Below are 115,805 nucleotides of genomic sequence, written 5' to 3'. Positions count from 1 at the left end.
CTAAGGTGGGTTATAGTTTGGATATAAGTAAGAGAAAAATAACTACCAGCAAAACTAACAATACATCACCACATAGTTATACATCTGGATAAAAGTAATGTTTTTTTTTTTTTTTGAACACAACCAAACCATATATTAAACTTGCAGCCCAACTAAGAGTAGCTGGTGGTAGCCAAATACAATGCTGATTTAGCGAGTGAATCAGCTAAGGAGTTTAAGTTTCTAGAGACATAAGAAAACGCAATACAATCAAAGGAAAGGGATAGATGCTCGATGTCCCGGGAGATTCCGTAGAGATCCTTCGGGTGATTCTTCGAGTTGATAAGAGCAACAAGTGCTTGACAATCTGTTTTAATCCAGATTCTTGTGAAACCAGCCTCTAGGGCATTGAGAAGAGCCGACCTGATAGCTAGCGCCTCCGCTACCAAGGCTGAAGATGTATTCTCAAAAGACGTTGTTCCCTGGTGCAGTTGGTCGTTCTGCTGTGATAAGAAGATCCAGCCACATCCTGCTCTAGATGAGGTAGCATGCCAAGCTGCATCAGTAAAACAGAGAATACTTGCGGGGTCTATGGGTTGGATCGGAGCATGTGTTAGTACATTCCGCTGCGGTAGGATGGATGCTTGAGCTTGGTGCCATTCTCTTGCGTTTCGAATGGCCTTAGTGAGGATCTCCACAGGCGTCGAATCTCTGTTCTCGAAGATGTAGAGGTTTCTTGCTGTCCATATGCCCCAAACGATCCATGGAAAGATGTCTCCGGCCAGTCCCCACGGTGGTAGCATGATACCTGAGACCGACGCCAAGAGAGCTGCACTAAAGGAGTCACAGTTTGCAGGGTTGAAATTTGAGGACCAAATCGTGTTACTCCATATATGTCTCGTACGGGGGCAGTGGAGGAAGATGTGTTCTGCAGTTTCTAACTCACCGCAATACCTGCATTGCACATTAGCCATGAGGCCGCGCTTTGCCAGGTTCTCTCCTAGGGCCAAGGCCCCTTGGACTACCTTCCATAAGAACAACTGTAGTTTTGGCGAGGTCTTGCGATTCCAAATTGCTTTAAAGGTCCGCTGGTTTTCAACTGTTGCATCTGCTTCCGCTGCTGTTGCTGCATAATAGCCAGACTTGGCTGAGTACACTCCTGATTTGGAAGCCAACCACATATAGGAATCAGTCGCCCCTGTGACACTCGGTTTGATGCGCAATATCTCTGGTACGTGTTGGGGAAGGATGTCCATTACTTTTGGTAGATTCCATTCCAAAGTTCCTCTGCAAAGGAGGTCTGCGACGTAAAGATCTTGGTGTTGCTCCTGCATAGGGCCAACTGGTCTCACCGGTTTGTCCATACTTAGCCAAGGGTCTTTCCACACCCGTGTAGTTTCTCCATCTCCAATGGCTATGCTCAGATTGGTTACAAGCAGATCTCTCCCCACCAGGATCCCTCTCCATCCATGTGAGGCAGTCTTCGGTGCATCTACTTGTAGGAAGGGGGCTTTACTACAATATTTACCTCGTAAAACTCTTGACAATAAGCACTCCGGCTTCGTGATGATCCTCCAGGCCTGCTTCGCTAGCAGGGCCTTGTTAAAGGCTTGGATGTCTCTGATCCCTAAACCTCCCAGTGCCTTTGGGGCGGTAATTCTATCCCAAGCTACCCAACACATCTTTTTCTTCTCCGGAGACGAGTCCCACCAGAATCTCGTAAGAGCGGACTGAATTCGAGTACACAAGCTTACTGGTAGGAGAAAGCAAGACATGGCAAAGGACGGCATTGCAGTAAGTACCGCCTTTAACATAACAAGTTTACCCGCACTCGAGAGGTGTTTAGATGCCCAACTCGCGCCTTTGATCTTGATCCGGTCCACTATACTTGTGAACAGATCTTTCTTTCGTCGACCGAAATGTTCCGGGAGTCCTAAGTATTTTCCTACTCCGCCTTCTTGTGCAATCCCGAGGTGTGATTTAACACGTTCCCGTATTACCTGCGGGGTCTTTGCTGAGAAGGAGATCGAAGATTTATCAGTGTTGATTAGCTGACCGGAGGATGTTTTATACTGTTGTAGAATCTTCATCAATGAAGCGCAGCTCTGCTCCTCCGTGTCCATGAAAAACATGGTGTCGTCAGCGAATAAAAGATGGTTCAATTGCGGAGCCGAAGTGGCCACTTTCAGACCCGAGAGATGTCCACTGCCTTGAGCTCGCCTGCACAGTCCGGACAGTACCTCTCCACATAAAATGAATATATATGGAGATAGAGGGTCTCCTTGCCGGATTCCACGTGATGGGATCACCTTTCCATGTACTGAATCGTTGACAAGGAAAGAGTACGAGACGGAACTCACACACTGCATAATCAAGTTCACAAAGGTGCTTGCGAACCCAAACCTTTCTAGGACTGTTTCAATGAAGTGCCATTCAAGTCTATCGTAGGCTTTACTCATGTCAGTCTTTACTGCCATGGAGCAATGAACTTCCGCCTCCGACGTCTTAAGTGTATGGAGGATCTCATGGGTGATGAGTATATTGTCGGATATAGCTCTCCCGGGTACGAATGCCGACTGTGTCTCTGAGATGATATCTTGGAGTATAGGCTTGAGTCTGAGAGAGAGAATCTTTGTGATGATCTTGTACGAGACGTTGCACAGGGCTATTGGGCGGTACTCGGACACCAATTTAGCCCCTGTGACTTTAGGTATCAACCGAACATGCGTAGAGTTTGAAGCAGGCAACATATATCCGGTTCTGAAGAAGCTTTGTATCTCCGAAATCAAGGCAGGTCCGATTGTGCTCCAGTTGGAGTGGAAAAAGCTGGCTGAGAAGCCATCCGGGCCTGGTGCTTTATCCGGATGAATGAGGAACAAGGCGTTTTTAATCTCAGGTCCCTCAGGTATCGATGTTTTAAACTATAAAAAAATATATATGTTTATATGGACCAACTTATTTTTTTAACAATTCTAAAAATTATTTTCGTGATGACACGTGACTATGAAAATATGTTGTAATACTCCAGGATTAATATATAAGGGATATAGGAGATGGTAAGTTAAGGGTAAGAACTAACATAATAAATTTAATGGCAAGTCCTATCATTAAGTTTTTTAAAGTAGTTCATTTGTTCACTCAAATCAATAAAATGGAACATCATTTATGAAAACGATGGCTTACAAACAAGTAAGACTTGTTATTTCACACCTATCAGAAAATAAATCAAAAGAGCTATGACTAGAGATCATAGTATCGATCGACATGGAAGGAGGGGATAAGCTTGAAGTCTATCATATTATTTTGACTGAATAATAAATACTTCAACACACTAGCTTAAAGACCCGCGCAACTGCACGGAATGAATGTTATATATATAACTAATTTTTATCTATTATTGTTTATTTGTATTTATTTACGTATTATGTAAATAATTAAATTAGAGTAAATACATAAATCAAAATAATACATCTTGTTTATTTATGATATTTTTTTGGTAAATAAATCAAAATAATCATTTTATTTATTTTATATGGTATATAACTTTTGTTGGACAAAATTATATGGTATATAACTAAATTTCAATGAAATGAATATAGATATATAGTATATTTTAATATAAATATTTATTATTGAGATTTATACTCATATGATAAACAAAATTTTTTCTAAAGTGCCATTTTTTGAATGCAAATTTTAAAATTAAAATATTAATTAAGGTTTCAATACTTTTTCAATACAAATTTAAAAATTATCATATTTATGAGTTTTTCTATGTTATATACTTTAATTTTAAACTATATTAATATATAATATGAATGTCAAGTAAATGAGACTTCATATTCATACAATTTATGATCATTTGTATCTTGTTATTACCAAGAAAAAGTTAAACTATTGATCACAAAATTTTAGTGTGAGATATTTAACGTTTTTAGTAATTTATAGTCGTTTTAAAAATTCAAAATATAACATAAAAGAAAAAAAATTAACTTTTTTAATTATATGATTAATGTGGTTGTTTAATATCTTCTAATAATATAAAATTAAACAAAAAAGAACTAAGTTACGAAAATAATTATCAAATATTTATTATTCATAATCATTGATTGTCATATATATGTTAATCATATTAGACAATTCCGTAGCTTTTATTTAAGGAAAGTACGAGAATATTCTTTTGTATACTATTTATCAATTTAATAGTTAGTTTAATAAAAAAATATAATATAAGTTAAGATAGACCAACCTATTTTTCTAAGAATTCTGAATTTCATTCTCACGGTGACACGTGGCTACAAAACAATGTTGTAATGTTTCTCAATTCAGAATTACAACATTGTTTTGTAGCCACTTAAGGAAGAAGATAAAACGAAAATTCCGTTGTACTCCTCCTTAAAACTAAGCTGATAATTTACCCAAAATTACTTTGATGAAGAATCAACTCTTTACTAAAAGATTCAAAACAGCACCTTAGCCACTATACCAACTCATAATACAGTGTAATAAGTTACAATATTATATATAATAGCTAATATAAAGTCTTAAAATATTCGACATGTCAGCATTTCGAAACAGACTGTAAGAATATTCTTTTAATGTTTTAAGAACCGATAGCTAGCATGTCCCATCTTTGCAACTGAACTGACAAAGATAACATCACTACAAATAAGATTTAGGACTTCAAGATTTACCACAATCCAAAGGCGTAAAACCGAACATCAGACTCATTAACTAAAACTTCACATGTTTTAATAGGGATTTATGTTTTGCTGGTTATTCTATTCCAGTTTGGATTTCCATACCATTTATTGTTTGAGAACTAGAAATTTTTATGTCAAAAGGCTTTGAAATTAATCTCCAAGTAATATCCATAGAATTCTCGAATAATTGATTTGGCAATAGATTTTATCCGCCTGCACGCATAGCACCTAACACAATGCCCAACAAGGCTAAGATCGGGTATGCAAGACAAATTGTTTGGATCGGGGTCGACCCATTACTCATATATTTTTTCAGAAATGTTTGATATCGTATGTGGTTATATATAGGGAAATTGTACTGTATGGCAACCAAAACATTTATAATTTATTATATAACTAGAAAGTTTACTATGATATTCAATATATTTTCTATCTTATATTCTAAAATACACTTTAAAAAACCGATACCACTGTTTACTATTTTTTTCTCCTCTTCTTAGTTTACGGATTTCTGCGACTATATTTATGTTTTCGTACTTTGGTTTTCGTTTTTGAATCTTGCAAGACAGGTTGGAATTATCGCATCATCGTTCACCTGGGATGTTATGTAGATCTAATGGTGAAGAATAACGTAAGCAGACCGGTAAATTTGTTGCCGTGTCAGAAAAAAGAGAGAAGATGGCTCGTAGACACTATAGTGGTGAAAGATAATTACTGTGGGTCAGTGAATGTTTGTATCACCATATCTGAAAAAGAGGGAGTGGTGAAGAAGATGAACTCGTCGACTATACTATATTCTGTGAAAGAAAGTTATAGAGTAGTATAGTATGTGTTATTTCATGCAACTATTTATGTATGGTCACTATACTGTTTCAGATATAGGCTTCAATTTTTTTAAATGGCACAATATATCATGTCTTCAAATTTGACAATTCTCTTTTCTTCTATTTTGTATGATTTCTTGTAATATGAAATTTATTTTGTTTGAATGTTGGACACAAATTAGGAGTCTAGTTTGTGGACGTTTTTTTTCATCAACAAAAACTTAATTCTTCTCATACTATTTTACATTTGATGTTCAACTAATGTAATGGAAAATTTCTATATTTTATATGCTATTTATAGAGGGTTCATACTATCTCTTATACATGAAAAACTAAATATTATATATTTTATATTATATATTTTCAGATTTTGATTTTATTTAATATTGTAGTATATATTATAATTTATATTCGAGTTTAGAGTTCAATGATTAGAATTTAATAATTAAAGGGGGTTCAGACATGATTTAGTATTTAGGAGTTGGGGTGGAGTTGAAGTCCTATACTACTTCGTCGATATGGAATAAAACACTCAAAAACTTCCAAACCATGCGCTTGCATTCTACGTTATTTGAGGCACAATCACTCTAGTCTCAGATATCACGAATTCATACCATTCTTTATCTGAGATGGCACCATCAAGTTTTAAGCATCCATTTTTCTACCTAACGCATATATATGCGGTAAATAAGTGTATGACGTGGATGATATTAACTAAGGTGATAGTAAATAGTGGTGTTTCATTCTTGTCCATATCTGCAACAAATGATGTCATTTATTCTCTTTCTCTTTCACCGGCTACTTAAGAAACTCTTTAATTTAGTATGGAAATATATTTGATTATATGAGTAAGGATATCACCAGTTGAAATGAGTACTAAATATTAGTAAGTTAATTATGTCAAAAATGTTAATATATTCTTAAATTTCATTCATGATACAAAAAGTTAACCCTTTTTAAATATATGTAGATGGGAGTGTCAAAACAAGCAACTAGTGTATGTCCTGATTCAGTTCAAATTTTAATTAAAAACACTTTTAAGTACAGATGTTATGAATCTAAATTATGTTTCCAGACATATTTTAAGTTGTGATTGGTAAATAATAGAGTGGTGAGAGTAAATAAATTAGAGTACTTGAGAGAAAAAGTTATGGAGTAAACAAATAATAATAGAAAAAAAGTAAAGGTCACATCTCAGCGTTAATTGATTAAACAGTAACCAGAGTAAACATATTAAAAATTGTGCGGTAAATAAGTGTATGACGTGGATGATATTAACTGAAGTGATAGTAAATAGTGGTGTTTCATTCTTGTCTATATCTGCAACAAATGATGTCATTTATTCTCTTTCTCTTTCACCGGCTACTTAAGAAACTCTTTAATTTAGTATGGAAATATATTTGATTATATGAGTAAGGATATCACCGGTTGAAATGAGTACTAAATATTAGTAAGTTAATTATGTCAAAAATATTAATATATTCTTGAATTTCATTCATGATACAAAAAGTTAACCCTTTTTAAATATATGTAGATGGGAGTGTCAAAACAAGCAATTAGTGTATGTCCTCATTCAGTTCAAATTTTAATTAAAAACACATTTAAGTACAGATGTTATGAATCTAAATTATGTTTCCAGACATATTTTAAGTTGTGATTGGTAAATAATAGAGTGGTGGGAGTAAATAAATTAGAGTACTTGAGAGAAAAAAGTTATGGAGTAAACAAATAATAATAGAAAAGAGTAAAGGTCACATCTCAGCGTTAATTGATTAAACAGTAACCAGAGTAAACATATTAAAAATTGATTATAATTTTTTTCACCTGATTGGTTTCTAGAGTAGCTGAACTTAGAGTAAAATCTATATTGCTGATATATTATCACTATAGTTGACATATAGTCAAAGCCTTAGTGATTCGAGAACTAACTCACAAACAAAAGATTTCCTTAAATGTGTAAATATCTATTCTATTAAAAGAGAAGCAGTCTTTAAAAGTCTACTTATACAAGATTGTTTGGACTATTTCCTAAGAGTTAATAATTTCATGTTCCTACTTAAATTTCTCCTAATATAAGTGTTCCACTCCTATATTTATGGTAACTACTATATTACCTTCAATAAATCTCATCCCTTGATTATAAATTTCTCCATTTAGTTATTGATATCCCATATACGATTTACTAACCAACATTTTTTTGATGCAATAATATATAAACTCGTGGGTCTATAGACTAATCTATTATGTATGTGACCATATATATATTATATAATGTTTATTTTAATTCATAAATTCATATATATATATAAAACGAATGGTATGGTGCATATCACCATTAAATAATACATGCCATTTAAATTAAAATAGTCTGGTAAGTAATACATGTATTTTAATAAAAAAAGAGTTAATGAAGTATGATAAATAATTCTCACAAAATCATGTTTTACTATAGAACCGATCAAACTTAGTAGTATATTATATTATTTTCAGTTCATAAAAAAACGATATTAACATATAAGTACTGAACAAATTTGAAAAATGCATATGAAGTTAGTTAAAAATTATCCTCGTGGCCAACTTATTTAATTGAGTTTTTTACTATAATTCAGATACAACCACTTAAACTATATTATGGAAAATTAAAAAATACAAATAATTTAGAAAATATTGCTCCATATTCTCTCTTTTTTGTATAAAAAATAAGTTGACTTGATTTTTACTTATGAAGCACAATTATTAAAATCCAAAATAATGATTAGTATTTTTTTTTTGGGCAACAAATAATGTTTAGTATAAAATATGCTCAAATACAAGTCCACTTCTGTAATTCAATGTAAATAACAAAATAAATTTACAAATATAATTAGGTCCAAAATTAATATTTATATTATTTGAGTTTCAAGCTTGCAGGTTTCTGCGGGTTATTCCATCATATATTATATACTAAACACATTTAGATTGATATAAACTCTTCACTATATTTGGAATACCTAAGTTAAACAAGATTTTTCTCTTTTGAAAAAGTATTAACCCCGTGCTTCAAAGCTTGATTCAAAAGTTTGAATTGAGTTTTGAAAAAATATCATCCAATTTATATGGGATTTTATCGGGTCAACCAATATTGGATAGCGGGTTAATGATAGTTTTTACGTTTTACCGACTTTTATCAGATTTTTATATATAAGGTTTTAACAAAATTCAGACCAGATTTATATGAATCACCTGATTTACTTCTGAGACTGTAGGTTTGGTTCCGGGTATGAAAACACTGCTAAAACTATTAAAAATTCTACAATATATATACTATTAGATTAGCCCAAAATCGGCCAAGTAATTTTTTTGTCTCATCAACTCAACAAATATAACTCTTACAAAATACACACAAAATGCAACGATGACGTTGTAACATAATAATACACATATAAAATCTAAAATAAACTATTTGATAAATTATATAATTTTAAACTAAAATTCTTTTACTTTTTTGATATAATAACACTTTATAACTTAATAATATACTTCAAAACATCAAAGCCAAAATAATAATTCATATCAAACAATATTCTTAAAAAGCGCGGGTCAAAATCTAGTTATATTTATATGCTATAATTATAAATATATTAAATACTCTTAATCATTAGTATACCCAAATAGTTTAGTCTAGATGTACAGTTTAGACTAAAACAGAAGTCACAACCTTGATTCATTTGTGATTTTTTTAAAAATGGACGTAATGGATATATTCCTAAAAATTCATGTTACATTTAATCTCTAATCTTATCATTTAAATTTTGGGTCTACCAGAAATTTTTATTGGACTATCAATAATTGGATTTAAATAATAGATGATCCATTGGATTTATAGATATTATAAATTAAATAAATATAATTTAATTTTGTAATATTATATTTCCATATGTTAAATATTTAAATATTTGTCGATGTTAACTTTTAAAATTATAAAAAAAAATTAAATATCAAAAATTATATTATCTAACAATGATTAATATTTACTACCTTAAAAAAATGAAAACAAAATTTAAAATATATAGTTTATTTTAAAAATTAAACAAAAACGAAATGTATAATTATTTACTCGATAATATAAATCTATGAAGTGAAAAGTTCAATATTTTTTAAAAAATCTAAATTTGTGAAATGTTACAACATATTTGAATATGACAATAAAATAATATTTTATTAATCTTTATATATATAGTTACGATTTTAATAATAAAATAATAATCCGAAAATATATATATAGAAAAAGATACAATTACATGTGAAAGTTTGAAACAATTTATTCAATGAAAAAAATACCTTTAAACTTATTATATTTTAAAAATTGATAGACACATATATATTATAATATATACCAATTTAGAATTGAAAACAAAATATTTATATAAAAATAAATGAAAACAAAAACCCGTGCGGTTGCGCGGATCGAGATCTAGTTATAATTAAAGTTCACATAAATTAATTTTGAAATACATTTTTGTTTTTTTTTTCATTTTGAGTCATTTTTTTTTCATTTTGATAATTTATCTATTTTAAATTAATTTATGATCTGATGTATTCATTTTATAATTAAAATGATCTAGGTTGAGGTGAAGTATCATATAATAAATAAGTTAAACTGATTTTTTTTTACAACCGTGGCTAAAATAAGAAAATTAACCTATCAATTCAGATAAATAAACCGGAGATTCATACTCGACACATAAGATAGCAGAATATGAACTTCTAGCACCACTTGCAAATTTGTCCTCCATTGTATGTTGTGCACTTGGTATATGCATGATCTTAAAGTTAGGGAATAAAATCTTAATACATTGAAATTCCTCCATATGATTAGAAAAGGATGGCCATTATTCAGGTGTCGACACCATCTGCACAAATTGAAAACAGTCTATTGAAAAAAATACCTCAGAAAACTGAAGGATCTTCATGCACTTGATAGCTCAAATCAAAGCTTCACATTATGCATTTAAAATTGATAAGCTTCTCTAGATATTCATCGCTTCCATCATCTTATCGTCTGAGCCTATGGTTTTGCAGAACCATCCCTGGCCTGTAAACAGATTTTTTTCCCTCTAAGCGCCATCAACATAGCAAACTTTGGTATGATCCAATGGTTGCCACTCAAGTTTCGGTAAAATCCTATTTCGTTCTTTTTTATCCATAATTTGAGCCTCAGACCACAATTCCCTTTAACTTTCGCTATGCATAACAGCTCTTGTGGATTTTCATCTTTCTTCTGTGAATCTTGTCATTCCTATTTTTCCATATATACCATAACATAATTTTTCGGGAGTCTCCAAAATAAATAATCATGTTTGAAAATACCAAGTCCGATGGAAAAATTCCATGATGGGAAGGAATCTTAGGCAGGGTCCATGTCTCTAAAGCAACATGATTAATTGATTCTTCCTCCGCACCACATATACTACACAGTATGTCACAATCAATCCCACGAGACCGTAAATCCTTTGTGACTGCTGCCTGTTATAATTTACCGTATAAAGTGCCTCAGTTTTGGTGAGTTCCACTGGCAAATTTACCTTATTTTGACTGAAGCATTTTTTTTCAAAAATACGGAATTCACAACTAGAAAGGGAAAGGTTTCCGCTCCCCGCCATCAACGGTACTCAATGTATATAATTTTATTTTTATTTGTATATAACTAGGACTGTTTTATTCGGATTTCAGTCCAGTTTCGGTTCAGTGTTTTGGTATTTCGATTTATAAAGAATTGACTACCATATTAAAATCATATATATTTTGGTTTGGTTCGGTTTATATACTATTGATTTTTGGTTTATTTGGTTTTATACCAAAAACCATAACTATATTTATCTTTTATAATATTTTGTCAATTTTATTTTATATGATTACCATAAGATTTATTAAACAAAAAAGATATTTTTAGTACTCTAAATTTTTAAGATAATGTTTTATGTTTTATTTAACTATTAAAAATTATTATGATAGTTTTAGTAAAAGAAAAAGAAAAGGTTAATAATATCATAATATTATTAAATAAATTAAATTTTAGCACCAATGTTTGTCAATGAAAGCTTTTAACGTAAAACAAAATAATCAAATTAACATCCTAAATATTAAAATAATATCAGTGAAATAATATATTATATAATTTATACATAACTATATTACTATATTTTAATTAGTTGATTTATTCAGTTTAGAATATATATCGAACCATATCCATATACTATGGTTTTTTCTTAAAATAATATCCATTCGTTTTATATGGTATTATCAAATCAAAACCACTTTCTATTCGGTTCGGTTTTAGTTGTTTGGGTTTTTACCGGATTGAGATCTTGGTAAATTTATATTTATCTTCAAATTTGGTTTTTAGATTTCTTTTCTTTTCCGGCTTCACCCCCCCCCCCCCCCTCTGTTTGTAACCCATTAAAATAATATCAATAAAATAATATATTATATAATTTATACATAACTATATTACTATATTTTAATTAGTTGATTTATTCAGTTTAGAATATATATCGAACCATATCCATATACTATGGTTTTTTCTTAAAATAATATCCATTCGTTTTATATGGTATTATCAAATCAAAACCACTTTCTATTCGGTTCGGTTTTAGTTGTTTGGGTTTTTACCGGATTGAGATCTTGGTAAATTTATATTTATCTTCAAATTTGGTTTTTAGATTTCTTTTCTTTTCCGGCTTCACCCCCCCCCCCCTGTTTGTAACCCATTAAAATAATATCAATAAAATAATATATTATATAATTTATACATAACTATATTACTATATTTTAATTAGTTGATTTATTCAGTTTAGAATATATATCGAACCATATCCATATACTATGGTTTTTTCTTAAAATAATATCCATTCGTTTTATATGGTATTATCAAATCAAAACCACTTTCTATTTGGTTCGGTTTTAGTTGTTTGGGTTTTACCGGATTGAGATCTTGGTAAATTTATATTTATCTTCAAATTTGGTTTTTAGATTTCTTTTCTTTTCCGGCTTCACCCCCCCCCCCCCCTGTTTGTAACCCATTAAAATAATATCAGTAAAATAATATATTATATAATTTATACATAACTATATTACTATATTTTAATTAGTTGATTTGTTTAGTTTATAATATATATCGAACCATATCCATATACTATAGTTTTTTCTTAAAATAATATCCATTCGTTTTAAATGATATTATCAAATCAAACCACTTTCTATTCGGTTCGGTTTTAGTTGTTTGGGTTTTTACCGGATTGAGATCTTGGTAAATTTATATTTATCTTCAAATTTGGTTTTTAGATTTCTTTTCGTTTTCGGCTTCCCCCCCCCGCGTGTTTTGTAACCCACTAAACAAACCCCTTAAATTCAAATGGTCCAGGCCCAAAACCAAAGTCGCCTTTCCTGAAGAGCTAGTTGTTCGACTTTGTCTCTTAACCTACCAAAAACATTTGGGCCTAAATACCTGAATTACATATAATGGGCCTTTTTTGACAAGAAGCTCGTTTATCTAAAAAGAGAGCGAAATCAAAATCTTTTTTGTTTCGTCTTCTTCCTCCCCAAGAGACAACTACAAGTCTTAAACCCTAAAGAAGCACTATGAAGGATCGAATCTGATAGTTTGGAGATGAGTTTTCTGCTTCGTCTTCCTCAAACCCACCTGCGGAAAATGTCAGTGCTCATGGGCTCGAACCAGTTCCTCGGCTTTTGTCTTCTTCGTTCTTGTGGTAGTCAAAGGCAGCAGCTATCTATCTTCCGTTTATAAAAGATTTCGTCCGGTTTTAGCCTCGACACCCGTGTCCAAAACTTCAGGTATGTGTTGAATGCTTGAGTTCTCTATTCCGATAGATAGTTGCATGCAGTTGATTTAATTGCTGCTCTATAGTGGTCCCATTTGATGGATTCTCAACGTTTTAAGAAGAAGAAGAAGAAGCTGTTCAATCTTAGATTAGTGAATTTGAGGCTTAATTTGGCTGAACATTGAATAGATTGCTCAGAACGACAATACAGTGGCTTGATATGTCCCAAGGTTACTAACTTGTTGTATGTTTCAGATTTGTGTCTGGAAAGTTCGAAACAAGGTTGCAGGACAAATTGGTGATGCGTACTTGTGTTACGACAGGTACATGAAGTCTTCAACTTCTCCCTTTTTTTGCTAATAATCCAAGTTAATGTACTGCAAAAGATCCCCAAGAACTTAGGACGGTATTGTTATGATCTGTTTTGTCATTAGAAACTAGCTGAAGTTGTTCTGAAGTAGTCAAGAGTTTTGATTAAAGAGGTCCACTCATAAAACTCAGAGGAACTTGGTTCAGTAATGAAAGGTTAACTGGTTTATTCTCAGACTCTCTCCTATAACACCTGAGAAGAAGCCTGAGAGGAGATCAAACAGACGGCCATGAGCTAGTTTGGTGAGTTGACGGACAGCTTAACACATTGGGACATTGACGTATCGATAACATTTGTCTCCTAATTTTTTATTCCTTTTGGTGAGGCAAAAGATCTTTTTGTGAGATTCTTACTTACCTTTTGTAACAATTAACAGACTGTCTATGTGTGTGTAATGTGGGGATGGTTTCCTTGTTCTGTCTGGTGGGTCTGATGCAAAAAAAAAAAACGTGACTATAGATTTGGTTTTTGTACAGCTCGATCTGGTGATCTTTTGTGCTCTGTCTCTTTGTGTAGCTTGTTCTGTTTCTCTCTGTCTCTTGTCTGTCTCCTTTTGCTGCGGCTGATTTCGCGGGATGAATTAGCTGTAACTATTGACTTGTAACAAATTCTGTGTTAACAATTATGCAACTCTTTTTGCCAATTTGCTTCAATCATTTCTACTAATTAGTTGCGGCGGTGCACTATAAATGTCATCTTATAATCATTGGAAGGTCATTAATATTAGATGAGATGCGAATATATTTTTCCGGGTCAAAGATATACTTGACCAAACTTATTGTCATCTTCTAATTATTAATATCTGTCTTTAATGTAAATATTCTTTCACCAAAAAAATGTATATATATTCAAATATGGGCAATTGTCAATAATAGCACATTTTTAAGTTTATGTCTCAAAAATGACACTAGAAGGAGAAAGTCACAAAAATGACATTCATTAAAGGGTAAAGTATCCCTAATACCCTTGGTTTAAAATTAAATAAACAAACAAAAATAAATAAAAATAATTAAAATATAAATAAAAAATGAAAAAATGAAAAAAAGAAATTCTTTTTATAGTTTCAGATTATATGTTTTCAGATTCGAAATTTTTATAATTTTTTTTGAATTTTTTTTTTGAATTTTTTTTTTAATTTTTTTTTTCAAATTTTCTTTTTATAATTTGAAAATACTTTTTGAAACTGTTTTTAAAATTTTTATTTTTTATTTTAGTATTTATTTTTAATAAAATTTTAAACCCTTATTCCAAAACCCCACCCCTTAACTCTAAACTCTAAAGTTTGAATTAATTAACCCAAGGGGTATAAGTGTATATTTACCTCTTTAATGAAACCTATTTTTGTGACTTTGAGCCTTGAGTGCTACTTTAGGAACAAAAACTTGGTTTGGTGCTATCCTGGTCTTTTTCTCTTCAAATATTAATCTCTGTCCAATAAATAACAAGAATCTTCTAATTATTAATCTCTGTCTTTAATGTAAATATTCTCTGACCAAAAATGTAAATATTCAAATATTAATCTCTGTCTAATACAACAAGAACCAATTACTTTTTTTGCCACACTTCATAATTCTTACTTGACTTTGATTTTGCTAAACACCATGTTGGTAATTCTTTACCAAAGATCGATTATTTCATAAATGTACACTTTAATTTTTATCAACAATTAAAAAGTATAGATAAATCCAATGACCTAGCTAGTAATTCGAGAAACAATTTGATTTTCATACACATAGATAGTAGTTAGAAAAAAACAATTTGATTTACATATATACATATTTAATAATGAACTCTTTTATTTGCATTGTTGGCACATTGGGTGTCAACAGCCTAAAGAGAATATCTACTTACCAATAGATAAGACGTATTTTCAAGCCTGATTAGTTTATCATATACTTTTGTAAATAGATCACTATTGTAAGGATTCAGTTTTAAAAATATTAGAGGTGGGAAAACAAAAGAACCGTTACAACTCACAATGAAGAGATTCTTGGATACCATTTATGCATATGGTACTTTCTAATTATATTCTTTAATTGTAGAAGCACCGTAGCCTATTGGTTAAGGTGTAAAGGCTTCTACACCCAGGTCTGGAGTTCGAATCCCAGACTATGCAATTTATTGCAAATTACAAGAAATCCAGGTTTCAAGTCCCGGAGAGAGCGGTTTATTAAACAATTATGCAGATTACAGAGGAAAGGCTTGCAAGAGATCTTTAACATGGTGCAAGTAAATCTGGTCAGACGTGGATCTTCATAGGACGGCATCAGGTGATGCAGTTAAGCGTAGGTCTTCATAAGGCAGGTAGTATTGTCGGTTGTCGAATCGTCTATGTAATCTTTCCTATATCATAATTGTAAGATCATAATAAATCAGCGTTATAAAAAAAAAATTATATTCTTTAATTTAGAAAATTGGCCTAACTCCAAACCGTAAAACTAGTACTAGTATTAAACAGAAAAAAAGAAGCGACTTCGGTTGAATATCCGTCCGTTGCGCCGAACATACTCTGTCGATTAGTCCACGTGTCGTCTCTTCGTTGGGTGAAAAGGTCAGCAGAGACGACCGTTGGAACATGCGAAGCGAGCGTAGGACCCCACCGGATATCTCTGTGTAAACTTTTGTTTCAAGTTGCCAGGCTGGCAAATTTGGATCATTGGATGGATGTGAGAGATTGAAGGTTCGATCCAACGGCTACGATTCGTCTTGTTTTATTTTTGTACAGGTGGACCCAATCATGTGACCGTTGGTAAGAGTCGGTGGGGCCCAGCCCAATACTAGGGTTCTTTCTTCTCTTCATAAAAGCTCAATCCTCTCCTCCTCTCTCTTCTCAACTCAAAACCCTACCTAGAACTAGAACCAAAGGAAGAAGACCAAGTCGAGTTGAGAGATTCTGAAGATTCGTAGAAACTCTCTCATCATCTTATTTAAAGGTAAGTGGTAATCCTCTTTGCGTCTCTTATATTCTTGATTTGATTTGCTCATATAGTGATTGTTCGATTCCTTGATTAGGGTTTACTAAGAATCACGCTTTGATTTGAGATCTCAACTAGTGAATTAGTTTCCTATTTTAGTACAAGAATTAGGAGTTAAGATTGTTTGAATGTTGGTTACAGGCGAAAGATAGATATGACTGCAGAAGTTAAGGTTGAGGAGAAGCAGGTGGAGTCTGAGGTTGTTATTGCCTCTGCTGTTGCTCCTGTGGAGGAGACAACAGTGAAAGCTGTTGTGGAGGAAGAAGTTGATGGGAGCGAGGCTAAGGTTGTGGAGAAGAGTTCTTCTTTTAAAGAGGAGAGTGATTTCTTCTCTGATTTGAAGGATTCTGAGAAGAAGGCTTTGAGTGATCTGAAGACAAAGCTTGAAGAAGCAATTGTTGAGAACACGCTCTTTAAGAAGAAGAAAGAGACTCCTGTGAAGGTGGTTGAGAAGAAGAAGGCTGAAGAGGACAAGGCTGTTGTTACAGAAGAAGCCAAAGCTGAGGAACGCCCCAAAGAAGAAGCAAAGACTGATGCTGTTGTGACCGAGGAAGCCAAAGCTGAGACAATTGAGGATGTTGTTCAAAAGGAAAGCCCCAAAGAAGAAGAAGTAAAGACTGAGGCTGATGTTGTCGACACCAAAGAGGCTGAGATTGCAGAAGAAGAGAAGAAAACCGAGGAGGCTGTTGTTACCAAAGAAGCCACTGTGGAGCAGGAGGAAGAAGATGAGATTGTGGATAACGATATCGAGCTATGGGGAGTGCCGCTACTTCCAAGCAAAGGAGCTGAAGGCACAGATGTAATCCTCTTGAAGTTCCTGAGAGCGAGAGACTTCAAAGTCAATGATGCCTTTGAGATGCTCAAGAAAACTCTCAAATGGAGAAAGGAACAGAAGATTGATTCGGTCCTTGGGGAAGACTTTGGCGAGGATCTTGCCTCTGCAGCTTATATGAACGGTCTGGACCGTGAATCACGCCCGGTTTGTTACAATGTCTACCAGACGACATTTGGATCAGAGCAAAGCAGAGAGAATCTGTTGAGATGGAGGTTTCAGCTGATGGAGAAGGGAATCCAGAAGCTCGATCTGAAACCAGGTGGTGTTACTTCTCTTCTCCAGATCCATGACCTCAAAAACTGCCCTGGACTTTCCAAGACAGAGCTATGGGTTGCAATCAAGAACGCCATAGTAGCTTTGCAGGACAACTACCCGGAGCTTGTTTCCAAAAACGTGAGTTCATTCATCATCATCAGTCACTGTCTCATTGATTCAGTCTCCTGACTTCTGTAATTGTTTTGTGTGTTCTACAGGTATTCATCAACGTTCCCTTATGGTTCTACGCCGTCAGCACTTTCCTGTCTCCATTCTTAACACAACGAACCAAGAGCAAGTTTGTTGTGACTCGTCCAGCTAATGCCACAGAGACTCTTCTCAAGTAAGCACCCAATCCTAATAACCACCCCTCCTAATATTCTTTGAATGTCTCTAATCTTTATCATAACATCATATGCTGCATTGTGGCTTGATGAAGGTACATTCCAGCAGAGGAGATCCCTGTTCAGTACGGTGGATTCAAAAGAGATGATGATAATGAATTCTCCAACGAAGCTGTTTCTGAAGTTGTTGTGAAGCCTGGATCATCTGAAACCATCGAGATCCCAGCTACTGAGGTAAGAATTCACAAACCAAACCTCTTTCTTTTGTCCGGAGTTGTAATAGATCGGTCTGGTCTACTAATGCTTTTGGGGTTCTTTTTTTTTTGTTTCATAGACTGAAGGAACATTGGTTTGGGACGTTGCTGTTTTGGGATGGGAAGTGAATTACAAGGAAGAGTTTGTGCCAGCAGATGAAGGAGCTTACACCATAATTGTCCAAAAGGTGAAGAAGATCGGTTCTAATGAAGGTCCGGTCAGGAACAGTTTCAAGAACAGTGAGTCTGGTAAGATTGTTCTCACCGTTGACAATGTCTCTAGCAAGAAGAAGAAGAGAGTTCTGTACAGGTACAGGACCAAGACGGAATCCTCTTGCTGAACTTGAGGCTTTCAGCAAAATCATCTAAGCAGTCTCTGGATATAATATTCTTTTGCTACAGTTGAAAAGTTTGGTGTTATTATTATTATTTTTGAGTGATACTTAACGTGAGAAAGAGATACACTACTGCCATTGTTTCATTGAAATTCAATCTTTTTTTGCTTGTGTTATGAAATTTTTTCTATCTCTGTGCGTGTTCCTATTTGATTTTTTGATTAAAATTGTATGAATAAATAAATATATTCAAGTAATCATAATATTGGCTGATGGTTAAAGTAATCTTACTCTATTAAAAGGGCGATATGCAGGCTCCTTAAGGGTGCCACGTCGGATCGGAAATTCCACCAATGATAGTGCAGCAAAGAGACATGTCATCTCTTAATAATTTCGTTTGGGCTTCGTGTTTGGTATAATTGATTTTGGGCTTCTGGTTTTAGATTTTTTCGATTATTAGGGCTTCGTCTTTCTTTCTCAATCATTCCTTCTTCCGACTTCGGTGATCTTGCCGTTCTTCTCTTCGACTTCCTCCTCTTCTCTTACTCTTCTCTCTGGATCCGTTTCATCCCATACTCTCTTTACTTCACGCTCTAATCAAACCTTGATTGATTTCATTGAATGGATTCTTTTCATCTTCCTCTCTATCTCTCTATTTATAAATCTTTTCACTTGAGTTATGTGTCGATCAAAATTGAAAATTCTCTCTCAAACAATCGTCGCGATGGAACCCAAAGGACACTCTCCGATCTCAAGCCTCCGCACTACCAACAAAAAGACCGTCGCATCTTCCGCGTCCACTAAGCCAAACGGGAAGTCCGTCGATTCCTCCGCCACTGCGATGAAGCGTAACGGGAAGTCTGCTGTTTCGTCTGCTATTCCGATGAAGTCAAACACTTCTGCCGCCGTCTCCTCCGCGCATGACGATAAAATGATGTTCTTCAGAGATGTGAAACTCGGCCCACAAGAGGTCGACTTGAGGTTCCGTCTGATTCATTACTGGGAGGCTCGAAATCCAAATACGAAAACTCTCATTGGACAGGAAATGCTCCTTATCGATGAAGAGGTTCGTCTTCAACTATTTTGCTACTCTTGATCCTTATTTATAATTGCTCGACATTGTTAGATTTCTATTGATCGTGAATTTGAAATCATCTATAGGGAGCTGTTATTCAAGGTTATGTTCCATCGGGACGGGTTGGGTCATATGAGCTGATATCGGGTTGTGTTTACAAACTGAAGAATTTTTTCGGCTCCAGAAACAAAACTCAGTATCGTGTTTCTGATCATAACGCAACCGTCACCTTCGCTTGGAATTCTGAGCTATCCGTTGTTGATAACCCCCCGGTTTCAATCCCTGAGGATAGGTTCAGGTTTCATAACTACGAGGAGTTCCAGGCTAATTGTGACCACAAAATTGATCTTTATGGTAATCTCTGTTTAACTACTCAAGTGTTTATACTTAAATCTTTAGGTTTTATATATTTACATCTACTGAATATACTACTATGAAATATTTTATCCTAGACTATGTTGGCCACATGAAGCTGGTGAATGGGCAGACTATCACTGATCATATTGTTCTCGACGAAGCCGGCATAGCAGAGAAGCGGCATCTTTGTGTTCATGTTCAGACACACGAGTAAGTCTGTCCAAATAGAGTTAGATTCTGTGTGAGTTATGGTTGACACATGGTTTTAATGTTATGCAGCGGGCCAGTAATGAAGCTCTATCTATGGGACAAAGCCGCATCGGACTTCTGTGAGAAATTCAAATCTTATGGAAGCACTCCAAGCGTTATTTTGGTCACCACAGTCAACCCTAAGCATCTTGGAGGTAACATTTACTTAGTAATGTATAGCTTAGGTGTGGTGATTCGAACTGAAATGTATTTGGACATTTTTATTGTTAAGTGAGCCAGATCTATAGTACGAAATTCTGTTTTAATGCTTTTGTGGCATCGTTAAGTATTTGGTTGGTAATAATCAAATCATGTGGTCTGATCAGGAACCCTTGCTCTGACTTCGATGGCATCATCTCGAGTGTTTATGGATACTGATGTTCAGCCTAGCAGGGATTACCTCGGGTGGTGAGCATTTTTTGTATTTATATTTTACAAGCGACCTCTGTTTGCCATTTCATGCGATTTGACCTTGCCATACTTTTCGCGCTTCCATTTTTCTCAGGTTGGGATCCAACTCGGAAATTGCTAACAAGATTAATGCAGAGGTTGTCACTAAGCCTGAGACAGCTACTCTTGAGGAACTCTTCTCCTACATAAAGCTGCCAACTGCTAAGGTACAAGATTTGTTCTGTTTCCAAATTAGTTGTCGTATGCTTCTGTATTGATATAGTTTTTTCTAATTTCCACTATGGTAGGTTGCTTGGTTTGAATGCACAGCAACTATAGATGATGTTATCCAGGGTTCGGCTTGGTATTATATTTCATGCGATGGGTGTAACAGCAAGGCGTTCAAAGGGCCTACCTCCCTGATTTGTAACAATAAGAAGTGTATGAAGAGTGAAGTCACGGGCGTTGCTCAGTAAGTGATGTCTACACAGTTTCATCTACTTTTTGCCTGCACTAATAAATTATCTTCTCTCATTGCAGATACCTAACCAGGATATCTGTTTATGATAAGAGTGAGCAAGCAGTTTTTGTCATTCTTGGTGATGCTGGCAAAGAGTTGACTGGAAAGCATGCTTCAGAATTAGTTGCCAGATACTTTGAGGTAATTAAGAATCTGTGTATATATAGCCCCATAATATTTGAACTCACATAAATTTTTCTTGAATGTTAGTCTAATGAGAGCGTGGAAGCTGACCATTGCGTGCCGGTACCGCAAGATTTGCTTGATACAATCGGGCAGACACACAGGTTCATAGTGAAAGTCTCCGATCATAACTTGAAAGGGAAGACACGGACCATAACCGTCACCAAGATACTTCCACCAGAAGCTCCACATCCTATAGAACCATTGGTCGAAGACGCTATTCCAGCTACGTCCGATGGTTTCTTGAAGACTGGAAGTGAAGTATCCGGTTCCTCCAGTGGGTTAGTGGATGCCGCTGGTGGTCGGGTTAGAAAAGCGTCTGAGGGTATTGAATCAGACGAAGCCAAGCGTTCCAAGAGTGGCTAATGCAGCTTCAGCTATCTTCATACGCAGTGACTGTTTTTTGCTGCAGTATGAGTTCGGTTTGATGTTTACGTAACGACTTTGCGTTTTTCTATTTCTATCTTCATACTTTCCGTTTTTTGGTCGGTCTTTATGTTTCTTTGAATACATTTTTCGTTAGTTGGATACACTCATCTCTTTAAACAATTTGGTTATCCTCATCTCTTTAAAGAATTTACTTGGCATTATTCCATACTACTACTCATATAATTCAGAGTTTATGATTAGAATTGGTCAACATCTACTTAAGATCAGAACAAGTGCTAACATTTTGACAGTCAGAACAGAACAAACTCCATCAATTAATACTCTTTTATGTAATACTCAATAAATTAATAAAACTCACCGGTCCCAAATTAGGCCGGCTAAATTTATCACGAATTGATAAATAATAAGATAATATTTTTAGAAAATTTTAACCAAATATATGGTCTCATCAAAATTATAAATTAGTGATTTACATATTTACATAATTTATATAAGTAGAACCTGTTATTAAATTATTTGATCTATATTCAAAAATAAAATATCTTTATATTTTATTATCACTTGATACATTTTTTATGGGCTTTACTAATATTATATCTAAGACCGCATTGTATGTTCTATTCAATATATATTATATATCGAATAATATAATATGATTGAGATAAATGTCTAATCTCAAAAAATAACAACCAATAACTATACAGTAAATCAAATATTTTATTTTTTTATAATTAGAGAATGGCCCGTTTTATGTGAAAAGCAATATAAAGTAGTGACAATAATTTCATGTATTTCCTTTGCATTGAGTAAAGCTTGTGGCTAAAGCCTATAATATTACATAAAACGGGCAAGATGGTAAATCAAATAATAATAATCAAGTTCTACTTCGCAGTCAAGGAATCTAACAAGTTCTAATAATCCTTAATACATACGCACTCATGTTCTACTTACAATACAAATTATAATTTAAAAGTATATTTCCTAAAAATCTACAAGTTTTGCAACTAAACATTCCAAATCAATCAGTTTTGCAACCAATCAACCAGCAAATGTTTCATTATCCAATGTGCTACATCTATAGAAATGCGTTTATGAAACTTAACAGCCTAGAACAAGAAAAAACTACATTATAATATTCAATGATATATAGTAAATGATATAAACTTTGTGACTTAATATAGCAATATAAAAAGCTATAGGACCGCATTTCATAATACCCAACCTATTTATTTAAAAATGATATACATATGAGCACAAAAAAATTTAACTTCAGCAAGAACAGAGTATAATTTAAACAAAATCATTATTATAATTTAAACAAAATATGATTATTAATCATTTTACAATATAATTTAAACATAATAATCTTCAGAGTTAAATTGCTCTCATTTTACAAATATTTAATATAAATTATTAATAATAATAAAATATTTCAAATCAAACACAAAATTAAAATAGCCCATATTTCTTAATATAAAAATTACTAATAATAAGAAAAAATTTCAAATGAACACAAAATTGAAATAGCCCATTTTCCGCGCGTAGCGCGGACAAAGACTCTAGTTAATATAAGTGGCCCATGCGCCAGGCTGATAATTAAATAAAAATAAAAATATAAATGTCCCATGGGCCGAACAACTATAAAATGGGAATGACTTGTACTATCTATTAAAACATAGTCTTATCTAAAATGATGTACTCGTATAAAAAGATAAGTTTATATGATATACTTAAATTAAACCACCTATAATTGAACTATCGTGTATAACATTTGTTAACCTAAATCTAAACCAGAGTTGTGTAGAACTCATTGGAGTTTTGTAGAAGCATGGCGAGGCCTTTCTGTTCTTAATCCCATTAGAGCTCTCGAAGTTGCCAAGTAAAAGCAACAAAAGCAGAGAACGCTCTCCCTTCCGGTTGCGTCTTCTTCCTCTTCGCATTCACATCTGTCTCTTTGTCTTCTCATGTCTAAAGTTTGTGTTTTGACTCTTTGTATTTTGACTCTTTCCTCGCTTGGGCTACTCAATTGTTCCAGTTTCGATTCAAAGTGTTGTTCTTTATGACGTTTCTTCACGTCAACAGTACTGCCCACGTCCTTCTCGTTTTAGCCTACAAAATAAAACTCGTCGAAGTCCCTGAAACCGTCACCGTTTTCAGAGTCACCCGGACGTTGGAGCAGAACGTGACGGAGGTCGTTCACCGGTGGCAACGTGACGGAGATCACCGTTTTCAGAGTCACCCGGACGGCACCGTTGAAGCTTCCCGAAGAGATCTTCATAAGAACAACCATGGAGGTTCTGCTCGAGAGGAATGAAACCTTGATGTATATCAAGAGGAAATCGGATTACGTTCTTGAACCGATTTCAAGAACCGGTTTAGAATCGATTTGGAGGAAGATGATCGAGCTTGAGACTCCGACAGCTATAGCTTTCAATCCATATGGCGGCATGATGGCGAAGATTTCGTCAACGGCGACTCCGTTCCCGTACAGAGCAGGCAACCTCTGTAAGATTCAGTACGATACTGATTGGGGAGAAGATAGTTTAACGAAACGGTATATGAAACTGACGAGGAAGTTGTACCGGTTCATCACTCCTTTTGTTTCCAAGAATCCAAGACAGTCGTTTTTTAATTATCGGGATATTGAATTGCGGACCAATTTCTCACAAAATCAGGAGCTATGTTGAAGGTAAACGTTACGGGGAGATATATTTTGCTGGAAATTTCGAGAGGTTGGTGGAGATCAAGACTAGAGTTGATAGTGGTAACTTCTTCAGGAACGAAAATAGTATTCCTGTGAAACCATATTTCAATAGTTGATTAGTGAATCTGTTTCTTCTGTAAATTATTATTCTGTAAATCTTGTCTGTTTTTGGTAAAGCAACTTCGGTTTTATATGGCTATTAGATTTTAAAGCACGGGCGTATAGTAAAACCAGGGCCATCTAGCATTACCAAGTGGATTGATCGTATAGATTTTTTTTCCAAGAACAAATATATAAGGTAACATTAGCCGGAGAATTTTCAGTGCAGTGAACTCTTTGGTAGAAGCGTATTGTTTAAGTTTGGTGAAGGAATTTTTGAGGGTATACATGAATGAGATTTGGTTGCAGTGCAAAGATCATCAAATAAGTGTGCTTCTCTGATTGCCAATATCGTTGCCAAGGAGATGAGATTTCAACTGTTTTGGATCGAGGTGCTCCTAGTCCTAGGTGGATGAGTTCCTTGGTAGAAGAAGAGAGGATGAATCGCTAATGAGTTAGGTGAATGGTTTTCTCTTGGTTTCGTTGGATATGCCAGAAGGTAGAAATGAGCTATGTGCTTTGTGCTGTTTATGAACATCTCCAATGTACACTTCTATATTTCTTCTAAAATAGAAATTTCTATTATAGAAATAGAAATAAAAATGTTCCGATGTATGCTTCAATAATAGAGTTTCTCTATTTTAGAGGAAAATATAGAAGAAAATTACTTTTGTCTCTATATTTAGAGGTGGAAATAGCATATTTTTATATTTTTCTCTATAAATAGAGTAATTCTATTATACAAACATACATTAAAACATTTTCAATTCTATAATAAAGTTTTTCTATTTTAGAGAAAAATTTTAAAGGTGGATTGGAGATGGTCTAAACTTTTGTTACTTTTCTCTTTTAGAAGGATCCAATTCAGTGGAAAAGTGAATGTATTAATAGTTTTGTAAACAGTGTCAAGAAATAATTTGAGACGGTACTGAGTAGAGCGTACTAATAATCATATACAGGTCACATGCAATAATGAAAAGTGAATCAAAATTGTTCATCTTAAGTTCTCACACTTTATTCTTGTGCTCTCTCGCATAGGCCCTTTCGCTAGTCCCACTGTATTTATATGCCAAGTTGATGGATCGTGGGCTTTTGCTAGTGCAAGCAGCATAGTGGAATGGACTTTTTATATTAAAAAATGACCAGGAGGTCCTGACTAGTAGTGGGAAGAACTTTGGGGCGCAATTGTTTGATTTTCCTGGATTTTCTTTTGGACTCAATTTCAACTTTATATTAACCAATTGTAGAATACAAGATTACAAATTCTCTGATATTTTAATTCCACACACAATACCGGGATTTAGTATCACCCATGATTAGATAGATGGATCCTACGCTACCCAATATAATCCGGCAATGTATTGTCCTCCATGATGAGAACGAGTTCATCCCACTGCCCGGAATAAACCGCCTCTTAGACCCCTAATTCGACCTCGAGATACAACGACAATAATTAAACACAAAAGAAAAAGAAATCATAGTCGGTACTAATCTAAAACCAGACTGACCTAATGATCCGAGTTCAGTCAGTGTACCACAATATCAACACCAGAAGGTGCATTCCGACTTGAGCTCCTCTTCCTTCCGGCCATCACTATTTGTATCCTCAGCCTAAAACCAAACACAAGTCCGGAATGAAAAGCGACCTGGATTACAGTGTCATCAAATCGGAACACTAAGTCGCGGCTTCAAGAAGTGTGTAGTTCCTACCACCGCGTTTCGCCAGCAAAAGTCCCTTCCTCTGGTTGACAACTCCATCGTTGAAAGACCTTGCCGCGCGTCGCCTCTGGAATCCAGAGGACGAACCCCTTTTATGTCGTTCGTTCACACCACTCCTCCAACAATCTCACCGCCACGAGGGGAGGTAGATCCAAGGTGGAGAGGACGTCTACACCGAGTCACGCGCCATCTCCGTGAAGATTTCGTTATAGATCTCAAAAATGGGAAACCTGATCTGACATGAATCTTCGGTCTAAAAGCCGACTCTCACCATCCTCGACCTTTCTTGGGTCTCGCCGTATGTCCATAAAATGCCGGTATCTGCCTCCATTTGTCGCAAAGGACTTTTTGGAAGAAGATCTCAGACATTCACAGAAACACGAGCATCTCGACTTAGGATAGAGAGGAGAGGGTGAGAGCAAAGGAAAAAAAGGAGAATATGGAGAAGGGGGCACCTCTGGCCCCAGATGCGGCAGCCAGAGCTAGGGTTTACTTTTGTTGGTGTTGTCTCTTAGAGAGAAGAGAGACCAATGAGAGAGGTTTTTTGTTTGATTTCCCTGGATTAGTTATGTTTTTCTATGAGAGTAATACTAATATCAAACAGACTTCTTTGTTGGCTATGTCTATATGACATATATGAGACTCCTAGGGTCATACTGATTACAAATAGTTTAACTGGTGACCATTATAAAAATATTAGAAATGAGTAGGGAAAAAAATGCAGAGGAATAAAATTATAGGAATGAAAATAAAGATTATTCCTTATCAATTTTAGTGAGGAATAAATTTGTTCTATATTCCTTTACAATAAAAGTAATGAGAATGAATGAAAAAAAAAACTATTCCTTGTAAATTATAAAAAAAAAGAATACTAAGGAATGCATTATTCATTTTCAGTCCATGGTCACCAGCTGGTTATCAACTTTAGGAGAATCATGAATGAATGAAATTTAAAAAATATGAAACGTAGATGAATGGAATAAGAAAAGTTATAGAATGAAAAAAAAGATTTTCCTTCCACTCACATTTATTCATTCATGAGCCGTTTTAATCTTGAATTTTTTTATAGCTACATTCCATTTTTTTTTCTATACATTACATTCTCCAAAGATTCGTTGGAATGCGATTTGTTTATTGTTCCATTCAAATGATAAAAAAAAAATTGGAATAAAAAATCAATTGTTGTGAAAAAAGAATAGTCTAACAGATGTTGTCTTATATAGTTGGAATAGTAATTGTTTTTTGAGAAAATTGTTTTTTTAGAGCAAAAAAATGGTAACTATGTCCCTTTATACTAATCTATACTACTTTATGTCCCATTAGACTTTTTTTTCTTTCAAAATGGCAGTAATGCCCTTAAAATTGTAATTTTTTATTCCTTTTTCATTTTTTTTATTTTTTTGTTCCTTTTTTGTTTTTTTTTGTTTTTTTTTAAAAAATCGATTTTTTTTTTTCAAAATATAAAAGTGAATATTCCCAAATATTTTGTTTCCATATTTTTAGGAACTGATTTCTTATCCGTAGAATACAACTAATATGTAGAAATCGGTTTCTACAGTTTTTTAGAATTATAGTAATGTTTAGATTTTGATTTCTACATGTTTTAGATTTATAGTAAATCTGTAGAAGTCGGTTTCTACGTGTTTTAGATTTATATTAATGTGTAGATTTTGATTTCTAAAGATTTTAGAACGATAGGTTAAGTGCAGAATGTGTATTCTAAATATTTTTAGAATACTCCTATTTATGTAGATCACGTATTCTAAACATTGTAGATTCAATGAAAAAAGTGGATTTCGTTTTCTGCTTCGTAGAATGTCATTTCTACTTTATTTAGAACATAATATGAAATTTATAATTTTAACTTTTTTATAACTGGAAAAAATATCACTAAGTTCATATAGGTATATTATCAAAAGTTACTATTTTTCTAAATTTTTTTTGTTTGTAAAACTATTTATTAAATTTATTTTCAAAAATATTAAAGGGTATTATAGGAAAATATGACACAAAATATAGATTAGTCTAAAGGGACATAGTTACCATTTTTTTGCTCTAAAAAAACAGTTTTCCCTTGTTTTTTTCTTTTGGCAGAAACGGGCAACAGTAATTGATTATGGCTAGATGTATATCCTATTTAATTACAATCTATAATTTAATAACATTGTTAATATGGAGTATGCAGCGCACCCTGACAAAAGTGATCAAATATTCAAGGAAAAAAACATAAAAACGGAAGAATATTTTTTAATAAGTAATTAGATAATTTTAGCGTGTAATAACTTTTTCCTAAAAATTTTATATAATCATATTTTCTCTTTATTTAAAGTAGGTTTTGCCATGAAATCTGTAACCCAAAGTTTGTATCAAATTGAAACCAAAAAATTTGATCCGTACCTAGTCCGAAATATAAAAAGATCCCAGAATAGGTTTTGTAGAGTAGTTGACCACATATCGAATACAAAGTGTTATTAGCCGAACCCGAACGGACAATCCAAAAAACCAAAAAATCCAAAAAACGATCCGAAAATCTAAATTAATCACAAATATAAATATTTGAAACATAAATATGTACTTCAAATATTCAGTTCTATATTTATTTTGGAATTATATCTAAAATAAGTATTTAAATTTTTAATAAGTACCTTAAATATCCAATTTTATATAAATAATTTTATTTCTTTTGTTTTGGATTTAACTTCCGTATATCCGAACTGAACCTATATAACCTGAATCGGAACAATATATGGTAATTTATAGATTTTAGGATATGATAGAAATTAGAACCAAAATCGATGTATTATATTCGAACCCGATCCGTACTTACAAATTTACCAGAATGAGACTTAGGATGTGATATAAATTAGAACTGAATTTTCAAATACCTAACATGTATCCCAATGAGTACCTGAATGCTCAAGCCTAACTTAAAATATGTTTTATGTTTTGTTCAATTAGTTTTATATTTGATAAATATTTTATATGTTTGTTGAAATAACCCGTAAAACTATATTCATAAAAATATCAATAATAAATGTTCCAGCATATCATTAAATATTATTAACTATTACTATTTAGTTTATGATGTATATCTAACAAGGTTCGGCCCGCCCTACGGGCGGGATATACTTTATTTGTGATTTTGGTTTTTATTCTTTTGTATGATTTTGTGGTCTGTGTTTTAGATTTGCATTTGCATTTGTAAGTGATGTGTATACTAATGATATTTCTCTATTAGAAAATTTTAAGTGATGAGAGATATTACATTCATTTTAGTTAACGTTGGATGTTGTTTATTTTGCTAACTTGTTTATGTTTTTTTTTTTTTTTTTTTCAAATACATTGTCTGACATTGTACTACTTTATTATTATCTTTCGTTTTTGTTATGTTTTTTTTATAATGAACACACATTTTTATATCATCTTCACATATGTTTAACTAAATTCTTTTATATTTTATTTTTTTATTAGTGTTATTAGAGATTATAAGTTTGTATTAGCATGACACGATGTTCATGATTGAAATGGTATTATACGTTTTCTTAAATGTTTGCTCAACTTTTCTTATATATAGTAAGTAGATTTCAGTTTTTGTTGTTGTGGTTACGTTTAATACTCAAAATATTGATTATTTTATATAGTTTTTCAACATTGTACGTGAGTTTTGTATTTTTTTTATTATTATTAAAATATTTGTATATTTTAATAATATATAAATAGTTAATTTTTTATTAATTGGTTCAGTATTTTCACATTTATTAGCATAATTTACTTATAACTAATATTTAAAAGAAATAATTGGATAGACAACAAATCAAATTTAGAATCTAGCTATTACTTTGTATGTTATAACTATATAAATTTTATGCATTTTACCATTTTTAAAAAATATTTTATTCTGCTAATATAAAATCTAATTAAAGATTGAGAGTGAGTGCCGTATCCATGATGTTTACTCATGGCTGTAACAAAAAAAACATTAAGCCCATAATTATTAGATAAATACACAACAAACCAAAGCCCAATATGATTTCCAATTAAATGAATCGCAGCATTTAACACAGCGGGACACATGTCAGTCCCTCAGAAAATGAGTTTATAGCTGGATAGCCTAGGAGTGAGGCAAACAATTTTATATATATATATATAGATTTTAATACTCTATCTATAAGAATTATATTATTATGTATTTGTGAAGGTTTTAAAGAAATTGTTTCTTTCATTTGGATTAAAGTACAATTTGTATATATGAATTAGTAGTCATACATAATTATTTTCATATTAATAAATAAAATATAATTGATTATTTACTTAACAGTAGTGTTAATATAAATTAAAGTCATTATTAAAAATATATAGATTAGTTTTTTAGTTTCTTAATTTTAGGTTAGTGTATATTTAATAATAATTAAGTTAGGGATAAATAGAAATAATTAGATAATGGTCCAACTTAGACTATTTGTAAGTAGATAAAAAGTAAGACCCTAAATTAGTAGATTAGATAAAGAACAATTTTTCAATATTTTGAACTTTTTTCTGTGGTTAATTATGCTATTACAAATTGTTGTTTCATACCTTTTTTTCTTTTCAGGGAAGAATGAAACAGATGAAGATGATGGCATATTTTCAGAATATTGTTTCTATAATCTAATTATATACAACTAACATTTTTTTTTTTGAACTAACATTCAATAAAATAGACCGGATTACGTTGAACTTATAATGTAAGACGTTTAGGAAATAAATCACCATATTATAAACACTGAATCTCCACGTTGTGTAATTGAATAATTTACAAGGATATCAATCTTATCTGTAAGATACGCATTTACAAGGATCGCCGATTGTCTATCCTTGCCAAATTAATAAATCTATAAGAAGTGCAAACCCCTCTTGGAAACCATATTCAACAAAAGAGGGTGGTAAAGAGAAGCAAAGAGAATGAAATCCCTAACAATCCACACCCTAATCATCACTATTTTCTTCTTTACAATCTCAACATCATTTGCATCACCACCAAGACTCGAAGACGTTTTCTCACAATGCACCACAGATTTTAAACCCTCAAATCCAAATTTCCCAATACAAAACTTCACATACACTCAACAAGACCCTAGTTTCCTCACAATCCTCAACAACTACGTCCGTAACCTCCGTTACTTCAACAACACGACACGTAAGCCCGTCGCGATCGTAGCAGCCGCAGACGTCACTCACATCCAGGCCACGATCACCTGCGCCAAAAGACTCAGCCTCCAGCTCCGTGTCCGAAGTGGAGGCCACGACTATGATGGGATGTCGTATTTATCAACAGTCGAGTTCGTCGTCCTAGACATGTTCAACCTTCGTTCTATCGAGTTTGATCCTAAACTCGACACCGCGTGGATCCAATCCGGTGCTACACTCGGAGAGATCTACTACGGAGTTGCCAACAAAAGCAACGATCTCCGTGGATTTCCTGCCGGAATATGCCCCGGTTTAGGCGCTGGTGGACATTTTAGCGGTGGCGGTTACGGCAACATGATGAGAAAGTACGGTTTATCGATCGATAACATTATAGACGCAAAGATCGTTGATGCTAAGGGAAGAGTCTTGGACCGTAGCTCGATGGGGGAAGATCTTTTCTGGGCCTTACGTGGCGGTGGAGCCGCTAGTTTCTGTGTTGTCTTAGCATGGAAGATCAAGCTAGTTCCGGTTCCAGGGAAGGTCACAGTCTTTAACGTGGAAACTGTCGGAAACAGAGGAGGCGTGAACACCACGGAACTTGTATTGAAATGGCAAGAGATCGCAGACAAGACCGACAACAATCTGTTCATAAGGTTAACTTTAAGCACAAGCAACAAAACTGTAAAGGCTTCTTTCATGGGAATGTTCCTTGGAGATTCGGCTAAGCTTCTAGAAATCATGAACACGGATTTCCCGGAGCTTGGTCTGAACAAATCAGAGTGTCTAGAAATTAAATGGATCGAATCGGTTCTGTTCTGGCTAAGTATCCCACCCGGTACAGCACCAACATCGGTTATTCTAAACCGGATTCCGCAAAAGCAAATCTACCTCAAGAGAAAATCCGATTACGTCCAAAAACCGATATCAAGAACCGGTTTGGATGCGATATTCAAGGTTCTGTTAGAGAACGAGAACGTGACAATGGCTTGGAACCCGTACGGAGGGAGGATGAGTGAGATTCCATCGACGGAAACAGCGTTCCCGCACCGAGCAGGGAACATGTTCAAGATTCAGTACGCAGCGAACTGGTTCGTGCAAGGGGAAGCAGTGGCTAACGAATGCTTGAGCCAGACGGAAAGAGTGTTCGAGGCAATGAGCCCTTACGTGTCAGAGAATCCACGAGAGGCGTTTTTGAACTATAGGGACGTTGACATTGGAACGAGCTTGAACTCGACGTACGAGGAAGGTAAAGTTTATGGGGTGAAGTATTTTAAGAACAATTTCGACAGATTGGTTAAGGTCAAGAGCAGAGTTGATCCCGATAACTTTTTCCGGTACGAGCAGAGCATTCCTGTGCTCTCTAGTCACTAGAAATTACCTAGAGACACATTCCTGCTTCCGCTATTGAGAAGTGCTACCAAAATTTATATTTTAATAGTAAAAACAAAGTCAACAACCTAATGGTTTGAGCTCTCTAGTTTTATTACTCAGACCTAAAATATTGAGAAGTTCTTGTTTTAAAAAGTTAAGACATGTACGTTTTAGAAGATAAAGAATGTAATATTTTTCTGTACATTTAATTTCGAATTAGAAATGTATTTAATTTGTTTAGAAATGCGTTAAAGTTGTCAAAACTACATATCACTTAATAGGATCATGCATTCTGTTTCTTAATATTTTTGTTTTGTTTTGAACGACGTTTCTTAAAATAAGAATCACAAATGAGTGATAATAGAAAAGATCAAGTAATATATGGTAACAGGTTCAGACTTGAACTTGTCTATTCTCTTGATTTCATGACAGTTTGCCTCACGACAAGCTATTATATTTTCAATAGAAGAAAATGATAGTAGATATGCAGTATCAGTAAATATTTTGTCAAAAAAAAAGTATCACTAAATATGGTAACGTTTTTATCTTACCAACGAGGTACAATGCTCAGAATCAACATCATACAACTTTTACCCCGTTTTTGTTAAGTAACTTTTAAAATACAAGTTTTGAAGTTCACAAAAAGGAGTTGAAGTGCTCGAACAAGTTGACTATCATTTCTTCCACTAATCTGCCAACCTATAAATCAAACTATATAAAAGAAAATTAACATGTCAACTGTTGAATTCTCACAATCATTTGGTAGCACGGATCGTCTAATTTTCTTTTATTCGGACCACTATTTTTGTTTGACGATCCTCCACATTCAGATAATCACAGATTCACATGTATGCAAGATGCATACATTTATTGAAAAGGATATTCAAAGCTTCTCTCTGTCTTAACGGATAACGCGGAATGTGATAAAACAAGACTTGCACGATACACGGATCTGATCAAAAATGTTTTTTTTTTAACTGGTCCTAAGTCCTAACTTACAGAAATTATTGATCTGTACTGCATGTCTGCATCTCGCATAAGTTACATATATATTAAATCATCATAACCTTTCGTATGAAACCAGATATTCAAAAATCATATATTTAGATAATGACATGTTACTTATCCGCTATCGTGTACAAGAGTGCTCATAAAATACAATACAATATGTAAAAGTCTAAGTCAAATATGATTGGTCAACTATGAGATTTAAGCGGGGGAACAAACTTTAGCTGTTAAGCAAAGAAAACTTGAAAAAGAAATGTATAAAGTACTATATATTATTAGAGAAAATTTGAACTTTAAATCTCCTCTATATAAATACGCACACAAGCTCTCAAGCTTATAATCGAAACTCCCAAACAACACAAAACATGGAAAAGTTACTAGTTATAACTCTGCTACTGATCTTAAACTCAGTTGCCACTTCACAACCCGTGACCGATCCGGTGGCTTTCCTCCGATGTCTGGAACGACAGCCGACGGATCCAGCGAGTCCGAACTCTGCCGTAGCCTACATCCCAACAAACTCCTCCTTCACCACCGTACTCCGCAGCCGCATACCTAACCTCCGTTTCGACAAACCCACAACCCCAAAACCACTCGCCATAGTCGCAGCCGCCACGTGGACACACATTCAGGCGGCGCTAGGATGCGCCCGCGAACTCTCGCTTCAGGTTAGGATCCGAAGCGGTGGCCACGACTTCGAAGGACTCTCCTACACGTCAACCGTCCCATTCTTCGTCCTCGACATGTTTAGTTTCAGAACCGTCGACGTGAATCTCACCGACGGGACGGCTTGGGTCGATGCCGGCGTTACGACGGGAGAGCTTTACTACCGTATCGCTGAAAAGAGCAACGTTCTTGGATTCCCGGCGGGTTTATGTACAACGTTAGGCGTTGGTGGACATTTTAGCGGAGGAGGATACGGGACGATGATGAGAAAGTACGGATTGTCCGTAGACAACGTTGTCGGCTCTGGGATTGTTGACTCCAACGGGAACATATTCACCGACCGTGTTTCAATGGGAGAAGACCGTTTCTGGGCGATAAGAGGAGGTGGAGCGGCCAGTTTTGGCGTTGTGCTAGGCTACAAGATCCGGCTTGTTCCCGTGCCGGAGAAAGTTACGGTCTTTAACGTCGGAAGAACCGTCGCAGAAGGAGCGGTTGATCTTATTATGAAGTGGCAGAGTTTTGCTCATAGTACAGACCGAAACTTGTTCGTGAGGCTTACGTTGACTTTGGTCAACGGTACAAAGCCTGGTGAAAAGATGGTTTTGGCCTCTTTCATTGGGATGTATCTAGGCGGGTCGGATAAGACTTTCAACGTGATCAACCGGGATTTCCCTGAATTAAAGCTCAAGAGAACCGATTGTACTGAGATGAGATGGATCGAATCGGTTGTGTTCTGGGCCGGTTTTCCTACCGGTACACCGATTTCTGTACTACTAAACCGAACCGTGACGAATAAGGCGTTTCATAAACGAAAATCGGACTATGTGAAACGTCCAATTTCGAGAATCGGTCTCGGTTTAATACTCAAAAAGTTGGTGGAGGTTGAGAATGTCAGAATGTTTTTCAATCCGTATGGAGGAAGAATGGGTGAGATACCGAGTTCGAGGACACCGTTCCCACATAGAGCAGGCAATTTGTACAAGATCGAGTATCTCGTAAGCTGGTCGGAAGCTGGAGAGGACGTGGAGAAGAATCAGTTGGCACGTGCCAGAGAGATGTATGAATTCATGAGCCCGTACGTGTCTAAAAATCCGAGGGAAGCGTTTTTTAACTACCGAGATCTTGACATAGGGTCGAGTGTGAATTCCACGTACGAGGAAGGTAAAGTGTACGGGGTTAAATATTTCAAAGACAATTTCGAGAGGTTGGTTGATATTAAAACCTTGATCGATGCTGAAAACTTCTGGAAGAACGAACAAGGTATACCGGTTCGAAGGTAATAAGTGCGACATGAGTGTTGTGGGATTTGTGACATGTATTTAAGTTTTTTTTTCCAAGCAAATAAAGCAAGAAACATGACGACCAATATATATTGTTATGAACAAAATCAGCATATATACCTATTAAAAATAATGCTCCCTTCAAGGGTATTTGTTTGTTTTACGTGAGTTAGTAATTTTGTTCAACACTTGACTACTCGAGCATGCACATCCAAATAGTTTATGCGATTAATGGATTAAGGCTAGTTTTTAACCAATTGTAATTTAAGTTTAAACTGTTTCTAATATAACTCAAGCGTCTAAATATGTCAAGTTGTTCTTTTTTTGTCAATTAAGCAGAATTTCTGTATATTGTCTTACATAAAGTGTAATTCACTGACATGCATGAAAGATGTATACATTTATTGACTATGACATTACGGTTGTCTCTGTATTAACGGACAACGCGGGATAAGCAAGACTTGCACGCAGGCTGGCTCAATGGCTCCGAATGGTGATTGCGGTTTGAGCGGTGCGGGACAAGCGGTTTAACTGCGGTGCAGTTCTAACAATTATAAAAATGTATAAATATATAATATATGTAGAGATTTTTGTTAGTGTTAACTGCGCGGGGGAGGGGGTGAGGGGAGGGAGGGGAACAATGGTCACCATTCGAAGTCAATGAAGAAAGAAAAGGACAACACACAATTTAGAACTAGTGAGAAAAAAAAAGTCACTGACGTCGAGTTCATAGTCTTTTGTATTTTCTCTTCGACAAATAGCTTAAACATTTTAATAGAAAAAACTTTTGACTCCTAAACATTTACTTATTGATTAATTAGACCCTTAAGCTTGATTATTGGTGTTAGGATTCAACAGGTATATATCACGCATAGTTTACCACAACTATTAACCTCCAAACTCTTTCATAAGACATACTTTTTGTTATATTATTAATTTAAAAGAAATTTGGTCAAAATTTGGTCCAGTATATCTATATGTAACAAATATTAACAAAGGTTAAATGAAATTTTTCAACGGAGATGACACATATATTAAGCAAACATATATGAAAATAAGACAGAAAATAAACCAATGTATTTCTACGTACGACTCTTAACTACCGTTCATTTTTAATGTTTCTTCATGAAACATTCATGGATGATGTAATATTTTTTTTTATAGATGTATGTCCGGCACATTAGAGATGTCAAACAGGTTTACCCATCCCGTTCCGTTCCGTACCGCAGCGGGTTAGTCGTCGAGCGGGTTACAGCGAACCTGTCCCGCGCGGACTACAGTTTTTTTCATGAATGCTCAAGTATAAGAGTTGTGTAAGAGAGTTGAAGAGAGCTCATTTACCTTCACTAAAGACTTATCAAAATCAATGCCACAAAGCTTCGTTTGTGCTTGCGCTCTTGAGTTAAAAGCCTTATTTTGTTATCAGCATAAGCTTTTGTTGAGTTTGAATCTGATTGAATTGTTATCTTCGTAATAAGTTGGCTCAAGTGTTTTATGTCTTCATCAAACCATCTCTCTTTTTAATTATTTGTATTGCAAAGAAAATCGTGAATCACTTTACCAAATTATACAAGTGACGTGTTATACAACTAACTTTTCTCCTAAACAACACCACTGTAACCAAATTTAATTTAAGAAAAACACCACTTCACAATATTGAAAACAAAAGCAATCAACTTAAACAAGAAATATCACATTGTAATAAAGCAATTCATAGTTGTGTGTAATAAAAAGAGCAACACCAGAGCTCGAATCGTCATCGCTGGAGCTGGAGTCGTCATCGCCGGAGCTCGAATCATCATCACCGGAGCTCGAATCATGCATCATCGCCGGAACTCCTTATATTTTATGGGAGAAAAGTCACAAGAATCGTTTTCTCTCTCTCTCTCTCTCTCAATGTTTTAGGCGAAAGCAGAAATGGGGACTTAGGGTTGCGGGTCTTCAAAATCCCGCGGGTTAAGCCCATCCCACTTTCGATCCGTCCCGCTTTTGACCCGTCCCGCTTTTGACTCGTCCCGCTTTGAACCCGTCCCGCGAGGTCCGCAATTTTGCGGGCTTACTAAATGGAGACCCAATCCCGCCCCGCAGCAAGCCTTTACGGGCCAGGCCCGCGGTCCAGGTCCTTGATTACCATCCCTACGGCACATGTTGTCATCATCAGGTTTTCCAAACGTTATGTATCTAACCTTGGATACTAAACAATCTTGTTGAAAGCAAATTGATTAAACGGTCCAAAATAAGGAAAATAATTAGTCAAAACACAATAATAACAAAACATGTCTCTCTATGAATCCAGAAACCAAACACTTTCGGCTTCAACATTAATGAGATAACAAGATTAAAGTTTCTATATTTAAAGAGGTTGGCCACTTATCCACCTCTCGAACAAGATTGAGCTCTCCACTGGTTTATACTCTAGTGTGTGCCCACCTCCCTATATAAGCCAAAACACATTAACCAATCAATAATTTTGATATAAAAAATAAAAGCTTTGCATTTATGTCCAATGAAAATTTGGGACAAAAAGTTACTTTTACAGTGGCAAATGTCATCTTATTAGCATAAGTCTTGGTATATCTGCAAATCAAAAGGTTGGTCAGCTTTATTCAAAATTAATTAAAAGAAACCAAGAAAACAAAGAAAATGTAAATGGTGTATACCCTGCGACTTGATCATTTACCATCCATGGCCTCCATTTCTCAACAATGGAAAAGTTTAGAGACCTTATCCAGTCTTGAGTTCCAACAAAAGGGATTGTCATATCGTGATCACCACTGTTCAACAGAAGCACCAATGCCAGGTAAAATATTACAAACAATTAACTATTGAAGCAAGCTTGTGAATAATTTGTAAAATGTATTGTGTACCTGAGGATGAGAGATCGATAGCCTTTGATACTGTTATTCATATGGTATGGTATGCTGCTTTTAATGTCTTGATTACACTGCACGTTCCAGTTACATCGATCCCATTCCCCTGTAGTCCCCTGCAATCATAGAGTCTCGTGATCATATTTACTCAATGATCAATGATACTAAAGACGTTGTCATATGTATATTACCTTCACCACTCTAAGTGCTCTACGTACGCTCTCGTTATTAGCCCAGTATTCAGATAGCGAATACCAATAAGTCTGCAAAAGAATAAAAAATACCTTGTTCAGTACTCTTCTTTAGTAGTTTGTTAAGTGGCTAGCCATTTGATACAACAATGCCAAGAAGCTTACATAGCAATCAGGAGATGTTTTGTCACAGTTTGATTGTAGGATAAGTTCTTCATATATTCTAGAAACAGACTATAAATAATCCACAAAAATTCTGAGTCAGTGATTTACAATTATATCTCAGTTAAATTCCTGAATGTGTGCATACCTTTTTGTAGTCTTTAACGAGTTCCAAGCATTCTGTGTTTTGAGGATCGACGTTAAAATAATTTCCTCCACATCTTTTCTTCATTGACTAGAACGTAAGAGTTTTGAAATGGTCATCAACCACTTCATCAGGGTGAAAAGAGACAAACAGATTCATCCTAGACTTTGTAACGGGTACCTCATAGAGTTCATCAGAGATGAGTGCCATTCCGTGAGCAAATGGAATGCGAGTGTTATTATCAATATCAAAATTTGTTACCGGGTTTCCGAGCACATACCCCTATTGTTAGAAAGGAAAAAATCTTAATGTTTGATAAGGTATATTGAAATAATGTAAGAAACAAGCAAACACTGATGAAACCTGAAGATTTATTTGAGGTTTGCAGCATATATAATTTCCTGTGATATATTGGTAAAATAGCTGAATCAAGAAAGGATAGTCAAAGAAAAAAGGTTTGCAAAGGGATTGACCTGAAAGAAAAAAATACTTACCATTTGAGATTTCTTGAACAATGGCCGGAATTACCTTACCGGAATAAGAGTTCCCGGTGACATAGAAAGGATTTGAGAAATATTCAGGATGCTTGTCTAGCCACTACACAACAATAACTCAAATCTCCAAAATTCTAAAGCATAAGATAGTTGCAGTAAAAGGACAGTTTGAGTTTCCCCTTTACCTTACGAAGAAACTCATCGACCCGCTTAGCTGATCCTGTGTCACTTGGTATATCAGCAAGGGGATTTCTTGAGTAGGAGAAGCCAGTCCCAACAGGCTGGTCCAGGTAAATTATATTCGCCACCTTAAAAGAAGCAATCATTCTAAACTTGAAGATCTATTCTGAATAAAACAGAAACCTTACATAATATATAACCCAGATATGAACATCCTAGTAGTTACCTTAGTCCATGAATATGTAGTAGAGACCAAAGTGGGGATACTTCCATCGTAGGCCTCAACTTTGAAAGCAAGAGGCCCTGATATCGATGTTTCCAGTTCAAACAAGTCAATGAAAATCTTTTCAGAAACAAATAAGAATGAGTTTCAGAAGATTTAATTACCATTCTCATAAACAAGGCCAGAGAAAGAAGAGCAGCCAGGTCCTCCAGTTAACCAGACAAGAAGAGGGTCTTCTTCAGGGTTCCTCTCAGATTTGATGAAGTAATAGAACATTTGATCTTCCTCTACCTCACCAACACCAATGTACCTGAAATTATTTTTAACTCCAAAACTCAGAACACAGATTCATTAATATGGAGAATAGGATGAATGAAGAGGAACAAAACCCAGTTTCAAGCTGGAAAGGAAGAGGGCCTTCAAAGCCAGGAAGATATTTGATGATAGAGCTTGCATCAGCATGTTGAATGAGCACAAGCAGAAATTGTGGCAGCAGCAACTTCAGTATCCAAAACTCCATTTTTGTTTGAGTGTTTAGTGTTATGACAAAACATCTTTATACTTAAAAACAAAGGCGTTGACCCCCCACCCCAAAAAAAAAAGAAAAGAAAAAGAAGATGGAAGCTTTATCGGTTTAACCATATAAATTGGTCGCTGCCATATCTAAACCAACTCATTTCAGGTTAGTCTCTGACCATGTAGGTCAGGGGTTTAGGTTTTTTCTCTTTCAACGAACGAAATGTTGGGCACGTGAGAATGCACGTGAAAGGGACATTGTCGCATGTAAATTGCGTTGCAGCTGCTCCAAGATAAATTGAAGTCCCAACTATTTTGCATTGTCTATGAAGTAAGAACCCAGCGCCACGGCCCCACCTTTCCAACCGGTTTCTTTTTGTTTTTGGTAAAACTAGTTTGGCAGTATGAATCAACACAAATGAAAAAACTGCAACTTGAGTAACATTGTGTTGAGTTTCGGACGATAACATCATTGTACTAACAACTGGAAGCGTTGACAGGTTAGTCTTTCTCTAAACGGATTATATCTCAGATTTAAATCTTCAAGTTCTCCCTAGATAAAATAATATTATTGGGAAGGTTAAGCATCTCGATGTGAGTTTTAAATGAACATGTTACTTCTAATAGTTAGAAATAAAGGGTACATTCTTTTATATAATTTGAGAAGACCCACTAGTCTTAGTTTAAAGTTTTAAACCTACAAGATGTCATATTTTAACCTTACTTGAAATTATATGTTATTGAATTGACTTCATCTACTCGTTATATATTACATGTAACACATTACATATTCTTATACTAAAATCCAAGAAGAAAAAGACAAGTTATTTTAAGGAAAAAAAAGAAAAGAAAAAGACAGTATAGAACAAATATAATGAAAACTATTCTAAAAGTAGTGGTTTAAATTTTTTTACACTCTAACACACATTATGTCTTTCCAATATCACATTAAGACACTTGTGGCTGGAGACACACTTTATCTATGTGCAATGTCTTGCATGCCCTTCAACTACACTCCCTTTATCTATCTCTTCTCTGACGAATCAATCCCACTCAACTCTCTTATTGATAAAATAATAATTTTTAAATTGCAATTTCATAAATCAATTTTTGAATTTGAAAAACTACGTATATTATCTCTTCCACTTATGAGTCTCAGATATACTTTCTCCATTTCCTGAACTCCTATCCCTAATCTCGCGAAACACCTTTATATCTTTTTCATCAATTCTTGGAGAACACCGGATAATCCAGAGGCCCTGCCCTTCATCATCTTTCTCCAATTTCCTTTGTTTTTCGTCGCCCTTCTTCATCATCCGTAATGAACCATGACGAAATTGAAGTCAAAGAAGAAAGCAAAGATTACTGAGCAACCAAACCCACCACAAACACTTCAACCGGTATCAGGATCATAACTGTCAGAATCAAGCCGTCGTCTCTGTCGCCTTTCGATCCGAAGCTCCTCAAGCCACTCTCCGTCCAGTAAAAGCTGTTGAAGATGTTCCTCGAAGACTCTGTTCTCTATCATATCCAAGAGGTTGGTTCTTCCATTCATCAATTTGTTTTCTATAATTTTAATTGAAGTTAAAGCTGAGGGATTATGTTTGTGTAACTCTGCTCAAAGCTGAGGGATTTTTATTAATCCTTGTCCACATTTTTATATACATTAATTGTGTCCATGTCCACATTTTATATACAATAATTGTGTCCATGTCCACAGCTTACGACTACTTCTCCTAAACTTGATGTAAAGAAACCCCAAGATATTGTTCGTCCTGGGAGTTTGAGTTTGTTAGTTGAAGCTTATGATCGAGGCGTTCAAGTGTGTGCTGAATATGCTAAAACTTTTTATCTTGGTTAGGATCTTTGGTTTCTCTTCTCTAGCTTTGGTGTAACGTTGAATTGTATGTTCATTTTCTGAGTTGTAGTGGTTTTGTTACTGGAACTTTTCTTATGACACCAGAAAGGCGTAAAGCCATCTGAGCTATCTACGGTGATTACGGCAACAAGCAGATCCATTGTAATTCTTTTATCTATTGGCCAATTAAATCTTTTTTGCAAGAAGCTGAAATAAATTCTTTTACCGATGACTAAAAATTTCACGTTTCAGATATACATCTTTTTGTCATTGATTCATTTTCTTTTTATATATATGTTCACATTTTTATCGTTCACACTTTTCCATCCATGTCCACACACTTATTCCATCTACGTCCACATCTAGGCCTGACATCTAGCTCGTCAACCTCCTCTTCAACATGCTCTCCTTCGTCTGTTTCCAAACTGCAAATATTACATACAATCTTCTTTTCGTAAATCTCAAGCAATTACCTTTCTTCTTCTCAGCGGCGGCTCGTTTCAGTCTCCACACAGAAGAGAAACCCTGCATTTATTGTCGACACCTATCATTTTTGAAAACAAACCAGGAATAAGCCCCAAACCGTCGGATTGATTTACATCCAACGGCTGAAATTTGTCCCTCTTACCAACAACATACGTAACTAAGTTTAATACCCACTTAACGACACGTTCTCTCTCAATTTCTCAGATCCACCAGCGAGGGGCATTAATGTCCAGAAAAAATCCAGCACATCAATAAAGTGTCTGACCAGCAAGAAGTGTCTTATAGCGTTAAAAAGAGAAAAAAGTGTCCTATGTTGTAATGCACTCATTTTTGTGCAAGAAAAGAAAGACTCGTAATCAAGATCAATTGAGTCGAAAGGTCTTGTTTACTATGTGCTGAAAGACGCAATGTGGCTGCTTAAAAACTGATTCAACGAGATATAGGTATGTCTATTTTTTTTAAATTAGGTACATTTAAGTAAGATAAAGATGCTTTCGTAAAGGAAAAAATAATATCGAATTTTAAGGCTAATATAAACAAGAATATGATAGATTGTAAATAAGTATTCACAAAATTAATATACAAACTCTAAACATATATTTGCTTCAGTCATGTTTTGCATTATTAATTTACTTTGTTTTCTTCGAAGTTAATTCACATTTCTTCATTAAAAAAAATGGTACAAGAGCTTTAGGTTACAAAATCCTAAAAATGACAATTCTGCATTTATTCAATGTTCTGTGTTTTGATGGAAAAATGAATTTTGGGATGACTGGGATGAGATGAATGATAAAGATGTCTCAGTGATTTGACCATGTTTGTCACACGACATAACATATCAAGTAATAGATCTCACAACTTGCAAACGGATATGGGATAAATTGGAAAAAATCAAGAAAACTATACCTCAATCAGAGGTTGTTCGGTTTGAAATATCTTAGAGTTGAGATATTGTTGCACATGTAAACTATTTTAATTAAATTATCAGGGATGGTGCATGTGGATATGAAGATTCAGGATGAAGATCAAGCCATGATTTTGATGTATCATTTGCCTACTCAATATGCGACGTTGTTGAGGACTCTAACAATTGATAAAGTGACTACAAAGTTGGAGATAGTTACTGCAGTGTTGCTTTCTCACCATGAGAGACAACATAATATTGGGATGAAGGACAACTCTTAAGGTGACATATTATATGTCGGCCAAGATAGACAAAAGGCATATGGAAAAACTGTGGGATAGTTATAAAACGAAAGGATTAAAGTAAAAATCTGGGAAAAAAATTTTAGTCTGCTATAAATGTGGCAAAGTTGGCCACTATAGAAGAGATTTTCCGGAGAAAGAACATAATTTGAAAAAAGGTTTGAGTTTTGCGAACGTGGTTCTAAAGAATGGTGACTCAAAAGGATTAGCCGATTCGGACATGCTTGTTGTGACATCATGAGATCACATATATTCTTGGATAATGGATATCGGTGTCTTATTCCTCATGACTCCTAACAAGTAGTGTTCTAAGATGTATAAGGCTGGACACACATATTCTTTTTGGTTAGCAGACATCAAAGTATGTAATATCGTGGACATTGGACAAGTCAGGTTTTATATGTATGACGACTCAATCAGGACACTGACTGATGTCAAACATATTCAAGTCACGAAGAAGAATCTAATATCGCTAAGAATCCTTCATGGAAACATCTTCAAATTTAGTTATGATGATTATGCTCTGATTAAAGGTATTCAAATTAGCTATATTGGTGATGAAAGACGTATGACTGCGGGAAACGTGTATCAGCTGATAGAGAACATGGTTGTAGGTGGAGCCGCAACTGCAGTTTCTGAGTCCGAGTGCACAACTCTATGGCATATGCGTATGGGCCATACTGGCGAAAAATGATTTAAAATAACTCCTAAGATGGGATCTTCTGGACAGGTTGAAGAGTTGCAAGATATATTTTTACAAATTATGTGTTATGGGAAAACTATTTGAAATATCTTTTAAGACGAGGCAACACATGACAAAATATCTCTTAAATTAAATCCATTACGATGTGTGCGAGCAAACTCCAGAACAATCATTGGGAGGATCAAGATACTTTGTTTTATTCATTGATGACTTCTCCAAAAAGGTTTGGGCATACTTCTTAAGGTAGAAATCTGAAGTATTCACAAACTTCAAGAAATGGAGAGAATGGTGACGTACTTGAGATTGGATAATGACATTGAGTATACTAATGGAGGGTTTCAGAAGTTTTGTGAGGAACATGGCATTTAGAGGCACTTCACAGTGTGTAAACACCTTATCAAAACAGTGTTGGTTAAAGGATGAACCGTTCGATTGCGGAGAAGGCAACATGTTTGAAATTGAATGCATGGTTACCTAAACATTTATGGTCAGAAGTGGTTAACATGACTGTCTACTTCATCAATAGATCGCGAAGGTGTTTCCTAAAAGAAAAATTCACAGAAAAGGTTTGGACTGAAATAGATATTTGATCTATCAAACTTTAGGATATTTGGATGTCCAAGTTACATGATGGTTTTAGGTGCGAAAGGTCAAATATGGATTTAAAATCCAAGAAGTGCATCTTTCTAGGTTTAGGGAAACGTGTAAAAGGTTATAAGTTGTGGGATCATGAGGTTGAAAAGGGGTTTTGGTCGAGGAAGGTCTTTGAGGGACAGTATAAGGTGCAACATGCAAGATAATACCAAGTGCATGTGATTACTGAGATTGACACGAATACTGAAATAACTTAGAAAGAGTCTGGTGGAGATATTTTAGATACAATTGGTAATGAGCATGCAGAACAAGGATATAAAGAGGAGCGTGGAACAGAGGATAGTATGACTGCTAAAAAACCAAAATGTGCAATAAGGCTTCCTATTAGGTTCGGTTGTGAAGACATGGTCAATTATGCTCTGATGGCCAAGACGAGTGATTCTTCCATCTATCAGGAGGAGGAATTAATTGGTTTTATGACGTTAGAGTCAGTAAGTCCGAAAAAGAATCAGACGTGGGATCTTGGAATTACCGAATGGAAAGAGAGCAATATGTTGTAAGTGGATTTTCAAGAAGAAAACAAGGATGTTTGAGAACGAATTAGTATATTTCAAGTCGAGAATGGTAGCAAAAAGGTACTCACAAAAAAGAGGTATAGACTATGACGAGATTATTTTGCATGTAGTAAGGCACATTCTCATACTAGTTGTACTAGGTTTGTTAACTAACTGGGATTTACACTTGGAGAAAAAGGATATAAACATATCTTTTTTCTTCAGGTAGACTTGGAGGAAGAAATATATGTGGAGAAACCTGAAAGTTATGTTAAGCTGGGAAAAAAAGCATTTTGTGTGTAAACTGAAAAAGTCACTCTACAATTTGAAGTAGGCTCCTAGGCAGTGGTACAAACATTTTTGAATTATATATTTTGAAGATTGGCTTTTAAAGGTGAGAGTATGATTGATGTGTATATGTAAAGTTCCTTGACAGCCATTCTCTCATATTCCTATTGTTATACGTTGATGATATGTCCATTGCTACAAAAAATATTGAAGATTATAATTGATTGAAAAGGTTATTTGGAGATGAATTTGAGATGAATTATTTTGGAGTTGCAAAGAATATTCTTGGAATGAAGATTCACATCGATATAAAATCTAAGAGATGATAACTTTTTCAAAGGTTTACACTGAAAAGGTCTTAGTACGTTTTGACATGGTAAAGACAAAACTGGTTTTCATGCCTTTGGTGAAACACTTCATACTTTCAGTAGAGCAGTGTCCTAAGTCTGTTGAAGAGATCAGAGATATAGCACAAGTTCCTTATGCTAGCACAGTTGGATGCTTGATGTACGCAACGGTGTGTACTAAATCAGATCTAGCACAAGTAGTTAGTCAAGTATGCAAGTTATATCAAATCCTGGTCAAAGTACTATCAAGTGGATTCTAAGATATCTACAAGGAATAAAAGACTATGGGCTTATGTTTGGAGGTCAAGAGTGTGGTTTAGTTGTGAGGTTCGTGGATTCAGATTATGGTTGGGAGATCTGATAACCAAAAGTCAACTACATGGTATGTCTTCACTCTTGCATGAGAACTTATATGCTGCAAATCGGTGAAACAATCTATTGTAGCCCATGTCAACCACATAAGTTGAGTATATGGCCCTCGGAGAAGCATCTAAGGAAACGGTTTGGGTACAAGGATTTGTATCTGAGTTGGGAGTTGATCAAGGAAGTGTTCCGCTACACTATAATCGCCAAAGTGTGTTGTGCTTGGCTAGAATCAAGTTTATCACATAAAGATAAAGAACATAGCTATAAAGTTTCACAAAATAAAGGAGTTAAAATATTTTTGAGAAGTCTTATGGGAGAAAGGGTTTACGTCAAAAAATGTAGCTGGCATTTTGTCTAAGCCCATTACAATGGAGAAATTCAAGCACTATTTGGACTTTCTCCATGTTGACTGATTCTAGGAGCAGATGAGGTTCTCCGAAGATAAATGGCATAAAGAGCCCGTAGGGAGATTTTTCATCAAGGTTGAGTTTGTTGATTCTAAAATTGACTTAATCTTTGTGCAATGAAAAATACTTGTGATCAAGATCGATGCCTCGGTAGTGTTAGGGTCAAATAGGCATGCGGTACAACATATCTTTTAGGATTAGAAAAATTATATTTTAATAATATAATGATTTTTTCATAAAGAGAAAAGTAATATGAAATTTTCAGACTAGTATATATATATATATAGGTATAAATAATTGTGAATGAGTATTCAGATAATCAATATCCAGATCCTAAAGGATGTGTTATTTAATCAATTATTAAAATCAGTTATCATTCTTTTGCAATCTATCAAATTTTATTTCAAGATATTGTAAGTTGATGAATTTTAAAATCTATGTAGCATGCCTTGAATTTTGATTTCAAATATTCATGAGATTCCAAAACAGATGATTTGAAATTAATTTAAAATACAAAAAAAAATTCTTTTCAAGTTGAATAAAAATAGATTAAAAAAACTAAATTTAAATAATTTATTGAATGACACCATATTTTAAATAAGTTTATAAATATTATATCCAATAATAATAGATTTTAAAACATAATTTAGAATCATCATTAAAATAATAGCTGATCGTGTTTAGATTTAAATGCATGATTGAATGACACTCACTAAACGAATATTTGTCTCAATTGTGTTTTGCAGTCTTAAGTTTCTTTTTTTTTTCTAATTATTTATAGTATATGTGAAAGACTTAAGAAAAGTGATTTTGCTACATGTGTCACCAAAGTGCACTTACTTTTTTGGTCACACATTCGTTTGGAAATCCAGAGTTAAACTTGCTTGAGTTGGAGTAGTAGAAAGATGAGTGACCTATTGGGAAGTGGAAAACGATATTTGTGCGAATGAAGCCAAAACATGAAAAATGTCAGGTGGTGATTGCAGGAAAACTAAAGATGACTAGTGAGCCTCCGAAAAATTAATGCACCGCCCACCCCATAGAATTGGACCCACGGATCGAGAGAATGGGCGTGGGAGGTCCATTAGCCGTGGGCGGTCCGGGCGTTACAGAAACCATATTATACAGATGTATACGTTTGATTCAGTTCTTGTTTGTACCCTGCAAACCTAGGAGAAAAGCGAAGCAGATAAAGGCGATATTTGTAACTGAGACTTCCAGATTCGAATTTCCGTTAAGAATTTCACAATAAGTAAAAAAACATTAGTCTAACACACAATAATAACAAAATATGTCTATGAATCAAGATACCAAACACTTTCGGCTTCAACGTTAATCAGATAACTCCAAAATTAAGGTTTCTGTGTTTAAAGAGGTTGGCCACTTATCCACCTCTCGAACAAGATTGAACTCTCCACTGGTTTGTACTCAAGTGTGTGCCCACCTCCCTATATCAACCAAACACAAATTAACCTATTATGAAATCTGATGTAGAAAACCTTTGCATTACGTTAATGAAAAACTTGGGGATCAAATAATTACTTTCATAGTGGCAAATGTCATCTTATTAGCATAAGTTTTGGTGTATCTGCATATAAAAAGGTTGATCAGGTTAATACAAACTGATTTAAAAGTAACCATCAAAACAATAAACGGTATAATCTACCCAGCGACTTTATCATGTACCATCCATGGCCTCCATTTTTCAGTAATGGAAAAGTTTAGTGACCTTATCTAGTCTCGAGTTCCAACGAAAGGGTTTGTCATATCATGATCACCACTGTCCAGAAAAAAATATCAAACAATTAATTAATGAAGAAAGTTGTGAAGAAGCTGTAAAATATTTAGTGTACCCGAAGATGAGAGATCGATAGCCTTCAATGTGTGGTATGCTGCTTTTAATGTTTTTATTACACTGGACATTATAGTTACATCGCTCCCATCTCGCTGTAGTCCCCTGCAATCATGGATTTTGATTATCAGATTTAACCAATGAATATGATACCAAACAAGTTGTCATATTATATTACCTTCACACGAAGTGCTCTACTTACGCTCTCCTTATTAGCACAGTATTCGGATAGCGTATACCTATACGTCTGACCAAAGAAAATAGCCTTGTTCAATACTCTTCAATATATAGTAGGTTCTTAAGTGGCTACCCACTGGATCAAAAGATAACAAGAAGCTTACATAGCAGTCAGGAGACGTTGCGTCACAATTTGATTCTAGGATGAGTTCTTCATATATTTTAGAAACAGACTGTAAATAAACCACACAATTATAAGTTGGTGATTTATCAGTGAAGCCTACTTTGTGGTGTGTTTACCCTGTTGAAGTCTTCAACGAGTTTCAAACATTCTGTGTTTTGAGGATCTGTGTTCAAATAATTTCCTCTACAGCTTTTCTTCATTGACTACAACAAAGGAGTTCTGAAATTTTCATTAAAACAACTTCATTGTGGTGACAAGAGACAAAAGGGTTCCTAGGTTTTGTAATTGGTACCTCATAGAGTTCATTAGAGATGAGTGCCATTCCATGAGCAAGTGGAATGCGACTATTACGATCATGATCAACATTTGTTGTCGGGTTTCCGAGCAGATAACCCTGTTGTTGGAAAACGTAGAGAGAGAAATCAACTCTTTAAAATTCTTAATTCTTGAAATAACGTAAAGAGCAAGCAAATACTGATGAAACCTGGAGATATATTTGAGGTTTGCAACATATACCATTTCCTGTGATAAATTGGTTAAATAACTGAATCAAGAAAGGGTAGTCAAAGAAAAGGGATTGAGATGGGAATTAAAAAAACTTACCATTTGAGATTTCTTGAACAATGGCTGGAATCACCTTACCGGAATAAGAGTTTCCGGCAACATAGAACGGATTGGAGAAATACTCAGGATGCTTGTCTAGCCACTGCACAAATACTCAGCAACAATAATATCAAAATTTTAGATGGTTATCCAAACTAAAATTTTAGAACATTTGATCTTTCTCTGCCTCACCAACACCTATGTACCTGAAACGATTTAACTCCAAAACTCAGAACACAGATTCATTTACAATGGAACTGATATGGAGAACAAGATGAATGACATAGAAGAGCACCCAGTTTCGAGCTCAAAAGGAAGAGGGCCTTCAAAGCCTGGAAGATATTTGATGATAGAGCTTGCATCAGCATGTTTAATCAACACAAGCAGAATTATTGGCAGCAGCAACTTTAGTATCCAAGAACCCATTTTGTTTTGAGTTTTTGAGGTTTTGAGTGTTATGAGCCTGATGACAAAACATATTTACACTAAAAAACAGATGAGTTGAACCGAACAAAAAAGAGATGGAAGCTTTTCGGTTGAACCGGTCGCTGCCATATCTAAGCCAGGTAATTTCCGGTTAGTCTCTAACCGAATATGAAATCGGGGGCACGTGAGAATGCACTTGGAAGGTATAGTCGCATGTAAAGTGCGTGTGCAGCCGGTCTAAAATAACATTAAATTTTCAACTATTTGGCATTGTCTAAGAAGTAAGAACCCGACCAACCTTTCAAACCGGTTCAGCATTCTCAATCAAGAAAAGTTGGAAAACAGCAACTTGAGTAACATTGACTTTGTTGATCAAGAAAGTAAAAAGAGTAACATTGACTTTGTCAGTTATTGATGCTCCGTTACGTTAGTATACTAAAAACTCGAATAGTTGACCATTTTACTAGTTTTATTTAAAATCTTATCATGTACTCGAAGCGAAAACTTCGGACGAAAACATTATTTACCAAAAATTCGAAGCGTTGACCAGTTAATCTGTCTCTAAACATATCAAATTATGTCTCATGTTAAGTCTTCTCCTTCTCTCCAGATAAAATAAATATTATTGGGAAGGTTAAGCATCTCTGATGAGTTTTAAATGAGCATATTTTCTTATACAACTTGAGAAGACCCACTAAGTAGGTCTTAATTTAAAGTTTTAAAACTACACAAGGTGGTCATATTTTAATCCGAGTTGGAATCATGAGTTGGTTTCAATTTCTTCCTCTACCCATAAATACCATATACAGGAAATTAAAGTTGAACATATCAAACTTAACAACACCTGAGACACAAAATCGAATACTAATCCAATAACAAGAAAAAGAAAATGTAAATACACTCCCGTAATGTACATGTAACAAGTTACACACTCTTCAACTAGAATCCAAGACGGAAAAAGACAAGTTGTAGAACAAATATAATAGTGAAAAACCAACGTATACAGAAGCGCCATATGATGTATACGTTCAGTTCAGTTTATGCCTGTACCGTGTAAAGCTACGAGAAAAGCAATGCAGATAAAGACAATCTTTGTAGTGGAGACATCCAGCTTCGAGTTTCCATTAATAAATGGAACATTGTTTCCAGAGAGACTGTTTTGGTTTGTTCGACTAGCAAATGGCCGACTGAGAGCAGAATTAGAGGATGGTTGGTTGAATCCAGTTGATGATGGTTGATTAAACCCGGTTAAAGGTTGGTTTACAGAAGAAGAAGATGGCTGACCAAGAATCGGTTGGTTGAGTTCAGTTGATGATGGCTGATTAAATCCGGTTGATGGTTGATTTGATCCGGTTAAAGGCTGGTTTACAGAAGATGTAGAAGATGGTTGACCAAGAATTGGCTGGTTCTGGTTCTCAACAGGAAGACCTAGTGGTTTTTTTGGCGAACTGATGACTTCTCCTGTTGGTTCTAATGGTATGGCTAGTTGGGTTTGTGGAGCAGCCTCTGAAGATGATGAAACAAGAAGGCATAGAAGAATGATAGTGATCATCCTATTTTGGATTTTGGTGAATGTCATGTTTATTTTTGTGTCCATTTTCCGGTTTACTATGCATCCAATCTTATAGACAAGCCAACATGGAGTTGTTAGCTACTTTAAGGTTGTCTGAGGAGTTGATGGAAACAAAAGAAAACAGTTGACCTGAAACATAAATCCAACTAAACCAACCATAATGTGTTTCTTTGTTTTGTTTCAACGAATACATTAGTGTTATATTATATCCTTATGTTGTGTTACATACAACAATGAAAGAATGTGTAAATACAGAAGATTTGTATCATCACTTGAAGAGTTCTCACCTTAAAGATCAACCTTTGGAGAGTTTCCTGTACTTCTGCTCAGTGCTCAGATCTTGATTCCTTTCTTGTTCTTCTTCAAGCCGATGAACTCTTGGCTCTTGCTTAGATTAGGACCAAACCTTATGCTTTGGAGAGTTTGTTTTTATAGGTGAAGTCGGGGGAGAGAGCTAGGTGCGACTTCAAAGATCAGTTTCAACCAGAGCATATAAATCCCATCTTAATATCAAAACAAGAGTGGAAGAGAAGCTTTACAAGTGACACACTATCAATCTTAATGAAAGACCAGCTTCACCTAATCGTTCTCTTCCCTGCCTCCGTTCACTTTCTTTGAGACCTATTGTTTGTTTAGACTCTTTAGTCCATATGATAGTTGAGTTTTGATTTTCCAGAAGTAGAAGGCCAAAAGTACAAATAATCATATTACGATTGTTGCCAAAAACTTCTACAATTTGACGTATATAGCAAACCACATCTACAAGCTTCTCAATTATCTGCAACATAAAGAAAATATTATAAAAGCTGGAATGTATATAATAACTGTCAACATACGAAAATGTTATCATAGCTTGCATGGCATGCATATACCACACACTAAGGCGACTTATTCTGTAAGTTCCTCACGAATTTCCTCTGTTGTTTTAGTTCACTTTGTAAGATGATGATACTCTCTCTCTCTCTCTCTCTCTCTCTCTCTACATGCTCTGCTCCCAGTCCCAGCGCGTGTCTAGAACATCAACCGCCTTCTCTAGCCCCATGCATAACCCCCAGCTCTTTCTTAAAACGAGTTCCTCTGCATAAACTGTGGATCAGAAACATTACTCAGCCATGATTCATACTTGTGTCTGGAGATATTTTCACAAACACATGGAAACATGAAAACCTTTGTAGAGTCAGTTCTCAAAGGAGGCACTGCCCGAGTTCACCGGAAGGAATTGAATAGATTCTCATTAGGGGTTGAACTTTTCCTCCTCGAGCTTCCGTAATATAAGGGATATTACGAATCAGAGAGTTTTATCCTTCTCATGGAGTCGAACTTCCCAGAGAAACCTCTTGACTTATTATAATCATCATTGGTGGATGTCAACTTTTTTCGTTTATTGTTTGCTTGAAGAAGAAGAAGGGTGAAAGACTGTGTGAGAGGTAAAGTGATGAGGCCCAAAGTTTTAAATATTGAGTCGTTTGAAGTCACGAGCCCAAGTTATTAAAGTAACCAATATCCCTTATATATTAACTGAGAATCATTATAATATTTGTGATCCATGATTTAAAATTTTTGTTATATGATAAAATACAAATGATTACACAATCATATAAGTAGAAAGTCTAATTTAATAAGTATTAAGATTAAAAGATATACCATTTTAAATTAAACTATTACCATATAAAAATACATAAAATATTTTAGTTTAGAAATATACTTTGAACAATTTTTTGATTAAAGCTTCGAGAAAATATTAAAAAAATTATTTTTTAAAAAATTAAAAATTATTAAAACTATTAATGCCACAATGAAATTTTTTTTATCTGTAATTCAAAATTTTTGCTATAAAAGATAAAAATGATCAAAAAACATATAAGTGAAAAACATTTTTTAATAGATATTTATTTATTGAGAATCATTACAATATTTGTTGGTTGCCACATGTCATCACTAGAATAATTTTTAAAATATTTAGAAAAATAAGGTGATCCATCTAAATATATAATAAGTTTTTTTTATTAAATTAACCATTAATTCATTAACAATGTTCTTCATTATTTCCTTAAATAAAAATTACGGAATTACCTAATGTGGGTAAAGTATATATGATAATTAGAATGGATCAACATCTTGTTTAATGCATGCACAAGATGATCTGAAAGTATGACAAAAACTCATGATTTATTTGAACCAAAACAGTATCCATTTGGGCCAGGATCAAATAGCATAATGTGTCATTTTTGATGGATCGTATCTTATTAAGTAAATGTCATAATTGAGATGGTTAGTTACAAATGTGATAGTTACATTTATCAGATATTGTGTAACTAATTAAATTATGTATTAAGTGATAATTTTAAAAAGGTAATAACTTTTGTAATAGTAATGTTTTTATCTAAAACTACTTATAATTTAAATCAGAGAGAATATTAATGTAGACTTTACAAATAGATTAAATTTCAATGGTAATTTATATAAATCACACACAAACATAATATTAGTTTCTTTTTTTTTGTCAACAATATTAGTGTTTTTTAAGTGTATTTCTGTTTAGAATAGATTATACTATTTCAATAGTATACAATAATTTTTCTATATTTCATTCTAAAATAGAACAATTTTATTTTAGAGTTGGATTTGCTCCGATAATTTATTTTATAATAAGTTATTCTATATTTTATTCTATTATAATAATTTTATTTTTAGAGTGAATCATTGGAGTAAATTCAATTTTATAATAGAGTTATTTTATTTTAAAGTGAAACATAGAAAAAAATTATTCTATACCATTGAAAATGCAATGTTTTTAACAAAATTGTTTTAATCTTTTCCATATCTTCGCGGACATATCTATTTCACGAGTCTCTCTCTAAGACAGTACTAAAATCATGATGTCTTTTGTGCAAGTTAAAACTTATCCGTCAAAAGGTTACCTTTTCATTAAATATCTAACACTACTAAAAGGGAAATAAGCAGAGCATACAGGAAGCCACGTAGGATTTTTTATTTGGCCAATCAGGTTCATTCTTTAAAACACGTCAGACAAATCGAGTAAGAGATTTCGTGGGCCTGCTGATTTTTCTTTGGGAGGGCGTACTGATCTCGGTTTGGGCTTTAATGGGTTGCGATTCGGGCTTCGGTTTGATTATTCTGTATCGCGTGATGAGCCGACATCTAAAGGTTACGCTTCTCCTCACCATTATCGCTTCGTGTTCTCCGATCAAAAAAGAGAACCGTATACTCCAGCGATTCAATCCTAAGCTATCAATAGTTCCGTTTCGATCAATCAATACCCCCTTCATTATGATTTCGTTTCACCTCCCTCTTTTCATCCTCTTATATAATTGATCTTTCTTCTCCGTAGAATGCAAAACCCTAGAAAACTCAGATCTTAAGATATGGCGATGAAACGACATGGAAAGTCTCCTGCTTCCTCCGGCTCTGACGAAAAAGTGATGTTCTTCAGAGATGTCTCTCTAGGTCCTCATGAAACCCGTCTGCGCTTTCGACTCATCCATTTTTGGGAGGCTCAGAACCCGGTGAAGAAGACCCTTATTGGCCTGGAGATGCTTCTCATCGACGAGCAGGTACGTTGACTCCCTTTTGTTAAGGCTAATTAGTTATGTTAGATTAGTTAATTAAATCTGGAATCGTGATTTTGCCGTTTATTTAAACTCTGAAGTTGAACCTAGGGTTGATTAGTAACGTTAATAAACCTTTTTAGGTTTTTCCGTTCTCTTATACGGTATTGTATTTGTTAGATTTTGAGGTTTGTGAAAATTTTGTGTTTTGTTATTTTTTACCGACGATGTAAATTGTTTCTAGACAGTGAGATCCGTGATTGGGTTTTTAGTTATGTTATAATAGTTAATCAAACTTTGAGCTTTACTTTTGACGTTTCTTTCAACTTTGAATAAGAATCTAAGGTTAAATAGTTAATCAAACTTTGAGCTGTACTTTTGACGTTTCTTTCAACTTTGAATAAGGATCTAAGGTTAATTAGTTATGTTATTAGGATTTTAAACTTTTATTTTGACGTTTAGTTATACGGTTTGTTTGTTAGTTAGTATGGTCTGTTATCGTTTTGCTTAAACCCGAGGTTTGATTCTCTTTTTGTGTTTTTGTTATTGCTTTTGACAATAGGGAACTGTCATTCAAGGATTCATCCCACCAGGACGTATTAAAAAATACTTGCCTGAGATGAAGCGAGGTTCAGTTTACGAACTCATCAACTTCTACGGATCGAAGAACAAACCGATGTACCGGGTTGCTGATCATATCGCAACTGTGTCCTTCGCATGGAACTCTGAGTTGTCGGTCCTTCACGACATTCCAATCCCTTTTGATGAAGACCGTTTCAGGATGCATTCGTATGAGGATTTTGAGGCCAACTGTGATCTGAAAGGTGACCTCTACGGTAAGCATACTAATATACTAAATTTATATTTTGATGTTGTTTTGGTCTATTTATTGGGTTAAACTGAATTGCGTTCTTAATGATAAATGTTCTAGATGTTCTTGGCCACATGAAGCTGGTCGATGGACAGTGTGTTACCGAGCGTCCCATTATTGATGAAGCGAAGGTTGCTACAACGAGGCACATCATGATTCATGTGCAATCACATGAGTAAGTGTGTTCTCCTATTTTCAATACCCCATCTCTCTTTAGTTCCTAAGTCTCTAAGTTGTTTTTTTTTTCAGAGGACCTGTCATGAAGCTCTACCTCTGGGACCAGACAGCAACGGATTTTTGCAAGAAGTTTAAGTCCTCTGAAAAAACTCCCACAGTTCTTTTGGCCACAGCCGTTAACACTAAACGTCTCGGAGGTTATTCTTTATCCATTTTGTTTCATGTTTGACTGATTACTGGGTCATGTTTTAAAGTTATTAACGAGGTTCTTATAAATTGGCTGCTAGATTTACACTCTTAACATTCCTTCTTCTGTTATTTTAACAGGTACCCTGGCATTGAGTTCTATGTCTCCTACACGGGTTTTCATGGACAATGATGTTCAACCAACAATTGATTACCTAGCCTGGTATGTACCACCGTCTATATATGTTTATGTTGAGAACACATTTACGCATATTGGAGTTATTGACTGTATCTATGATTTCTATTTATTGTTAGGCTCTCCTCAAACCCTGAGATTGCTAAGCAGGTTAGTGCAGAGGTGGTCACTAAGCGGGAGACGATGACTATATCTGACATATTCTCTTACATGACGATGGAATCTGCAAAGGTAAATATTAAGCTAAATATTACTTAAAAATTTCAAACGCTTATATGTTTAAATTTTAAATGTTTTTGGACTGTTGCAGGATGCCTTCTTTGAGTGCACTGCTACCATTGATGATGTGGTTCATGGATCTGCTTGGTACTATATTGCATGCACTGGGTGTCATAGTAAGGCTACCAAAGGCGCAAACTCATTGATTTGCACGAACCCAAGATGTGTGAAGGATACCACAGCTGGAGTTGCACAGTATGGTCATTGGCTTCTATTATCGATTGCACTCTCTCTTATATTAGTTTTAGATTATCAACTTCTGATTATTACATAACAGGTACCGTGCAAAGATTTCGGTTTATGACAGCAGTGAACAAGGATTTTTTGTCCTGCTTGGTGATGCTGGTTTCCAATTGACTGGGAGGCACGCATCTGAGTTGGTCAGCAGCTACTTTGAGGTAGATATCCATTAATTTATAATCTTAAGTTATTGAAACTCACCCTATTGTTCTTGAATGCAAGGCCAATAAAGACAAAGGCCCTGACCATGAAGTGCCTGTCCCGGAAGCTCTGATTAGCATAATCGGACAGACCCATAAGTTTTGTGTAAAAGTTACAGACCACAACTTCTCTGGCAACACCCGAGCTATCACTGTCACCAAGATCCTCCCTCCAGAGACACCATCACCCACAGAAGCCTCTCTTGGAGACGCCATTGCTGCAACGTCCATGGAAGCAGTGCAGACTGGAAGTGATATGTGTGAGCCTTCAAACAGCCGTGGAGATTCTGCAGATGAAGAGGGTAAGAGAACGTTTGACAGTGTTGATCCAGAGAAAGTCAAACGGGCAAGATGTGAGAAATGATGATTCAGTTCGATGATGCTTATGTTTTTGCATTGAACTTCAAGTATTACGTTGGTTTTTGCACTTTTGCTTCAGTTTAAGTACTATTTTGTTTTTAACAAGACTTTGCTTTGTTTCATTTCAGACCTTGGCTTTTAATCAATTGAACTATCCTTTCTATATAGTTTTCTCATATCAATTATTATAATGATTTAGATTCGTTTACATAACCCAACTAATTTAGCCTCATAAATAATTCGCTAGAATTGCTTATTTCCATATCCTATTTACTATTTGAACTCCACGTATCCATCATACACGCACATCGCATAGAAGGAAGATCTTAGAATATGATACATTTTATAAACTTCCTAAAATCCCATATTCCATAAGATTCTATATTTATGTTAAAATCTCATCTAAATAGGAAAGTAATAAATACATTCAACCAGTAATTATAATCTTTGACTATAACCTTTCAAAGGGAATTGAAAAAAGGAAAAGTAAATCAAACTCTTCCAAAACCCTTATTCTCCTGCGGTAGAAAGGAGAAGACGTGAGAAAGACATAGGCTCCATCTGGTTCTTCTACATTTCGAAGCAGCATTCTTCTGGAATCAGTTGGTGGTGCGGATCTCTGTTTTAGCTGTATGGATAGCCTCCCCAATAACCAGCACATTGAAGTGCCAGGTAAATACTAAATCTCCTGAATGTTTCTCTCAAATAAAGAAAATTAGATGCATTCAGTATTGTTATTATGTTTTGGGTTATAATTATTTTGTACCAAAGAGTATGAACATTCAAACCATATCTAACCACAAATTGGTTTGGGTGGCAATTCTACTCATTCTGCATATAAAGTTGGTAACCTAGATTATAATTCAAAATTTTTTACATACGAACTACCCTGAAACCTTTGTTAATTCAGTATATGTTTTATACACGTTTTTGAGAGAGTAAATAGCACCATGTCATTGATTGGGTTTTTTACTACGTGGGAATTATTCCTTATGAATAGAAGGGATGATTATATAGTCAATGATATACAATGGCTATGTAAATCATGTTTCGTAAAAAACCAGTATATTGTATGCTCAGTGTCTTCGTTTATACAGACAAACTTTAATTATTTAGATAACTATAACCATATACTTAAATATCACGAATGTTAGTTTCAATTTTCCACGAATATAATATACTTATTAGTTTCCAAGTCTTCAGAATGGTATCTCTCGAGTTTTTTTTTCTACTCGAGTCTTACGGAAATGAAAGTTAATTATATATACATACTTAACTTACATGATAAGTATCGTACATATACCGTATTTGTTAGTTTATTCATTCAGGATTTTTTTGAATATTGTTGTCTTACCGTTGTATTCAATAACTTTTATACATAGTTTTTTTTTGCAAATTTACCGTTTTATAGAGATTAAACCAAAAACTCAATATTCTAATTTAAATATTTTATTAACCGGAAGAATTAATTTGTTTCTGATCTTGCGTCCAAATCTGTACAATAATATTTCTATATTTTCTGTATTTATAAAATATCATAAACAATTACATATATAAAAAAAAAGTCTGAGTCCTGAATTTTTGAAAATAAATCCATGTGTGTAATAAATATAGTTATAAATTCATGTACCTTATTACAATTTTTAAATCAAATGTTTTTTAGTGACATCTTCATTGCAACACATTCCCCAAAGAATTCACGAACTTCATGAAGGAGTTTCAGTACGTCCTATCATAGTATGTATAAGAAATGTTTGGGACATCAAAAAACACCAAACAGATAATACTCGAACTTCCATCGGCTTCCTGTGCTACGACCACCACGTAAGCCTTTTCTAAATATATATATTTGTTTTCCAATCCCCATATTTGATTTAAATAACTCACTGCTTACTTAGTTGGATTGGCACACCAAAATTTGTTCACACCCAGGGACAACTATTAGAAGGTCGGGTCACCGGAGACATTCAGCCAGATGATCCAAAAAACTTAATCGAAGGAGATACATATGAGTTCTCGAGATTTTCTGTCATCCATAATTCACGACAACGAAAACTCACCCAACTGCCTTACAATATTCAGATTAACCAAAAGACGATAGCATTGAATGTTACACTCGATGGTCCGATATTTTCAGTTCACAGTTTATCTCCTCAGAAATACAGAAATCTATTGCGGTTGGCCAGTTCGCCCACACACTTACCAGGTAAATATGGCATCTCAGTGTTAATTAAACAAATATGTATATTTATTCTAAAATAAATGTGCAGATGTCGTCGGACAGATAGTCATAATACAAAAAATAAAACCTCACCACCCAGAACTCAATATTGATGCCACGATTGGCCTACGGCTGAACAGGTTAGTCTAACACAATAGTTAACAACAAAATAATTATTATCTTCATACCACACCTCTATCTCAGGTCAACGATTGTTAAACTCATATTGTGCAACAAGCAAGCAGCAGATTTTAGCATCCTACAAAGCAAGAAGGATAGAAAATTTAAAGTTATGATCGTCACAAGCTTAATTCCTAAACTAATCCAAGGTAAATAATTCTATATAAAACAGCAAAAAATCATACATATATAAATTTTTTTTTATCACCATAATAATAATATCCAATATTTTGCAGGCAAGCTTATACTCCATTCAACACCAGCAACAATTTTCTACTTCAATAAATCAATTGATTACATAAAGCATTTCAAAAGGCGAATAAGAGATTACGCAAAAACATGCAGCACGGAGTGACCCTATTTCATGCATCATTCGGATTATTATTATCTCTCTCACAAAATTGATACCTAGATTTATTTTCATATAAAATTGTTTTATGATTCCTTTCCTTTAAAACCCTACTTCTATATAATAAATTAAAAAAGCGATGTCTAGATGTGATCGAGCAAAAAAAGGAATAATAGATCATGAAATTTCAAATAGATTTTAAAGACCTTTAATTTATATAATATTACAAAACTCTAAATTCTTTTATTATAATTAAAATTTTACCAACATATATATTAAAATAATATTCTGGAACGATATTCAACTGTAAGTTTTCAACAATTACACGTTAAAAAAATATTATTAAGTATGTTTCGTTTTCCGAAAATGGGATGTTTATATATTAAATAGGTTATTGGAGTACTTTTTCTTTTGCTGAATTTATTCGAGATAAGACTCCGACCTTTTGAAATAAGAGAATTTATGTTATATACATAATTATATTTATTACAAAACTCTAAAATCTCAGACTTGATTCAGGACTTACAGCAATTCATAATTTATTAATTAATTGTTGTAAGAAGAATTTATATACTTATTTAAAACCTTAAAGTAACATAACATCACCAACTCTATTAATACAGTGTAAAATAAATACTACAAAACTTTTGATAATATTAGAACTTCAATAAAACATCTGATAATATGTGTATATAATTTTATTTATGTACATATACATGCGGTGTATTCTGAAAGTATAAATACATGTATTTTTCTACATAGTTGAAAATGATGTAGTTTATGACTTTGAGCTATTTAAATTAAACTTCGTTGTTTTTAATATCTAAAATAAAATATAATTAACATAAACTAATTAAGTCTTACTTATAATACAATTCCTCATCTTTACTCATTTGAATTCATTTTGTTTCTGTTTTTTTTTTAAGAAACCAATTCAAGTTCTGAGTATATGAAATTGTTAAGTTTAAAATGAACTATATTTTTGATTAGGATCAATACTGAGCTTCTATTCTTATTTGTATGTTTGTAAATTAGGTTATTCAAAAATTAGTATGGATTTATTTATATATAATCTATTAAAAACGAAGTCATGATACCTTTATGTCTGATTTTTTCTATTTGAGAGATTCTTAAAATATTTATGGAATTTTACATAACTTAGTTATAATATTTTTTTTTGTTTAGAATATTTATAAATATCCTAAGAACAATGTTTAACCACATCTTTCAAACATTTTTAAAAATGTTTTAAAGTAATATTTTCGAAATATTTTTTTTTTGCAACTGTCCAAGTTGAAACATCTTTCTCCAATAATTTTAATTCATAATCCATAACTTCCCAAGACCACGAAATGTTTTACAAAATATGTAACTTATTTTCCATTAAACCTATATTAATTTTTTATTAGAAAACTTACATCTTGCCAACTATTTAACCCCCTGCATCATGTATCTATTGTACAACTCATCCATATATCTAGACAACTCCACTAATATCTAACCATGAGTCTAATTTCTTGGATAGTAAGCCACAAAACGTCACAAAGTCTAACATCACCAAAAAGAAGCATCACCATGAAAATAAAGAGACGAAACACACAACAAACGAAGATCGTGATCTCTATTGACATGAAGACAACAAGTAGTGGTTTTCTAACACACGAAACAGCACGCAATATGGAATATATGCTTGGTTACCACGAGATCGATTTTGACTCGATTACTGAGATAATCGAGGAGGCTTCCGACATTGCCGCACGCAATATCCCGACACTCAATAATCCCACCAATATTGATTTTGATATAATTGTTAAAATAAATGATCTTAATCCAGACTCTGTCCGCAGAATTGACCTGGACGTTTATATCACTGAGCTACGGGATAACCGAAGGGAGACAACTCCTAGCGAAAGAGATGACATATGTCCAATCTGTTGGGAAGAGTTTGGCACCGAATTGGATATCAACTCTTTGAGTTGTAATCATACCTACCATCATCACTGCATCTCAAACTGGGTTGAAAAAACTTTAACTTGCCCATATTGTAGAGCATTACTTGCTTAATACACAATAGATCCATTACTCATCTAATAATTGTTTCCCCCTGTTTTAAAATTTTAATTGAAAAAAATAATAAAAGTTATAATTGAATTGCATCCGAAGAGAATTATAATTATTACTATGTATAAATAAAGATGTGTCGGGTTTTAATTAGGAAAATGGTTTCAAAAGTGATACTATGATTTGTATTTGTATAAAATTAAGACAGACCCATATATATTGTTTTAGTTCGGAATCATTTTTAAAAAACCTGCTATTACTATTTCTACTATAGCTGGAATGATTAACATCCCAAATCAAGTTGTTATAATACTACAAATACAACAGTTATTATAAACCAAAGATAATAATTAAAATGTACTAACATCACCAAAACCATATTACGTAATTATGAAGATCAATTCAACCTTAGCGAATATGTCAAAAAATTAACATCCATCTATAAATGCTCATTAAAACCAACATTAAAAGAATTATATGCTCACTAAATCAAATAGCCTCAATTATCCTCCAAAGTATTATTAAATTATAAAAATTTATAGAAACAGAAAATATAGATAAACTTAGTGTATTATTATAGTTAATTTTTTCATTTCCTACCAGCTTATTTTGGCAAACCCAAAATTACAATCGTTATTAAATCGATAGAATTTTTTTTGATAATTTTATGTTCTCAAAATTATTATAAGAGGATGAAAAGATCCAAAGAGAGAAAAAAGAACTATACAATTTTTTGGTTCCAGCCCCTACTTTTTCTAAAAAAACTTCTTCCTCCCATATTAAGCAGTTGCAAATGCATTATATAACTTATTTGGTTAGGATCTTCTACAAAAAACTTTTTAAATTAGTTCACAAATCAAGTTCGCTCACACCCTCATGTCGCACCATTATAAATCCAATATCTCACATAACAATAACTTAGATACGTTGACTTAAAAACTTCCGCTAACATAGAAATTTCAGCGAAACTGAAAAACTTTTAATAAAAAACTCATAAAATTAACGTTCAGTAATAAATGCTCATTCACAGCAAAGTTAAAAGACAAAATATCATATATTCAAACTCACTCTATTTACCACATTTCAACAAAGACTTTTCCAACCCAAATACCTCAACAATGAGTGACATACCACTTATATCTCATCGAAACTCACATCAAAGAAGATCTACAGGTTGAAACCCCAAGCAACCCCTTCAAATTTATTTGAATAAAAATTATTTTATTTGAAATCACATGTTACTACACATTTAATATTTTTTAACATAAAATTCAATATTCTAAATTAAATTTTTAAATAACAGACAAATTAATTTATTTTTAAACTCGAGACCAAATCCGTACAATAATGTTTCTATATATTCTGTATTTATAATATATCATTAACCATATTTTGACTATTTGGAAAGCAAAGGCGCTGTCTAGACGTGATTGAGCAAGAAAAATGAATAATGAAAGATGAAATTTCAAATCTATGGAGAAAATATAATTATATTTTTTAATTACATAATAGTTTTTTAAAGAAATAGTTAGTGTAAAAATAAAACTAAATCAGATATGCTCAACACAAACAGACATAAAAATAAGACATGATATTTGGATATATTTAAATAAATACTTTCAAATATATTAAATTCTTGATAATTTTCAAATTAAATAAACCGAAACTAAATTATTAAAAATAATATACAAATAAAATAAAATCAATATTTTGTAACATCAAAATAATAATTGAATACTAAATATATTATTTATTAAATAGATGAAATATTTTAAAGATTTCTTATTTATGAAATATTACAAAACTCCAAATTTGTTTATTACAATTAATATTCTACCATTAGCTAGATTAAATTAGTGTTCTATAACGTTTTTTAACTGTCAGTTTTCAACTATTATACGGAAAAAAAATAGATTTTATAATTTAAAAAATTAAGACCCACCTATATATTATTTTAGTTTGGGAATTTTTAAAAAATACTTGCTATTACGATTTCTAAAATAGCTGCAAAGATTAACTTACCAAATAAATTTATTTAGAATACTACAAATACAACAGTTATTGTAAACCAAAAATAAATATTAAAAAACAATTACCATCACCATTACTATTAAGCCCATTTCCAAAATCGTTTTATTTTGGGAACCATATTACCATTTCCTAGCTACTTATTTCACCCATTACTATTGTTATTAGTTTATTTAAATCATAGTTACATTGAGAGTAGAACATAAGAATATAAGAGTACATATATTTATACGTATAAATAAAAACGTGAATCACATATCAAATTAGATCAATACTATACACGAAACAGTGTATTACATTTTCATTATGAAATTGGATTAATACTATATTAAAAAGGATACTAATATTTTGAAATTGGAAAAACCTAATGCCCCACACTTATTTTTTTTTAATTAGAACGTTTCAAATTTCTATCTAACTATTTTATTACCTTCTACTTTAAATTTTAATCATAACTATAATATATTACTCAATGTAACCAAGAAAATAACATTATCAAAACTACAGGAGGATCCACGCAAAAGAGGAAACGAGGCCGACCACGTGGTTCGCTTAATAAACCAAAAGGTATATATTTACTACCCAATATACATAATCCCAAGACAAATTGTCTTAGCTCAATGATTAAACTTTGTACATTTTCAGTTCATCTGGTAAACGATCGTCCATCATTCAAACCAACATATTACGACTGTAAGTATATATGGATCATAGTATCATATCTTAAACCAAACTTACTCATCAAACAAACTAACTTCCCAGACTTAATTTAACAGGTGGCTGTGATGGCTGCGACTCATACAGTAAGAAATAATACTAACATGTGTATCTATCATGCTATATTCTTTTAAGCTAACCACTATTAATCTTAATAGTCAAGCAGAAAAATGCACGTAATATGAGAAAGGCCATTTTGCTATCCAAACGATCGTCGGCATCGTCACGAGGTACGCAAAACCGCTGACAAAATCTATTTCGATTTACTACATTTCTAATTCAAATTTACGTTATTTCTATATAGATATAAATGCTCCACCAAATCCACAAGGAACGCGTCGCACTCAACCAAAAAAGAAAGGTGCATACTACTCAGCCCCTATAGTTTCCCAGAAATATATATATATATATATATATATATATATTTAATTTTTAAAATATATTTTCCAGCGTAATGGTGTTCCTTAAAATTAACTAAAATCAAATTTCGAACCAAATTCATTTTAACAAATAATTTTTTTAAAAAAACAAATATTACCGAAGGAAAAAAATAAAAAACTTTTTTTACCAAAATATAAAAAATAATAATTCCTTACCCTCTGTTAAACTCTTAATATTCAAATAAACTATGATTTAACGATTTGTAATAAATATTTTCCAGAAAAAGGTTCAACATCCCGACTATATGAAAACCGAATCTTAGCATGCTCAAAATGTGGTGCATTAATGTGGACTGCTGAAAGCACTGCTACAGACCCACGAACAGGTGAACCAACTTTCACCCTTTGCTGTAACCATGGCCAAATCAAGCTTCCGCCGATCAAACAGCCGCCAGCCCTATTAGAAAAACTTCTTCAAACCAGATGGTTTCGAGATACTATCCGAGTCTATAATTCTGTCCTTGCTTTTACATCCGTTGGAATGAAAATGGATTATAGTGTCGTCCACGCACCTGGTCCTTATACTATACGGATCCAAGGTCAAACCCACCACAGAATTGGCTCCCTCATACCGCGACAAGGCTGTCTCCCAGAATATCTCCAGCTTTACATATTTGACACAGCTAACGAACTCAAAAACCGCCTAAATGCGATGGGGCAAACCTCAGCAGAAGGTAACCTCGATGAACCAACGTTAGCCCTCCTAATCGAGATGATTGACGAGAACAATTGTCTAGCAAAGATCTTTCGTCGTGCACGAGACCACTACGAGAGCGTCGGGTCAGAGTTTACTATTAGATTAGTCCAAGATAAAGGGAAGGGGAAAGAATACGATCTTCCAACTACAAGCGAGGTGGCAGGTCTTATCGTGGGGGATATGACATCAACAATTGGAGAACGAGATATAGTGGTTCAGTTTCAATCTGACACTTTACAGCAGTTGCGTGACGATCACCCTCTATATATGAGCCTCCAATACCCTCTTTTGTTTCCGTATGGTGAATATGGGTTTCACACAGAAATTCCCCTGCATCTTGAGACAGGCACTTCAAGAACAAGGCAATTCGTGACCATCCGTCAATACTACGCTTCTCTGATCCAAACACGTCCTAACCAAGGAATGACTTTGATCAAAGGCGGTCGTCTCCTCCATCAATTTATTGTGGACGTTTATACAGCGATTGAAGAAGACCGACTGAGGTGGGCGAGAAATAACCAAGAAATCTTGCGGGCTGAGCTCTACAGCAATGTCCTTGATGCTGTAAGCAAAGGTGACACTGATGCTAAAATTATTGGCCAGAGATTTATACTACCGCCAAGTTTCACCGGAGGCCCCCGGTACTTAGTTGAGAAATACCACGATGCTATGGCTATTTGCAGAGAATTCGGCAATCCAGATTTGTTTATCACGATGACGGCCAATCCCAACTGGAGCGAGATTAAAGAACATCTTCAGAAATACGGTGGAGATTCCCCTAATGATAGACCAGACATTGAATGTCGGGTTTTTAAGATGAAGCTAGATCAACTGCTCAAGGATTTCAAAGCGGGAACTTTTTTCAAGCCATACAAGGCAGCTCTCCACCGAATAGAGTTTCAAAAAAGAGGTCTCCCTCATGCACATATATTATTATGGTTAGGAAACTCTACCAGAACACCGAGTGCAGAAGAAGTGGATGAAATAATTTCGGCCGAGCTCCCGAACAAAGAGGAGGACCCAGTTGCTTACGACTTAGTCACAAAACACATGATCCACGGTCCATGTGGGCTCTTCAATCCGAAGTCACCATGCATGGAAAACAATGTGTGCACGAAAAAGTATCCTCGGCCGAATAACGACAACACTTCGATTGACAAATCCGGGTATGTGCTATATCGTCGGCGCCGAACCGATAATACGTGTACACTAAAGGCTGGAGCTGTACTAGACAACACTTTCGTCGTACCTCATAACATTGAGCTTCTGAAGAAGTATGAAGCTCATATTAATGTTGAATGGTGTAATCGGACAAGCGCGGTGAAATACTTATTCAAGTACATAACCAAAGGCGTCGACCGAGCAACCGCTGTTATTGAGAAAGGAAATACAGCAGCTACATCCGACGCCACAGGATCCGGAGGATCAAAAGAGAAAGTCCTAAGGCAACGCAATGAAATCCAAGACTACATCGAAGCCCGATATTTATCAGCTTGTGAGTCTATGTGGCGAACTTTCGCATTCCACATACACAAAAGAAAGCCATCAGTTGAAAAGCTTATCATTCACTTGGAAGGCGAACATAATATTACGGTTAAATCAACCGACAACCTCGGCCGTGTAATCCATAAACCAGGTATCGAGAAGACGATGTTCACCGAATGGATGGTTTTATGCAGAAGGTCAGCGTTTGCCCGGACACTGACATATGTGCAGATCCCTGAATATTTTGTATGGAACAACAGTGCTAAGGTGTGGACCGAGCGTAAGAAAGGAAAATCCATTGGCCGAGTCGTAGCTGTCCATCCTTCAGCAGGTGATCGATACTACCTGAGGGTCCTCATTAATAAGATTAAGGGTCCTAGAAGTTACGACGAGCTAAGAACATACAACGACGTGAAATACCCGGACTTCAAATCAGTGTGTCACGCACGAGGTCTTTTGGACAATGATGTTGAATGGCTCGAGAGTATGTCAGAGGGTGCTCGAACGGCAAGCCCATACCAGCTTCGTGATTTGTTCGTCACATTCCTAAACAACTGCTTCGTTGCAAGCCCTAAAGGACTATGGGAACACTCATGGAAATCAATGAGCGAGGACATACTTCACAAGAGGCAAAGGATCCTGGGCCACGCGAATCTGGAACTGGACGATAATACCCTGGAGCAATACACATTGATAGAAGTTGAAAAGTTGATGCGCATGCAAGATCGCTCTTTAAACGATTTTAAGGATATGCCGAAGATTAACCCTGTTTTGCTCAAAGAGTTGGGGAACAGTTTGTGGAACCAAGAAATGGATTACGATGTTGCAGAGGAAACACTAAGACATGACAAGCAATACAAATTGCTGAATGCTGAGCAACTTGCAATCTATGAATCAGTCTTAAACTCTGTTGATAAGAAAGAAGGAAAACTTTTCTTCGTATATGGCGCAGGGGGCACAGGAAAAACATTTCTGTACCAGACTATTATATCCAGACTTCGGTCAAGAAAACAAATTGTCCTCCCAGTTGCTTCTTCGGGAATAGCCGCATTGCTACTCCCAAACGGGAGGACAGCTCATTCTCGCTTCAATATTCCATTGAAGCTCGACGAAGATAAGCTTTGCAACATCAAACCAGGTACAATGCTTGCTGAACTAATTGAGGAAACAGACCTCATAATTTGGGATGAGGCACCTATGACACACAAACATGCTTTCGAAGCATTAGACAAGTCGTTGAAGGACATTATGTCTATCAAAAATCCACCCGCAAAGAATCAGCCTTTTGGCGGCAAAACAGTTATGTTAGGGGGTGATTTCAGACAGATCCTACCAGTCATTCCGCAAGGTAGAAGAGCTGATACCGTACTAGCTTCGATAAGCCATTCATATCTATGGAATAGCTGCCACAAGTTCTCTTTGAAAACAAATATGCGAGTCAATCAGGATGAGAAAGAGTTTTCTGAATGGCTTCTCAGAGTCGGGGAAGGTCGTCTAGGAGCAGAACAAGAATATAAGGAGGATGGGTACCATGACCAACTCATAGATATCGATGACTCATTGATTTGTCAGAGTTTTGTTGACCCATTGAAAGAAGTTGTTGATGCTGCATATGGACAAATCAGCAGCCCAATGAATTCCAAGACTTCCTACACCGATAAAGCTATCCTCACACCCCGTAACGAAACCGTTGATGAAATCAATGCTTACACAATCTCACGGACCGACGGGGTATCAAGAGATTACTACAGCTCAGACAGCTTCGAGTTATCAGATACTTCATCAGATCAAAATGAGACACTATACTCCATTGAGTATCTTAACTCACTGGAATACTCGGGTTTGCCTTCGCACAAACTTACTCTGAAAGTTGGTGCCCCAGTTATGCTTCTCAGGAACATAAATCAGAAAAAGGGATTATGCAATGGTACACGGATGATCCTAACCCACGTTGGTGAACGCGTTCTGAAGGCCGAGATCATCACTGGATCCCACATTGGAGAAGAGGTCTTGATCCCAAGAATTGTGCTTCTGTATGATGAAACAAAATTACCGTTCACATTACGTCGGCGGCAATTTCCTATCAGATTATGTTACGCAATGACAATCAACAAAAGTCAAGGACAGAGTTTAAAAGAGGTCATCTTATATCTGCCTCAGCCAGTCTTCTCTCATGGCCAACTTTACGTGGCCCTCTCCCGTGTCACAAGCAAAGCAGGATTAACGATCATCAAAACTGAAGATCCACACCAGCTGAAAGTGAAGAACATAGTCTACAAAGAAATATTCAGAGGCCTTCATCCCGAGACAGGTAATTTAAATAAATAATTTTTTCCTCCCATCTTTTTCAGAAATCTGATAAAAATATTATATTCACAGATTAGCTATCGCGAAAATATCGACCAAGCGATGATACAAACCAATAAAGAAGGGACTTGCACTCAGGTTTACCCCCCCAAAACCAGGTACAAAACATTTAATAAAAAAACAAAACTACAATATTCAACTAAACATATGCTGACTAACTATTCATATCCAATTTCAGGTCCTTTATTGCTCAGTCCCTCAAAATAATTCTGATATGCGAAAGACTTAATCTGCTTCCTCCATTATCTACTTTAATTAGAGCTTTTACAATTTTTAAACATTTGCGTAAACTCGATATACAACACACTTTTCTGCGTTCAAAGATTCAACACCAAAATTTATTGTGATATTTTGGTTCAACATTTTCATATAAGATAACCCGGGCGTAGCCCGGGAACGAACCTAGTATTGCTAATAATTAGAAGAAAAAAACCAGTACTGGTTTGTCGTCGAGCCTTTATTTACTCAAAACATCAACGGACTAGATGGTTGGAGTTTTTTTTTTCTTTCTAAAATAACAAGAAGATATACTAAACTGTTAAAGAAAAATTAAAATGTAATGTATAAATATCAAACCTTAGCTTTCTCTACCCGCATACGCATGAGACCGACCATGAAATGTATCTCTCACTCTGCCTCTCAACACTGGCATACTGGTTTAAAATATGTGCTTTGCACAAAATTAACATTATATACAAATCAATTTTACGTATTATTACCTATTTTACGTTCTTTTACATAATATAAGTAAAAAAAAATATATTGATAATTAACCAACTATTAACTATTATGTATATAATTAAATTAATATAATCACATAAATAAAATCAATCGCTCCTGTTTATTTATATAGAATCATTTTATGGTAAGTTAATCTAATCAGTCACTTTTATCTATTTTATACAGTATAAAATTTAATTTATATGATATTAACATAAATATATAGTATATTTTAGTATGACTATCTATTAAGTAAAAGTTCCTAGTTATATTTATTTATATTTTCTATAACATTTTTTTTAAAAATCATTGATAAAAAAAAATTAAAATGAGACTTTTAATAATTTTAAAATTTATAATAGTTCTTGAAAATTCACTGCAAATCCCTTATATATTATTTAACAAACATTACAACCTTTGAGTAATACCAGGTGGTATCATCAAAATGATTATTAGAATCCTTAGATAGTTGGTTGATCCATCTAAACATATACTATATTTTTATTAAAATAATCATAGAAGTAATTATTAATATATAAAATATTTTTTTCTAAATAAAAGCTACATAACTACCAGATGCGATTATTATATGACAATTAATAATTTTGAATAATAAAAATTTGATAATAATGTTTATATCCTATATAAATTTTATTTAATTTAATTATTCAAATAAATAAAACTATCACATTAATCATAAAATAAAAAATTAAATTTTGTATATGCTACATTTTGAAATTTTAAATATGAATATAAATTAATTAAAAAATTAAAATTTTCACATTGAAAGTTTTGTGAACAATGGATGAAATTATTTTTATAATAAGATACAAATTATCATAGAAAGTCTAACTTAATAGACATTAAGATATATCTATTTTAATATCGTTTAATTAAACGAGATACCAAATAAATATTTACAAGTTTTGAAATTTACATCAAAGAAGTACTAAAAATTTAATAGTTTAATTTCACAATTTTTGTTGAATTTTTAAAATGATTAAAAATTACAAAAACTATTAAAATTCTAATATTAGAAATTTTGTTATCAATGATTTAATTTTTCTTATAATAATATAAATAATCTTAATACCATATGAGTAGAGAGCGTCATTTATTAAATACTAATAATAAAATATACTATATATCAGCTGACAAAATAAATACTATATATCCACGTTAGTATCATTTAAATTTAATTATATATCATATAAAGAGATAAAAATGGTTATTTATATTTATTTACCATAAATGATTGTAAATAAATAACAATAATTTATTTTATATATTCTTGACAATTTAATTATATATTTAATAGTTATAAAGTTATAATTATTCAAGATATATCATTATTTTATTACTTCATATGTAAAAGGATGTGTAAAAGAATGCAAATGTTTTTTATTTTGATAACCGTGTGTATTTCAAAGACTTTTGTTAATAACTATGGAGATCCTAAAGCTTTTTTAAGCATGAATGTTTTGATACACATATGTGTTATTATGTGGAAAAATTACATAATTGGGATTTGGAAACAAGTATGGCAACTAATCTTTAGGATTAATTTGAGCCCTTTTATAGGCATGTAATTAGGGCTGGGCATTTTATCTCTTAAATTTGATGCAATTTATTATTTGTTTCGATTCGATCCAAAAAATCCGGATATCCATAAGTCTTCGTAGCAAATAAAATATTAAAAATTAATATTTGTTATAAACTAAGAAAATAAAAAATACTAAAACTTTCAGGGTAGGATATCCACTATGCTCTGTTTTTGTACAAATAGAAGTATATCACAATTAAATAGAGAGTTGAAAATATAAATTTTATATAATTATTATTTTAACATAAAATTTTAATAATTTCAATTATAAAATTACTTATGGAAATATTAAATTATGAAAGAGACATATTTGTTTATAAAACTACAATTTTATAAAATTTAATGTTTATAATAAATTTAATTAATTTTGAAAATTTATGGAATATATAATTTCATTGATATGTTTAATTTTTGTTTTATATTATGTAAGAAATATTTTTTAAAAACAAACTTATATAATTATTTTTAGATTTACTTGTATTGAACAGATGAGATATTCATAAGCATCCGTAAATATTGACAAATATCTATAATTTTTTTGGATATCCAGAAAACTAGATATTTATATTTTTTCGAAGCAAATCACAAATACTGAAAATTACAGTATTATCCACTCTGTGCCCACCCCTACATGTAATCCCTAAGATTAATTAAAAAAAACTCTATGTTGTTGCATATAAATCCAAATTGGCGACAAATACCATCAATCACCATTATCTTTTTTGGTGCTAAAACTCACCACTTATCTTACTACAGTATTTGGATTTGTGACAAAAAAATCTTAATGTTTGTTTTAGTTAATCTTTACACCAAAATCAAATCAATTCCCACGTTGGGATCCAACAAACATAATAATGTATCTTTACTTATACACATTTTTTTTTGGACAACAAAACGAAAATACCATACATAATATTTAAAATCTGGTCCATTAGAAATAACGTAGCAGATAAATTATATAACTTATTTCAAGTTATAAAACCCTTTATCAAAAAAAAAACTTATTTCAAGTTATATAGAATATCAGCAAAACTATTTGACGCACTAGACCTTTTTGAAACTATAAAAGTAAAACTGATATATATAGGATGTAAACATAAGGTTTTTCAGGGATCTCCTTAAAGTGAAAGCGAGTTAAAAAACTGAGGCGTACTCTTTAAAAACATATTCGTTTATGTTGACTTTGAAACTGGCTACGCATTCACAAGCATGGTCAAGCTGCGGGTTTGGTGGGTTTTTATTTTCTCTGTCGGCGGGTTTGGTGGTTTTAACAGTGGATTATACTGTTCGTGTTAATACACATCTTTTTATCAAATACTGTAATAGGAGAAAACATTATATAAAGAATCATTAACCACTTGTCTATTTCTAAAATCACACAATTCTCATGGATTTAATATTTAAATTAAATTAATATTCAGTCAGTTTTACGTCTTAATTAATAGGAGTGACTAGACATTAAAGCATTTCGAACCCAACACCTTATTTGAAGGAGAGTAAAACCTCAAAATGAGGATCTGAAGATTGATTAGTTCAATCATGGATTCTCAAAAAAATTTAAAAAAATTATTCATTTGCATCATAATCCTAAATATTAAGAAAAAATGATAAAATTTCACAAATACATATAAAACATACATTTAATATTTTATACAACACAATATTATAATATTATATAGTAAAACATAATATAAATTACAATTATAATAAAACAGCACACATACACACAAATATTAGCATGTTACATATAAAATACCAAATTATCCAAGCATTATTTCTGTAAAATATGTAATATTGAAGTGTTTTGGTAATTTTCTTTAATTTGTGTCAAGTTTGTTTAATGTATTTTTATTTTATGTGAGCTTTATTTAATCTATTTTTTACTGTGGGATTTTTAATGTAATGTAATATTTTGTTGTATTTTATTTTATTTTGATGTATTTAAGTTATTCTAAACTAAGTTTAGTACATTTATTTTTGAAAAAAGTAATTAGAAAGACCAAAAAAAAGTTTTAAGGTTTGGTTGAGATGACAAGATTTGAAATTGGATTAGAAATGCTCTTATAGAAGAAGAAAAATTCTATAAATAGAATTATAAACGTAGTTGACTGTGTTAAATGTTTATTCTAAGAGCTAGTTAAAGTAAACGCTCAAATGTAACATCGATTCAAATTATTTTGATGTTAATAGACCTCAAGACATTTCTAGTTCTCTAAGCCAGTTATATATAAAATTCAAGCACTTCGGTTAATGCTTATATATATTAACTAGAGTTATTCTATTTTGAATTAAAAACAGTGTAAACCATTTGTGATAGTCTATTTTTCTGTAATGTCTACTTCTAGTTTTACTCTAAAATATAATAAACATCAATTTATTATATAGATAGATTAATTCATTTATATTTTGTTAATCACTTTATTCTTACTATAAATAGTGTATCATTTGAGTAGAACTCAACTTTATTATAAAGTTTTCTATTTTGAATTAAAAAAAAATTAAACTATTTGTGATGGTTTAAGAAGGTTGATTTAACTTTTAAATCACAATTATTGGAGATGATGGTGTCAGTATCTTTGAAATTATGATGCAATTTGTCACTAGAAAGTTAAAACCATACATTATTACCTACTTTCAAACACCATAATCAATTAGCAATAACAGAAATTATAGATTTAACAGATTTCGTTTTAGTTTCTTTTGTCTTCATAGAAATGATTAAAAAGAAGTTAATCCTGCTTATGTTAATTATGAATGTTTCAAGTCATGCGTATAGCAACCTGCTCTTATGATTGGGAGAAGAAAACAAAGAAAAAAAAAACAAATAATCTGAATTAAAAAGTAGTTAGGATTTACTGCAAATTCACAAATTTCACGGCAGTAGGAAGCGTTAGACGTAGATACATTGAAGCAAGATGACACTTTACGTACTAGTCTAATATGTTACCTAGTTTTTGATTCGCCTTTTCAAAATGCGGGTATTATTTCTTTTGCAAATTTTATATAAATATGTCAAATATTTATATGTTTATATTATATATATATATTATTGAAAATTTCTGTTTTATGTAAGTACAATAAGTTAAATCAGTAAGCCATTATGTCATTCTATTTAGACTAACAAATATTTATCGTAGTTTACATTATAAAAAATTGACATGTTAAATAATATGATTAAAAGAAATAAGAAATAAAAAAAGAAAATACAAAAAATAACAACACCGATTCTGGTTTATTTGGTGTTTACGTCATTACTATTATTAAAAAAAGAATATGACAACGTCAAAATATCCTAATGAATCAATGCATGTCTTGAAAAGTAGGGACATTTAGAGGAAAAATCCGAAGTGTATCATGTTTTAATAATTTCACACACATAAATTTAATTTAATAATTAGATAGGTATTATGTGCATTAGAAATGAAATGATTGTTATTTCCTATTTTCTAGAGGTTTTATTAGATGCTGCATTATATAATCACGGTAAAAATTACGATCATAAAATCAGCATATGTTCCAGCATAAATGACCTAACTAAAAAAGTCATGATGGATATCTGAAAGGGATAATCCAATTCCAAAACGGAATAAAGTAAACATCAAAATATTAACCCTAATAATTTCGAAACTGTAAAGGGACTGATTAAACACTATACAAGAGTCAAAAGAGTGTGACGTAATTATAACATCAACTTTACGTGTACAACCACCCTCATCTGCCTATATAAAACCCAACACATGTACATGAAACTCATCAAACAAAGAGCTAAAACCCCATCACCAAATAAACAACAAAAAATGGCCTTTGCGGAAATAACAAACGCAAACATGTTTCTCATAACGCTACTTCTCCTATCTCTTTCTTCCATCCCATTGTCTTCTTCCACCATCACACAAGACTTCGTGATGTGTCTAGTCGATAACTCCGACGCTTCTTTTCCGATGGACTCTTCGTTCTTCACTCATGACCTAAATGCCTCTTCCTTCAAACAAGCGTTAGAGACGTCGGCTCAGAACCTCCGTTACTTGATGCCGTCAAAACCGAAGCCGGAATTTATTTTTGAGCCGCTTTACGAAACGCACGTTCAAGCCGCCGTTGTTTGCGCCAAGAAGCTGCGACTTCACTTGCGGTTAAGAAGCGGCGGTCATGACTACGAAGGCCTTTCTTACGTCTCAGAGATGGAAACGGCGTTTGTGATCGTTGATTTATCGAAGCTTAGACAAATCAATGTCGATTTAGAAAGTAACACCGCGTGGGTACACGCGGGTGCTTCCATTGGAGAGGTTTATTACAGGTATATATCATACGTCCATAAAGAATCACATGTTAATTATATAATTTTTTTCCCCTCGAAAAATGATTAAAATATTATAAAGCCACACTAATTTTACAATATTTTATTTAAATATTCCTCAAGTTACACTTGTTTATGAAAAAAAGAAGTTCCCACTAAAAATATTCGAATCTACACAAAAGTATAAATCTTGCGTCTCTTGGGACACCTAGTTTCATTGGTTATCAATTTTAAAGTTAATAACCAAAAACAATTTCGGTTAATCCATTGCTCTATTGCAGTTTTTGGATCAACCAGCTGGTTATTTGGTTTTGGTTCTTAGAGCAGCTCCAACACTAATATTAGACAGAATATCTTAAGATTAAAAAATAAAAAATTAATAGAGAGAACCAGAAGCGGTTATGTGCAGAAATACTTTCTTTGAGTTTCTAGAAAAAAAAAACATTCTCAATCTATCTCTCATCTTTAATTATAATTGTCAATTGATTTTTTTTAAACAAAAATATTTAATATTTAATTTTTAGTTTTAAGAACTTTAGGAGAATTCTCAGTGTTGAGGGTGCTCTTAATGTTATATTGGAAAGTTAGTATTTGAAATAATACGGGAAAATCGCATAAAAAACCTTGAAAGTGTCACTTACTAGCATTTTAAACCTTGAAGTTTTTTCGCTAGCACTTTTAACCTTTAAAGTGACATTTTTATCATAAAAAACCTCCAAACAAGAAAAATGACCGGTTGAACAGGTTAAAAACAGTTTTTTTTTTCAAAAAATAAATATTTAATTAATAAAATAAATAAAAAAATTAATAAAAATCGAAAATTTAACAAAAAACTCACAAATTAAAAAATGAGAAAAATAAATAAATATTTAAAAATTAAATAAAAAATAACAAAAAATTCAAAAAATAAATAAGATCAAATTAAAACGGAGAAAAATAAAAAAAATCATAAATTTAAAAAAAAAAAGTGAAATTTTTTTAAACTGTTTTTTAAATTTTTATTTTTAATTTTTTAGTATTTATTTTTTATTTTATAAAATTTTAAACCCTAATTTCAAAACCTCACCCCTTAACTCTAAACCCTAAAGTTTGGATTAATTAACCCAAGGGGTATAAGTGTATATTTACCTCTTTAATGAAACTTATTTTTGTGACTTTGAGCCTTGAATACTAGTTTGAGAACAAAAACTTGGTTTGGTGTTATCTTAGTCTCTTTTTTTTATCAATACATATCTCCAATGATAATTTTCGACATTATATTTGAAAATGAAAATAAACTTTTTGAATTTTCAATTTTTTGAAATTTATTATTATTTTTTCTGTATTTTAATTTGATCTTATTTATTTTTTTAATTTTTAGTTATTTTTTTATTTAATTTTCTAAATCTTTATTTATTTTTCTCACTTTTTTTAATTTATGAGTTTTTTGTTAAATTTTTCGATTTTATTATTTTTTTTGTTTATTTATTAATTAAATAATTTTTTTTTTGAAAAAAAATTGTTTTTAACCTGTTGAGCAGGTCATTTTTCTTCTTTGGAGGTTTTTTATGATAAAAATGTCACTTTGAAGGTTAAAAGTGTTAGTGAAAAAACTTCAAGGTTTAAAGTGCTAGTAAGTGACACTCTCAAGGTTTTTTATGCGATTTTCCCGAAATAATAATATGTAGACTATGCTTTGGACTATAGATGTGGAAAAGATGTTGATAAGTAACTAGTTTTATAACCAACATTTTTTTTACTAAAATATAACCAACATTTTGAACCGAACCAAAATACAAAAACATAATATGCTCGTTGAGCTGTGGCTTAAACCGATTTACTTTAATGGGTTTAAAGGATCCAAGAGAAAAGCAAAGTCCATGGTTTTCCGGCGGGTTTATGCACCAGCCTAGGCATCGGCGGCCACATAATCGGCGGAGCCTACGGTTCAATGATGCGTAAGTTCGGACTCGGAGCCGACAACGTCCTCGACGCCAGAATAGTTGACGCGAAGGGCAAAATCCTGAACCGCGCTGCGATGGGAGAAGACGTTTTCTGGGCCATTCGCGGCGGTGGTGGAGGAAGCTTCGGCGTTATCCTTGCCTGGAAAATAAAGCTCGTTCCCGTGCCCGAGATAGTGACGGTGTTCACCGTTACGAAGACGCTTGAGCAAGACGGAACTAGGATCTTGTACAAGTGGCAACAAGTCGCAGATAAGCTCGATGAAAATCTCTTTATCCGGGCGATTATTCAGCCGGCGAGCAAAACTCCTAAGAGCAAAGAGAGAACTATCTCGGTTTCGTACCAAGGACAGTTTCTTGGTGACGCTAAGAGGCTGTTGCAGGTAATGAGACCAAGTCAAGTTTTGTATAAAACTGCGGGTTTATATTGTAGTTTTATGAAAGTAATTTAATTACAAATTAAGAAAGGAAGTTATGATTGTAACATTTTTTACCTTGGTTTTTATAGGTGATGCAGAGGAGTTTCCCACAGCTGGGACTAACAAAGAAAGATTGTTTAGAGACAAGCTGGATCAAATCAGTAATGTACATTGCTGGTTTTCCTAGCACCGCGCCACCGGAAGCTCTACTTGCTGGAAAATCGTTGTTCAAGAATTACTTCAAAGCCAAGTCAGACTATGTGGAAAAGCCAATTCCAATAGAAGGACTAGAAGGGCTATGGAAAAAGCTTCTAGAAGAGGATTCACCATTGACTATATGGAATCCTTATGGAGGAATGATGGCGAAAATCCCTGAGACAGAGACACCTTTCCCACATAGGAGTGGGACATTGTTCAAGATCCAGTGGCTGACTTTGTGGCAAGACGGGAAAGCTAGCGAGGCGAAGCATATGGAGTGGATGAGGAATATGTATAGTTACATGGAGAAGTATGTGTCAAAAAGCCCAAGATCCGCCTATGTGAACTATAGAGATCTTGATTTAGGGATGAATGGTAGAGGGACTGATGCAAGAGAATGGGGGAAGAAATACTTCAAGGGAAACTTTGAGAGGTTGGTGAAGATTAAAGCTAAGTTTGATCCTGAGAATTTCTTCAGACATGAACAAAGTATTCCTACAAAATTTAAGTGAAATTTTTGAGTTAAAACAATAATAAGAATGTGTGGTTTGGAATTTGTCTTAGTAAAGACTTTTGTTACTTGTGTTTGTATCTTTTCTTTCTGAAAACATGGTCAATACATAACACCAAAAATATGGTCATGTCATTTGTAATTCAAAACTAGTTATCAAATCTAATTCCTTGTTGTTATTTTTTTTGCTTTTTAGACAACATCCAAACTGGTTTAATATTATAAGAATTATAAGTTACAATGAAACACAAAATATAGGTGTTGTTCCACTCATCAAAGCCAGTTTTGCCAGAGAACACGTGAGCAGTCAAAGTAATTACCGGTAAGTTTCCAAACTTATTATCAATGACTTTATGAAAACAAAGCTCAATTTTACTAAGGGTATTCAATAAGAAATTTAGGGGTTTGAAGAGTTAAAACCATCGATGAGAAATGTTCCTCCTGTGCTGCTTCTATAACACAAGCTAGCTTTGCAGCTTTCACATTGAAACCTAGCTGCAATCAGATTCCCTGTAACAACAAAACATAAACTTACTAGTACGAAAACACATTGTTATAAGGAAAGAAAAAAAGAAACGGAATTTGATTTATATATACCGAGATGAGGTCTGAATGGAACGTGACATCGTAGACATTCGACTCTTAGTCCTCCTGTTTCAAACTCAGCAAAATGCATTGTTCCTGGTCTATTTTCTTGGTTATGCATAGCTCTGAGAACACACAAGCAAAAAAAAAAGAATTGAAGATCAAAAATTTCGAGATATTTCAGGGAAAAGGGCGATTTTTTTTTTTTTATCTTGAAGATGAGAAAACAGTTTATTATATGAATAGATGTTATGAGTCAGAGCAAAGAGTTTTTCAGGGTCCTTTATATTAAGAAAGATTTACATTTTAGGACACTTTTCCTATTTTAATTTACACTTTAGGACACTTTGTTATACAGAGGTACTTTCCTTGTCAACTAGTGTTACTCCTTAACTAACTCCTTCCTTTCTCGTTAGTTACCAAAAACAAGTTACCTTCCTATTTTGTTATTAGTTGCATTTTGAGCGGGCTTTTTGTCCTAGCCATTGATCCCAGTATAACATTAACGGCTGAGATTTCATTTCCCAGATCTGGATAAGACATGTACTACCATTTAACCACAACCATCCGATTAAACTTCCATCCTACGGCCCAGATCAATTATAGTGAAAAACTTTCTTTATCCCCACATGTTTTTGAGTTTTGTTCTTCCTTGTTCTATGTTCATTAGGTTAGGATAATATTTGCTAATTATCCATCGAAAGCCAGAGGACCCGAGACTCAACCCTCATTATTGGTATCTAAACCGAGGTTTGCTAACTAATCTATGTTTAACGACTTGTTTTACTGCAACTGTCTGAAACTCGTTTTGATTAACATCTATGTTTTTCCATCTCTTATGTCCCTTCAAGAACATCCTATACTAGAAGAAGATACTCCAACGATGAATTACAGTTGTGCCTTTTGCTTGGGTATCGGTCAGTCACAAACAACCGGGACGGTAGCCTCTCATCCACTGCTCCTTCCTCTGGTTCTGCTACCTCTGTAAGACAAGAGAATCTTAGAAATCTCAACAATCTAAACCAGAAAACAGAGAACCCAAAATAACTTCCCCTACACATAAACCCTAGATCAGAACCCTAAACCAAAATACAAAATCCAACACCCGTAAGCCCCCAAAACACAATAACGAACTTAGATTATGCAGAAATTGCAGCCTCATCACGAATACATCCACAAATCCACCCAGAAAAAAAAAACCCAACGAGTTGGTGAGCACGGTGAGAACTAACCTTTTCCTTTCCCTTTCGAAGCTCGCTTCTTTCTCGCCGACGTAGTCTCTCCCGTCTCTTTCTGGCGTCTCAACGTTCTCCGGCGGTAAGATCGATCGTCGTCTTCTCCGTCGGTAAGTCCGTTCGTCGCCTCTCGATGAAAAAAAAAACACATTAATTTCACTTTTACACGTTCTCAAAGTAAAAAAAAAAAAAAAACAAAATCAACTTAATTTCGAATCCACCAATCACAGCTCGTTTTTTTGAATTTCAAATTCCCTAACCAGCCCAACTAGAAATAAATTGGCTAACTACCCAAATGCCCATCCTTGGTTTGCCTTTTAAGAGGCTAAATAGGTCTTCAACCAGAAAACTACCTCAGTAGCATATTGTGTCCTATGGTGTAAAAGTGACCTTTTATGTTAATAACTCTAAGAAAGATTTACATTTTAGGACACTTTTCCTATTTTAATTTACACTCTAGGACACTTTGTTATACAGAGGTACTTTCCTTGTCAACTAGTGTTACTCCTTAACTAACTCCTTCCTTTCTCGTTAGTTACCAAAAACAAGTTACCTTCCTATTTTGTTATTAGTTGCATTTTGAGCGGGCTTTTTGTCCTAGCCATTGATCCCAGTATAACATTAACGGCTGAGATTTCATTTCCCAGATCTGGATAAGACATGTACTACCATTTAACCACAACCATCCGATTAAACTTCCATCCTACGGCCCAGATCAATTATAGTGAAAAACTTTCTTTATCCCCACATGTTTTTGAGTTTTGTTCTTCCTTGTTCTATGTTCATTAGGTTAGGATAATATTTGCTAATTATCCATCGAAAGCCAGAGGACCCGAGACTCAACCCTCATTATTGGTATCTAAACCGAGGTTTGCTAACTAATCTATGTTTAACGACTTGTTTTACTGCAACTGTCTGAAACTCGTTTTGATTAACATCTATGTTTTTCCATCTCTTATGTCCCTTCAAGAACATCCTATACTAGAAGAAGATACTCCAACGATGAATTACAGTTGTGCCTTTTGCTTGGGTATCGGTCAGTCACAAACAACCGGGACGGTAGCCTCTCATCCACTGCTCCTTCCTCTGGTTCTGCTACCTCTGTAAGACAAGAGAATCTTAGAAATCTCAACAATCTAAACCAGAAAACAGAGAACCCAAAATAACTTCCCCTACACATAAACCCTAGATCAGAACCCTAAACCAAAATACAAAATCCAACACCCGTAAGCCCCCAAAACACAATAACGAACTTAGATTATGCAGAAATTGCAGCCTCATCACGAATACATCCACAAATCCACCCAGAAAAAAAAAACCCAACGAGTTGGTGAGCACGGTGAGAACTAACCTTTTCCTTTCCCTTTCGAAGCTCGCTTCTTTCTCGCCGACGTAGTCTCTCCCGTCTCTTTCTGGCGTCTCAACGTTCTCCGGCGGTAAGATCGATCGTCGTCTTCTCCGTCGGTAAGTCCGTTCGTCGCCTCTCGATGAAAAAAAAAACACATTAATTTCACTTTTACACGTTCTCAAAGTAAAAAAAAAAAAAAAACAAAATCAACTTAATTTCGAATCCACCAATCACAGCTCGTTTTTTTGAATTTCAAATTCCCTAACCAGCCCAACTAGAAATAAATTGGCTAACTACCCAAATGCCCATCCTTGGTTTGCCTTTTAAGAGGCTAAATAGGTCTTCAACCAGAAAACTACCTCAGTAGCATATTGTGTCCTATGGTGTAAAAGTGACCTTTTATGTTAATAACTCTAAGAAAGATTTACATTTTAGGACACTTTTCCTATTTTAATTTACACTCTAGGACACTTTGTTATACAGAGGTACTTTCCTTGTCAACTAGTGTTACTCCTTAACTAACTCCTTCCTTTCTCGTTAGTTACCAAAAACAAGTTACCTTCCTATTTTGTTATTAGTTGCATTTTGAGCGGGCTTTTTGTCCTAGCCATTGATCCCATTATAACATTAACGGCTGAGATTTCATTTCCCAGATCTGGATAAGACATGTACTACCATTTAACCACAACCATCCGATTAAACTTCCATCCTACGGCCCAGATCAATTATAGTGAAAAACTTTCTTTATCCCCACATGTTTTTGAGTTTTGTTCTTCCTTGTTCTATGTTCATTAGGTTAGGATAATATTTGCTAATTATCCATCGAAAGCCAGAGGACCCGAGACTCAACCCTCATTATTGGTATCTAAACCGAGGTTTGCTAACTAATCTATGTTTAACGACTTGTTTTACTGCAACTGTCTGAAACTCGTTTTGATTAACATCTATGTTTTGCTTTCTAGGTTTATCCATGGCGGACCAGTGTATGGTTATCGCCGGCGACTGAAAGACATCTGATGACAGCAGCTGGCCATTCACTATCGACAAACACCACATGTCCAGGATCGTCCCCCTTTCTCCCACGATGACCTTGCTTGAACTGCAAAGCAATGTGCTGAAGGAGTTTTATCCCAACACCGAACTGCCCCCATCCGCTTCACTGAGATATTGGCCGCCTAACACTAAGGAACTTGCCACCGGAATCTCAACACCACTTGTCATGCTCACTCACGACGGGTCTGTCTTGTATTTCTATTGTCATTTTAAAGCACACATGGGAATGAATCTGTTTGATTATCGTGTACATTTAGGGTTATGTACATGTGGATATATAATTTTCGTGTACATGTGGACACAAAATTCTGGTGCACATACATATATTGTAGTTTTTTGTTTTTTTTTTCTTTATGTGTTCTGAGATAAATTGCTTCATAGATTTCAAAGTTTTTTTAACTTATTGTTGCACACAACACGTATATATGTAGATGAGACTGAGAAAGATTTTAAGTCGAGAAATGCACTGGTGATGCAATTCGTGTACATGTAGATACCAAAATCTGGACATATTTTCAAATTTTCACAACCGAAGCGGTGGGCACTGTGGCCGTTCCGGTCACAACCGAAGCGTTGAATCCTATATCCACAGCACAAAACCTTTTCGATAGCGCATTCACTCACCACCATGCTTTTTTTTTTGCTCTTTTGATTTTTTTGGCTTATTTGCATGTAATAATTATATAACATGTATTGGGTGCATCGTTGGCGCTTAACCTTTTATAAGTCATGGATTTCTCTTCTGCTCTGCTCACTTGCTTGTTTAGACATGGTTAGCACTCATCTACCATGTCGCTTACAAATTGTTCGAATGCAACTCGTACACATGTACATTCATTTACTCATCTCTATATGTACAACCCTAACTCCCCCTCCCAAATCGAATATGCTCATAAATTATGTCATACATATTCGTTTTCCCGTCCACAAATTGTGTCATGACTATTTCAAATTAAGTCAAATTTGTGTACATAGTATGTACCAGATAGTCTCTTGTCCATGCATACAACTGCGCTTTATTGACATGCCACCGAAGCACACTTCCATAAAGTTTCACATTACAGAAGTCGCATAAATTCAAAACCCCAACTTAAAAAATACACACATGTCGTTTACTTGCTTGTTTAGACAGTGTTGGCACTCATCTACCATGTCGCTTACAAACTGTTCGAATGCAACTCGTTCACATGTACATTCATTTACCCATTTCTATATGTACAATCCCAACTCCCCCCCCCCTTTCCCCCCTAAATCGAATATGCTCATAAATTATGTCATCACAACTTCAAATTTTACAGCTTTACCGATTCGTTCTCCCGTTGACAAATTATGTCATGACTATTTCAAATTAAGTCAAATTTGTGTACATAATATATACCAAACTATCTCTTGTCCATGCGTACAACTAAACTTTATTATACACATGTACACGCCATCGACGCATGCACCCTTCCATCAAGTTTCACATTACAGAAGCCGCATAAATTCAAAACCCCAATTTAAAATATACACACATACGTACACTGATTTCAATTCCCACAATCATCGGCCCCTACTTGTATACGATTTTTCTTTAATGTCCATGAGTACAACTACTCCTCTTTGTACACATGTACACGTTAACCGCTCAAAGATATGACGCAAAATGAGCCCATAAGCTTTTCTCTCTTTGTACACATGTACGCAGCTACCCCTCTTGTTTTTAGCCTAAACAGGTTGCCAAAGCATGAGCCCAGAAGCTTTTCCATCTCTTATGTCCCTTCAAGAACATCCTATACTAGAAGAAGATACTCCAACGATGAATTACAGTTGTGCCTTTTGCTTGGGTATCGGTCAGTCACAAACAACCGGGACGGTAGCCTCTCATCCACTGCTCCTTCCTCTGGTTCTGCTACCTCTGTAAGACAAGAGAATCTTAGAAATCTCAACAATCTAAACCAGAAAACAGAGAACCCAAAATAACTTCCCCTACACATAAACCCTAGATCAGAACCCTAAACCAAAATACAAAATCCAACACCCGTAAGCCCCCAAAACACAATAACGAACTTAGATTATGCAGAAATTGCAGCCTCATCACGAATACATCCACAAATCCACCCAGAAAAAAAAAACCCAACGAGTTGGTGAGCACGGTGAGAACTAACCTTTTCCTTTTCCTTTCGAAGCTCGCTTCTTTCTCGCCGACATCGTCTCTCCCGTCTCTTTCTGGCGTCTCAACGTTCTCCGGCGGTAAGATCGATCGTCGTCTTCTCCGTCGGTAAGTCCGTTCGTCGCCTCTCGATGAAAAAAAAAACACATTAATTTCACTTTTACACGTTCTCAAAGTAAAAAAAAAAAACAAAATCAACTTAATTTCGAATCCACCAATCACAGCTCGTTTTTTTGAATTTCAAATTCCCTAACCAGCCCAACTAGAAATAAATTGGCTAATTACCCAAATGCCCATCCTTGGTTTGCCTTTTAAGAGGCTAAATAGGTCTTCAACCATAGAAAACTACCTCAGTAGCATATTGTGTCCTATGGTGTAATAAAAACACACAAAGTGACCTTTTATGTTAATAACTCTTATATTAATCACAAACAGTCATAAATGTACGATTTTAAGCAATCCTTCATTTACAGAATTTAATTTAAATACATTAATCTTGGGAAATTCTCTCGTAAAAGAATTAACCATGACCGTTGTTTCCACCTCCCAGAAAAAGAAAAAACAATGTGATACATTTTATTTTAAACACATTCAACCGCGCCTAATTCAAAAGTTACTTCAAACATTTAAGACGCGGTTAGATGTGTTTCAAATTATAAATAAAAATATTCGTTATCACTACAAGAATTTATTAAAACTAAAATTTGAGGACAAACATTTTTTGTAGCCTAAAATGTTTAGTCTAGATAAGAAAAAGAAAACATAAGTCTTTTTGAATTTTATTTATCCGATGCTTCTTGCATACTTGAAAGCAATCGAGCTACAAAATGTTTGTTATCACTACAAGTACCTTATTCAAGCCAAACTTTGAGGACATGTAACTTACATTTTCTTTAGTCTTCATATTTTAGTATAAATAAGAAAGACAGCAAAAAACTAAAGCTTAGTTTTGAGTTTTATTTATTCGGTGCTTCTTTTAAACTTAAGAGCAAATTGTATTTCGATTTGGTCAGACGCAGTTGGATGTGTTCCAAATGAGATACATGTAGTAGTGTTTGTTGTCACCAAATGTACTTCAAACTAAACTTTGACGATAGTAGTAACTTATATTTCTTTAGCATCCATAGTTAAGTTGAACTAAGAAAGAAAACAAAAACTTAAATCTGTCGTTTGAGTTTTATTTATCCAATACTTCTTTTGGACTCATGAGCAAATCCAAATTGTATTTCGATTTGCTAAGACATGGTTGGATTTGTGTCAAATGAGGTACACGTAGCAATGTTTTTTTATCATTACAAGTACCTTATTCAAACTAAACTAACTGATTTTTGAGGATAGTAATTACAAACATTTTATTTAAGCCTTCAAAGCTAAGTTCAAATAGAAAAGAGACAAAAACTTTAGTCTTTGTTCTGAGTTTTATTTATCCAATGCTTCTTCCACACTCAAAAGAAAATAAAAATACAAAATGTTGCAAAGGTAGATATGATCATATCATCCCCTTTTGATTGATAAAAAACAAACCAGGGATAATCAACCGCAATTTTCAGACGTTTCTAGACTCTTTTCAGAACATAGATTCTGTTAAAAGGAGACTAAAAACCTGACAAAAGCTTGAACCATATGTACACAGGAAAGATCCTAAGTTTAGTAGAAAAATAAAAAAGCAAACCAAAATCGAAAATGAAGCAATTCTAATGGATAGAGAAAAGGGAATCTCTGCAGCTGCAGCTATCTAGTGTAGAGGCCGTTGCAGTATCCGTTGTTGTGTCTTACATCAGCCAAGCCATTGGAAGCTTTCTTTGAGTTTCCATTGACGAAAACGTTTTTTGGACAGTTACTAATCAGATGTTGATGAGCAGAGGATGGATTCATGACTGAGTCTAGCTCACCACAAGATGCTGCAATGAGTCCTGAACCAAAATAAGAAAGAAAAGAATGTGAAAAGAGTGGTTACAAGCCTGACGTGTGTTGATTCAAGATAGATGTAAAACTTTGAATCTTTTTGACTGATAACAAAATGGGTCAGGACCTAAGAAGAGAGGAGAAGCTTTCCCGGGTCTGGATTTGTACTCTGGATGGAACTGAGCACCAATGAAGAAAGGATGACTTGGAAGTTCAACAATCTGACAATTTTAATATAAGGTTAGTAGCAGATGGATTTGAAGTATATAAAAATAGTTTAAAGTACTAAAACAGACCTCCATGCGTTTGCCAGTTTCATCTTTTGCAGCAAAAGAGAGACCAGCCTTCTCTAGCCGTTCAACCATATCAGGATTCACCTCGTATCTATGGCGATGCCTCTCATCAACAAAGGTTTTGTTCCCATAGCTGTAAAAACCGAGTAAGCAAAACCATCATGGCAAAACCATCATGTTAAGTAGTGGCTACAAAACTCTTTGATTATTTAGTAAGGGTCTAAGTAGTCTCACGTTAGGAAGGGTCTACCCTCCTAAATTTTTTTTTTTTTTTAATTTTAGTTAATTTAAAATGGTTTGGGCCTCGTAAGAGCATGTTTATTGCAAGTCTCTTAAGTTAGATATCTTAGCGTAATATAAGAGACCTTATCTTATGTTACGCTAAGAGATCCAATCTAAGATACAATAAACATGTTCTAAAGTACCTTCGCCCAGAACCTCTAAACATTAAAAAAAAAAAAGTAAATCTACACCATTTACATAACCAATGGTTCTTACAGTTTGGCGGATTTGCTGTCTGTGACACTGAAGATCGATTTTCTTGATCCTAACCGCATAGTGCCACCCATATGAGTTCTTGAACCCTAAACCCACCGAGCAGGACGAGTGAGGAAGACAGTAAACGAAGATACATATCAAGTAAAGAGAGTGGGAGAGTCTAAGAACCTCAGGCATGAATATAATGCATGGATGCTGAGTTTGAGGTTTGAATTCTGTGCTGTCTGCGTCGTGCAAGCAGAGAACTGATCGTGCAAACTCGATGACAGCGACCTGCATCCCAAGACATATACCGAGGAAAGGGATTTTGTTTTCTCGAGCATACTTTGCAGCAAGGATCTTTCCTTCCACTCCCCTATCACCAAATCCTCCAGGTACAAGAACTCCATCTACACCCTGATGATATATACTAATAGAGATGAGTGAAACACACACAAAGGCTTCTCCATGATTAAAGTTGTAAAATTACAAACCTTCAGCAACTTCCAAGCAGCTTTATACGCATTTGGATTCTGCTTAAAACGAAAAACATGAGTATTGTTTTAAAAACTTGTCAACACAAGCAAACTCATACATGTATAGTTTTTAGGTCTCATTCACTGACCTCTTTCTCAGTTTCCTTTTCAAGATCGCAAGCAGGAACCCAATCAACTACGAGCTTTTTGCGGCAAGCCACAGCAGCGTGTAAGAGAGCCTACGCAATTTAATCAAATGTGAGTTTAATCAAGACACTACTGCCTCATGAGGTGATGTGTAAGTGATAATACCTTCAAGACAGAGAGATAGGCATCAGAGAGGCTGGTATATTTCCCCACAACAGCGATTCTCACCTGTAAAAGTAACTTGAGGCGTTAAGAAAGAGTCATTGTAGTTAACGGTTCGTAACGAGTTTATTGAAAGCTGAGACCCACCGGCACATGTAAGTTTGCACATAGTTCGGCTCTGGAAGTCCATTCCTCCAGAGAAGGTTCTTTAACAATACTGTTTCAGAAACAACAGAGATCACTTCCAATCCACCACATGCCAAGAAAGCAAAGGACATAACAAGATATATACAATACATACCTAGCAAGATTCAGCACTTTGGAGATAACCAAGTGAGCCTTCTGATCCTGTTCGAAGTATGTGAGCAATGTTTTCTTGGTGATTTTCAATAATTTAGTTGAGAAAAAGGTACCTTAAGCAAACGAGGAATGTGCCAAATGTTGGGAACATCATATAGAGTGAAGATATTCTCAAGCTGAAACAACAACCATAAGCTGGTAAGTAACAGAGATATAAAGTAAATAACATAACAATGATAAGCTGATACAAGAACCATAAGCTGGCAAGTAACAGAGATATAAAGTAAATAACATAAAAATGATCGAAATTTTAAGCAAAAAAAGAAAAAACATAACATAACAATGACAAGAAAAGGCAGCATCTTACAGGGACATGGCAAAACTGAGCTAGCTTTTCTTTCACATTCTCTTCAAGTGCCTGAAGGAAGAAAAAAGAAGAAGAAGTTAACACACCAGGAGACAGTGACTTCCAGATGAAACAGATTTAGAGTCAAGATGGAGACCAAACCTTTGTGCTCCGACAAGCTAAGATATCAGGTATCAAGCCCAAGCCTCGTAGGCCCCGGACACTATGCTGTGTCGGCTTAGTTTTCTGAAAGGAAAAATACCAAAGCAAATGAAGATTTGCAGAATCAAATACTGTCACATCATTTCAGGAAAATTATATCTACCTGTTCACCAACAACATTAAGCACAGGCACAAGGCTGACGTGGACAAGACAGAAATTCCCTTGTCCTGAACTCAACCACCAACCAAAAGATACAGTAGTTAATTTCTATCATATCCAAAACATTTTGTCTTTGCTTTCATATATGGATTCAAATGGTTCTAACCTACACGGTAAGAGAATTGGCCAAGTGCCTCAATAAAAGGTGCAGATTCAATATCACCTGCAAACAAAAAGAATCTCTGTTTACACAGAAATAGCAAATAATAAATCCAAAATTTTTGAATTGTATTTTTTGTGTAATAACCTATGGTTCCTCCTAATTCGATAACGCAGACATCAGCAGGACCATCCTCTCCATCAACAGGAATAGCAGCAACTCTCTCTATCCATTCTTGAATTGCATCAGTAATATGAGGAACAACCTAAAATTAATCACAACCACAATAAAAGTTAAAAGAAACCAACAACAAATCATGAACTGAGAAAGAAAAGGGTGAGAAAAAAGCTTAATGATAACCTGAACAGTCTTTCCCAAGTAATCTCCTTTCCTTTCTTTAGCAATTACATGCTGTTGTGATTAAGACAATAATAAGAAGATTAAGTAAACCTAACTCAACCAACAAGCAACTTCCAGTTAGTTGAGATCTAAGATCTTAATTAATTAACCTGGTAAATTTTCCCAGTAGTGATGTTATTGTCTCTGGTTAATTTGATGTCTAAGAACCTCTCGTAGTTTCCAAGATCAAGATCCACCTTTTTCAAACAAAAAGATTCAAAAGCTGTTAAAGAAAAAAGTTTTTTAGTTTTTTTTATAAGAACATGTTGTTTTTATTTACCTCACCACCATCGTCCAGGACAAACACTTCACCGTGTTCAAAGGGAGACATGGTTCCAGCATCGGTGTTTAGATAAGGATCTGGAGATTAAGTAATCCACGTAAGCAAAACATCTTTTGACTTGAGAGAAAGAGTAACAAAGATGAAAAAAATGAATGAAAAAAGTACCGATTTTGATAGAAGTAACACGAAGGCCACAAGCTTTAAGAAGAACACCGATACTACTTGCTGTGACTCCTTTGCCTAGTCCACTCACAACACCTCCTGTTACAAGCACGTACTTCATCTCCTTGTTTCTAATCAGCTAATCCTTCAAGAAATCACCAACAGAATCAGTAAAGGAGAATATCTAATAAGCTATCTGTTTAATAGTCAACAATCTAGATGCTGAGAAGGCTCCAAGCTTTTTGAAATGCTTTGAGTTTTTATTTAGAATTAACATCTCATTAACAACACGGACACAGAAGCTCAACAACACAGAGGATGGATGACCAAAAAGTAAGATTATATTGCTTTGGATTAGGAATGAAAGCTCTTTGCATTTTCCTCTGTTTTAAACCAAAGAAGCAGAAAAACAGAGACCCAAGAGTCGAAAACCAGAGAGAGAGAGAGTGTGTGTGTGAAAGAGAGAGACCTGCTTTTAACCGGCGGTTGCGTGTTCCGGCAGCTCTGGATTTTTCGATCTCTGAAAATAATAAAATGGAAAGTGTTGTTTTTGTGCTCTGGGTTTTGATGGGTTTTATCGGATAAGGATAAAGGGCGGCGAGAAAAGCGTGAAAGTGATGGAGACAGAGTGAGGAGAGAGAGAGTTTGAAAGGAGAGAAGAAGAAGAAGGTTTTTTTTTCCTTAGGTTCATGCCATTGACGACGGAAGCCGTTTTATAAAGGAGGAGGAGAGAAACAAGTAAGTGACGACGAATAGCAGCGAGTGGCCTCTCTCTTTCAAAACCCCAATGTAAACCCCAACCCTTTTCTTTAATAAATAAATTAAGATACGTATTTTGTTTTTCTATATACGGATTGTTTTATTTCTGTATACGAACAAAATATATTCCATTTAATTTGATTTATTTCATTTTTATACCCTATATATTAATAGAGAAGCATTAAAAAAATTATAACTTGTAGTTTGTATTAATTAAAAAAATGTCATGCTGAGTTCTAATGTAATTAAAATGTTAATTTTGCTTACATGGCGGCTTAAGAATCAATTGAGAATTTTGTTAGTCCAAAATTAAATTGTTAGGAAATGTTATACTCTCTTCGTTCCTTAAAGTTACATATTCTAGAGAAAGATTTTGTTTCAAAAATATCCATTTTTTATATTTTCAATGCATGTTTTATTAACTATTTGCAAACTTCAAAAAACTTAATTGCATTAGTTGAATTTCTATTGGCTTAAAATTATAGAAAAAATATAAACACAAAAAATATGTAAGTTTAACGTATTTTATTACAATATGTGAAAAATCTAGAATATGTAACTTTAAGGAACGGAGGGAGTATTATATAGTATGTTCATTATGGACCATTTATTTATACAATTGAAATTATTATATATTTTATTTCCTTAAATAAACTTATAGAATTATCTAATGTGATTAAGATATATATAGCAATTAATGATTTTAAATAATAAATATTTTCAAATAATCTGTATACTTTTTATCATTTTTTTTTAATTATTTATTATTAAAATAAATTACAAAATTACATTAATTATATAATAAAAATTTAGATTTTTTGTATATGTTGTATTTTAATTTTTTCAAAGCGAGTATAAATTACTAAAATTATTAAAATCTCACATAAACTTTTGTGATCAAGGTTTAAAAAACTTTTCTATGATAAGATACAATGATTATAAAATAATATGAATAAATAATTTTATTTTAATAGGTGTTTAGGTTAATATATATCATATCCTTTAAATTAAACTATACATCATACGAAAATACATATTTATATTTTGATATCTGCATTGAACATATATTGAAAAGTTAATATTTTAATTTTAAAATCTTAATTGTTTTTTTAAATGATTATAAATTATTGAAACCACTAAACATTTCACATTAAAAAAATCGTTGGTGTAAAATTATATTACACAAATATGCAAATAATCATAAAATTATATGAGTAGAAACCTCATTTAATAAATATTCATATTAAAAGTATATTATATATCTATGTTAATATCATTTAAATTTAATTATATATCATATATGATAGATAAGATTGATTTTTTTATTTATTTACCCTGAAATGATTGCGAATAAACAAGAGCAGTCGTTTGATTTATATGCCCACACCAATTTATTACATAATAGTAACTGGTTTCTTAGTTATTTAATATATAATTATTATTTTATTATTTCATAAAATACAGAAAAACATAAAATAAATATAAAATATTTATTCTGCTCAAGGTGAATCCTAACTAAGTATGTATCTCTTTAATAATTTTAATCTTAAACATTTTCTAAATCTCATGCTAAAACAAAATAACAAAATGAGGATAAACTCAAAAATCAATATTATATCGAGGAATAACGAAAATAAAAAAAGTGACACAAAAATGAGAAAAATATTGAAAATAGACAGGATTGGCACATGAAAGTAAATTTCTAATAACTATAATTAACTTTTAAATGGCTAAATCATGGTATAAAACTGAGCTGCCATAGTTTCATTGTAACCAAATAGTAGGCCTGAGATTCTTCGGCTTAAATGTTTGGTTCTTGTGCGATAAGTGATTTTTTGATCTAAAATATTTTAAAAAATTGGATAAGTTCATCAGTCATCAGTAAACAAATTATCTAATTAACAAAAAAAATTTTTAAAAAAATTGTTTAAGGACCAAAAAAATATTTATTCGATCAAGAATATAAATTTTATTTTTTAATACGATATTTTCATATAAATTCACTTTGCACAAGACACATGTCTTATCCTAGTTATTTTTAATCCTAACGGCTCACGCACCCGAAAAGCTTTTATAAGAGAGCACTAGACTTTGATATGCGCGTCCCGCGGATGATTTTTCAAATATATTTTGCTATTTGTTTTTCATGTCACTATTAAAGCTGAACAAAAACCCAGAATCTGAAGAATTAAACCGATTCCGATCCGAAAAAATAGTACCAACCCCAACCGAAATTGATTAAATATCCAAATTATTCAAAATGTTGATATTTAGAGAACCAAAATCGATCTGAACCGAAGTATTTTGGGTACCCGAATATATTTGAAATATATTTATATATTTATATATATATATTAATTGTTTTCTAGATTTAATGTATATAAAAACATCTATAATATATATGATTTTTTTCTAGATTTAATGTATATAAAAAAATCTATAATGTTTTCGACCAAATCTCTATAATATTATTTGAGAAAACAATTTGATACGTGTCGCACTAATGTTAACTATCATGGTGGTTGATTACGATAATATTCTTAATGAATCAATTATATCTAATTATTATTATTAAATATTTATTTTATTTTATTTTATTTTTCCTTTTTTATTTAGGTTTTTTTTCAGTAACCTATATAATAAAGAAAATTTATAAATTTTGAAAACAAAAATATTTTTTATATATAGTGTAATTCATGAAAAGGAAAGTTCACAAAATAATCTTGATTTTAAAGTAAGGAAATAATCTTCTATCTTAAAAGATAATCTTACACAACATAATATATATATTTTAAAAGCATTAAGCATTTTATTTAAATCAATCCATTTTTCAAATGATGACAAAATAATTTAAAGAACATAAACTAAGATATCTTTAATAAATAACATTTAGTTAATTTTTTTATTTAAGTTCCCTTTTATATCTTTCAAATAACGTATATGATAAAGAAAATATTTCTAAATTTTAAAAAGAAAATATTTTATAGTATATATAATACGATTTCATAAAAAGGAAAGCTTAGAAAAATAATTTTGATTTTTTTTGTCATCAATAAATTTGATATTAAAGTAAAGAAATAGTTTATCTTTTTAAAATTTATCGGTTATCTTTTATGCAACTTTGAACCTATCATCACTTTATTTTTGAAGTTTTATTTTTGCAAATTAACATATACCAAATTACTAAAAGATAAAAATTATATTTACACATCTATGATGAAGAAGAAAACTAATACAATGAATACAGTTAATATGATTTGGTTGAATTAGATTAAAAATAGTTATACTTTAATTTGACAGAATATATATATATATATATATATGTAACACAATATACTCATAAAATGAGTAACTAAACCAATCTAAAAATTTTATACAAAGTTAAACATAAAATAAAAATAAAATATTTTTATACATATAATTATAGAACGACTCAACATACTACTAAATAAATATGAAATTCTCAATTAATATTATAAAATATATTAACCAACAATTACAATTAAGTATTTTGTATAACTTATATATATATATGCATGCATAAGGTTACAAAATAGTATCATTGTTATATTTATTTATGTAAATTTGAATCAATCAACACTTTAGTTTACTTTTACTATTTTATTTTCAAAGCAACATATATTAAATAATACATAATCTTACTAAAATATATTTACACATCTAAGACAAAGAGTCAAACTACATGAAAATAACAAAATTAATCAAAATTTTAATTTGTTTAACAAAATATTATAATGGAACCAGAAAAGTGAATGTTATCTAATATATCCAAATAATAACCAAACGGTCGAGACGTCATATTAAAATAACATAATGTTAATTAAAATAAACTTTGCATATTGATTACAATATATATAACAGAATAATTAAAATTTTAAAACAACATATTAATAAATTATTGCAATGTATTTAATTTATAAATATTTATATCCATGTATTAGCACGGAAAAATCACCTAGTATAAAATAGTTTAATGGTTTAGTTGTGCTTTGGCACCATAAGTTTGGTATTTCGATTTCCTTTAGTTGTGTGAAGGTTTAGGATTTAAGCGTTGTTCTTGGGTTTATCCCTTAGGTTGAACCTCTAGGTTCACTCTCTATGGTAAACTTAGGTTCACCAACTATCTAATGACCAATAAAAAATTGACAAGTTATATTATATTTTCGAAATAAAAAAAGATAAAAAAAAATAGTAATATTGGCAAAAACATAAGAATCAGTAAAACCCTAAACCCTAGATCAGAAACACTAAACCCTAAACACTATACCCTAAATCCTTGGTAAACTCTAAACTCTTGGTAAATCCTAAACCCTTGGGTATATTATAAACTTTTGGGTACACTCTATACACTTGGGTAAATCCTAAATCCTAAGGTAAACCATGAATCCTAAATCATAAACTCTAACCCTAGATAATATATCCTAAACCTTTGGTAAACCATAAATCATTGGGTAAATTCTAAACCCTAGAGTTTAGAGTTTAGGTTTTAGAGTTTATCCGAGGGTTTAGGGTTTTATCCAAGAGTTTAGGATTTATCCAATGGTTTGAAGTTTATCAATGATTTAGAATTTACCCAATGGTAGACAATTTACCTAAGGGTTTATAGTTTATCTAAAGGTTTAATATTTAGGGTTAATTGTTTATGATTTAGGGTTTAGGGTTTTACTAACGGCGTTAACAACATTAAAAAAAAAATCTATATTTTTGGTAATTATTATTATTATTATTATTTTTTTTTTAAAAACATAATATGACTTATTGTCAATTTGTTATTGACTATTAGGTGGTGAGCCTAGAGGTTCCATAGAGATTGCAATTTTATTCTCAAGTGATCACATGTGTTATTCAGCTTCGGTCGTACTGGACCTACCGGTTTGATCTCTGTCCGTTTAAACGTGGAAATTTTCAACGAAGTTTTTATATCTTTACGTTATCCGTTTGGCCCAAACCAGAACCCCTGTATTTGGATTATATACAGATAATTGAGTAACTAATTCAGCCTAATTGATATGCCAACTCAAAAATATTTCTTAAAAGAAAAGCTAGACTACAATCAAGAAATCATAATACAAAATTGGTCATCGGTTCGGATCTTTAACGCTTGTAAGAAAATTAACATGAAATAAAGCTTTTTCTGAAAGTGAATCCTCGCATTGGTTAATCATTTATTAACATGATCATTCTAATCGTATAATGACGTAGTTACCATGTCTTTACTCTACGGTATATTAATAAAACCATTAAAAATCTAAATTAATCCATCATCATTGAGCCAATAATGTTGTCGTTCTTAATTCTATTTTTGAAATATTTTTGGTTCATTTATAACTCACAGATGCAGACTATCAGAATCTATATATACTTTGTTTAGCTCCTCTTCAGACCAGTACCGGTCCGGAATATTCTCAGACCGGAAGCAACTAATAAAACAAGGCCGATTATATGCATAAACATTAAATGATTCACTTTTAATAAGAGAAGATAAATATTGTGTTTAAGACATGAATCTGTGGAGTATCGAAACCATTGCCTGCCTCGCCACTGTAGCTTTTGACCAATAGCCTACCTAACGACTTCATAAAAGCTAGCCGATAAAATACTAAAGGGAACTACGGCCGGAAGCCTGAGCTTCCGTCGCTTCCGCTCAGGCCGCTTCTGCTTCAGACCAAACAAGTGTAATCACAGTGGACGGCCATATTTCGCCAGATGTTCTCTATGTCCATTTCTTGAATAGATTGAATGAAAATACTTAATCATGTTTTTTTGTCAATTTTGTTTTTAAGTTCTTACGAACGGGCCTTGTGGTCCAGTGATAGTAGACAGGGATTGGATGTAAACACATTTGGGTTCGATACTCCTGCTGCGGAAACTAAGTCACATTGTTCTGTTCACCACATCTGCGTATACGTCCGTATGAATACCCGGAAGAGGGTCTGTCATGGAATGCACCTCCCACCCGGAGGTTAGTCTGTATCTTTTATAGACTCGGATTTAACCTCTTGTTTTTAAGTGTTTACTACAAAATTTTAAGAGGTGTGTTTTTATCCTTGCTGAAAGGTTGGACTGTTGGAGTAAAAAAAAAAGTGGAATTAATAGAAATTAATAAACTGGAAGCAAATATAAATTTTGAAATGAGGAGCATCTCCAAAAGATCTTCAAACCATCAAACTTTGAGAGTTTTGGTCTTTTAATAAATGTTCAAACCTTCAATTTGAGGTCATTGTTCAAACCTCAAAACATTATTAATTTTCAGTTAAGTTTTTATAATTATGTAGCTTACATATAAATCTACTAATATTTTTTTATTTTATAATTATATTTTCACTTAAATATTTAAATATACATTTACTATATATATTATTAGTACATATAACCATAAAATATGTTAAAATAAAAATTGAAATTATTAATTTGAAATAATATTATGTAATCTAGAAGTATTATGCATGTGTAACTGAACCATTTTGTGACTCTTTTTTCTATTTGATATATTTTCTTTAAAATAATTAAGGATTTTTTTTTGGTGAAACTAAAGTTTTCATATAAATATTATGTTTTAATGTTTAGCGTGTATTTATTATTTACTTAATCAAATTTTAGTGCTTATAATCAATTATTATTAAAGTTGAAGACTAAATATAATATATAAAAATATTTAAAGATATTTTTGAAGTTTTTTGGAGTAGTCCAATTTTAAAATCTTCATTTTGAATATCATCCACCCTTAAAATAAAGTTTTTTTTGTTGGAGATAGAAGCAAATACAGTGAAACCTCTATAAATTAATAATGTTGAGACTAGACCAAAACTATAATTCTTTTTAAATTAATTTATAGAGATATTAATTTATCGATATACTAATTGAATCAAAAACTCAATTTAGGTTTATAAAATTATATTATTTTATAGAAAATTTTAGTGTATATTAATTTATAGAATATTAATTTAAAGAAGTTATACTGTATATTACAAAAGGATGACTTTTTTTTTTTTGAACTAACAAAAGGATAACTCATAAATCAAAGAAAGGGTCAATTAAGGAGTAATATTTAATTGTATAATTTTCAAGAAACCCACCAAACTTGTAACTACCAACTAACATGCATACATCATACATGCATATATATATGCTCACTTCCTTGATCCTATCTTCTGCTGTCCAATGAGTTTATGTTTACATGGAATTTATTATTCTTTATCCTCACAATAATTAATATAAGTATCCAAATCTGCTGAGCAGGCCGAATACAAGAAAACTAAAAGCATGGCTAAATATATTATACCATTCGAACTATTTGACACGATCAAAGTTAAATCCTACAAAATATCTACAAATATGCATGCAACATTAGTTTATATTAACATGGGATTTAATATTCTTATTTTCCTCACACTATTATAATAAAGAATCAATATCTGCTGAGCAAGCTGATGCAAGCTGATGCAAGAAAACTAAAAAAAGAATTTTGTCATCCGTTGTTATATTAGATTAACTTGCGTTTCCAGTCCCAATTTCACAAATCCACTTTAAGACAGAAAGACCCCCAATCCAATTCGGACCACAAAACATAGAGGATTACAATAGACTTCCAAAAAATTACACAAAAGCCATATTAATCTCAGTAACTTGACTTCGACAAACAACTAGACAAAGAGAAGCCAAGCCACCGCTGTACCCAATATGATTAACCGTCATGATCTTAACGTAACCAAGCCAAACCTGAAGATCCACAAAAGAATCTCTATTGTTTTTAGTTTCCATCAAAAAAAATTTTCTGGCAAATGTTCTTGTCTCAGTTCCCACAGTCTTAGAATCACCAGATCTTGTGCACTGTCCAAACCCTAACAATTTCAACTCAACAGCGCCATTTAAATATTGGATGGTTTTTCATTGAGACCACCAATGGTTTTTTAAACTTTGCAGAGCTTTGAGATGGCTCGACATCATCATGTGCCTTCCTTTTCAACTCCGTAATAACACTTTCTCCAACTTGCTTCTCATTTCCAACTAAGCCTTTAGCTAGACTTTTTCTATTTCCTCTCTTTTTTAGGTGTCAGGTCTCTTTCTTGCCTTGGATTTTTTCAGGTTGGTCCCGGAAACACTAGTCTCAGAGAGACATATGCTAAAACCCGTTGAACATTCCTGAAAGAGTCATATTGAGCCGAGCCTTTAAGTCTCATAAAGTCTTCCTGAAAGGTTAACTCTTTTCCAGACCTAAGAATCCTTTTACCTGCATCAATAGCACCCGACATAAGCTTGGGTACCAGAGCATCAGTAAATTGTTGAGCACTGAAATCAAATACAATGTCTTTGTCTTCATCCAAATTCTTCGATATCAGAGGCATTGGTTTCATCCTGAGATAGATTTTCTGACCAATATGATCATTCTCCAGGTCTTTAAGGGAGCTCCAAATCCTTTCTTCTCTAGCAATCCTTTCTTGACCATTAGCCACCATCAAGCAACATCATCTCATTCCTTCCAACACTTCTTTGGCTAGCTTAGGTCTCCCAGTCATAGGGTCGAGACCAATCTGCTTCTCACTAATCACACCATTCAAAGGATCTTATTCCTCTAAGCGTACAATAACCTCCGTCCTCTCAGAGCACGAGGATGTTGCAGTTTGCTGAGCAACCGTCATCTTCCTGTTTTTACTCCAGGGGCAAAGAGACTGTTCATGAGTCAAATGTTGACAAGTGTAGCACCTCTTCTGAAGTCTCTCATAGTCATAGAGAATATTAACTTCCTCCCCTCCTGGAAGTGTCAGCTTCTTCGAACGTCTTAGAGGTTTGGAGACATAGAACTTCACCTGGACTCTAGCATAGTCCATCGTCTAAGTCTTTTCAGGAACGAAGGCCACAACCTCAACTTTCCCCGCAAGTCTCCAAGGGAAGTGATAGTATTTTTAGTGTAGTGGTTAACCGGTATATTTCTCATCTGCACCCACACATAGATGTATTGCAGGAAGTCATGAGGAGGTTTCGCTACCCACCGCTCCAGCACAATCGGCCACAAGTTGTGAGCATGGACCCAACGGTTCAAAATATCTAAGAGATCATGTTCATGTTTGAAGATGAACTGAAATCTGTCTTTAGAGAGAGCAACACCTTTAACTCTATCATAGAGTTGCCATCTTCTTGGCATATCAACGATTAGGTCAGACATCTTATGACATTGGGGGTTGAGAAGACGACCCACCATGCTTAGAGTGTTCCTTTCAGTATAGTAGAATTCTGGAAGATCCGGAAGGACACACGGTTCTTCTTCTTCTTACAGGGACATATTAGACATAACTTTATCCAGAGGAGACATCATCTTTAGAGCAAGAACAACCGCTTCCGACTAGATGGAACACTAAAACGATAGAGCAAGACCCAGGCGGAACCACGAGCTTCAGAGATCTAAGATTATGACCGGAATTTTTCAATCTTGATACTGTAGCAGAAAGTTGGGATGAACAAACACTAGAAATTAGGTAAGATCTGAGCAGAAAACGGGTGAAAAGCCTTGAAAGTGGTTAACAGCTGGAGATAAAACTTGTTTAAAAGTCAACAACTCACTAACTTAAACAACTAGTGTTTAAAAAAGAGAGAGAAAAGCCCAAACGAGGGAGTCCGAGATTATGTGGAAGAAAACTAAAATCATGACAAACAAATTTTATGACCATTTGAAATATTTGACACAATAAAGTAAATCATACGAAATATCTACAAAATGCATGGAATATTGGTTTTATATTTTTTTTCTTTTTTCAACGCTTGAAGATTATATTGATCACAAAAGTTAAGTGTTTGGTTATAAAGAATAGATGATATCATCAAAATCCTATCACACCTAAGCTAGCGGACGAAACAAACAATTTTTGGAGACATAAACCGACAATATTATAGATTTTTCGAAGGTAAACTACAACCGATTAAGTAATACTAAATACTTAGAGTTCATGGAAAAGTAAAAGCTAACCTCAATCAACAAGACATTTAAACATAGGCATCACCAAGATCGAAAGGAGTTGAAGCAGAAGCAAAGCATATGAAGCCGAATTATTGGAGAAGACCACCTGCATGAACTACTTGTAGTGCTATGAAACATACCACGAGCCACTAGTTCAACCGCGGTAAATCAGCAAAGGGATACAAAACAACTTTAACATTCGAACAGCTACGGCGATATGTAAGGAAGAGTGAAAGCAATGTTTCTTTAAGACTGAGCCGAATACTGCAAAACCAAAGAGTACACCGAAGAATCTGTTTTGAAGCAAGCAAACCAAGGAAAAACAAACTCTCCAAACAAGGCGAAATCACCATAAGAAGAAAAGAACCAAGACACATCAACAAACCAGAGATGAGCTAAACCAAAAATCAGAACAAATTAAGGATTACCTTAAACAAGCATCATAGGCGAAGTAGAACTTTTGAACTGGAGAAGGAGACATTGAATACTGAGACAAAATCTATCTAGAACCCAACACACCCGGAACACGCCGAACGAGAACCGCAGCCCTTGTCAAAATGCTCATCTATCCAGATTTGGAAAACTAAATCTGAACTATTTTTTGAAGAGCTCAAGCAAAAACCAACAGGGATCTACACAAACTACACATGAATTAAAAAACAGAGGATCAAAACAGACCAACGGATCGCCAGCGGAAGGAAGGGTGTCGACTCATGATAAACAGTGAGCAGAGAGAGGTAAACTGGATAAGTTGACTCTAGTGTGACAGATCAGAGCTTGCTCGGATACTTCATCGTAGTGTAAGATCTTATCGACAAAGCGGATTTCTATAGCACCGAACGTGGAGAGTGCGGAGGAGCTTGCAGTGAAAAGGGAGGTGAAAGAGCTCGTATTTAGCTGACCTTGGTTCGGATCTGAAGCCTTGGCCAAGAGTGGAACCTCACTTACACATGGTTGCAGAGCACAAAAACTAAGAGAGAGCTGAACGGTTGCAATATAATGAAGATCGATTGCAGTTGAGGGTCAGCAAACATGAGATTTAGCGCTATAGGAGGAGACACATTGAAGATCATATATTTGAGTAATGTGATGCGATATGAGCTGGCATCGAGGAAATAGTGGTAAGGGGCAAGGCATGAGCACGATGTCTAAGACTCACCGGAGCAGAGAACAGATCTGATATGAGCACTGGAACCCTAGCGAACCACCGTGAGCAAAATCAGCGCCACAATCAGTGGAAAGAGAGCAACAAATGCTGATAGAATTGTAACGAGAAGATCGAACTTGAAAAAAATAACAAAGAGAGGCGGTGTAGAGGCGACGTTGGTGGCCTACACCAACACCTGAAGGCGCCTCAATAGCTAAGCTTGAGAGAAAATTAGGGCGACCAATCATGTAAACTTGTGATTTTTATGTTTTTTCAACGAAAATTTACCTACGTTTTCATGTTTTTTTGTTCAAAATTTTTTTTTATTGGTAAAATATTTGCAGATTAGCCATTTCATAAGGTTACCAATCATGACCATTATATATCAATCGAACACTTGTAATCACGTATGTTCTTCATTTTGCTAGAGTTAATTTTCATCAATATCTTTAATTATTCATTATTGTCATTGCAACCTAAAAGTGCATATTGTGGCTAATATTATGTGCATATAGAATATGTATGAGTATAAAGTAAAGAACACATATAGATTTGTTAACAGAGTTTATTTCTTACATTTCCGAAACCACGTACATAATTCATTGATTAGAAAAGGCCGTAACCTACAATTTCTATAAGGTATCTAGCACACAACACTTGTGCATACCACTCTTATCTAGATTTACAATGATTAGAACAACTACTACTCATTATCTTTTTGACGAGTATAGTTCTTTACAACTAAACCAACAACAGATCTCTCCATCTGTCTAGTGGACGACTCCCCACACATGTGTGCATCAATCGAGAATACTTTGGGTGTGTCCTTTTTCTTTTGAGGGCTTCTAATATTTATTATGGCTGGTAAATTCTAACTCTAGGATCTCCAAGCAATATTTACTTTTTTTTTCTTCTTTTCAGAATAAAGAAGTTCTTTCTCACATTAAATATATTATTTAAGATAATTATCTAACTCAGCAGCCATGTCTTTGCTTATATAAGTCGAGTTCATGTTGTTCACTTATGTATTTCAGTAGTTGCCACACAGCTTAACTTCTGTATAACTTCTTGTACCACTTCATGTACTACTTCAGGATTAACATATGAAACACTACAAACGTTTGATACATCGTTTGGTCGTATCATAACATGTTCTAGCAACTTCTAAAACTAGTCAACAATACATATTGAAGCCTGATCTACCATTTTCTTAGTGTCACTTTTTATGTTTACATTAACCGTATTTACCATTAACTTTAAGGAGGTAAATAAACTTTTATTCACGTAAGGTTAATTAATCTGGATTTAAGGTTTAGATTTGATGAGAAGTTTTGGAGGGTGCGGTTTAGGATTTTAAAAAATAAATAAATAAATACTAAAAATTGAAAATAATTATTTTTAAAATAGTTTCTAAAATAATTTTTGAATTTCAAAAAGAAAAATTGAAAGAAAATCAAAAAAATTCAAAAAAAAATCGAATTTGAAACATATAATTCAAAAATTGTAAAGAAAATTATGATTTTTATTTGTTATTATTTATTTAGTTAAATATATATATATATATATATATATATATATATATATATATATATATTTACTTACTTATAAAACAAAAGTATAAAAGTCTTTTGATTCTTTAATGAAGAAAATATTTTGAAAATGTCCATGACCATAAATAATGGTACAACTAACATGGAATTTGAAATTTTCCCAAACATCTTCAATCTCACTGTGATGACTGAGTTTAGAATCCAATCGCATATATATCAAACATCTGACCATCTCAAAAGATCTAACATCTTCACAACCGACGAGCCACGAACGTGAGACCCCTCCTATGGACCGGTGGGTCTGTCATTCACCAAACCCGTCAATGTGCCCCACTAAGCGCCACGTTTCACCTGCATTTGCTTCGTTGATTTTTGGATTATCATATTTTTGTATAAGGCCTGAAGTTGAAATGTAGCGGTTGCAGAAATTTACGGATGTGTGTACTTCCGGTTTCTAGCATTAATAAGTGATTCATACGATTGGTATAGCAGTTAAAAAAGGGTGTGTTTGCCGGATATTTGTGACTGAATGATTATGAGATATTGCAGCGGTTTAATAATAAATTAACAATATTAACACATTCAACATTGTAAAAATATCAAAACATACTATAATGATAAATATTATAATTATTAATAAAATATAGTAATAATTATTAACATAAAATTAATAACAAAATTATATTATTTGTTATTTTTGTAGTTTAAATGGAAGTTATAATGTCAATAAGATTTGTTTTTGAAGATTTATATTAGAACTTTTAAAAGAATATTTTTCCGTTTATGTATATACATATACATATACATATATATATATATATATATATATATATATATTAATTTTTAAAAATTATAATGAATAATATTGGTTTAAAGTTCTTATAAAATAAATTATGATACTGTTAGTGAATTTAAACTAAAACTAAAAATGTATATATATATATATATATTTTATAATATTTTAATTTTAAATTTTAAATTCAAAAAAATAATAATTATTTTTTATATTTGTTTCTCTACTCGCAACCGAAAATTCTAGCGGGAACCAGTTTTTGATTTTGTAACGATTTGTGTGATTATTTCAAAATGCCGACAACCGTTAGCAACCGTAAAAGTTGTGTTTGCGGATGGTAGCGGAAAAACCAGTCAGATCCATTGAGACATAGAGACAAAAGTCCATGCTCTTTATATAAGTTTATAATAAACTAAGCTTTAAATTTTTCTCTTTATACAAGTTTATAATAAACTAAGCTTTAAATTTTTTTACTAAGAATTCATTTAAATTAGTGCAATGGATGAGGTTAGCTTGTTACGTCAGAAGAACTTTGACCCGTAATCTATACAACAAAAGTCATGCGGATAATGTTACAAAGTGAATATTATAGGACTGAGATCTGCACAATCAGCAGTTGGAATATTTAAACTTTTTTTTTATGTTACAAGATGGTGTGATTTGCGCATTTCTAGCTTGTTTTCATTATCTATATGTTCTTATATTATAATTTTTTTTTTTAATTCAAGTGAGCTAGTGGTTCCTAATGTGTAATGTTTTGCACATAGAGCTACTAATTTTGAATGATTAAACCTCAAGTCCAACTTTAAATGATACCTCATCTTTGTATAGAAATTTTATCCACTTTTGAATATTGAAACAAAAGTCACATGTGATTTTATATACATATGACAGTGGATTTACTTTTGTATCGGTGAGAGCGGCCATCGTCTTCTCTATTTCTTCTTTCAGTTTTGCTTCTTCTCTCCTCCTCTTCCCCTCCGACATGTTCGATGTATGTGGAAGGTCAATCGTCGATGAAACTCAATACCGCTCGAGAGGTAACCAGATCCGGTGGCGTGTATATGTTATGAAGCAGAGGCGAGGTATTCGGTGGAGGTGGGGAACGTAGTCATTTTGTAGGGTTTGTTAGAACAAATCCATTTTTCAATCGTCTATATATGTCTCTTGGTTATTGCATATGGTGGTGGTTTGAGCTTGTTCTTGTGTATTCGTCACCAAAATAAGAAGCATACGAGAATGAATGCGGTTTGTGGTTCAAGGTGTCTTTTCCGGTTATATAGAGCACTGGAGTTTCCGGATCACTTGGAGCTTTGGCAACCACCATAGAAGGTGTGATGTACATGCACCCATTTCAAGGGGGTGCAAGACTTCTAAGTTTGGGCCTCGTGTTTCTCCTATATACCATGTTAGTACGGTGTCGCGATGTTCTGCGTGAATCCATGTTGGAAGGACATCATACTGATATCTTGCATATTTACATTGTTTTATCCATTCATCCATGAGCATTTTCATCATATAGATTAGGATTTAGACATGTTTAGGTTGCATTTTGCATACATGAGTCTCTATTAGGTACTGGAGTACCACATGAGGTTATTTGGAGCTCAAAAGAGGTGAAAAGGTGACCATTGGACGAACCGAGCATGGGAGCGACCTCCCGGAGCGACATCACGAAGTCGCTGTGTCCCACTTCTCAGAGCGACCTTCCTAAAGCGACGCCATGAAGTCGCTCGCGTTCTCATTACTCCGAACAGTCTTAGATGACCCTGGAGCGACCTCTCAGAGCGACCTACCAAGGTCGCTCCCGATCCAGAGCGACCCGTTGGAGCGACACACCAAAGTCGCTCGCGACCTCTCGCCCGGAGACACCAAAAATCGGCCCTGGAGCGACTTCCCGGAGCGACACCTGCAAGTCGCTCCGCGTTATTTTGCTGCCGAAAATCACGATTTTTTAAGGACCTTTTTGCAATTTATTTTGGACGTTTTGCACTTGGAAAAACCTATGTTTTAAACATCTTTTGTAGCCACCAGGCAGATTATCTTTTATCTATTGAGAAATACACAAAAACTCTCTTGAGAAGTTCATCTCTTGGATTTTGATTGTTATGTTCTTGTGTTGATTTCTTATCTATTTCTCTAGATGATTAATCTGAAATCCAATATGGGTTTAAGAGGAATCATGGAGATTAGTGAGTAATCACCTTTTGAATTCATGGGTTAGGGAGATTAAGGGTGATTAGGTTAGAGCTAGGATGTTTTAGTGTAGATCATTCATATTTCCTTGCTAGTAGAGTAATCATAATGCATCTTCTGAGTTGGCCACTCAGTTGTTGATCCTTAGGCATTTCTCACCCGAAAGATGTTCGATGAAATGCCCGAGACAACTCTCCTAGGCTTTTAGTATACTTTGCCAAAGACATTTGTTGTTAAAGATGCTAAGATAGCTAATAGACTTGTTAGTAATGATTGCTTTCATATTATTCAACCAAAGACATTTGATGTTTGAGATATGTTAGCAAATGAGCATTCATCTAGACATAGAGCTTGCTTAGAATTGTGTCTAGGCTTAAGGTTGATAGTTTGATTGATCATTTGCCATCCTTAGTTCGATACTTGATCACCCAAGGTCTAATCCCTATGCCCATGAGTTCTCTTTTCCCTTAGTCAAGAAAGTATCATTCTGTTATTGCTTTCTAGTATTAGTAGTAGTTTAAAACCCATCTAAATCATTGGTTGCACTTAGATTAAGTGAGTACTTGCATTCTCGGTGCTTTGATATCCCTCAGAACTGGTTCGACAATCATTTATACTACAACATTTGTCTTAGGAGCCTTGAAAACTCCTAACATCAAATTGGCGCCGTTGCCAAATTCTGAGTAGATTTAAACATTGAGATTTAGTCACTTGCTTGAGACTAAGTCATTTTTATTTTCTTTTGTTACTGATTCTCTTTCTTCACATCCCTTTAATCTACAGGTGTATGAACTTGAGGAGCAGGGGTCCATCAAACCTAGTTCCAAGAGCTGCAGACATCAGAGCTTTAGAGAGAGAGTGTGCTAGAAAGAGAAGAGAAGAAGAGCAACAAGCTCACTTGCAGAGATTGGATACTGAAATGGGAAACATACCTCAGGATGATGCTGCCGCCAATGGAGCTAACAACGTTCCACCAAACCAACAGCGAGCAGCTCGACCCATTGGCACTTATGACCGCCCCAACATTCATGGTCATAGATTGGGAATCCGAGCACAAGCTGTAGCAGCCAACAACTTTGAGATCAAATCAGGACTCCTCAATGTGATTGAGAACAACAAGTATCATGGCTTGGCTCTAGAGGATCCATTTGATCACTTGGACAGGTTCGACAGCTACTGTGGGTTGTCAAAAACCAATGGTGTGTCCGAAGATGCCTTAAAACTCAAGCTATTCCCTTTCTCTTTGGGGGATAAGGCACGTCAGTGGGAGAAGTCTCTACCCAGTGACTCCATCACCACTTGGGATGACTGCAAGAAAGCATTCTTGGAGAAGTTCTTCTCTACTTCAAGAACTGCTAAGCTGAGAAACGAGATTTCCAGCTTTCAACAGAAGAACTTGGAAGGCTTCAGTGAAGCCTGGGAGAGATTCAAGGGCTACCAAGCTCAATGCCCACACCATGGCTTCTCTAAGGAGAGCTTGCTGAGCACATTCTACCGTGGTGCTCTTCCTAAGTACAGAGCCAGACTGGATACAGCTAGCAATGGGTTCTTCTTGGGGAGAACTGAGGAGGATGCAGAAGAGCTGGTTGACAACATGGTAAAGAGTGATGCAGTCTACAGTGGAGACCACGACAGAGGTAGTAGAACAGATGATAAGCAGACGAGGAAAGAGATCAAAGCTTTGGAAGACAAGATCGACCTACTCATTGCTGAAAAAGCAACCCAAGAGCAGCTGAAGTTTGTTGGTAACTCCAAGCAGGAAGATCCACTTGCTGTCAATGAGGTTGAGGGTTTGGAAGGTCAAGAGGAGTTGTGTTTCATTAACAACAATGGTAGCTGGTACAAAAAAAGAGCCCAACTTTCAGTACAACAACTACCAACAGAAATCCTATCCAACCAACCAACAGAGTGGTTATCCGCCTAGAAACAACCAGCAAGGCAGCTATCAGCCTCAGCAAAACCCCTCGTCTGGTTCCTCTGCTCCTCAAGAGAGCAGCACTGATACCTTACTGAAACAAATCTTGGAGTCTCAGACTAGAAGTGAGAAGCATGTTGGTTATGAGTTGAAGAACCTTCATACCAAGATTGATGGGAGCTACAATGAGCTCAACAACAAATTCTCACACCTTGCTTCTACAGTCAGGAATTTAGAGAATCAGTTTGCTTCCATGAACACTCACCAGAATCGCCAGCAAGGATCTCCACCTGGAAAGTCTGACCAAAACCCCAAGGAGGCCAAGGCTATCACCCTTCCAGAGTGGTAAGCAGTTACCTCCTAGAACCCTCACCAAGGATGCTGAGAAACTAAGTGAGGGGGTTGCCATCAACATAGATGATGAAGTGGTGATTGTTGATGAGAAGATCAATGACGAGATCTTGGAGAAGATAGTGGAAGCCAAAGGTAAAGGAAAGGTTGGAGAAGAGAAGAAGACAGTAAAAGATGGTGAAGTTGGTACTCCAACAAGTGAGAGTTCTTTTGTTCCTCCTCCCTATGAACCCAAACTTCCATTCCCTGGTAGATTCAAGAAGCAGCTGCTAGAGAAGTACAAGGCTCTGTTTGAGAAGCAAATGAGTGAAGCTCAGGTTGCAATGCCCATCATCGATGCTTTTATGTTGATTCCTCAATACAGCAAGTTCTTGAAAGATGCTGTAGCTGCAAAGAAGAAGGAGATGGAAGACATGATGATCCTTACCCATGAGTGCAGTGCCATCATCCAGAGGCTTGATGTTCCAGAGAAGTTAGAGGATCCAGGAAGCTTCACACTACCTTGTGCTCTTGGACCTATGGTATTTGAGAAATGTCTCTGCGATTTGGGAGCTAGTGTCAGCTTGATGCCTTTGTCTGTTGCAAAGAAGCTTGGATTCACTCAGTACAAGAAGTGTAGACTCTCTCTGGTGTTAGCTGATCGTTCAGTGAAGTACCCTGTGGGCATCTTAGAGGACCTCCCTGTGAAGATTGGAAGGTATGAGATACCTACAGATTTTGTGGTGCTTGAGATGGGTGAGGAGGCTCAAGACCCATTGATTCTAGGAAGGCCATTCTTAGCTACAGCAGGAGCTATTGTTAATGTGAAGGAAAGCACGATTGATCTCCATTTGGGTAAAGAGAACATCCTCCACTTTGACATCAAAGGGAAAATGAGGAAACCAACTGTGTTCGGGCAAGCCTTCTACATTGAAGAGATGGCCACTCCTGCTGATGAGCACCTTGAAGAGTTACCACCTGAAGACGACGAGGAGGGAGCATCTCCCTCTACTCATTCCCCATAGAAGGTAACCCACCACACTCCCCTGTATATACCATTTTATTTTTGCATATTAGTCTTCTTTTCGGTATCTCTCTCTCTACTTGACAACACAGAGACTGTGTAACTCAAGTTTGGGGGAGGTACCAAGTATTTGATCATGTTTGCTTTGATGTTGTTTCATTGAGTCATGCATGGCATACCTATTTGCATAGATAAAAAAAAAAATCAATCATTTAGTTTGCATCATTTGCATTTTTAGGAGAGTCTAGAGCATATAGTTTGCATTCACTTGCATTGGGAGCATTGATTTTGAATGCCTTGTAAAGAACACTACGTTGCACTTGAGTAGTTTTTGCACCTCTCAAAAAGACTTGTATGTTTCGAGCCTTGAAAACTCTTCCTGAAACTTGTTGATTGCTGAAACTCAGTCTTTGAAGCCAACTACAACCTTATTTGAACTGAACGAACTTAATGCTTCTTGCTCATGGTACCTTGTGTACTGAGTCATGGCTATACACACTTGAGTTGTCACATCTTTTATACCAATCTTTTTTTGACAAACTCTAGTGGTAGACCACTCCCAAAACCTTTTCCTCCTTTTAAGCTTTCATTGTTTGATGAGTGAGGCATTTTCCGGGAAGTCTTACATGTGCATAATGTTGAGAGTATCGGGAACGACAATGCTTGATCTTCATTCTTGCTAGATTGGGCACTCTATTGTCTAGCTATAGGTGGGGGGTGAGTGTTGTGATTATGATTTGGGAGAAATGAAAAAGGAATAGAATAGACTCTTTGTGCTTAAGTGAATTGTTTTATTGGGATCAGTAGAGAAGCCTCTAGCTCAAGTTTTGAAAAGTCTTGGCCCCCAGCCTAAAAAAAAAAAAAAAAAAAAAAAAAAAAAAAGAAAAAAAAAAAAAAAAAAAAAAAAAAAAAAAAAAAAAAAAAGAAAAGAAAAAAGGGGGCTAGCAAAGTTGTTAAGAGCTAAGAAATGTTTTGAGGTTGTGAAAAATCCCTTGTAGATTTCAAAGAGAAAGAGTTGATGTTCTTAGGATCTTTTGGTGAGAGATGTGAGTTGGGTTTGACATTGGGAAATGATTGTGTGATTTGTATGTTTGGGAAAAGGGTAGAACAATGGAGATTGAGCATTGTATGCATGAGTTGGTCCCTTTCTTAGATATATTATGTGCAATGTCAAGGCTACTTGTTTTGAGAGTAAACCACCTTAAAGATCATATGTTTTGAACCTCTTGAATCACTTGAATAAAAGCCTTCCCTTACCCAACCAAATGACTTGGACCAACTGACCATTTGCAAGAATTCACCTGATGTTTTGTGCTTAATGAATGTGAGAGTTGGTTGATTTGAATGTGTGGATGCTTGATGATGAGTGTAAGAATAAAAAGAGTTAAGATAGGCCTAGAGAAACTAGAGTGTAATAAGAGAGTGTGCTAGTTGTGTTTCTTTTGGCTATGTGCTCCCTCCTTCAACCTCTCTCCCTATGAGTTCTAGAAAGTTCACTTGTGGACAAGTAAAAGAACAAGTTTGGGGGAGTTGATATCTTGCATATTTACATTGTTTTATCCATTCATCCATGAGCATTTTCATCATATAGATTAGGATTTAGACATGTTTAGGTTGCATTTTGCATACATGAGTCTATATTAGGTACTGGAGTACCACATGAGGTTATTTGGAGCTCAAAAGAGGTGAAAAGGTGACCATTGGACGAACCGAGCATGGGAGCGACCTCCCGGAGCGACATCACGAAGTCGCTGTGTCCCACTTCTCAGAGCGACCTTCCTAAAGCGACGCCATGAAGTCGCTCGCGTTCTCATTACTCCGAACAGTCTTAGATGACCCTGGAGCGACCTCTCAGAGCGACCTACCAAGGTCGCTCCCGATCCAGAGCGACCCTTTGGAGCGACACACCAAAGTCGCTCGCGACCTCTCGCCCGGAGACACCAAAAATCGGCCCTGGAGCGACTTCCCGGAGCGACACCTGCAAGTCGCTCCGCGTTATTTTGCTGCCGAAAATCACGATTTCTTAAGGACCTTTTTGCAATTTATTTTGGACGTTTTGCACTTGGAAAAACCTATGTTTTAAACATCTTTTGTAGCCACCAGGCAGATTATCTTTTATCTATTGAGAAATACACAAAAACTCTCTTGAGAAGTTCATCTCTTGGATTTTGATTGTTATGTTCTTGTGTTGATTTCTTATCTATTTCTCTAGATGATTAATCTGAAATCCAATATGGGTTTAAGAGGAATCATGGAGATTAGTGAGTAATCACCTTTTGAATTCATGGGTTAGGGAGATTAAGGGTGATTAGGTTAGAGCTAGGATGTTTTAGTGTAGATCATTCATATTTCCTTGCTAGTAGAGTAATCATAATGCATCTTATGAGTTGGCCACTCAGTTGTTGATCCTTAGGCATTTCTCACCCGGAAGATGTTCGATGAAATGCCCGAGACAACTCTCCTAGGCTTTTAGTATACTTTGCCAAAGATATTTGTTGTTAAAGATGCTAAGATAGCTAATAGACTTGTTAGTAATGATTGCTTTCATATTATTCAACCAAAGACATTTGATGTTTGAGATATGTTAGCAAATGAGCATTCATCTAGACATAGAGCTTGCTTAGAATTGTGTCTAGGTTTAAGGTTGATAGTTTGATTGATCATTTGCCATCCTTAGTTCGATACTTGATCACCCAAGGTCTAATCCCTATGCCCATGAGTTCTCTTTTCCCTTAGTCAAGAAAGTATCATTCTGTTATTGCTTTCTAGTATTAGTAGTAGTTTAAAACCCATCTAAATCATTGGTTGCACTTAGATTAAGTGAGTACTTGCATTCTCGGTGCTTTGATATCCCTCAGAACTGGTTCGACAATCATTTATACTACAACATTTGTCTTAGGAGCCTTGAAAACTCCTAACATCACATACCAAAGTCATACAATTAGGACTTCGGTATGGTTCTATTTTGTTCATCGTATTGGAGATTATTTCTCGGCGGCACGTGCCGAGGAGGGATGTTTTGGTGTGTGAAGCTCCAACTTACTTACATGTCCTAGGTTGTCTATGGATTTGTCGACTGAAGTTCTTCCATTCTTCTTTTCTTCAAGCCCTTGCATGTGTTTTTGGTGTCTTTTTCACCGATGTGGAAGTGGTGACTTTTTCCGGTGCTAGCTCTTGTGTTTCATATCAAATGCTGGATTTTTTGTAACCGAATTCTTCTTTTATCGTATGTATGTTTCGTCCTTGATTTTCCAATGGCGACAATTGGCGATGACATATAATCTCGTATTGTGTATGATTCTATGTGGTCTTTGCTGACTCCTTTTGTTATGGAGAAACATGTCCTAGTGCCATCATCTGGTCCTTGATCTGTGATGATATGTTTTATTTTATCCACTTCGTGTAAGTTTCAAAAATTACTTTGGATAGCATGGCAACAGTCATTTTGGGATTTCGGCGATGGACGTGTTTGGATTTTAGAAACGCCAAATATGATCGTCATAGTCTTTTTTTCTCTTGTTTGTCGCGCATGAAAGTTACATGGTCGGCAAGTTTATAGAAAAACCATCTACTTCGACAATGCTATGGGTAGTCTTGACAACCGAGGAAACGAAACCAATCCCACCTACTAGTGGATGTTGTTGAAGGATGAGAACATGGAACCGATATTCGAAGAATTTGAAGCTAATTAGCAAAATGAGTCTGAAGAGGATAGAGTAACAAAGCTAG

General features: G+C 34.1%; 10 protein-coding genes, 3 long non-coding RNA genes, 1 other non-coding gene and 1 pseudogene across 16 annotated transcripts; 9 read left to right on the top strand and 6 right to left on the bottom strand.

The window, feature by feature from the left end:
* The first annotated feature begins 12,948 nt into the window (after window positions 1-12,948).
* On the top strand, window positions 12,949-14,514 carry LOC111199440. The gene is made up of 3 exons (XR_002653350.2): window positions 12,949-13,339; window positions 13,582-13,649; window positions 13,761-14,514. It is a non-coding gene; the product is annotated as an uncharacterized LOC111199440 (long non-coding RNA).
* A 1,963-nt stretch (window positions 14,515-16,477) lies between these two features.
* Window positions 16,478-18,888, top strand: LOC111199204 (patellin-4-like). Its single transcript, XM_022688686.2, has 5 exons — window positions 16,478-16,629; window positions 16,813-17,899; window positions 17,980-18,104; window positions 18,201-18,339; window positions 18,440-18,888. Exons 2-5 carry the CDS (start codon window positions 16,826-16,828, stop codon window positions 18,698-18,700), a joined length of 1,599 nt encoding a protein of 532 aa, XP_022544407.1. The 5' UTR covers window positions 16,478-16,629; window positions 16,813-16,825; the 3' UTR covers window positions 18,701-18,888.
* Window positions 18,889-18,979: 91 nt separating this feature from the next.
* On the top strand, window positions 18,980-22,166 carry LOC111210428. Its single transcript, XM_022710814.2, has 9 exons — window positions 18,980-19,760; window positions 19,856-20,123; window positions 20,222-20,336; window positions 20,406-20,530; window positions 20,702-20,783; window positions 20,881-20,992; window positions 21,074-21,237; window positions 21,306-21,426; window positions 21,496-22,166. Exons 1-9 carry the CDS (start codon window positions 19,374-19,376, stop codon window positions 21,832-21,834), a joined length of 1,713 nt encoding a protein of 570 aa, XP_022566535.1. The 5' UTR covers window positions 18,980-19,373; the 3' UTR covers window positions 21,835-22,166.
* A 545-nt stretch (window positions 22,167-22,711) lies between these two features.
* LOC125576462 lies at window positions 22,712-24,755 on the top strand. Its single transcript, XR_007314813.1, has 2 exons — window positions 22,712-23,774; window positions 23,894-24,755. It is a non-coding gene; the product is annotated as an uncharacterized LOC125576462 (long non-coding RNA).
* Window positions 24,756-29,447: 4,692 nt separating this feature from the next.
* LOC111199439 (berberine bridge enzyme-like 9) lies at window positions 29,448-33,110 on the top strand. Its single transcript, XM_048736595.1, has one exon. The coding sequence runs from the start codon at window positions 31,322-31,324 to the stop codon at window positions 32,915-32,917; it is 1,596 nt and encodes a 531-aa protein (XP_048592552.1). The 5' UTR covers window positions 29,448-31,321; the 3' UTR covers window positions 32,918-33,110.
* Window positions 33,111-34,143: 1,033 nt separating this feature from the next.
* Window positions 34,144-35,957, top strand: LOC111199202 (berberine bridge enzyme-like 10). Its single transcript, XM_022688684.2, has one exon. The coding sequence runs from the start codon at window positions 34,291-34,293 to the stop codon at window positions 35,869-35,871; it is 1,581 nt and encodes a 526-aa protein (XP_022544405.1). The 5' UTR covers window positions 34,144-34,290; the 3' UTR covers window positions 35,872-35,957.
* Window positions 35,958-38,075: 2,118 nt separating this feature from the next.
* LOC111199203 (serine carboxypeptidase-like 15) lies at window positions 38,076-43,198 on the bottom strand. The gene is made up of 14 exons (XM_022688685.2): window positions 40,526-43,198; window positions 40,301-40,446; window positions 40,140-40,216; window positions 39,919-40,041; window positions 39,734-39,836; window positions 39,603-39,640; window positions 39,420-39,521; window positions 39,243-39,329; window positions 39,098-39,166; window positions 38,933-39,004; window positions 38,739-38,857; window positions 38,532-38,645; window positions 38,403-38,448; window positions 38,076-38,305 (listed from the first exon to the last, which is right to left on the bottom strand). The coding sequence occupies exons 1-14, from the start codon at window positions 40,654-40,656 to the stop codon at window positions 38,225-38,227; spliced, it is 1,308 nt and encodes a 435-aa protein (XP_022544406.1). The 5' UTR covers window positions 40,657-43,198; the 3' UTR covers window positions 38,076-38,224.
* A 5,747-nt stretch (window positions 43,199-48,945) lies between these two features.
* LOC111214425 lies at window positions 48,946-50,703 on the bottom strand (annotated as a pseudogene).
* An 848-nt stretch (window positions 50,704-51,551) lies between these two features.
* Window positions 51,552-53,241, bottom strand: LOC111199438. The gene has a single exon (XM_022689519.2). It carries the CDS (start codon window positions 52,298-52,300, stop codon window positions 51,737-51,739), a length of 564 nt encoding a protein of 187 aa, XP_022545240.2. The 5' UTR covers window positions 52,301-53,241; the 3' UTR covers window positions 51,552-51,736.
* Window positions 53,242-55,121: 1,880 nt separating this feature from the next.
* LOC125576460 lies at window positions 55,122-64,826 on the top strand. The gene is made up of 9 exons (XM_048736594.1): window positions 55,122-55,851; window positions 56,408-56,681; window positions 56,777-56,891; window positions 56,966-57,090; window positions 57,221-57,302; window positions 57,395-57,506; window positions 57,586-57,749; window positions 57,832-57,952; window positions 58,017-64,826. The coding sequence occupies exons 1-9, from the start codon at window positions 55,663-55,665 to the stop codon at window positions 58,356-58,358; spliced, it is 1,524 nt and encodes a 507-aa protein (XP_048592551.1). The 5' UTR covers window positions 55,122-55,662; the 3' UTR covers window positions 58,359-64,826.
* Window positions 64,827-66,837: 2,011 nt separating this feature from the next.
* On the top strand, window positions 66,838-70,916 carry LOC125576114. The gene is made up of 2 exons (XM_048735486.1): window positions 66,838-70,843; window positions 70,912-70,916. The coding sequence occupies exons 1-2, from the start codon at window positions 66,838-66,840 to the stop codon at window positions 70,914-70,916; spliced, it is 4,011 nt and encodes a 1,336-aa protein (XP_048591443.1).
* A 6,028-nt stretch (window positions 70,917-76,944) lies between these two features.
* Window positions 76,945-80,763, top strand: LOC125576459 (berberine bridge enzyme-like 13). Its single transcript, XM_048736593.1, has 3 exons — window positions 76,945-77,516; window positions 79,353-79,839; window positions 79,965-80,763. The coding sequence occupies exons 1-3, from the start codon at window positions 76,960-76,962 to the stop codon at window positions 80,583-80,585; spliced, it is 1,665 nt and encodes a 554-aa protein (XP_048592550.1). The 5' UTR covers window positions 76,945-76,959; the 3' UTR covers window positions 80,586-80,763.
* Window positions 80,764-88,338: 7,575 nt separating this feature from the next.
* Window positions 88,339-93,158, bottom strand: LOC106422081 (CTP synthase). Of its 2 annotated transcripts, none has more exons than XM_048736592.1 (21): window positions 92,859-93,158; window positions 92,393-92,528; window positions 92,225-92,304; window positions 92,055-92,141; window positions 91,906-91,956; window positions 91,693-91,810; window positions 91,552-91,608; window positions 91,389-91,453; window positions 91,226-91,309; window positions 91,085-91,135; window positions 90,831-90,893; window positions 90,719-90,765; window positions 90,565-90,634; window positions 90,421-90,483; window positions 90,258-90,347; window positions 90,127-90,165; window positions 89,822-90,049; window positions 89,654-89,739; window positions 89,159-89,288; window positions 88,990-89,083; window positions 88,339-88,870 (listed from the first exon to the last, which is right to left on the bottom strand). In XM_048736592.1, the coding sequence occupies exons 2-21, from the start codon at window positions 92,508-92,510 to the stop codon at window positions 88,689-88,691; spliced, it is 1,803 nt and encodes a 600-aa protein (XP_048592549.1). In that variant the 5' UTR covers window positions 92,511-92,528; window positions 92,859-93,158; the 3' UTR covers window positions 88,339-88,688. The 2 variants fall into 2 exon arrangements, with proteins under 2 accessions (XP_048592549.1, XP_013718359.2); XM_013862905.3 differs by having other exon boundaries at window positions 92,393-92,534; window positions 92,859-93,157.
* A 7,463-nt stretch (window positions 93,159-100,621) lies between these two features.
* On the bottom strand, window positions 100,622-104,702 carry LOC125576458. 2 transcript variants are annotated; one of them, XR_007314812.1, is made up of 3 exons: window positions 103,550-104,699; window positions 103,131-103,385; window positions 100,622-102,602 (listed from the first exon to the last, which is right to left on the bottom strand). It is a non-coding gene; the product is annotated as an uncharacterized LOC125576458 (long non-coding RNA). The 2 variants fall into 2 exon arrangements; XR_007314811.1 differs by having other exon boundaries at window positions 103,131-104,702.
* A 5,462-nt stretch (window positions 104,703-110,164) lies between these two features.
* On the bottom strand, window positions 110,165-110,271 carry LOC125576843. The gene has a single exon (XR_007315266.1). It is a non-coding gene; the product is annotated as a small nucleolar RNA R71 (small nucleolar RNA).
* Window positions 110,272-115,805: the final 5,534 nt, after the last annotated feature.

Source organism: Brassica napus, chromosome A7, assembly GCF_020379485.1.
Source record: "Brassica napus cultivar Da-Ae chromosome A7, Da-Ae, whole genome shotgun sequence".
NCBI classification, from domain to species: domain Eukaryota; kingdom Viridiplantae; phylum Streptophyta; class Magnoliopsida; order Brassicales; family Brassicaceae; genus Brassica; species Brassica napus.
Note: the sequence above shows the minus strand (reverse complement) of the source record. Positions and strands in the feature narration are given on the sequence as shown.

Bases quoted from the DNA above. Each gene is read 5' to 3' on its own strand.
- LOC111199204 (XM_022688686.2), top strand. From the start codon at position 16,826: ATGACTGCAGAAGTTAAGGTTGAGGAGAAGCAGGTGGAGTCTGAGGTT. The intron at 17,900-17,979 runs GTGAGTTCATTC...TGTGTTCTACAG, and splicing joins CGGAGCTTGTTTCCAAAAAC to GTATTCATCAACGTTCCCTT. The intron at 18,340-18,439 runs GTAAGAATTCAC...TTTGTTTCATAG, and splicing joins TCGAGATCCCAGCTACTGAG to ACTGAAGGAACATTGGTTTG.
- LOC111210428 (XM_022710814.2), top strand. From the start codon at position 19,374: ATGTGTCGATCAAAATTGAAAATTCTCTCTCAAACAATCGTCGCGATG. The intron at 19,761-19,855 runs GTTCGTCTTCAA...AATCATCTATAG, and splicing joins TGCTCCTTATCGATGAAGAG to GGAGCTGTTATTCAAGGTTA. The intron at 20,784-20,880 runs GTGAGCATTTTT...CATTTTTCTCAG, and splicing joins AGCAGGGATTACCTCGGGTG to GTTGGGATCCAACTCGGAAA.
- LOC111199439 (XM_048736595.1), top strand. From the start codon at position 31,322: ATGAAATCCCTAACAATCCACACCCTAATCATCACTATTTTCTTCTTT.
- LOC111199202 (XM_022688684.2), top strand. From the start codon at position 34,291: ATGGAAAAGTTACTAGTTATAACTCTGCTACTGATCTTAAACTCAGTT.
- LOC111199203 (XM_022688685.2), bottom strand. From the start codon at position 40,656: ATGGAGTTTTGGATACTGAAGTTGCTGCTGCCACAATTTCTGCTTGTG. The intron at 40,447-40,525 runs GTTTTGTTCCTC...AAATAATTTCAG, and splicing joins CCTTTCCAGCTTGAAACTGG to GTACATTGGTGTTGGTGAGG. The intron at 39,330-39,419 runs GTACCCGTTACA...CTTACGTTCTAG, and splicing joins TCTCTGATGAACTCTATGAG to TCAATGAAGAAAAGATGTGG.
- LOC111199438 (XM_022689519.2), bottom strand. From the start codon at position 52,300: ATGGACACAAAAATAAACATGACATTCACCAAAATCCAAAATAGGATG.
- LOC125576460 (XM_048736594.1), top strand. From the start codon at position 55,663: ATGGCGATGAAACGACATGGAAAGTCTCCTGCTTCCTCCGGCTCTGAC. The intron at 57,091-57,220 runs GTTATTCTTTAT...TTATTTTAACAG, and splicing joins TAACACTAAACGTCTCGGAG to GTACCCTGGCATTGAGTTCT. The intron at 57,303-57,394 runs GTATGTACCACC...ATTTATTGTTAG, and splicing joins ACAATTGATTACCTAGCCTG to GCTCTCCTCAAACCCTGAGA.
- LOC125576114 (XM_048735486.1), top strand. From the start codon at position 66,838: ATGGATTATAGTGTCGTCCACGCACCTGGTCCTTATACTATACGGATC.
- LOC125576459 (XM_048736593.1), top strand. From the start codon at position 76,960: ATGTACATGAAACTCATCAAACAAAGAGCTAAAACCCCATCACCAAAT. The intron at 77,517-79,352 runs GTATATATCATA...ATGGGTTTAAAG, and splicing joins ATTGGAGAGGTTTATTACAG to GATCCAAGAGAAAAGCAAAG. The intron at 79,840-79,964 runs GTAATGAGACCA...TGGTTTTTATAG, and splicing joins ACGCTAAGAGGCTGTTGCAG to GTGATGCAGAGGAGTTTCCC.
- LOC106422081 (XM_048736592.1), bottom strand. From the start codon at position 92,510: ATGAAGTACGTGCTTGTAACAGGAGGTGTTGTGAGTGGACTAGGCAAA. The intron at 89,289-89,653 runs GTAAGAACCATT...CGGTTTTTACAG, and splicing joins GACAGCAAATCCGCCAAACT to CTATGGGAACAAAACCTTTG. The intron at 88,871-88,989 runs GTCCTGACCCAT...ATTTTGGTTCAG, and splicing joins AGCTTCTCCTCTCTTCTTAG to GACTCATTGCAGCATCTTGT.